Source organism: Pinus tabuliformis, chromosome 6, assembly GCF_031772625.1.
Source record: "Pinus tabuliformis cultivar Carrire ecotype Pingquan chromosome 6, CPIR1, whole genome shotgun sequence".
Taxonomy (NCBI): domain Eukaryota; kingdom Viridiplantae; phylum Streptophyta; class Pinopsida; order Pinales; family Pinaceae; genus Pinus; species Pinus tabuliformis.
The window spans coordinates 1,913,574,893-1,913,719,071 of record NC_142292.1 but is presented as its reverse complement, the minus strand read 5'-3'; the positions used below and the strand labels follow the sequence as shown (position 1 = coordinate 1,913,719,071).

The 144,179-nt window shown below is 38.8% G+C and overlaps 1 protein-coding gene across 1 annotated transcript; it reads left to right on the top strand.

Moving 5' to 3' along the window:
- Positions 1-43,630: 43,630 nt before the first annotated feature.
- On the top strand, positions 43,631-131,780 carry LOC149266837 (putative ADP-ribosylation factor GTPase-activating protein AGD11). Its single transcript, XM_089431058.1, has 4 exons — positions 43,631-43,790; positions 43,892-44,010; positions 44,369-44,464; positions 131,308-131,780. The coding sequence occupies exons 2-4, from the start codon at positions 43,894-43,896 to the stop codon at positions 131,605-131,607; spliced, it is 513 nt and encodes a 170-aa protein (XP_089287184.1). The 5' UTR covers positions 43,631-43,790; positions 43,892-43,893; the 3' UTR covers positions 131,608-131,780.
- The last annotated feature ends 12,399 nt before the right edge of the window (positions 131,781-144,179 follow it).

Genomic DNA, 144,179 nt, shown 5'->3' with positions numbered 1-144,179 from the left:
TCATGTCGTACGTCGAGTGTCTACACTTGCAAGTAGAAGTTCTCCAAGTGATCTTCTACCTTCACTATTCTGTTAGGGTCATACTTTGTCATCATCCTCTCCGAATGCTTTGGCATCCTATGCAAAGCACCTGGGAGAGCCAATGGTCCCTGAGTCATCCATTCCAAGTTTTGGTCAACGATGCCTTCTTCTTCTTCATCCTCCTCCTCTTCTTCAGAATCTAACGGTTCCAGCTCTGATTTTGTTGGTTCGTCTCTGCATCCACCTCCTGTACTAGAGTCTGGGCCCAAGATCACAAGGGTTTCTTTTTCTCCCTTTCAGAAGACTGGAGGTTCCTCTCCGTTCTCAACAGCTTCTGCGAGACCTTCAAGCGTGGCAAGAACTGCTTCTTCCACTGATCATACAACAACTCCTGTGGGAGTGGTCTTTGGCTTCCTTGATGCATATGGAAGATCTTGTATTCCTTGGATCAGTCTGACTCCTTTTGCGAACTAGCGGGTGATGGGACAGACATAGCAGAAGTGCTGATATGAAATTTCGTGTTCACGTTTTGGAGGTGAGGAGTAACCAACTTCAGAGTTGTGCATAGGTGAGAGGGAGTGTGAGTTACTACCTTGACCAGATGATTGATGAGTGGGGGTGAGAGGACATTCAACCATAAAAAATTGGCGGCCCTCCTTCTAGTGCCAGAAATGTTGACAGTGCTGGACCGACCAACATTCAGGGGATCTCCCCAGTATGAAATCCCAAGTAGACCTCACACTGTTTGGTCTAGGAGTCCCATCCGGTATGATTGCTTGGTTGCCATTATCTTAAATATTTGCCTTAGCTCTTGCTTGTCAGCACATGAGAGTGGTTTTCTTTTTCTTTGAACATCGAGGTTCACGTGTCTGGTGAGTGCTTAATGTAACTTGTGTCAAGGTTCTTTCACTGCAGAGGGAAAGGGTGAGAGTGAGTCTCAAGTCGAAAGGGAATAGTCCCAAATCTGTTAGAGACACACAACACAACAAGACATGCGCAACTTCCAGTGGAGTAGACAACATGGATGCGGCAGTCACGAACACAAGGTGAACATATAGCACATACAAAACCCAGTGGAATAGTCCACACGAGTGCGATGTTCATTATAACATGTTTACGAGAATGATTCTATCATGTGTCCTGTGGAATAATCCACACGGGCTTGACAATGTTAACAACTGATACAACACATTTCCAATAGCATATGTACTAAAACAACCGAAATAGTTCAACTGTCTTAATACAAGGAAAAACAACATGCATTACAAGCGTCCAAAGAATAGTCTTACAAACGAATACAATACATGTGTGAAAACGTGTTGGCCTATTATCAGGCTTCTAAATTAAGCGAAAGTTCCAAGACACGTCAGTACACCATACATCACTAACCCCGATAGCGGGGCGTTGGAGCCACTGCTTGCTCCTCAAAGAAAATACTATAGACTCTCAAGGTTATGTGGGAGGAGCCAAGGTGAAAAGTCCTTTGCATGTACAAATGAGGGGTATATATAGCCAAGGGTGAAATTGACCCTTGTGACTGTTCGACTTCCCTCATGATTGTTTGACTTACATGACTCTTCAACTTTACATGTGGGTCTCTTGGAATTCCATGTTACATTACATTGATTACAACAATAGGGCCCACAATAGTGATGTGGTCGAGTGACTCATGACATGACTCGACACGGCAGTACTAGTATGTTCACACTAATGGTGGTGTCCATGTCAAGCTACAATGTTGTTGAGTAATGAGTGTGCTCTTGGTGTATCATACCTTCACCTTCGCATGGCAAGGTGTGAAGAGTCTTCGATGGTCTTGGTGTTCACTTGATGTTGCATGTGCATGTATCCCCTTCACTAGTACTAGAATGCTTCATGTGTTCATCAATTCGCGAACAAGTCTCCTAGCATGCGCTCCTTGTTCATCTCGTTCGTCATCGCGCCATGTCTCATCCATGTACCTGTATCTATAATCACTCATGATGAGACAACATCAAATCCATAAATCTCCTAGTCTACCATTATGCAACATCTTTCGTTTTCATGTGCATTTGATGGGAGTGAGGACAAGGCTCTAAAACTGCACAGAGCACATTCTAGGTCGGCATGAGGCTCCGGGGCACTGTCAAGGAAAATTTCGCAAGGGTCACTAGGAGGCTGAGATGAGCAGTCTGGAACAGCAGTGACCATTTGTGGGATTTGGTTCGGCTGGAGGGGAGAACTGCGCAAATTTTCTAGGGAGGCAGTGCGGGCAGCAAGGAGGACACTGGCAGTGAAAACTGCGCAGATTCTCCAGGGAGGATGGTAGCACGCTGTGAGAGCTTGCTGGCCAAAACTGCGCAAAACTGGGAGTTTGGCCTGCAGGACATTTATGCACAGTTTCTGGGCTGAGCGAGGTGTCGGGCGGTTGGAGGACAGTCCAAGAAAGCTGTGCAATTTTCAAGAGGCGCAACAGGTTGACTGATAGGGGGACTAGCTGACATAACTGCGCAAATTTTAGGGACAGTGCAGTGACATGCACCAGGTGCCTATCCTTCATGTCTGCGCAATTTCTTCAATCAGCGAATGCGGGCATGCTGGCAGCTTCTGCACAATTTTTTGGAGTGAAGCCTGGGGTCTCTGCCTGGTCAAACTCCCCGGTTGACCAGTGGGAAGCTTGATAGATTTGCTTGCGGGCATCGCAAATTAAGATGACTTGTTGAGAAACTTTTGCATTGTTCTGGGTGACAGTCAGTCGAGTTGATTCCAAGATTGCACAGTGTAGACTGCCTGGGAGGCAACCTCAACCTCTGCGCAATTTTGGACAACAATACTTGATCACTGAGGGGTGAGACTGCGTAGTGCAGCTCAGCGAAGGTCCGGTTGTTTGAGGGTGGTTTGGTCGATAGATCTTCAACAAAATGACTAAGTGTGTGAGTGAGTGAATTTGTGCATGCATGACCTTGTGAACACACACTCAACACGACTCAACGACAAGACACCTCAAACCATCAAGATAACATATGCTCATTGTGGCTAACCGACAGGTGCGAGCGACAGGCGTGACACTTGAGATAGATCGTTGAACGACTGCAAAGACACTTGCGCGACATTGCATGCAAGTTCATGTGTCAATGTGACAGATGCTTACATAGCGATACAACTTGTACACACGAAGATGGACCAAGAACATAGCCAAAACATGACTGCAAGCATGACATTGTGACCAACATGCTAAAAGATGTACAGTGAAGGGTCAAGTGAGGAGGGTGTAAAGACTCGACACAAGCTCATGGGGTGAGCTCGAGTGTTTTCAAACATCAAGGAAAACCCTAAGGAAGGCTCCGAAATTGGATGCATGCCAAAATTTTTGAGGGTGTTGTAGCCACTACAATAGAACCTTGCATATAATGAGGGTGTTGTATCTCTGAGATGATACTGGTCAGCTATCATGCTAGGGCATCTAAGATAATTGTTTTGGGGGTTTTGTTTTAATTTGGAGGACCAATGTATGAAACAAATGTAACGCTGTAATGCCTAACCTTTTGAATAGTATTAATATTAAAATAGAGGGCTGCTATTAAAATTCACACAGTGATAAAGCTTATATGGTGGTGAGAAGAAACAGAGAAATGATATGATTATCACAGTTTTCAGGTTGAAAATTAAATAATCATAAGTATGAAAACATTTAAACTATGTTAAGAAGATTTAACAGAATATGCCTAATCTTACAAAAGATGTTGATGATTTATTGATTTAGAGGGAATTAATTAAACAAATAGTTCATTAATTCATTCTCTTTATAGATTATCACTTCAGAAGCTTATAGGAATAGATTGAAACCCAATTATTCCTACCTAGGTATCTCTATAAGACATAATAATATGAAGAAAAACACAATGAATAATAGTGGAATAACTTACAGGAAACACAAAACTGTGTAAATTAGAATTTATAATCCTTTGCTTTTATATTAATGATCCAAAAAAGTCAAGTACATTTGATGCTTAAAAATGCTTCTTCAAGGTTGCAACCCTTGATAACTCATGAAGAGAGTTATTTATACAATAGTAGAACTGAGAAAATATCCTAAACTATTTTTACAAAAATAGATTATTACAAAATCAAAAATCAAAACTGCTAGTTGATCTGGCACTATTTTGGTGCTAAGGTGTTGATGGCTGTCGTTGGAAAAATTGAAAACCGTTGAAGCTAGTTGACTGTTCCTTCAAAAGCTGAATGTTGTTCGATTACCTTCTAGTCGAGTAAATCTGTCAATTCTTCCCAGCGTTTCTTATCTAGGATAGAAATCTTGGTTACCCTCCTGTAAACTTCATCCATCTCTGTATATTTAGTAAAAGTGGGTTTTACTAAAAATATGTGTCTGATTTCATTCAAAATAAAAAAGTATCCCTAAGTGTATTTACTATAAGTGTTGGTTTTGTTGAACCTCTTATGTTTGAAACTGAAGCTGCATGTTTTCCCACCTCTGTCAGCTTTTGAACATAATCCTCAATTGGCATCAATTTGTCATTAATCACAAGCATGGAGGGTAAACCCTTGCTAGTCAAGGGTTCTATCCTGCTGAAAAACCTCTGAACTATGGTATTGACATTGCTGCACTTTTCCTGTAGCTGAAGGATGAGGTTTTTCTTGGTGATGATCTTCTTTACCTCCAATATAGTTGTTGTTCTGTCACTTATGCCTAATTCCTCAAGCTCATAGATATCTTTGGAATTCAGGAACTTAATGATATCAGAAGCAATTTTTGGCATGTCTTCAAGCTGCTTAGTAATAGTTTCAACTACTTCCTGAGCTTTCTCCAAGAGATCCTTCTGATCAAACACTGTCTTGATATAGGGCCAAATATCCTTGATTGATTCTATAATTTCGTCCCATAGAATTTCCTTTGCTAAACCCAATTTGTTTCCAATGAAAGATTCCTTGAGTTCCCTTTGTAGTACTTCAATCTGACCTTTGACTCTGTTCAACTCATCTGCATGTGAATTGTCTACTACTGACTTCATAAGATGTAATTCCTTAAATTCATGCTTCAGCTTCTTGATTTCCCCTGTCTTGATAGACAGGTTCTGAATGGCTTCTGTAAGTCTTTCAGCTCCTTCTGCTACACCTGTAGCCGATGTTGTAGCTGAAGTGGAAACTTTGGTGGTGGGAATTGTTGTAAGGGGGACTATATCCATTGGAGTTTGAGCCTTATTAACAACTTCCTCTTTTCCTTGACCAGTTTCTCCATCTTCTCCTCCATTTGTTTGATCTGTAGATTTTGCTCTATGATGAGCTTCATCATGTCAGACTTCTGAGTTTCTGTATCCTCAATTTCTTTGGCCATTGGGTCCTTAGAAGCTGACAATTTCAGCTGCTTCTTTAATGCTGCAACTTCAACATTCTTGTTCTTAATAAGATCTTTTGCAACATTTATGTTTGAGGGATCATATCCCATCTTCAACACTAGATTCTCCAAGGATTGAATCCTGGTATCCTTTGCTAATGAGGAGACTTTCTCCAACTTAAGTTGTGACTGAGTGTTGGCCAAGGTAACTTGCATTTTTGAAAAACTCATGGCAATGTTTGTCAAGGTGGAAGCAATCATCTGCCCAGTTTTTTTGTGCATCTCAATTTAATCAATTGGATGCACATCCTTCACATTGAACTCAAAAGAGGTCTGCTTTTGATATTGAGCAGTAGTCCTAGGCTGTGGAACCTGAGCCTGCAGATAAGCCAACTACATTTTACCCTTCTCAGAGTCAAAGACTGAAAGAAGTCTGGCCTGAGAACTGGAGGAATGTTTCCAAAACTGTGTGTAGGTGTTCAACTTCAACTCTTCATTCTTCTTTTTGATCTCACTGAAAACATGAAAGATGTCTTCCTCCTTGTCCTTCTGAGTGCTTCCACTGGTCTGAATTACCTATTGTTCCTGAGAAGTAGTGGAATGAGTTGGGGACTGTGTAGACTGTGCACCCGACTGTGTATGGAGCATAGTCTCTCCAAGTCCATCAAATGTGGTTTTCAGAGACTCATGTGTTGCACCTACAATCATAGAGATTCTAGGTCTCTTCTTTCTGTGCACAATCCTAAAACCCTGGCTTGATGCTTCAGTTGTAGGGGATGACTGTTCTTCCCTCCCTCTCTTGGCTGTCTTTTCTTGTGCAAGTGGAGTTTGCACATTTGATGTAGAAACTGCCTACTCTTCAGCCTCTTGGAGGGTGTTCTCTACCCATTCCAACTGATTTTTATATTGTTCTATCTCAGGCCTGGCTGTGTGATGATATGCTGTAAATTTGTTCTCCACCCTGAGCTTGGAAACCACTCCCATTGGGTCATAAGACCAAGTGAAGCTGAGACCAAAATTCATCTCCTTTAGTAATTTGTCTGCTTCCTCTCCTGCAGCCCTGGTGTTACAAATGAATGGACCAACTTGGGCTTTCAACTTGAATTGTGATTTCTTCTTTGCAGCCACAAAGTGTACTTCATCTGCATTTAACCTCTGCCTTATGTATTCTAGTGTAAAGATTCTGATAGGGAGGTACTTGGGCAGTTTGTAGGGTGGAAGCTCACAACCATAAACCCTGATATCTATGTAGTTTTGGTGGCAATACCAATCCCCTGTTGTAGCTTGATCAACCAACTGTAACACCTTGATAATATCCTCACTGATCCTTGGTACTGGAGTGCTACTCATAAGACTAATAGCTGGATGAATAAACAGTTCTATGAACTGTTTATATGTAAACTCTTCTTTCTCCTTCATCTCCATTGAAGTTATAATATCACTGATTGTTGATTTCCTTCCTTATCTAGCTTATGTAAAGAAAATGGGAATTTGTCTCCCTGAAAATATATAAAAAGGTAAACAAGTACTGAAGCTTACTTGAATACTTCTTTAGTATTAAACTTGACAAATTTCTCATGTATGGCTTCAGCTATGAAATGACTGAAATCATAAATAACAGTGGGTTTGGAATCAACAGAAAATATGGATAAGAAACCAAGGATGGCTTCATTGACATATTGATCAGAGTTATAACCAAGCAGATAGGACAAAATAGTGGTGATTGCTTGGTTCTATCAGGGAACATGGCTGAATCATAAGGAGGGTTTCTTTTAGGCAGAGGACTATCAATAGCTAGAAAGAGTTCAAGGGTTTGGAATCTTTTAGTAAAGTCTAGTTTTTTATAGGCTTCTATCAGGTTTTCATAGGAAAAAGGATGGGTTGGTGTAGTAGCAGGGGCCTGCAACATTTTTTCAATGGAATCAGAATTAATTGAACAAAGGATTTCTCATGTGGGTGAAATAATCGCTCTTTGGCTGGGATCATAAGATTCATGGCATTTTCTTACAAATTCAGGTGCTCTGTGTATCTGAGGGAAAATGTAGTGAGGCAATTGGGAATCCCAGAGTCCTATTTCATTTGTCTGGTCAATTAGTTGATCTTCCATCCAGCAATAGATTTCATATAAATCAAATTGAGAAGAAGTCTCAATGATTTTACAATCTCTGTCGACTAATGGGGTATGATGGAAGTCGACTTGTGGATGAATTAGAGGATTTGGGACTTCTGTAAGTTCTTTTCCCTTGGGAGGCATTTTGTCAAACAAATTACAGATTGAAAATGACAGAAATTGGTGTGAAACAGAGTGATTACAGTAAAAACAGATAACTGACAAAGAGGTAAGTGGACCTGGATGTCGGCTTCCCGAATAGGACAAATAATTACTTAATGTCAGATAGTGGTCGAGCTGTAGGCAAGAAACCTTCAATGATCAGTTTAGTTGTAGAAATGGACTGTGTAACTATTCTCATGAATTAATAGGGTTTATAAATGAAAAAAAAAACGGAGCGGGGGTGGCAATGAATGTTTGAATTTTGCATTAATAACCCAACAGGATTAATTAATGGGTCTTTGAATCATAAATTCACAGGAGCGGCATTGAATGGATAATGGATAAGCATCAGTTTATTGGACGGTAGGCATGAGGTGGAGCGTGACGTGGAGCGCAACGTGGAGAGGCAGTAAACAATCACTTGATATACCGCATTCGAGGGTAAGGTGAGGTGGTAAGTAGTTTCAGGATTTTAAGTCCCGAAACACTAAAAAGAGGAAAAGGCTATTTATGTCGGCGGTATTGGAAACTACCCATTTCAGACCCTCCCCCGTCACCGATAAAGTTCGGACGGTGAATGAGGGCCGAGGAGGGACATGGGCCATCAGATCTTGGGTGCACATGTGGGATGAAAGGTGAGGTGGGGGGTATTTAACACATAAGCGGAAGTGATGGTGGGGTCATAACTTTGAGGGAGGATGTGACAGCTGCAGGTTATGGCGAATAAATGGATGAATAGAAATATTTATGAATAACATTGCAACTTTTAAAACTTTAGGTTAATTAAAACCCATCATCAAATGTATGTTTTTCCAATGTTACAGCTTAGGATAAAAACATTTGATGCTCCAATTATATTTCACATGTCTACCTACCCCTTTTACTCCCAACGTTTTCACTTATTTTTCAGAGTGCATTTAAGATATCAACTCAACATTTCCTTTTTATGCCTAATCTACCTCTATTCCTTATTTGCTCCATTGGCTCAATTTACACTGTTGAGCCAATTTTATTTGCTACCGATTGACAAAATTTAAAACAAATCTAATCATGATTAAACTGTATATCTGGATTGTATAAATTAGTGTGGCATTTTAAACAAACTGCACACAACTTTTATTTGCAGAAGTAAACTAGACTAAAGTAGTGGCATTTAGATTTGCAACACTTTTAGAGTTTATTTTTTTTTGTTTTTCTTTCTAACCTAACATTTTATTTTTGCCTTCATTTTTTAGGGCATCTATTCTAATATTTTATTTGATATGGACATATTTATCAAAATATTTCCTAACATTTTTTATTCAATATTCTTTTGTCCATATCCTAGCTTAACATTTTTTGAAATATATTTTCATTTTTTGACTAATTGATTCTAACTTACCAAAACCAAAAAATGCTACAACAGAGGGAAACAACATAGATATCAAATACAGTTGTTGTTGCAAAAGAAGAAAACTTAGTGGAGTTATGGCATATGCGCTTGGGCCACATGAGTGAAAAGGGGCTAAAATTTCTTGTTGGTAAAATTCTACTTCTAAGTTTGAAATCCTATGAACTTGATCTTGTTGAACATTGTAATTGTAGTAAGTTAAGAAGGGTTTCATTTATGAGAGGTGGTCATGAAAAGAAAAGAATTTTGTTAGAATTAATACATTATGATGTGTTTGGGCCACTTAATATTAAGACTTTAGGAGGAGCTTCATATTTTGTTACATTCATAGATGATGCATCTAGGAAGGTTTAGGCCTATCCTATGAAAACTAAATATGAGGTGTTCGAGATATTTCAAAAAATTCATGTTGTTGTTGAAAGGGAATAATAAATTGCTCAAGTGTTTGAGAACAGATAATGGTGGGGAGTTTTGTTGCAATGCATTCAAGAATGATGTAATAAGATTGACATTAAACATGAGAAGACTATGCCTAGTACTCCACAACAAAATGGTACTAACATATTTACCGATCAAATGATAACTATTACCTCAAAATGGGTACTCTAGCCCAAGACCCCCCAAAAACCATCAAAACACAAGTTGAAAACGAAAAGTTTGATGCTAGAATAGCACATTTTTTTTCGGGGTACATTTTCAACATTTTTTAAAAATGACAGTAAGAACGAAAAAAATTGTGCCAAAAACAATCTGAAAAAGACAAGTGTTGATGTTGGAATAATGTCTTTTTTTCAGGGTACATTTCAACATTTTTTAATAATGACGTTAAAAATAAAATCATGACTCTGAAAAACTTTAAATTTCCAACAATTTTCAAGCATGACATTAAAGATAAAATATCACGTCTTTGAAAAGCCTTAAAATTCCAACGATTTTTCAGCATGACATTAAATTTAAAATATCACGTATTTGAAAAACCTTGAAATTCCAACAATTTTCAGGAATGGTGCTACGAAAAAATACTTATAACTGTTTTCAACCATAGCATTAAAAATAAAATATCTTGATTTAAAAAAAACATTAAAATATTGACAATTTTTCAACCATGGAATTAAAACCAAAGATTATGACTACAAAACAATCTTAAATTTTCAAAAAATTTCAAGCATGACATTATGGAAAAAATGTATGACTAAAAAAACTTTAAAAATGAACACCTGAATATTCGAAGAGTAATTTCTTTTTAAATGCTTATAACGGTTTTAAAATCTTAGCCTAAAACAACTTGATACATTGCAAAATAAAAATAAAAATCAACCATCAAATTGACACAAAGTGTAGGTGAACTCGACCCATTATAATGAAAACTTAAAGACCAACCATGAAATTGACACATTGTGGGGGTAGACCCGATTCATTATAAAAAAAAATTAAAATCAACTATCAAATTACACATAATGGGACCAGGTTGCTAGACGAGCATCGACACAGACCCTGCCTATATATGTATATGTATATGTATATGTATATATCAAATATTGAAAAAAAAACAATAGAAAAACACAAAAAATAATACAAAAGAAAACAAAAATTAAAATATTGAAAAGAAAAAAACAATAAAAAAAAACACAAATAATTAAAAAATAATAACAAATAATAAAACAATTTAAAAACATGACAAAAAATCAAATATAAAAAATATAGAACGGACAAAAAGAAAACTCAAAATTAACTTGAAAATTTTTAAAATTTAAACAAAATAAATAATTAAATAAATAAAACAAACAAAAATAAAATAAAAAATGGGGAAAATATTTCAAAAAAAGATATAAATTAAGAAAAAAAAAGTTAAAGATTAACGAAAAAAGAGTCAAAATTAAAATTTTTAAGTTAAAAATAAATAAATAAAAAGTAAAAACCAAATAAAAAATAAAGAAAATTAAAAACTAAAAAAAAATTACAAAAATAAAATAAAATATTAAAATTAAAATAATTTACATTAAAAAAAAATTACATTTTCTCGCCCACCCCGAGGCTCAACCGGCCAAGGGTGGAAAGGGATCGATTTGTGACAAAAAAACTAATAAATAAATAAAACCATTAAAAAAATAAAAATAAAAAATATTTAAATAAAAACTTAAAAACAAAATAAAAAAATATCAAAAAATAAATAAATAGAGGAAAAAAACATATGATTTAAGGGGAAAAAAAATTGTAAAAATAGAAAATTTAAATAAAAAACAAAATAAAAAATATCAAAAAATAAATAAATAGAGGAAAAAAACATATGATTTAAGGAAAAAAAATAAAATAAAAATCAAATCTAAATCATTTTTTTAGCTAAAAATAAAAAATAAAAATACAAAAGCTATATATATATATATATATATATATATATACCAACCTCGTACCACCTAAGGCTCAAACGAGGTTGGTATAAAGACATGAGGGTCTAGTTAAACCATTGGGAGATCAACGAGAATGTTGCATTGCAAAACATTAATAACATTAAAAATATGTTACTTCTAAGTTTAAAGAAAAAATGTGTTGTGAGAAAGATTTAATAGCTACAAGAAAATTAAGATATTATAAGGAGGTCATCAACCCCACCCTTGAAGATCAAAAGTATCTCTATGTTTTAACTAGCTCAAAGAAGAAAATTAATATATCCAAGATTAGAACGAACTCTCATGAGCTCCATAATGAAATGGGTCGTTGGGCAGTTCTTAAAACACCATTGATGGAAAGGACCTACCATCTCTGTGAGAATATGAACATCGAGGATGAAAATCACTTCCTCTTAGAGTGGCCCGCGTACAACCATGTTAGATCTCAGTTTCATAATATTTGTTGCAATACTGACCTTCCTAGCCTTTTACAATCTCAAAATTATAGTGAGCTTGGGAGGCTTCTCTCCAAGCTTTTTAAGCATAGGAATAAAATCTTAAATCAAACTAAATAATTTGTTTCTTTAGGTCCGATTGACCAAAGTTTGGTCTCAGTGGATGTTAACCATCATCTTCATCATATAAAAAAAAAAACACCGGGCCGTCCAGCGTTCCCTACCACCTGACCCACCTCACCTTGCCCTCTCTATCCACCCACCACACCTCACCCCACCCACCTCACCGCGCTCTCCCTTCCCACACACCCTACCCTCCACACCTCCCCGCCCAGCCCACCGCGCCCTCCCTCCCACTCCACCTCATCCCTCCCTCTGTGCCACTGCATCCCGCCCTCCTTCCTTGCCCACCCCTGACCCAACTAGCCCCAGGGTGGCGAGGTGTCGATTCATCCCGCCCTCTCTCTTTACCCAACCCGCGACCCAACTGGCCTGGGGTGGCGAGGGGTCGATTCCTGGAATCGACACCTTGCCACTCGAGGCCAGTTAGGTTGCGGGGTGGGCGTGGAGGTTGTAATCGACCCCTCGCCACCCCAGGTCGATTGGGTTGCGGGGTGGGTGAGGAGAGAGGGTAGTGTGGAGTGGGCCGAGATTTTTTATTTTTTTATTTTTAAACTTAATTTTTTTTAATATATATATATATATTTTAATTTTAATGGTACTTTTTTAATTATTTATTTATTTATTTTGGTAATTATTAATATTTTTTTATGAGGTTTTTATTTTTAACTTTAAAAAAAGTTTTAGACTTTTTTTTGTTAATTTTTCAAAAAAAAAAAATCAATTTATTTATTTATTTTTTGATATATATTTATATATTTATTTTTGTTAATTTTTTTTGTTTTTTTACAAGTTAATTTTTTTTGTTTTCTTACATTTTTATAGTTTTTTTGTCTTTTTTTTTATTACCAACATGGAAATCACCAACATTTAAAAAAAAATTATCCACACTTAATACATTAGAAAATTTAAAGTGTAAAAAATAAGCCCTCTAAACAAAAATGGTTGATACTCATCAACACTTTTCAAAATCAAGATGAAAATCACTAACAAAAGAAATGTTCATACTTATACATAAAAAAAATTACAGTGTAAAAAATAAGCCCTCTAAAAAAATGTGTTGATGTTCCATTAACACTATTCAAAATCAGCATGAAAATCACTAACATCTAAAAAAATGTTCATACTTGATACATAAAAAAAATTAAAAGTGCTAAAAATATGCTCCAAAAAAACTGTGTTTTTCACAAAAATACGGGTACTAGGTAATTTTCTCGTTTGGTCGGTAACTATGTTTACTGTAGAAAGGATGAACCGCACTATTATAGAGAATGTGAGGAGTATGTTGTCAAATTCTGGATTGGAAAAGCATTTTTGGGTAGAAGCAATAAGGATAGTTTGTTACCTCATCAATCGCTCACCTTCTACAGTTCTAGACAGTGGTATTCTTGAAGAAGTTTGGACTGGTAAAAAGGTAAATTATTCTAACCTAGTTTGGACCGGTAAAAAGGTAAATTATTCTCACCTAATTTTTTTTTGGATGTGAAGCATTTATGCATATTCCCAAAGAGCATAGAAACAAATTAGACGATAAATCAAGGAAGTAAAATGCATTTTTCTCATCGTGTGTGTTTTCAAGTAATTGACTATGCATGCATTTATATGATGTTTTGATGTCATACAATTGACAACAACACTTCATGGCAATGGAGAGTTTATTAGTAATCTCTTGTCCAATTCTAAGGACCCTGTTAGGGGTGAGACCAAATCAAGTCAAAGTTGTTAGTGCCCATGGTATTCACAACAATGTATAAAGATTTTGATTGTGATAATAAAAATCTACTAAACCCTTTCCCCGTGGTTTTTCCCCAAAATGAGGTTTTCCACGTAAATTTGGTGTTTTGTGTTTGAGTAAATTTTTGGGTTATTTCTTGTTTCAGTGCATGAAAAGTTTTATTTTTCCGTTAAATAATTTTTCTGTTGTTTTTTATTAACTGACCCTGGTCGAGTCTAGTCCCTTTATTTGCCAATGCATCAACATTAGGATTCAAATGCCTGAGTACATGGAAAAGTTCAATTTGTTCCATTTATTGTAACTAAATAACAATATTTTGTAATATGGGAGGGAGTCTAGTCCCTTTGTTTGTCAATGCATTAACGTTAGGATTCAAATGCCCAAGTACATGGAAAAAATTAATTTGTTCGAATTATTGTAACTGCATAACAATATTTTGTAATATGGGGGAAGAGTATTATTGTGCAATCCCATTGCTTCCCATAGCTATCCAATTATTACAATCAATGAGTCTCCAAACACCGTGATTTTTGAGATTTTCCTTGCGATAAATTCTAATCTTTACAAAGAACGAGCTATTTAACTTTGTTGCTAATTGCAATGCTTAAACCCGCTCCAATCACCTCTATCTTAATAAAATTAAATAAAAATAAATAAATTATTATTATAAAAAATATTGAATGTGTTAAAATTCAAATTAATGGAAATTGCAAAAAGCTTTCGTTCGTATGTATGTGTATATATATATATGTGAGAAGAAAACGTTCTTTATTTATATATAAATGACTCATTAATTAGTCATTTTAAACGTTGAATTAGATGAATGATATCAAGAAAATCGTGAGGCAAGGACTATTTTAATAAACTTATTGTGCCATGTTATTAGAGGAAACGCGTCGATTTGTTTATTGTGTTATTGTTGGAAACATGGGGGTTTAGGAAAAGTTATATATGAAGCATATTTTTAGATAGAACGGTGGATGCTTTTGATAAAGTTATGTACACTGCACTTTGTTGGGTGGATGCTTTTGATAAAGTTATGTACACTGCACTTTGTTGGGACATTTTGTTAGGTGCAACACAACATCAATGGAGAAAAGCTTTATAATGCAAATTTTTTTGGCTTGAAATTAAATAAATATTTTTTTTAATTATTATTTTTATTAAAAAAATGCAAAATTAAACATGGTTTTAATTACATTATTATTATTTTTAACTTGTTTTATTTTATAAATATTTTTATATTTGTAAAGATATAATGTTATGTTTTAAGATAATATAGTATCTTAACACAAAACATATTATATATGATTGTTCTTGTAAGTAGTATGCAATGCTACTTTCTTTTTATCTTTCATGCTCATGAAACAATTAATCTTTATCGATGAAAAATTTATCAATTTGAAGGTATTGCGATTATTATGAGTCACACGTTATTATTTAAAATTGAATAATGCACTCTGAATTACGTTGATAAAATAATATTACATATATACATGAAGTGTTGTTTCATGATAGGAAAATTGTCTTGGACACACGATCACCACACACCAATCTAGGAATCAACTAGATCTAAACAACTCCTAGAGAATAGGAATAGACTCCTTTACATAGAATGAATCACAACTGAGACAAGTAGGAATTATATTTTCAAGTCGCCCCCTTAATGACTCTACTTGTCTCGATCTAAATCAACAAAGATCTACATATGGTCCAATCTACCAATTACACCGTGTACCTTTTTCATGCAGACATCATCAAATTGTCGATGTCCATATAAAGGAACAACCATCTACCAGAATGCATGGGTGCCCAACCACTGCAACTGCCAATTTACTAGGAATTCCTTCACATACATGGTTCATTCAACCTCTCAATGAACTCTACCTAAATTTAAAATTTCACCTCATGGAGTCTTCAACCAATACGGTCCACCCAAGTGTATCCATCGCACATGACACGCTCTTCTAGGGTGTTAAAAACTCTCTAACAAAGGGAACACATAACAAAGAGGTATGCATGCCTCTTTAGGTCTTACAACAAGTACCTAAAACATTTCAAGGACCACAACTAGCCATTACAAAACAATATATGACATGTAGATTTGCTATAATTACAATATGTGACTCATAGTTTATCATGGTCATGAGTCTATTCTACAAACACAAACAAACTTTCAAACCCATTTGGATCCTTTGCCACTCATCTTGGATACACCATACCATTTATACACTGGAGCACATCACTTCTTTCCCACTTAAATATTTCCATCATAAGTTTTGTACTTTTGAATCTTTGGCATCTGCATTTTTAACTTTGGCATACTAGTCTTGGATCTCCATGCTTTACTTGTCATCAGTTAGAGTCACGAATTCTAACAAAATGACTTCATATTGAGGTTGTGAATCTTAATATGTATACAAACTTCCAAGGCATATTCACCTTCACCCATACCTTGTGCAAAGATTATATTTCTGACAGTTTGGCCAGATCAAGGTCCAAACACTAGACCAAAAATAAAGTTGAATCACATGAGAATTCCTCCCACCTGCTATTTAGAAAGTCAAAATGAAAATTGGGGTGTCCTACCAAAAATTGACTGGCAAACTAATGACGGTTCCTTAATAAAATCAACGATTTGGCCGAAATAATCTATGCAAAAAAAAAAATCTCCATAATTCTCCGGCATCCAATTCAGTAACCGCATGTACCTTCTATAGTCCAAGTTCACGAACCTACCCACAGTTGATCTTGAAGGGTGCTTGGGACTTTGCCTTAAACCCTTTAGATACCATTTGGGAAAGTAAACTCTATTGTTTAAGGGTTGCAACCTCAGAACCGCAAACACGAACAAAAACGTAAAGGCTAATAATTTTTTTATTAATCCAGACCCTACAATGTCTCCCAGATTCACCATCTCCCCACTTCTGTTCTTGCTTCAAATTCTCTCTCGTACTACCTTTGACCCAAAAAAAAAATCTTGGATTGAACTGCATCCAAGCTACTCATGTAACTTCTCTGCTAGCAAGTCCTAGTTTTGAGGCCCATATTGTGACACCAATTCTTTAAGCTTCGCGTCCTCAACACGCCTCCAATGGCCTCTGGCACAAAACCTAGATTGCACCCCATCTACAGAAATTGCAACTTCATTTGAATCCCCCAGGTTCCTTAGAAGAAAATCCAAAGCCAGACTACATAATATACACATCTAAATATTACAATAATTTGACTTCACGATATATCATCTAATAAAAAAATCAAATGGGAATGAGTTTTCATCTAAGAACGTGAAAGTGGTGCCAGCTACGAGACAAAAAAAATCAAGATTCAACCCTGTAAGCAACATCGAGGGCAATGTTAAGCCTCTGTTTCCATTCGGGCGGCCTCAACTCGGCCACCGCCCATTCAAACAGATGCAGACTCAGCGGCCCCTGGGGCATATACTCGTACACCAACATCTTCTCCTCGTCGTTGATACAATACTCAAGGAGACCCACGAGGTGTCCATGTCTAACCTTGGTAAGGGCGACGATCTCTTCCTGGAACTCGCTCACCCCCTTGCTACTCACCTTTGCTGCCTCCATCCGCTTCATGATAATATTTATACTGTCGAAGGTTTGTTTTCTTTGCACAGGTTACCGTGGATCCATGACCGCATGAACTCAACAACACTAGTTCGACTCTTTTGCAGGGTGACTCCATTGGATTGACTGGTGCACTTTTGTGCTTCTCCCAACAGCTATTAAAAACACAACAGATTCAGTTCCTTCTTTATAAACTCACCATAGAACACAACAAGTACAACCAATACAACTCTCCTCAATGAAATCTCATTGACTTCAGGAGTATTTTTCTCCAAATCCTCACCGCCATTATTCCTTGCAAATCAATCATGCCAGATCTTTTCAATCACGATCTACCACAGAAAATTTTAGGGGCGAATGTTCACCCTTTGGCGAAATTAAGGGGTTTTAAATTTTTAGTGGGCGAATATTTTGTATCATAGCACATTTTTACAAATCACCTCAAATAGCCCACCTTATTTTAAGGGAGAGAGTAAAAAAGGTAAATTTAACCCTTGAAACTAGGAGTTACAACCTTCCATTCGCCCATTTTCAAGAATAGGTTTTATTTAAGTGAATCCTATGTGCCAAATACCATATTTGTAAAAGAGGTATGGTAAATTAATAAAAGTATAAATAAACGAGAGGTGTGGTAAACAAATAAAACATTTTTTTATATTTACTCCATAAGTCACCTTATATTTAAAGAGCGGAATCCAGCGATCGGAGGAGAGCGCTTAGTGGTCCCCGAGTTTCGAACGCCCAACCTGTGCATACAATGTCTGGGAGGGGAAATGTCGGTGTGGTGGCCTTGCTGGAGCGTGGGAGCAGTGACCCGAAGAAACTTTTGTCATATGCAGAAGAGGCTGGAGCCGTAGAAATGACAGAGGCATGGAAGTTTGGGGACGTCGTTAACAAACTGATCGATCTGGGTCTGGTTCGGCGGATCAAGAAATCCGTCAATATTCCTGTCATACTCTATGCTCGAATCAGAACTTTCGTGGAGACCCAGATCTTGGAAGCTGTGGGCGTGGATTTCATAGACGAGAGTGAGACTCTGACGCTGGCAGATAACCCTAGATCTGCTATCGATCTGCCAGATCTGGCTTACAATCCAGTAAATCGGGGCCTAAATAAGGTTGATCCAACATGCAGCACTGCAGCTCGGGAGAATAACATGGCTAGGGTCTCTGATCTTCTCAACGCCACGACAGCGCAATGTCATGGGCAGTTAGAACAGCCAGAACCCAGGCAACAGGTAACATCAACTTGTTTTCAGATTTTTATTAAACCCCGTGTGGGGAAAACCAGTCCAGTGTGGGTACATGCAGAAAGCACCATTATGCAGCTGAAACAACAAATATGGGCATTGATGGGATACCCTGTTCAGATCCAACACTTGGTCAGTGGTAGGTGGTCCCTTCAGGATAGCAGAACCCTGAAAAATTATGATATTAGCCCAGAAACAACCATTGCTTTAAATCTTAGGCTAAGAGGAGGGGCTCTGCCCCAGGGACATCCAACCTCCTCAGGAGGAGACAAGGGGAAAATAATAGTAACTAGAGTAACTAGATTGTTATTAATACCATGCAAAATAACATAATTAACCTTAATATTAGTATTAATAAAAATAAAAATGGCACATGGTATGGTATTGACCCATGGTATTCACCAAAATGGCACATGGTATTGACCCATGGTATTCACCTGGAATGTAGCCTATTTAATTGGGGGAATTAAACCAGCATAGATCCATCTTTACTCTGGATCTACTAACCCCCGAGAGGTATCAAATATCGTGATATGCAAACTAGCATAGAGTGAAAAAATATTTGATCCCTCTCGGGGCTTGGTGGATCAAGAGTAAAAATGGATGTTGTAATTTAATGTATGTTAAACATTTTAGCTTGGTTAAAATAAAATTCAACTATTAATTTTTATAAATTACTAATAGTAATTTTTAAGCTCTGGGTTTATGATAACCCATGGTATTGACCCATGGTAATACCATGGTATTCATGTGAGCATGGACTATTTAAAGGGGAAATTCTATCATCTTATATCCATCTTCATTCTGGGTCTACCAAGTGCTCAGAGGGATAAATACATTTCATCCCCCTAAGAGTGGTAGATGTGGAGTTAAGATGGATATAGGTTGGTTTTTATGATAATGATGATATTAAATAGACTTAGGAAATTATATTGTAAAAACATCTTAAGGTGAATGGTTAAAGCATAAACATTGGACAAGTATATTTGTATACTTCTGTTTTAAACTGAAACAAATCCAGGGCTAAAAGGAATGGATTGATTTCACTAGTCATCCTTCTATAACTTTCCAACATACGCTGGAGTAAACATATTGTAATTTGGTTAATTTTTCTAACTGCAAACATGAACATACTTGTGGATTGGCAGGGTGGTTGCGAATTTTTCTTGGTTTTATATATAGTATTGGGTTTTTTCTCATGCTTTCTGTGAATGACACGGGTGAATTTTATCCTACACCCACTAGGTTATCGATATGTAATTTTAGTAATTTTGATTTGAAAAGATATTTTAAAGAAATGCAATGATTTCATTTTTGTATTCAATAAACACAATATTCTAATGGAATTCTGCATTTGTGGTTTACCTATATAGATTCCATGGAGAAGTGTTAGTGGTGTGACATCAATTGTCCTCAAGCAGAGGCTCTAGTTTTACTCTTTTTGGAAGCAAATACTTTCTTCCAACATTTTTGTGTTCCATGAAAAATTTGAAAGTCCTAATAGTATTCAATTATGGGTTCAAGAGAGACATAGTATTCAATTATGGGTTAAAGAGATCCACACTGAATGATCTATCGGCCTTATCTTCACTTAGTTTAAGACTATTCACTTGGAGAGCCTGCATGTGCCCCCACTTCAAGAGCATAGTAAAGTCATGTAGAACTTAGATAAGTTATCTTTAAGCTTTTAGTGAAGAATGGAAAAATGTCTGGGTTCAATAACAACCAGTCGAGCATGAAGCTTCCAATAATGCTAGATTTTAACCTGGAGTACTTTTGTGATTTGGAGGAGATGCCCCCTCGTATTTGTGACACATCTTCAGTTGTGAATTGGACTATTACTAACTGTCATTTCCTTCGAAAATTACCTAATGACTTGGGGAACCTCAACTCTTTAAGAATGTTAAGGAAGGAAATAAAGTACATTATGCTAAGTTCTCTTATGCTTTTCAAGTTTTTCTTGGATATCTACAACGTTTCAGGTAGGAAAGTACATTCTATTAATGAAAATTTGTCTTGATAGAAAGGCCCAATTTCAAATTCTAATGCTTTCAAAAAACATTGTATAACTGTAATGTTTCTAAAAGGAAAGCATATTTTTTCAATTTAAGTATCATGATCCCATATTCCAACTTATTTTTCAGTAACCCATTAGGCTTTGTAGCTTTGAATAAATCCATGTCTTTTGATAAGATCCTCTTCCAAATTAGAACGCAGATTCCTTTTGGCAATAACCAATACAATGTCTTGATTTTGTTATTGAGAAAATAGAGGTTGTGAAATAAGCTTGTGACATACAAGGACTTGATTCATTGATTATGTATCAATTATGGCTCTTGATGTAACAATGTCTTGATTTTGTTGCTTGAAAATAGAGGTTACACTTTACTATTTCACAGAACTTCTTACAATCTTTCCATAAGTATTGATTTGTAATCTCAGTCATTGAGGGATGACAGTAATGACAAAGGTAATATTCCATGGTTTGAAGTTACCCTCTTACTAAATATTTAAATATATCACCACAATTTAACAGTTAGTTAAAGGAATTGTATTTGATTTGTAAACAATTCATTGCTTGATTTATAGATTTTGATTTTTTCCCTTTTTTATTTTTTTCTCAGATTTGGTATGAGATATCTTCCAACATTTGGGTTCCCTAGTTTCCCCACCATAGCTATGAGGTTCAGATGCTATCATTAAATATTCTCAGAATGTTACAACTTTTCTAGTAAGTGTACTTTGAAACATTGTTGTTGCTTTTCCAGGGTGTTAATGCAAATAAGCACTACAACTAGTGCCATTATTTAGATAAAGTGCCGAAATCTTGGTGGTCTTGTAATGATGGAGTGATTGTTTTCTAGCTACTAAGGCCATATTCATTTTTATCTCCTTATGTTGTCCTGAGATATTCAAATTCAGAATAAGAATTAAGGTCTCGTTTCCACTATAGATTGCAGTCAGTTTCTTGAACATAATATATAGTAGATTATATTTTACTAATCAACTGTGGATGTGATCCCTCGCAGGAAAGGAAATTCAAAGTGACTTTGATTTCACATTGATTTGTCAAAACATCCACACAGGAAAGGAGATTCAAAGTGACACTGATTTCACACTGATTTGTCAAAATGGAGGCAAGAGAAAAGGAAACTTTATATTCAACAATGCTCTTAATTTCATATGTACATGCACAAACATATTAGTAGAAAATATTGAAGGGTTGCCTAAGTAATATTTTCCATTCCACTACATTCTTTACAGCTTGTAAATAAATAAATCAGAACAATTCATTACACTACTTGTTATTCTTTATTAATCAGTGGTTAAGATTTTGATATTGAACTGGCTAAGATTTTTCTTCCTTCTATGAAATTGTGTGTTCTATAATGCTTCTTTTCCATTCACTATGTATAGCATATAAAGTGTGTCTAATGGAGTAGGAAGATTGGAAAGTCTTGTGATCCTTGAACTATGTTACAAGGCAGAAACCCAACGCGTCATGGTAGGTGCATCCCCACAAAGGGGTCACAAATACCAAAGTTGGTATTGGCTAGTGCATTGAGCTAGAAAATTTCCTTTACCCTTGTATTAACAGTGAATCCGGAGAGGATTCTAATATTATATTTATAAGATTTATATTAGTTAAGATTGATGGATAAAATTCATGAGACATGAACTAGGATGTCCTTGCAAGGTGGTTGTTGATTATTGGAAGCTATGATGGCCATTATGTCAGGCTAGGTGGTCGCACTCCCTTGATCGTGAGCATGATTGTGATAAAGATGGAAGACTTAATAGTCTGGATTGATTGTTTAGCAGTGATAATTAGTGGGCTCATTCACAAAAGCTTCTATTTCACTAATCCTTTTTATAGAGTTGTCAAATTCAATTTCCAAAGGTTTTAATTACACTATAGAGTTGAGTTCTGAGAGAGTTGTGATTCACAGTGTTAAGTATAGCAGTTATGACACTTGAATGAAGACAAGCATAGTAGATGTATTAGACTCTGTTATAAGCTTACTTGCATATTATAAGGGACTTGGTTGGCTTTTTTATAATTTTATAAACAAGTTCCATTTCGTGGAAATGTGAAAAAAACAGTGATATTGCCACCATGTGGCTCTTTTCATATATGGTTTTATACTTTTTCAAAAAATTCTCTAAGAGTTCACAATGCTAACATTCACTAGGACCTTACAAAGTTTTATTATTTAGTGAAAGACTCACCAAGATCTTACAAGATTTTATAATTGAGTAAAATATTCGCCATGCCTGGTGAGAGATTCGCCAAAAATTTATATATACATATTATATTATTGATAAAATTGCCTTCCATTTTTCCTATATACCATGGAGATTCGCCCATTTATTATACATATAAATTTAAGGGGGGTTCTTAAAATTTTCCCTGCGATCTACATCTACAGGTGCCTCATGAAATCGCCTACCACAGACTCATTTATAGTGAAACAATGACAACTTCCCTGGCCTCCTCCTTAGGAATGAAGGCACCCTTTCCTCATCTTTCAGAGCGTTTCATCTTTGTTCAAGCCAATGGAAAACAAGAAAACACATTTGCCTTGCTCGTATTCTTCTGATACTTCTGGAGGTTCTTCCTCTCTATGTCTATGCCTTCAACATAACATAACTCCATGACCCATGGCATAAATTAAAATCTTCGCTCAGCTAACCTTCAGCCCATTCATTTCCCCAAAGCCACTGCAGGGACCATCTGCTGGTAGAGCCTGGCCTCAATCTCATCATCTCCTGCAATGAGCTCAACACATGCTACACTGCTAGGTCCTTACCTTCACAGTAGGGGGCTTAGCATCATCAATGCGGCTTAATTTGACTCAACACTGGGATTTCCTTAGCACTGCTCATTTTCATAGATCTGTTACACCTTTGCTTGGGGACTGCTTCCAAGCATGCCTCCTCACGCTAGTTTCCGAGTTGCAACAGTGAAGAAAAATTTTCGAGCTAATCTCCTCACACTGGCCCGGATTGGGAAGCTCGCCACACTTTCGCTCACCACAGCCTCCACGGATCTCTGGTCATTGATTCAGATTCGACAATTTAGAAAAATCACCAACGTTGATTGCATTAAACGCAATTCTGCAGATGTGTTCAATGTACTCTGGGAGTGAACAAGCTTTACACAGGATGCACCCGGTCGCTTTATATTTATCTCGAACTTCGTGAAACTCGAGTCTCTGGTGGATCTAGGATTCAGTCTACTGAAACAAGTCAAAGCAATCTCCAACACTTAAAAGTTTGTTGACCAAGTTGATTCCATTGTCTATCAAGCCTCCTCAACCGGCTTAGATCCGCAACACCAAATAGACTAGCTGGTTGGCTCCACAAATTGCTCAACTCCTCTCTATGCAGGCAGTAACAACTCTGATGTCACGGGAACAAACTCAGCCCAAAGACCTTTCCACCAGCTCTCCATGACAGATTTCCTTACACAGCTCTGTGCCACACAACGAGTCTCTCCTCACGACTCAAACAGGACAACTCGTCTTCCATGCGGTCTGTGCCTCAAAAACTCCGGGCGTATTTCAAGCTTAGCCTCCTCTCTTACAAAGTATGTAAATAATTTAAAAACACAACTATACTTTCCAACACATCAAACAATGCTCTCCTACACAACGCTTAATGCAGTAACTCAACAACACTCAAGTTGCTGATACCAATTTATCTGCCCACAAATTACCTGATCAATGTGCCTCCAATGATGCAGACGAGACTCGAGGTCAAGACTCGGGTCCACCTTAGGTAAAGCGCTCAACTAGATTTACATAGTGCGTTCTGCCCACAATATGCACTCTTAAAAGGGACACGAATCCTTTAGCATCGATGCCCACAGAGTCAAAGGAGAGAAGAGATGAGATGGTGTCGTTATGCAGCAGAATGTATCGACACGCCTTGCAGAATTCAGCGTCCATCCAACAATCACACGGGCTGACTAAATTAAGTCGTAGGATGCCACTCCAACCACCAGGCCCAGGTCTCAAGATAGGAAAATTGTCTTGGACGCACAATCAGTTGGTTGAGAGAATATCTCAACCACACACCAATCTAGGAATCAACTAGATATAAACAACTCCTAGAGAATACGAATAGACTCCTTTACATAGAATGAATCAGAATTAAGACAAGTAGAAATTATATTTTCAAGTTTATCTTCACAATAGCACCACAACAAATTGACATTGTTGTACTAACCTTCAATGAGGTCAAATACTTCATATGGGCAAGCAATAAGTCACCAACATTCAATTCTGAGGCACAACTATTTTTTCCTACCATTAATAATCAATGCCCATGCTTCCTCTCAAGTTCCCAATTATATCCAATCTCCTTGACAATTCAAGCCTAGTCAACTTATGTGTTTTTTTACCAACCTAGATCCATCTTAACCCCAGATCTATCAAGAACCAAGAGGGATCAAATTTCTTGAGGTGAAAACCTCTTTTTTGAGTGCAAAACTTGAGGAAATGTTTGCACCTCGAGAGTTTTGATCCCTCTCGGTGCTTGATAGATTCGGGGTTAAGATGGATCTAGATTGGTTTCAGTCATGCGCGGTCATACAAAATTTGTTGAATATCTACTTATTTTGATCATTTTAAATATGCTAAATATGTCTAAAATTAATTTGGTTAATTTAATTTTAAATCTACTTAATTACCTCAATTTGTTGAGATGAGAGAGACTGCTAGTAATTTGAATGATGAAAAATGATGAAATAAAAAAATTGAATGCAAAATGACTATGTAACAATGTTGAATGATAAAAAAATTGAATAATAAGAATATAATCAATTACAAATAATCTTCATTGTGATCAATCTCAAATTGTTTTCTTCTACTAATCTTATTGTCACACCTATTAGTTTTTCCATCTTTTCATATCAAACATATGAAAAGGGCAATTGAAATCATAGACCATTCAAATATTTAACTCGAGCTATTGTAATAAACGTTATACCTTGTCTCTCTTACTCTTGAATATTAATAGTAGCTTTCTCCAAAGTCAATCATTATGACTTATGGAGTGTTAAACCCCAAATACTTTTCAATTGTATTTGTTTTCTATTAGCTCATTTGAATGCAAAGTTATTAACAATGTTGAATGATGGAAAATGTAAATAATAAGAAAGAAGCAAATTACAAATAGTTTACAATTTCATGAAGCAAGCATTTCAAGTAAGAGAACATTTTATTTAAGATGAAAATTCAAGTATTGTGTTTATGGTTGAATTACTATATTGTAGAAGTCAATGCACATCATCAATAAATTTTATGTGCTTACAATGAAATCAATGCAAAATATTAATCTGATTACTTTGAAATTAATGTACATCATACATCTAGTTGCCTCAAATTAGAAATCAATATATACATTGAAATCAATGCATCTAGTGCAAACAATCAAATAGGATTAGAAATCAACATCTATACTAAAATCAATGCATCTAGTGCAAGTGATCAAATAAGATTAGAAATCAATATATACACTGAAACCAATGCATCCAATGCAAGCAATCAAATAGAAGTAGAAATTAACATCTACACTAAAATCAATGCATCTAGTGCAAGCTATCAAATAGGATTAAAAATCAACATCTACATTGAAATCAATGCATCTAGTGCAAGCAATCAAATATGATTAGAAATCAACAACTACACTAATTAATACATCAACTTTAGTGAAAAACCAAAACATTCATGAATTTATAGATCTAACTTCTATGTCTATATTTGTCTCTATGTGTCTCTTTTTTCTTCCCTCCCTTTTCACCTTCCATCTCTGTGTCTATCTCTCCTTCTCTCTCTCTCCACCTCTCTGTCCCTCTCTCCCCCTGACATCTATATTTATACTTTCCTCCCTCTCTCCTTATTTGTCTCTCTATCTCATCCCCATAAACACATGTCACACGCACTCTCTCTCTCTCCATATCTATCTCTCTTCCTCCCTCCCTCTACCTGTCTCTCTCTTCTTCCCTCTTGCCCCCTCCATCTATATATCTATCCCCCTCTGTCTCTCCTTCTTTATCTCTCTATATCATCCCACAAACACACACACACACACACTCTCTCTCCATATTTATCTATCTATCTATCTTCCCATATCTCACTCTCTCTCTCTCCCTCTCTATCCCCTCCATCTATATCTATATCTCCCATTGTCTCTCCTTTGTCTCTTTATCTCGCCCCCCAAACATACCCTCTCTCTCTCTCTTGCCATGCCTCTATCTTCTTCCCTCTCTCCCCCTCCATCTATATCTCTATCTCCCCCTGTCTATCCTCCTTTGGCTCTCCTTCTCATCCCCACAACATACACCGTCTCTCTCCATATCTATCTATTTCTATCTCCCTCCCTCTCCCTCTCCCTCTCTCTCTTCCCTGCCCCTCCCCCTCTCCTCTCTCCCTCATTTTCTCTCCATCTCTCCCTTGTCACTCCTCTCCCTCTCTACCTTTCTCTCTCTATGTCTTTCTTCTTCCCTCCCTCTCTCACCCCCTCCAACTCCATTTCTCTCTCCCTCTCTCTCTCTAGTCCTCTCTCTCTTCCTTTTTCTCCCACCTCCCTCTGTCTCTCCCCCCATCACACTCTCTCTCTCCACTCTCCAACTCTATCACTATCTCCCTCCCTCTCTCCTTCTCTTCCCCCCCTCCATATCCGTGTCTCCCTCTCTCTCTCTCTCTATCTTCCCCTTCTTTCCCTATCTCTATCCTCTCCTTTTCTTTCTCTTCCCTCATCTCCTCTCTCCCTCATTCCGTCTTCATCTCTCCCTTCTCACTCCCTCTGATATGAAAATGGGGCTCTTAGGCTTCTTGTCTAACTTACAAGAACCTCTCCCACTTCCAAAGCTTCAAATTTTCCCAAGTCTTAATGATTAACCAATGTGGAATTAAGGAATGCTCGAAAATATGGGTGTATGCATGTATTTGTTTTCAACTGATTATTTGCTTTAAATCTGTTGTTTGTGCTGATATGGGAAGGTACTTAAGCTGATATATAAATGCATATAACAATAGTTTAAGCAACAGTAAAAAAACACATTAGACAATAATATAATATGGAGCTCACCCTGATATCTTGGGCTACGTCTCCTTGAGCTCTAATGAACTCGATTAGGCTCTCTGGGATTATGGCTTCAATTCTTTTACAAGTGATACACTTAACTCCAATGTTTTATATAGGAACATTGGGCTCAGAACACCATCTTATCCCTTGGCTCTTGGAGCTCTTCGGCTTTCTAGCTCTGGCTTCGACCCTTGCTCTGGCTCTTGGCTCTGACTCTGGCTCTGGTTCTAGCTCTCAGCTCTTGCTTCTAGCGCTTGCTCTGGCTCTTGCTCTGGCTCTCTAAGCTCTTTCTCTCAGCATTTGCATGCCTCTGTGAGTCACTTGACCTCCAAGCAACTCCAACAACAATATGTTGCTGTCAATTGAGCTCTCTGGCTTTTCACTCGACCTCCGAGTGGCTCCAAAGACTCTTTGCGCATTTAGCGTTTTTTTTCGTTGTTTGCTCTCTCCTCTGTCTCTCCGTTTGTTCGTTTCCGCTTTTAGCTTTCTCCTTCCCTGCCTTTGTACGTTCAAATCCCTTCTTTCCGTTATTACAGTCACTGCATCACCTCATAGGGAAATGACCGCCTGTTCCGTAACGGATAAGTGTCAGGTTCATCGGAAACACTCGATCGTTTGAAACGGTCGTTATTTCCATTTACTCCAAGAATGCTTGCGAAACACAAATCATTGCCAACTCATCGTCCACGTCGGACTTCAACCTTTATATGTCGAAGCTTATTTTCTCCGTCAAATCCGGTCTCCCATCATGTGCAACTTCCGTCGTTAGATCTAGGGCCTCTAGATCCGATGGTTATCGCTCTTATCGCTTGGTTGGCTTACTCAGACGTTAGCCCGCGATGAGAGCTGTTTTTTCTCTCATCCGCCAGACATGCATCATTCGCTGTATGGCATCACTGGGTCCTTTGACAAACCCGCTTACCGCCTGTCGCTTTAGCGCTTTTCCCACGGTTTCATGGTTCCCCTTGGGATCGAGCGCTTGGGGCTTTTCCTTCTCGAGGGGTTTTTCCCAGCCATATCGCGCATCAGAAACAGCCTCCGTTTCCTGATCTGGATTTCCCAACTGCTAGTTTGTGCCACTACGCGGTCTTCATGGGCCTCAGTCAACGTGCTTTAACCGAAGGTCCTCGTTGCTCTGTGCTGGCTGCAAATTTTCGTTGTTCAGAGGTTATTTCTAATAGGCTTCGACATCCATAAGACTTTAAACTTTGGTATGAGTTTTTTTACAGAGTTCGGGTAGCTTTAAGAGAGTTTAAGGATCCAATTTTGGATCATGCCTTCCCACTAAAAGAACTTTTGGTCCACCAAAAGACTGATACACTGATCTGAGCAATAAATGAGAGTAGCAACACCCTCATCTTTCAGCCTCCCTACACTTACCTTTTCATAGTGCCTCTGAACCACAATCTTTAACCACTTCCCTTCTTGGATGGGTTGGTTGTCTTGGGAAGAACTGTTTCCCTCCTTAACTTCATGTATAACTTCTACTATGAAGTTCATAGAAGGTAGTTTGAACTTTTTTGCCTTGATCCTTGATCCAAGGTGGCTCAAACAAATGTGAAGTACATCTGCTCCACAAAAATTTCATTTGGACCTGTTTGGAAAGCTGCCAACAACAAATGTTAACAACAGCAGGCATACATACAACAACTACATGGGCTAACTCCTACTTCAACAAAGAAACAACTTTCACATCTTGTGAACCCTTCCATGTCTTATATCTGCATACAAATGATTAACTAAATAACAAGCCAATAAAACATGCCTTTACAACAAATGACCCTTCAAGTCAAGCATGTAGGAAAAAGACCTTTAGGACTCTTTTCCAAAAGATGAAACTCTTCATCATTATCTCCATTTTGGAGACCAAGTTAACTTCTCCCAAGCCAACATCACATGCATCTCATGCTCATGCATGCATTCCATCTATCAACTTTCGCTTAAGTACACCGTACTTTCGAAGCTTAAATGAACATACTGTTGCAGTACTAAAGTGAGTTTCCTACTCAACTTCTTTCTATTTACCATTTTGGTAAGATCCTGCAACTTGCATTTATTCCACAAAGAAATGCAAACAGATGCATCACTAGACATGCAGCCTTAATTGGATAAGAATTCTAACCATTTCTTACCAATCCATTTCAAAGGTCCCTCCTTTGTTTGCACATCAGCATCAATATGTGAATCATCCTGAACCACATCAATCATGGAATCTTTATTTCCATCCCTGCCATTTTCTTTTTCCACCTTCTCCTTCAGCTTTGGTGGAAGCAGTGCTGGATTCAAAGTCCAACATCTTTCAGCAAGATGCCCTTGCTTATGGCAGTAAGTGCAACACATGTGCATCCTTTTGACAGCATGATTTGCCTTGTCCTGTGGACCTTTGGCTGCTTGCTTCTTTTCCTTCAAAAGTTTCCTATATGTGGCCATCCTCTTCCAACATCTAGAAACATAATGGTTATCCAAACCACAAAAGGAACATGCAATTCTTTTTCCATGCTTTACAAAATCAAAAGGAATGTGTTTAGAACCAGATTTATACCTACCTCTTTCACCTTTATTGCCTTCATGAGGAGGTGAAGCAAATGAAGAAGTGGCTCCCTTTGGAACACCATCACTTTCTTCAAGGCTATCAAAGTTTCCACAACCCTCTGGTTCAAGTATGTGCTTCTGAACACCTGCATCCTGTGAATGATGTTTCGAGCCATTACATTCCTCCTGAATACAATCCTCACACTTTTGAGGTATAGGACCTGCAATGGAACTCCTTTTGGGAACTGTTTCAATGGCCTTCATGGCAGCTTTGGAATTCTCTCCATAAGATTGTCCATATCCAAGACCCAAATACTTAGGCCTTTCCTAAACCATTATTGGCTCAACAATACCTTGTGCATGTTTGGCCAATCCTTTTCCTTCATAGCCCATCTTGGACATTAGCTTGGAACCTATGCCTCTGGTATGTTTTTCAAAAGAACCAATATAAGCATTCTAAGAAGAATTTGAAGACAAACAAGAATGGTTTACCTCTTCTTCAAGCTAATATTTGGCCAAGGCTTCTTTCGCAACAAAGAGTTGTGACTCCAACTCATGCATCCTTTTCAGGTTCATACTTGCAATATGAAGTTGCCTCTCCATTTCCTGCAATTTGTCAGAAAACAATCGCTTCTCTTCCTCCACAAAATTCAACTAATCTCTAAGTATGTTGCTCTTCCTTCCATCCTCATACATTTCTCTCACCATATCCATCATGGTGGACAAGTATTGATTCATGTCTCCATCAAAGGAACTTGGGGAGCAAGAAGAATTTGAGAACTCACTTGTAGAAGTTGTCATTTTCAAAATGCACATAAGAACTTCAAACAACATTATTAAAGAGCTTATCCAGTAACCTCTTGCAACAACCTTTTGTGCTTCAAGGATTGCCCTGAGGGGATAGAAGAATGCCTTCGGCCCTTCTTCCTTCTTGTCCTTCCTGGACTGAGCTATCAATAACTTTCCCTTCACCTATGCAAACTCAAAACAATAGTCAGGCTGCAACCGAGCATACAATCGATGAGGCAACCAATCCTTGACTGTCCAAACACCTTTCAAACAAGCAATCTTTTCCCTGTCAATCAAGCATTCTGATACAACCTTCTTTGAAGGTGGGGTTAATCAATCTTAAGCTCTGATACCACCTGATTTGAAAATGGGGCTCTTAGGCTTCTTGTCTAACTTACAAGAACCTCTCCCACTTCCAAAGCTTCAAATTTTCCCAAGTCTTAATGATTAACCAATGCGGAATTAAGGAATGCTCGAAAATATGGGTGTATGCTTGTATTTGTTTTCAGCTGATTATTTGCTTTAAATCTGTTGTTTGTGCTAATATGGGAAGGTATTTAAACTGATATATAAATGCATATAATAGTAGTTTAAGTAGCAGTAAAAACAAACACATCAGACAACAATATAATATGGAGTTCACCCTGATATCTTGGGCTACGTCTCCTTAAGCTCTAATCAACTCGATTAGGCTCTCTGGGATTATGGCTTCAATTCTTTTACAAGTGATACACTTAACATTGGGCTCAGAACACTATCTTATCCCTTGGCTCTTGGAGCTCTTCGGCTTTCTAGCTCTGGCTGTTGGCTCTGGCTCTGGCTCTTGCTCTAGCTCTTGGCTCTGACTCTAGCTCTGGCTCTTTGGCTCTGGCTCCTGGCATTCGCTCTGGCTCTTGCTCTGGCCTTTGCTCTGGCTCTCTAAGCTCTTTATCTCGGCCTTTGCATGCCTCTATGAGTCGCTCAACCTCCAAGCAACTCCAACAACAATATACTTCTGTCAATTGAGCTCTCTGGCTTTTCACTCGACCTCCGAGTGGCTCCAAAGACTCTCTGCGCATTCAATGTTTTTTTCATTGTTCGCTCTCTCCTCTGTCTCTTCGTTTGTTCATCTCTGCTTTTAGCTTTCTCGTTCCCTGCCTTTGTCTGTTTGAATCCCTTCTTTCGGCTGTTACAGTCACTGCATCACCTCACAGGGAAATGGCCACCTGTTCCGTAATGGATAAGTGTCAGGTTCACCGGAAACACTCGATCGTTTGAAACGACCGTTATTTCTGTTTACTCCAAGAATGCCCACGAAACACGAATCTCTGCCAACTCATCGTCCACGTCGGACTTCAAACCTTTATATGCCGAAGCTTATTTTCTCCGTCAAATCCGGTCTCCCATCGGGTGCAACTTCCGCCGTTAGATCTGGGGCCTCCAGATCCAATGGTTATCACTCTTATCGCGCGGTTGACTTGCTCAGACGTTAGCCCGTGATGAGAGCGGTTTTCTCTCTCATCTACCGGACATGCGTCATTCGCTGTATGGCATCGTTGGGTCCTCTGACAAACCCGCTTACCGCCCGAAACGCCTCCAATATTCCGCCAGTTTTGGAGCGCGGGACCCTCCTGTCGCTTTAGCGCTTTTCCCACAGTTTCATGGTTCCCCTTGGGACCGAGCACTCAGGGCTTTTCCTTCTCGAGGGGTTTTTCCCAGCGATGCATGATTAGCACTTTGCGCTAATTGCACATAAGAAACAACCTCTGTTTCCTGATCTGGATTTCCCAACTGCTAGTTTGCGCCACTGCGCGGTCTTCATGGGCCTCGGTCAACGTGCTTTGACCGAAGGTCCTCGTTGCTCTGTGCTGGCTGCAAATTGTTGTTGTTCAGAGGTTATTTATGATAGGCTTCGACATCCACAAGACTTTAAACTTCGGTATGAGTTTTTTTTACATAGTTCGGGTAGCTTTAAGAGAGTTTAAGGATCCAATTTCGGATCACCCTCTCTCTCTCTCAATGTCTTTGTTCTTCCCTGCCTCTCTTTCCCCCTCCAAATCCATCTCTCCCTCCCTCCCTCTCTTCTTCTCTCTCTTCCTTCCTCTCTCTCCCTCTCTCTCTCTCCCACTCTATTCCCCCTCCATCTCACTCTCTCTCCATCTCTTAAATCTAATCCCATTGTATTATATTTAAGAAAGTATCTAAAAAAAAAAACCAAACAAACAAACAACAAACATACTTGGTGGTAAAATATCAAACCTATATTTTGGATCAATCATGTCAAAGAAAATACAATAATAAAAAACTTAAAAGCATCATGCACTATCTTTTCTCTATCATTGTTAGTCACTTTTCTTTCTCTCTTTGCTTGGATCGTTGGTTAGGATGCATCTATCCTAGTTCTCTATAATATTATTTATATTATATAAATTTCATATATGTATATATAAAATTATTCTAATTTTTAATTTTACTAAAACCTTGATTTAATCTCTATGGGAGTATTTTTAGTAGTTGTGGGATTGTGAAATAAGTTATGGTTTTTGGGCATGTGGTATTGATAAGCCATGGTATTATAACGAAATAATTAAAAGCTTAGATCCATAGATGGCCAATATTATTGATAAACCATGGTATTGACCCATGGTATTATGATTTTCTTTTATCTAAAAAAATTATTAGTAATTTTATTAATAAAATTAAAATTAAAATATAACAAATTCAATTTTATTATTTTTATTACTTGGTTCAAACTAGTTTTTTGCACTAAGAATGACTAAAGGGAACATGGAAGATGGTGTTGTGTTTTTTAAGTTATTATTATTATTATTAGTTATAATATAGTCGACATTAAAAATGTTGACATACAATCTTTCTTACATTACATTTGACACCTACACATATAACCTATACTGGATTATCGAGCGCCTGATGCAATAACCCAAAACCTGTTTTAGACCATTTCCTCTGGAAACGATCAAAAAGAAAAATAAAAGAAAAGAGAGTAAAGTGGTCATGCATAAAACCTTAAAGTAATGGTTAAATTTGTTAAAAGAAAATAAAGTGGTTGTGCATAAACCATAAGTTAAACATTATTTTCTTATAAAATCAAGAGCTCACCTCCAATTCTCACATCAATCATCAAAGTAGATACATGTTATAATATTTTCACCATAAATCAACACACCTATTGTGTTTGATAGAGATATTTGCAAAATACATAACCACTTTCAACCATAAGGAGAGGATAATAGCCACACACACAAGAAAAAAAAACTCCCAAGGAGGAGGTCAAGAAGCCATTGTGTGAGAATTTCCACAAGTGTAAGTAAATTTGTCCCATTGGATAATGAAGCATTCTTTCATTTTTTCATGAGCTTTCTATTCTAGTTTATGTTTATTTCTCACATATATTTACTTTTCTTATGAATGTTGTAAGCTTGAAGATGAAATGTTACATTTGAGTTAGGGTTTCTAGCTCTATTTTCATTATCCTTGTTTGTTATCTAACACAACCACTAGATTTAGAGATTTTCTCACCATTGCAACAAGTTTCCAACAATATTTTGGAAACCGCATATACTGGATGGGATCTTAACTAGCATGTTAGTTTGTCCAACCAAAGTGCTTTTTTCCACCATACTTTTCATGTCCTCTAGTGGCACCTCCATTTGTAGCATCTATATTATAGGGGTTCTCATCTCTACCATATTACCTACTATGCCCTTTGTAAATGGTTACTTCTAGTGTTTGAGGGGGCTAAGTCATAAATTCATGGTATGTTTGGCTTTTGAGATGTTGGATATACTCTTGGTGCTATAGTGGCAAATACTCGGTTGATCTTAGGCCTCACCCATATTAATCCAATAAGTTACCAATTGACAATAGTTTAAAAAAATGAAAAAAAATAAAATAAAATTCTAATGGATCTTAATCTTCTTCTATGGAGGCCCTTTCCTATCCACAAGTTTATCACATACTATATATGTAGAGCATATAAAAACAGAGAAAATCTATGATCATAATTTTACTTATTAAATTTAACAAATAATTATACACTTATAAATACATAAAACTAATGTATTCAACAAATAATTGTACAATTATAAAAACATAAAATTATACTTAAAAATAAACACAATACCTGAGTATACTAATAAATTTGTTAATAAAATATCTCAACCCCACACCAGAATAAAAACAAATTATTTGAAAAAAAAATGTTGTATTCAATTAGATGTAACAATCTCCTAAAATTTATAAAAATATTTCTCTTATAAAAACAAACTACTATAACAACCTATAAATAATTAAGAATAATAACTATCACAACCTTTAATATAATTAAAATTCTTCAACCTAACAGATTTATATTTAGGTCGATAGGCCTTCCTTTAAAAGAGACTTTTGTCGTCCTTTTGTTTCTGACGTTGACACGTGGCGTCCACATTTTATATCGTCTCCCTCACCAAAACTGCTTTCCCGATTTTTGTTCCGGTTAAATATCTCAGACCCAAAATTGCTTTCCCGATTTCTGCTCCTTCACCACGACTTGCTTTCTGCTTTCTGCTCTTCCACGAATTGAATTGAACCTGAGCAAAATGAGCCTCCAGAAAGTTCCAGAATCAAACTCATTCTCTATAAATATTTACTTTGCAGAGGCATCCAGATAACAACAACATTTCCAGGATTTTGTTTGATTTAAATTCTGCTCAATCCCTTAATCGCGAGAAAGTCATGGCAAATCTATTTTTCAGCGAGTTCTGGGATCGATTCCCGTAGAGAAGGCCGCAGTGTAGTCCTTACATTGCTCATCCCTACGCTGCATCCAATGTGACTCCAACAAAACCCGAATATGATTTCTGGGGCGCTCCGAAGGTTAAGCCCAAGACATTCACAGTTCCAGTCCATGGTCCTTCCGATCATCCCTCGCCAAGTCCGAGTTCGGTGACCATTGGAAATGGTCATTCAGAACCTAATCCCAAGAAGGTTATTTCGATACCCGTCAATTCTGAGACTCCCGTATTGTCTTCAGGGATTAAGAAGGTTTTGGTTCCTCTATTGGATGAGACTTCTGCAGCCAACAAAATTCAGTCGGATTTCAGAGGGTTTTTCACCAGGAAGGGTGCACCTTTAAAGAATTTAAGGGTTATACGGGATGTGAAGGCAAAGGCCGAAGATATATGATGGCGTTTTGTTGATCGTGAAGTGGTGAGTCGATCCTTCAGAATGAGAAGGAATGCTTGAAGATCACCGAGGGCATAATGTCACTGTTGCTTAAACTTGACGTAGTTCAAGTATGTATTTGAATGTCCTATGTTGGATTAAAACTCGGTTTGAATTGTAGGTCCAAACTCTGTTTTAACTTTCTAGAATATATTTTGAACTGCAACCTGAATTCCGGGCCTGTTCTAAAATACTTTTTGATTTTTTGGTCCGGCCCAACATGTTATAAAAAAAATTGACCAGCGAAAAATTCGTTTAAATAATAGGCAGAAAAATTGGCTTAAAGCCCTTTTCTAACTTTTGGTTTCGATCAAAACCCTATTTGATTTTATGTTTGGCTGGAAACCCAGTGTGAATTTCTGTTTGGGTCAAAACCATTTTTGAATTATGGATCAAAACCTTCTTTAAATTTTCATATAAACCCATATTTTAGTTTCTATATCAGTTCTTTATAGCTTATACTCTTTCAATATCTTGAATGCTAAGAGTTCAACAGCATTGAGTGATCTTAACATCTTTTTCACTGTCTGGTCACATTTTTATCGTTTTAGATTATGGCAGAAAATTGTATATTACGCATTTTGATTTGCAGGGCATGAATTCATTTGTGAGGGAATCAAGGAAAGCGGTAATTTGTGAGCTTGTTAATCTGCAAGAAATGGTAGATGTCATATTAGCTGGAAAATCGATAAGAGGGGGAGGTTCGACGGGTGTAGAATTTGTGGTGGAGGATATGCATGGTGATGGGTTTGATTTAAATTCTGCTCAATCCCTTAATCGCAAGAAAGTCATGGAAAATCTATTTTTTAGCGAGTTCTGTGATCAATTCCCGCAGATAAGGCTGCAGTGTAGTCCTTGCGTGCATTGTTTATTTTCATATGCTTTGGTTTCATGAAATTGTTTATTTTTTTCCAGTGGATTGGAATGGGAAATAAATAATACTGGAGTATTTCAAAGGATATAAAGCCATGAAGGCAAGACATGCATATGGCCCAAAGGGACATCGTGGAATGAGTGTTCTTATATTTGAGGAATCTGCAATGGGATACTTGGAGGCAGAGCGGTTACAGAAACAATTTCTAAAGGAAGGGAGAGGAAAAGATGACTAGGAGCGACGTCGTGTATTGTTTTATCCAGGTGGAAAACGTGTACTATATGGTTACTTCACAACAAAAGAAGAGATGGAGATTTTCAACAGACATTCAAAAGGTTTGTATTACTTACTTCTTTGAAGTCTATATGACATGTATCACAAAGGGGTGGATTGCATAAATTTTGTTTCTAATTTAAAGTGTGCAACAAATTTCTGGGTGTCTCCTAACATAGTTACAGCTCATTAAGCATAGACACATTATTTATTAGGAAAGTCTGATTACGCACAGGAGGATTCTTTGATTGATTGTGTAATGTCTAAGACGCATTAGGTGGGAGATGGTTTTTGGTTCATTGATGCTAGTGAGTAATTTTTTATTTTTTATTGGAGCTATTATAAAAGTGCAAGAGTATTTTGCAGGCAAAGCAAGGTTGAAGTATGAGATGAGATCATATCATAAAATGGTTGTGGAACCCATGAAGCAAATGGATGAGGACAATTAGAAGTTTTCTTGGTTTAAGAATAAAGTTGCTAAACAACAGGAGCACAATAAAAATTTAGAAGAGACAGTTAGTATAGTCTCATCAAAATTGCGTATGAAGATGAAGAAATTAAGATTATTAGACAGAGGGCTACAGAGCAGCATGAGGAATGTAAGAAAGAAGTATGATTAATTTATGGTTGAGACTAGAGCACATGGAAGTTGAAACACAACAACCTATAGTAGTTCAGTTAGTGTCTTGGACTTGCACCTTATGTATAATTTTATGTGAGGCTTAAATTGTTTTTGTCCTTTGGACATGTAGTTTTAATGTTAAAACCCAATATGTTTAACTATATATGACTTGTTTAGAATTGATCTTATTTTGTTTTTTTTGAGGTTCCCACGAGTGCTATGCTAATTGAAAACTGTGGGCAGGTGGATTATTTGGAGCAAAGTTATAGAGAACAAATTGATCAGCTAAATGTCGATATTACAAAAAGAGAATCAGAGATGGAAGAGGAGTTCAAGAAAGCACACTTAGATCGTTGTCACCAACTTGAAGTTAACTCTGCAAAGCTCCCAAAAGGTGCACAAGTTGTGAATGATGAACAACAGGAACAACAGATCAAGTAAATTTCCTTTCTATGCTAGACCTTTCTTTGATTTTAATCTATTTACTCTTTCTAGGAAATAACTTATTATATGTCATCTGTGCACAGTGCTTTTTTTTCCCTTCAGTTCCTAAAGTTTAGAGCAACCAACATGTTTGTTTTGGCTTGTATCTTATTGTAATAATACCTTGCTTTGTTCAGGGTGCTAGCAGGGTAGAATACACTTATTCTTAGTGGTCAGTGCTGTAACAGGCTTGCAAAATGTTTTGTCGAACTACTTAGATCTTGAAGAGTGAACTAGTCAAGCGTTAAAATTAAAAATGCTGTGCGATCAAACAATTCTTTTTGGCTTTGGTATGAATCATTTACTCTTGGGGAAAGAATTGCTTGGACTTCCTTGTCCTCTGTATATGCCTGCGAAATAGAAGCCATTTTTCCTTCAGTACTCTTGCCTTGAGATTTCACCAATAATCAACCACATAGTACCATACTAGCTGCATACTCAGCTCCAACCAGCTACATACTTGGTCCAAACCACTTTCATACACAACCAAACAAGGCTAAGCATAATCAACATCCTTGCTGGAAATATATGTCACGAGTTTGGTTTAAAGTTAATATAGGCAACATTCATGCCGGAAGCACCGACTTTGAACTTGGTCCAACAAAGGAAGCACAAGTGATCCTTCTGTACAAATCCATCAATTAGTTGATGTAGGCCTCTCATCTGAAACTGACATGTATATATTATAATGCAAGTCAAAATGGAGGAAAGGGAAACATCAAGATTTAGATGAAATTGATCGGCTGGTTACTCCACTAATAATGAAAATTTCCTTGGAAATCAATTGCTGGCCTTTCGTATGTAGACGCATGCCTTTTAGCGTAGTTTCCATACACTACCCATGGAGATGAATGCTTAGAAAATGTGAATATTTTCACCCAATATATACATATTTTATATGGTCTTGATTTGAACATTGGATATCTAAAAGTACCTTCCTTTAGGCAAGAAACGTCCTCGCAGCTTTGCATCCCTAGTATATTGGACACTCATGGGAAATGTGCCCTATGCAAGACATGCCCATGCGGGTTTGGCACTCAGATAATGCAAGCCTCAACATGTTTAAGACTTGGGGCACCAATAAATGTTAAAAAAAATCTCAAAACATTAAAAAATGTGACCTTGTTCTGATGTGCCTGTTTTAGGGGTCTATGTGTCCCATGTTGGACACTCATAATCTCGTGTCCTTGACTTTCCTCCTATTGGCAATCAAATACAAGAGGAGTTTGAGAGGCCAATTTTTTGAAGTTCAATTTTAACTGCTAACTGCTATGATGTGAAGCGGAACCAACAATCAAATAGAAGAGTTTTAAGGGCCATTTTTTTAAGTTTAATTTTATCTGTATGATGTGATGCAGAACCAACAATCAAATACAAGAGTTTGAGAGTATAGTTTTTTGAAGTTTAATCTTAACCTCTATGATGTGATGGGAGACCAACAAACCCAATACTTCATTCTTTAAAGAAAATTTAGCTTGTTAAATTGACTCATCTTTGGTATCTTAAGTTCCCCATTTTTTATTGAATCTTATAGCACCCAAAGGTGAAAAATAGAACAAGGTGATGGATAGTATCGGAATGTGAAAATTAAATTGAAGGCAAACACTCTTTAAGCGGGGAAACGATTTTGGTTTTGGAAACAAAACTTTTCAAAATTTTAGGAAATAAGAAAACAATATTTCTAATATTTTTTAAAATATTTAAAAGTTTAAAATGCTAAAATATTTCATAAATATTTAGAGTTCAATAAGTTTTGGAATCGTTTGCTTGGGTCCTGTACCATCGTAATTACTTGACAACCGACTAGAAGATTGCAAGGTAAAGATAATATGTTAGATTTTTTCAATGATACTTTATAATTGCCCATACATTTGTTAGATCCATTAAAATCGAAGTATTCATAGCTATGCTTTGGCCACATGTCTCTCTCCTATTGTCATCATTTGTGACATTCTTATACTAACTTTTTTTGTTTTCTTAGAAGGCAGAGGCCAGGAAATTTTTTTAAGATATCATTGAAAATATTTTTTCCTATTGAGGGGCTCAAGGATCTTTGCACTTTTTAAGATATGGTTATGGATTTCTACACTTCATATGATATGGTTATTTGTAGGCATCACTTTTAATTTACCAGATATATGTCTTCTCTGTCTTTAATGGTGTCAAGCATTGCTTGTGATCTTGTTGTCTTGCAGAATTGATGAAGAGATTGCAAGAAGAAAAATGATAGTTGAAGGCAGCTTCAAAGATTCTGAAGAATATGAACGTGAGAGGCAAGAACTTGTTAAAATGCATGACAACAAGAGGAGGGAGATCAAGCTAAAACAGTTACAGGAAGAAGTAGCCTTAGAGAAGGAATTGGAGCGTGAGAGAGTTGAACAACTGGACAAGCATCTAAAGAGAAGGCAAGAAGTACAGAATGTTGTTGTTTAATTATAGGGGTCGAAGAATTTCTATGCAATAAAATAAGCATGCTTTGTATTATGACCGTTTTTGAATTTTATGCACCCCTTGAAAAGCTACCCATGAAGAGCAAGGAAACTTTTGTAGCCATCCTGTTGTTTGTATGTTGTGATCAACTAGAAATTAGAGCACTGAATCATACGGATTGTAGAATCTATTTTGCCTTTTGATGAGAATGTTGAATCATTTTCCCTGGATACAAATATCCCTTTTAAATATACACCAAAAAAGGAAAAAAGAGAAGATTTATAAAGAGTTTCTATTTCATTATCCTATATGATCCTTCTGTAAATGTGTTTTCCTTGGTTCTTGGTCGGAAAGCTAGAAGGGTAGAAAATAATTGACTTCAAAGTTAACCTTGGATCTGTTGGATAGATGATTTTAAAGCATGTGGGCTTGGAAGGGTTTTTTAGATTTTCCTTTGAAGTTGTTTATAATTCTAATGATGATAGGCGTTGTTCACGACTTCAGGCCTTGAACGTCTTTGATAAATTTTAGTATTTCTGCATGGGAAAAGGTGCAATAGATTTTGTCCTTTTTAAATAGACGCAGTGCATAAAAGGCAGCTTTATATTTTTTGTCAGGACACCAGTGTTGAACTTTTGCTTAAATTGAGAAAGAGGATCTCCTTTTTAACTTGTCATGATATGTTTGTCAGGACACCCGTGTTGAACTTTTGCTTATAGAGTATGTAATTGTATAGTTATTTACTTGTTATGACCCTCGACTATGTGTGCCCTAATGCATGTTTGTGGGCACTGAACCAAGGCCTTGCTTGTGTATAATGGATAACTTAATCATTTGTAATTTGATTAAGTATTTATTTTAGGTTAAGTCCAAGACATTCACAGTTCCAGTCGATGGTCTTTTCGATCATCCCTCGCCAAGTCCAAGTTCGGAGACTAATGGGAATGGCCATTCAAAACCTAATCCCAAGAATTGTAGGTCCAAACTCTGTTTTAACCTTGTAGAATACCTTTTGAACTGTGACCCGAATTCCGGGCCTGTTCTAAAATACTCTTTGATTTTTTAGCCCGGCCCAACATGTTATAAAAAAATTGACCAGCTAAAAATTCATTTAAATAGTAGGCAGAAAAATTGGCTTAAAGCCCTTTTCTAACTTTTGGTTTCTATAAAACCCTATTTGATTCTATGTTTGGCTGAAAATCACTCGAGTACTGCAAATTATTGTAGATTGTTGTTTAAAAATTGCACTTTGTTTTGTTATATTACCTGCAGGGATCATCCATTTCGTTGCCTCCCATCTTAACAATGAATTACCTGTAGAGTTCATCCAATTCCTGCCTCGAGTATGGGAACACCTCATCACACTTTATTTTCACATTAAAAGGAAAAAAAATATTGCAAATGTAAAAGAACCATTCAAAATGCATCAATCACTTGCAGATTAAGTTTAGCAGACATAGAAGTTAATCGAGACCTTACAATGCTACGTTTTAATGTTCTTTCACATTAGTTTGTTTGTTAAGAAGACCATCCTTCCTATGGTCATTAACTTATAGGTCATTATGAACAAAGGATCAGTTACATCTACTATTAGTGGAAGGGGTCCTTTTAACAAATAAATTAAAGTGGAAAAAGGTCCTTTAAGAATGATAATATTTTTACATTTATTAATTATTTTTATGTCTTTTTAGTGATGTTGTAATGTAATATTTATTATTTTGGTTATGTCAAATTATATAAAAATAAAATAAAGTTAAATAATAACATAAATGTAATGCAAATATTTTAAATCTATAAGAATAAAATAATAATAAAAATACAAATTATTCATGGCATTGAGAATCCATAATATTCATGTGGAATGACGCTTATTTAAAGGGAGAAATTAAACCAGCTTAGATCCATCATAACTTTGAATCTACCAAACCAAGAAGGATCAAATCTCTTGATATGCAAACCTCTTTTAAAGTGAAAGAAAATTTAATCTCTTGGTAAATTCCGAATTAAGACGGGTCGAGGGTGGTTTAAAATTTACATAACTTATACATACAAATATAAATGATAAAAATACTTTGTAATGCAATTTGTAATTAATTATCAAATATATCATCTTTTACAATATATATATAAAATTTAAAATTTCTAATACATATGGGATATGGCATACATATCTACAAATGTGTTCCTCATTCTTTACAATATCTATGTAGAATTTAAATTTGCCAATACATATGGCATATGGCATACATATCTACAAATGTGTTCCTATGGACGTGAGTGCATGATGTGTTGGTTGGCGCGGATGGCTTTCGCACCCCAGCCACGTTGGATCCCTGCGGGAGCTGCGTTATGCTGCAGCGCATTTGTTTCAATGATGACGTAATTCTGCTTGCTTCGGCGATAAATGTTGTATGATGAAATCTGCTGGCTTCGGCCATATATGATGTATGATAATTCTTCAGTGGGGATACTTCTCCCCCACTGAAAAAAAATTCTACAAATATGTTCGTCATACCGTTTTTCCAATTTTCATAACATTTTTCAAATTTAAAAAACTTATCGGCCTCTCTTTAAGGTGCAATTGCTAATTTATACATATCATGAGTTTTACGATTTAAATCACCCATGGGCACCATGACTAAGTATTCGCTTTTCAAGCATAATTACTCAAACATTACCTGACGCGCTCAGTCGGCACCGCCTATACATTGTACAGCACCTGATGTTGCGTGCTCTTCACGGTGCACCTCCCATGAAGATTCTCGTAAAAGTTTCATTTCTATATCCTCTTTTATTTATATGGGCGGGGTTACCTAATGTCGGCCTGTTGTTTCGGGGAAGCGTTCATAAAACAGTTTGCTGCAGTAAATCAGACAAGTAATTTCTACACCGTTAGGTTCGCTTCATTCGTCCATAGATACCAGGCTACAGCGTTCGTGTTCAGGTTCGCATTTGTTTGAGATTTTATTCTCTTTTGTATGATTGATTCAAGAGGAAGGTTTCTGTGTGTATGGTCAAACATGGTTGTTTTATTTGTGTGTACAGGAATGGAACAATATATTGGGCTCCTGAAAGTGGGCGTGATCAAGGGAACCAATCTAGTTGCTGCAGATTTTCTGAGTACTGCCACTGATCCTTATGTGGTAGTCAGCCTGGATGATCAAGTCAGTGCCAATTCTCACTTCATTTTTTGCTTCAATTTTGAGCATTCTGCACATTACCCATGATTTGTGTGAACACTGATTTGACTGATTGCTGGGTTGGGTTCTAAAACTTTAAATTCGATTCAGTACTGGTCTATTTTTAGATTTATTAAACATGGAAAAGAATAAAAACACCAAGAAATTCAAAATTTTCGTTTCTGCATGTCATTTTTCCACCCTCGGCAATACAAAGATCTAAAATTTATTAAACTCATTAATAAATCCAACCAAATTACAGGGGTCTTTCCTTTTGGCAAAAGTAGAAATACTTGTTAATTTCCCCTTTTTTGAGTTTGACATGGTTCATGACTTGTCACAGACGGTCAAAACAAAAACGGTAAAGAGGGATCTCAATCCAGTATGGAACGATGAACTGACAATTGCTGTTTCATCTCCCAATACAGAACTCAAAGTGGTATGCTCTCACGAGTTCCAATTTCGGTCTGGCTTTTGCAAAGATATCAACTATTTTTTCAGTGTTCTATAGTGTTACAAGGTTATGTTGCATACTGTAATTCATTTTGGGTAGTTCCATTCCTTTTATGTTTACCCTTGTTATATAACAGGGTTATTTTGTTACTTATGTTACAGATTATGTTTATTTTGAGTAGTTCCATTCCTTTTATGTTTACTCTTGTTATGTAACAGGGTTTATGTTGCTACTTACGTTTTTGAAATGAAACCAGATATATATTAGTTTATAAGTAAATTTATCTTTTTATTTATGTCAATGCAGTAGTTATAAGGTACCAAGAGATTCGATGTCCAATCCTTCAATTCGCTTTTGGGTCTCAGTTAATTTTATAAGTTTTGTTGTCTATATATGGAGTTTAAGGCATTGTTTGAACTCTGTTTTCTGTATGGAGTTTCGGTCCATTATGATCCTGCTGGATGTGGTTTGATTTCACATGGTATTAAAGTTGCGGGGCATCAGCCTATTCCATCTTCCTTTGCTGCCTCGGCTTGAATTTTGGACATTGCTGGGCTTTTATGCTGTGGGCGTCTTTGCCCTTTCGCCTGTGCTGTGAGCTTCTCAGCGTTTCTTAGCCCTTCTCCTGTGCTGTGGTCGTCTCAGCACTTCCTCCTCCAAGTGTGCCGTTCAGCCGCTAATCCACTGCGGATTCTTGTGGCGGTAACCCCCTGCAGCCATCCGCCTCACATACCATATTTTATGGCCTTTTTCTCACTTAAAATAGAGCATATTTTTATGGGGAATTCGTCACCTTTGGCCGTTCATGGGAAAGGGTTTCATTGGGATGATAAATGACATGATCAACAGTGCTCTATATGTTCTTGATTTTTAGGTTTTTTTTTCTCTATATTTATCACATTGCAAATTCTGATTCTGGGAATATAATATATTTGTTGGAAAAATTGAGAGCGGTGAATCAATGTTTCCTATCAATTAATAAACAATTAAATTTTTTCAGAACATTAACCATAAGTAAAACATCAACACATTAAAATAACAATGTATCAGAGATTTTTAGGTGGAAACTTTCTTGTGAGAAAACCACCAAACGCTTTTTTAATATTTTTATGACCACAAAATTATGTTTCAGCGCCAATTAAAAGGGAAGCGCCAACTCCCTAGTATGCTAGAAAAATATTCAATTTGCCACCTCCAATTAGAAGGATGCTCCAACACCTTGGTTTTATCAGCGACCACTGATAGGATGCTCCAACACCCTACAAAATCCAATTTGCCCTAGCACCACTCTGCTACCTGAAGTATTTTCAGGGTACAATCTGAAGGATACTTCACTCTACTACCTTACACCAACCAACCATCCTGAAAATGTAAAGATGAAAGAAAGAACTGTGGGCTTCCGTACGAGGGATAATGACCAACTGACAAGAATATTCAACCAATATTGCAAACATTGATATTAGGATAAAATCGGCAAGGGTTTGGAAAACCAAAAAATTGTAAAAATCAAGAAAATATCGGTCAAAATTGACAAACTTCCGCAAAATTAAGATACCATCAAAATATTGGTAAAAATCAACCAACATCAACTAGACCAAAAAAAATTGCAATTTTGTGATAGAATCAAGATGTTCACAACACTGTATTCAACTAAGATTTTTGCTGCTGTCAAACAACCCAACTTCAAGTCTTCAACACTGTATTCAACTAAGATTTTTGCTGCCGTCAGACAACCCAACTTCAAGGATTCATCCACAATAATCCAAACTCAAACTATTGATGTGTTCCGCTGGTGTACAATCAATTACAGTACTGCCTTTCGTATATATAATCTTTTTAATTTAAATCATACCTCAATTGTGCTGAGTAGAGAATGCTCCATATTTCCTTTGAATGATCTGCCTTGGACTTGCAGGATAAATGGCAAGATGCCTTCTGCAACACTAGCTTACCTTTACTGCCCATTAGTACGGTGTGCAGAAGTAATTGGTATACCCTACACCGTAAGAAATCTAGCTGTAGAAGTGTCCTAGAAGAGGGCCACAGGCATACCCTACAGATCCACCTTAAAGTTGAAGGATTTGGTGTTAGACTGTCATTATAAAATGCCAACCACAGGGCCGAAGATTTCTCCTTAGATTTGGGCCACAAAATTGCTCCAGACTGTGTCAATGTGTCTCTGAAATGGGAGGCAAATGATGTCTCTGACCTTAATCACCCACAATATATTTCTGAAATGAAGGACCGAAGGCCGCTTGAGTTATTTTTTTTAATCACAGATACCTTAGTCAATGCCTCAGACCTGCAAGTTTGTCCAGAGTTTTTAGCAGAAATATGTACCAAAGGAGGGCCGCAGACATATACTTCGAATCTACTTTAAAATGTCAAACAATGGGATTGAAGCACAGCCATAGTTTTGAGCTTCCAGATCTGTGCTTTTAGCCTCAGAAGAACACTACAAATTCTCAACAATTTCTTCCACAAAAAAACGCCCAGTGATTGCCCTGATAGACAAGAGACTTAGCCCAAAAATTGTACAGAGCTGAGTTTTTGATTCGTACCTAGAACGTGCCCCTGGGGGCTGAGATCCACAGATGAGAAGATCGATTTGCTTCAGAGGAACATACTCGCATATGTTTCACACATATGTAGCCAAATAACCTCAGAAATTTTCAGAGAAACCCACTGTCCGAAACACCAGATCTTACAAGTTCCATATCACACCCATGTGCAAGAAGGATCGACATTGAGGTACATATCTTGGAGAAGAAAACCAGCCAAAGGATCACATCTTCAAAAGGCCAAATGGCCACAAAGATGCACAACGAAACCTTTGCGAAAACCATAATCTAGATCAAAGTGAATACCCACAAATTTAAAAAAGTTGAGATTTTCTATATACATAATTTTTTAAAACAATTTATAATATATAGTTGACATTAAAATATGTAAGGATGTAGTAGCGCATAAGGACCGTTGGATTGATCAACAAATAGAAGATGGATGGTGGAGATCTTATCGCGGGACTTAAGTGAATAAATGGATGAACGACGAAGATCATATCGCGAGGGATTAAGTGAATGGATGGACGAACAAGGTAACAAAGCAGATGAACGACGGAGATTGTATCGCGAGGGATTAAGTGAGTGGATGGACGAACGAGGTTAACAGGAGATGAATGGCCGAGATCTAATCGCAGAGATTAAGTCAAGAGATGGATGGATGAGGTTAACAGGAGTGATGAATGATTGAGATCTTATTGCACAGGTGAAGTCAAGAGATGGGCGGCGGAGATTGTATCGCGGGAAAAAGAAACGTGCGGAAATGATGGAGTGGGTTTCTAAGGCGGTAAGTAGTTTCTCGTGCGCCCTCAAGGCAGTAAGCAGAATTTTGAAATTTCATGCGATTAGCCTTACTGTGCGACACGTAGCACGAGAAAACCACTTTTCTCGCGTGCTCTTGGGCAGATAACGTTCGTGCACTAATTCACGCGAGATTGCGCGATAGCCGTTGGATCAGGCGGGGCTGATCAATGGTGGAGATCGGCCAAGCTAGTTGGCGATTGGGTGAAGCGATAGCCGTCGGATCAAGCGAGGCAGATCGACGATGGGGGTTTAAAGCGCATAAAGTGATTGGGTGACGCGATAGCCGTCAGATCAAGAGATAGATCGACGATGGAGATTAAAGCTCATAAAGCAAGTGGTGGACTCCACACGAGGCAACAATTGGAGAAAATAATGAATCGGACGGTGATTGTGAAGGTTTGTTGGTGATCGGACGGCGAGGAAGCGATGCATGAGGAACGTGCTGAAGGCGGTTTTAAACGAAAACGACAGAGAAAACCAATGCGGGTGAACAAATAACTGCATCAAACAACGAACTCCCTAGCTCATGCGAGAACCAGAAACCTATGTTTTTGGGGCTGCTGAAGGGTCCCTTCCTCAAGTCATGGTCCCAGAGGGAGGAGATGAGGCTGAGACACCTGCACACAACCTGATAGTGATCTTTTTCCTCTAACTAACTTGTGAACTGAAAGAAGGCATAAATGGAAGTAAACTACTACAAATGCAGCGACTGAAGCAAATGAACAGGAAAACCATGAATAATCTACGCTATATTGCTGTAATGAAAGTGCAACTACTTAAGCAAATAACCAGAAAACTATGAATCCTACTTAAGCAAATGAACAGAACGAGGAAGTTACTTAAGCAAATAAACAGAACTAGAAAGCTACTAAGCAGATAAATAATGAAAATCCATGAATCTATTTAAGCAAATGAACAGAAATATATGCTAGCAGATATGTACAATGAAGAGGAGCTTTGGTTGCTCCGGTCGAGCCCTAACCCAAGAGCTTCAGTCCTCTGAGTTAACTCAGAGCTGGCTTAAAACAGAACTCATTCTCATTATGAAAACCATGGATTACAAAACACACTGTCACAAGTCTTGCAACTCAGAAATAAAGCAGAGCTTTTACAATAGAAGTCTGAATCCTACTAAGGTCCTAAACCTCTCTATTTATACATTTGAAATCTCTAACAACTTCCTTCCCATTAAGGAGGCTTGGTCTCTAACTCAAGAAAAACTGGTTTATGTCCTTTTCACTTGCTCGGCTGTCTTCTAGTCTTCAAAGTGATGGTTGTTTGCACTCTGCGCTGGTGGAGGAATATTCGAATGGAGGGGTAGTAAGTGAGGGGGATTTACCTCCTATAATTACTCTCCCTTGTCCCATTCTAGTTTTACGAGGGTCTTTGCCATAGCTCCTTTCTTTTATCCTTTATACTTGCATTTTTCCTTGCTTTTATCCTTTATTCCTGCATTACATGCACATTAGGCGACAAAGCAAAATATCAAACTCTAACTCATCTCATAAACAAAATATAATCAAAAGTATGCAATAAGTTGTGAGAATAGTTGGTTTGACTAAGCTAGGAGGTGAATTAAGGCCAATTAAGACCCATATAATTACTCAATGATGATGCTCATTATCACCCCCTACTGAAAGTGTTGCTTGTCCTCTAAGCAACTTAGTCAATGTCCATGTCCTTCATGGCTCTGGTAGCCTCTCTGACATCCCATGCTTCCGATGTGGTCTCTTTTTTCTTGTTCATAGAAGCCTGCTTTCCTTTCTACTTCTTCCCACTGCCTCTTTTCCTCTTCTTCTTTCTCCCTTCTAGCATTCCTAGGAGTAGTGGTGGACTGAGTTTTAGGCCTATGCAATTGTCCTTCAACCTTTGCATTGATTGCTTATACACAGGTGTCATGTTGAATGCTTCTCTCAATCTTTGAGGGGAGTGATATTCTCTGATCTTCAAGTTGTGTGGCAGTGTTTCCATCTCCTTTAGCAGGCATGTATATTATCATCTCTTATCAGCCTAAACATATCCTCAAAATGTGAAATTGCTTGCTCTTGGGCAGCAAGATATCTAGGTGCCAGCTGAGGATCATTTGCAATTAGATTATGGTTGCTGATTAGGGCCATGGGATTTGATTGTTCAGCTCTGATGAAAAAAAGGTTGGTTCATTTTGCTCTCTGGCCAATATTCTTTTCATCTCTGCAGCCCTTGAGTTCTTATGGTTCATTGATGATGCCAAAGCCCTTAATTGTATATCTCCTAGCTCTGCATTAAAATCCCAAACATTCATGTCTGTGAGGGTCATGTTGTGCAAGTAAAACCCAGCCATTTTGGCCCTATCCTCTAGTGCATTTTGATCACAAAGCTCAATAAACTGTCTGTAGTCTTGAAATGGCATGGTGCCCCTTTGTGCTAGTGTTTTAATCTGAAATTGCAGCTATTGTTCTCTGAGGTAAGGAGCATAGGATTTAGCTGGCATCCTACACTGGATGGCCTCTTGCTGTTCTTTCTCCTCTATTTCAATGCCTTCTTCCTCTTGTTGTTCTTTCTCATCTCCCTTCTCTTTTGCTTCATCATGTTCCTCTGTACTAGTTTCTTCTTCATCCATATCATCCCCATTTAGCTTCGTATCTTCTTCTTCTTGTTTTGCCTCCTCTTCATTGATAGAAGGACTAACATCATAGGTGAGGATTTTGATGTCATCCTTTGCTGGTAAGTCTCTGAAGACTGACCATTTTATAGGGATATTGCAGTTTTGGAGGGAATCCTTAACGAGGATCCTTTCCTTTACTTTGCTACTGGAGTCTATGAGTGATTGCAGCAAGAAATAGGGTATGCCGAGTCTTTGGTGAACTGGTGTTTCTACCCCAAATCTTAATTATTCAAGTCTTCTCAAATGGTTGCCATAACAATACTATATCTATGGACTCTTGCATTCTCTTTTGACTTATTAAAGAATTTCCTTTTTGCCACCTTTTCACTTATAAACCAACTACCTTTTAACCTTTATAACTTTTGATCAAATGATGCATATGAGTGAGTGAGTGGGATACTTACCTGTGGTCTTGATGCCATGCTGCAGTTGTCAAAGATCAGAGGTGTTGCTGATGGTCATTCTTCTTCCTCCTCTACTGTCTGCTGATGGTTTCTTGGCTTTTGGAGGTGTCTGTGACTGGAGATCTGATGTTGTTGCTGCTGTTGTGGAGCTCCTGGATTACCACTTGGCAATGTTTGGTGTCTCCCTTAGAATTTCTTGATCATGTTGTTGGCTGGTGCTGTGAGGATGTTGTAATGAATGGACAGAGGGAGTAGGAGTGTATGTGGATGCAGGGATGATGGTAATGGTTGAGGTGATTCTGTAGAAAACACAATATTCACCTGAATTGAAGCAATGAAGTGAAAAACAATGGAATTGATGGAGGGATGCATGGTAAGGAGTGGAGGAGATGAATATATGTGAGGCAGGGTTCCCTTTGGATCTTATTTTTGCTCCTTTCTTGTCTTTTTCACCCTAGATATCTGCCCTTGGCGCCTCAAGGAAGGTTTTCACCCAGGGATCTTCTTACTCTTTTTCATTTTTTCTCATCCTTGGGCCACCTCACAAGGTTTTCAATCCAAAGATAGGACTCAGGCGCTTCATGGAGGTTTGCACCTGAATCCTTATTCTTTTTTATTTTTCCAGTGTCCTGATGAGGGAGGGGCTGGAACTTGCTCCACCATCATCACTATTTTATTGATATTGTCAATGAACTCTTGTTTTGATAAAGGCCTCTTGTACATTTTCAATCGGTGTCCATTAACTAGCAATGGAATGGCTTCTTCATCAATAATTCAAATTTTCACTGAACCATTGTCATGGCATCTTTCCACCACATAAGGTTCGAGTCATCTTGTCCTTAGGTTGCCCTTGAAGTCTTTATACCTTGAATCATATAAGAATGCCTAGTCTCCCTCTTGAAATTGCTTCTCCTTGATATGTTTGTCATGCCAAATCTTCCTCTGAAGCTGAACTATCTATGTATGTAGGAGGGCCTGCGTTCTGAATTCATCCAAGCCATTCAAATGTAACAACCTTTCTTTCTGTGCATGACTGAGATCCAAATCTAGTTGGGCTGCCATCCTCAATGTGCTATATTCAAACTCAATGGACAACAAATCCTTTTCCCCATAGACTAGCTCATAGGGTGTAAATCCAGTGGTGGTCTTCCATGTTGTATTATAGGCCCAGGTGGTCTCAACTAGTCTCTTTGCCCAATCCTTCCTGCTGCTGCTCACTACCTTGGTGAAGATGTTCTCCAGTGCTTTGTTGGTCACCTCCACTTGCCCATTAGCTTGTGGATGATAAGGAGTGGAGGTCATATGTTTGATTTTGTGATGGATGAGCAATTCTTCAATCATGCTGGAGGTAAAATTGTTGCCTTGGTTTGTGACTAGCTCTTTAGGGTACCCAGATTTGTAGAATATATTCTCCCTTAAGAACTCAGCCACCTTTTCTTCTGTTGCTGCTTTAATTGCTTTGGTTTCAGCATACTTAGTCAAATAATCAGTGCACATAATGATGTGTTGTTTTTGCTTTGAAGGAGGGTTGATAGGCACAATGAAGTCCATGCCTCACTTGTCAAATGGCTCGAAAGTCACTTGAGGTTGTAGGGGCATTTCATCTCTTGGAGTAGGCTTTCCCATCCTCTGGCACTGATCACATTGACTAATGGATTTTTTTACATCCTAATGAAGAGTAGGCCAATAATAACCTGCTTGAAATACTTTGAATGCTATCCTCTTTGCTGCAAAGTGACCTCCATAAGGCCCATCATGGCAGGTCAGAAGGATGTCAAAGACCTCCTCTTCCCTTAGACACTTTCTCAAGATTTGATTTGGGCCAAGTTTGAACAGATTGCCCCCAATCCAAGTGAAGGGGACGCTTTTCTTGACTATCTTGCTCTTTTCTTTGGAGGGTAAGTTTGGTGGGAACTGTGCTGATACCAGATAGTTTTCTATATCAGCAAACCATGGAGAGAGAACTGAAATAGCAAACAAATGCCCATCTGGTAACTGGGCATCCACCATTCCTTCTTCACCTGCAAGCAGACTCATCCTAGATACAAAGTCAACAACAACATTTTCCTTACCAGGCTTATCAACAATAGTTTGATCAAACCGCTGTAATAAAAGCAACCATCTTATAATTCTAGCATTCACATCTGGTTTGTTCATTAAATATTTGAATGCAACATGATCAGTATGCACAAATGTTTGATAGCCTGTAATGTAATGCCTAAATTTGTTTAATGAATGCACAACAACCAGGAGTTCTTTTTCGATCACAATATAGTTTAGCTCACCTTTGATAGGTTCTTATTGATAAAATAGATGGCATAGGGCAATTTCTCCTCTTCTTGACCTAAGGCTGCTCCTATGGCTTTGTGTGAGGCATCAGCATGAATATGAAAAGGGAGGGCCCAGTTTGGGCCTCTAAAGATTGGTTGAACGGTTAACTTACCCAATAGAATGTTTAAGGCCTCTTGACAGCTCTTTGACCATATAAACTTAGATTCTTTGGCCAACAACCCAAAGAAAGGAGAGGCCAACTTGCTGAAGTCCTTTATGAACCTTCGGTAGTATTCAATTAACCCTAAGAAACTCCTGACATATCTCTGCTTTTGTGGAGGTAGGGCCCTTTGGATGATTGTTATTTTGTTTGGATCCACTTGCAGTCCTTGCTGAGATATTGAGTGACCTAGCACAGTCCCTTCAGTCATTAAGAATTCACATTTTTCTGGACTGAGAGATAGATTCATTTCAATGCATTTGTGCAATACTTTGCCTAGGTTAGTCAGGGATTTTTGAAAATCACAACCATAAGGTGTAAAATCATCCATATAAATTTCCACAGCATTAGGTACTAATTCAGCAAAAATACTCAAGACTGCTCTCTGGAAGGTGGCAGGAGCATTGCATAGGCCAAAAGGAAGGACCCTATAGGCAAAAGTACCCCAAGGACAGGTGAATGTGGTCTTCTCTTGGTCTTCTGGGCAAATTTGGATTTGGTTGTACCCATTGAATCCATCTAGGAATGAAAAAACTTCATCCTTGCCAGGCCATCTAGCACTTGGTCAATGAAGGGTAGGGGAAAATGATCCTTCTTTGTGGCTTTGTTCAACTCCCTATCATCAACACAAATCCTCCACTAACCATTTTTCTTGGGAACTAACACTAAAGGAGAGACCCACTCGCTATCTGAGATAGGGTAAATGAATCTTGCATCTAGTAGCTTTTGCAGTGCTTCTTTGACTATGTCTTTAAGAGCTGGATTCATCCTCCTTTGTGGTTGCCTGATTGGATTTATAACTCCAAGCGAAGGCTTCTAGGTTTTCTCTCAACATGTTGCATACATTTCCCTCTTCTAAAGCAGAAAGAGATGGATTAATGTTCAAAGTTTTCTCTGGGCCAAATTCTATGGTTTTGACACGGAGTGGGTTGGAATTGGCCAAGCATAAGTCAATTGGATGATTGTTCTGGGTTTTCCTTACTTCTTCTTCTAATGGTAGTGAACTAGGAGCTGGACTTTGGAGCAGGTGTTCAATTAAGTCATCCTCGTCTTGCTGTCCTCCTCCTATGGTTGCTTCCAAAGCATAAAGTTGGGTAGAATAAACTTCATCTTCTTCCTCCTCCTCCAACCATAAAGGTAAATCATGCTCTAGGGTAGGTTGCGCAGGAGGGTATAGGACTAACTGTTTGGACATATGCCATTCTTGATGGTCATATTCCCAACTTTGCAGCTAATGTAAGCATCAGCTGTGGCTAACCATGGCCTCCCAAGGATGAGAGGGTAACCAGTAAGATTAGCCTTAGATTGGAGAACTAAGAAATCTGCAGGGTACTCCCAGGAGTTAGAGGAGACCATCACATCTTCTACAATTCCCTCAAGGGTGACTGTGGAACGGTCTGCAAGTTGCAGAACTGTTGTGGTCTTCCTTAATGACCCTTGGAGGTTGAGCTTGAGCATGGTTTCCTTGGTCATCACATTAATGGCAGCCTCAAGTTCAATCAGAGTGTGTGGGACAATGGTGCCATTGATGTGCACATCTACTACAGGGCTTCTAGGGTCTAAATATTTTGGACATATTACCTGCCCCAGCATTAAGTCAGGCAACTGCCCAATTACATTAATGGTAGGGGCATCCCTTTTTCTTCTTCCTGGATGCTTGAAGCACTTCTCCTTAATCAACTTATTGTAAATGGGAAAATCCTTGATTGCCTGGAGAAGGGGGATCTTTACACATAGATTTTTCAATTCTCCTAGAAGTTCAATTTCTTCTGGGGTAGGCTGGGGTGGTTGGGCTAATCTCTCAGAAAAGGGTGGATTTAATTTAAGGTTGCTTTCTTCTCTTTCTTCCTCAACCTCCCTATGTGGAGAGAGAGGTTGGTTGTCTGGGAGAATCCTCCCAGATCTTAGGTTGATCTCCTGAATTTCTACAACATAAGCTGGGTATGATGTCTCTCCACTGTATGCTTGTTGAGCCTGCCTATTGTTTGGGTTCAGATTTGGCTGGGCAGGGATTTGGGGTTGTGGTTGTGTAGGTGGTGAAGGCAATAGGGCTAGAACATTGTTGAATTGGGGCCTCCACCCCTGGGGTGGGGTATTCCACTGATGTTGTGGCTGAACATAAGGTTGAAATGACTGGTTGGCTGGCTGGGATTGATACTGAGATGCATAGGACCAAGGAGGGGGTGTAGACCAGGAAGGATGAGAAGGGGGTCCCCAAGAAGGTATAGATGTGGTTTGGTTGGGGTTGTAATATGCCTGGGATGACTCTTGCATACCCTGCTGGTATGGTCTAGGCCTAGGAGGTCTCCTTTGATTGATGTAGCAAAGCTGCTCAGTGACCCCTTCAACTCCTTGATATACAACTTTGAGTCCAGGTAAAGAAGGGCACTTTTCTGTGGAGTGGTTTTTTTCACAAAATGCGCAAATCTTAATACAATTCAATGGACATTCATTCCTAGGATGCCTCCTGGTGCATCTAGGACAAAAGATGGCCAAGGCTCTCTCTGCTTCCTCTTGCTTCCTTTTGATGTTCATGGTGTCCAATTGCAAGGCAAGGGTTTGCAGCATATCACTTTTGAAATCTTCCAGCATGTTTCCAATTTCACCCTTGATGGATAAGTTGGAGGATGATGTACTGCCCATAGGTTGACTACCCCTACCCTTTTTCCTCGCTGCCCTAGAATGGTTTCTAGATAATCTTAATATCCTCATAGGGTAATTGGTAGACATCTCATCCTGCTATCATATGTAAGGTATCCAGAAGATCCTCCCTTATTCCTCTAAGCAGGACCAGCTTTAGTGACGCAAGGTCAAGTGTGCACCTGGCCTTTTGTAACTGAGCTGGAATCTTTCTTAAGTATTCTAGGGATTCATCCTGGCCTATGGTCATCCTGAAAATCTCTTCTCTAGTATCCTTTGACCTACAGTAGTCCTTATATTTGTTGTTGAAAGTTTGTTGCATCTGAGCCCAAGTTGTGATGCTATCTCCAGGTAAACCCATGAACCAACGCAATGTTGCATCCTTGAGGGTAGATGGAAACAATTTTAACTTTTGCTCATCATATGTATAGTCATAGGTTCAGCATATAACAACAAACACAAATAGGAAAGTGTCAGGGTCCTCTGTGGTCAGGCCATGGAAATGAGGTAGAGCAGAGGGGCTTATATTCTTCATCTTAGTGTCCCCATTGGTTTCCCTGATGGGGAAGACACTCTCAATTCTCTCTCTATCTCCCTTGTCATTTTGGTTTCCAACCATTGGTTCAGTAGGAATGGGTTCTTCCTCTTCTTCTTCCCTTGTAGGTTCTTCAAATATGTAAGGTTGTTCACCTAAAGGTTCTTCCACTTCACAGTCACTGAAGAAGAGAGAAGGTTGACTATTGGATGCAGTGAGGGTATTTGTCAAGAATTTCCCTAAATTGTCCCTATTCCTACAAGGCATGAAAGGAAATGTTTTTGTGTTGGTTTTTGTAAGATTTTATTTAAAGCTAGAAAGTACTTGCAAAATGGAAAGGAAAGCAGATAATGACAAATGAAAGAAAGGAAGGTAGATTACTTTTGCAGAAATAAACTAATGGAGGAAAATTGAAGACTAGAAGTAGAAGAAAAAAAGGTTGGAGACTAGAAATAGAAGAAAGCAGTAATCACATTCCACTTAGACACCTACCTGGCAACGACACCAAAAAGTGATGAGCCTAGGTATTGCAACAAGAATGTTGCAACTCCCAGGGCTACCAACGTTACTTATCAACCCGAGGTTCGTACAAACTTGGAGGTTACAGTGCTATATGCGCAAGTAAAAGTGAAGGTAAGTAGAAGTATGGCAAGAGACCCTAGGGGTTCCAAGCCATACTTCTATAGGGTCAGAAGAAGCTTAACTTTTTGATGAAAGAAGAGGGTCAGAAGAAGCTTAACTCTTTGATGAAAGAAGAGCAAATCTATCCTAAGGGAGAGCTACTTCTACTGCAGTATTGAAGAAAACAACATGTAATGATAAACCACACCATACCCTAATTAACCAATTAAACAGTTATGCTAAGCAGAATTGCTAAATTAATCACTAACCTAATGTTGCTATCTAAGTTACAAAAGCAAAGAGGATTAAACTATACTAAGGTGTAACAAAGAAAGTTAGGCTAAATCGGGTTTCGAGCGGAAAAAACAGTCAGAGATCGACATTGGTGAAAGGAGGACGTAAGGGTACAGTAGCGCATAGGGACTGTTGGATCGATCAATGAACAGAAGATGGACGGGGCTTAAGCGAATAAATGGGTGAACGGGGTTAATGAATAGGATGAACGACGAAGATCTTATCGCGGGGCTTAAGCGAATAAATGGGTGAACGGGGTTAATGAATAGGATGAACGACGAAGATCGTATTGCGAGGGATTAAGTGAATGGATGGACGAACAAGGTAACAAAGCAGATGAACGACGGAGATCGTATCACGAAGGATTAAGTGAGTGGATGGACGAACGAGGTTAACATGAGATGAATGGCCGAGATCTAATCACGAAGATTAAGTTAAGAGATGGACGGACGAGGTTAACAAGAGCGATGAACGACTGAGATCTTATTGCGCAGGTGAAGTCAAGAGATGGACGGTGGAGATCGTATCACGGGAAAAAGAAACGTGCGGAAATGATGGAGCGGGTTTCTAAGGCAGTAAGTAGTTTCTCGCGTGCCCTCAAGGCAGTAAGCGGAATTCTGAAATTTCATGCGATTAGCCTTATTGCACGACACGTAGCACAAGAAAACCACTTTTCTCGCATGCTCTTGGATGGATAACGTTCGTGCACTAATCCGCGCGAGATTGCGTGATAGCCGTTGGATCAGGCGGGGCTGATCAACAGTGGAGATCGACCAAGCTAGTTGGCAATCAGGTGAAGCGATAGCTGTCAGATCAGGCGAGGCAGATCGACGGTGGGGGTTTAAAGCGCATAAAGTGATCGGGTGACGCGATAGCCGTCGGATCAAGAGACAGATCGATGGTGGAGATTAAAGCTCATAAAGCAAGTGGTGGACTCCACGCGAGGCAATAGTTGGAGAAAATAATGAATCAGACAGTGATTGTGAAGGTTTGTTGGTGATTAGATGGCGAGGAAGCGATGCATGAGGAACATGCTGAAGGTGGTTTTAAACGAAAACGACAGAGAAAACCAGTGCGGGTGAACAAATAACTGCATCAAACAACGAACTCCTTAGCTCATGCGAGAACCATAAACCTGTGTTTTTGGGGCTGCTAAAGGGTCCCTTCCTCAAGTCATGGTCCTAGAGGGAGGAGATGAGGCTGAGACACCTGCACGCAACCTGATAATGATCTTTTTCCTCTAACTAACTTGTGAACTGAAAGAAGGCATAAATGGAAGTAAGCTACAACAAATTCAGCTACTGAAGCAAATGAACAGGAAAACCATGAATAATCTACGCTATATTGCTGTAATGAAAGTGCAACTACTTAAGCAAATAACCAGAAAAACCATGAATCCTACTTAAGCAAATGAATAGAACTAGGAAGCTACTTAAGCAAATAAACAGAACCAGAAAGCTACTAAGCAGATAAACAATGAAAAACCATGAATCTATTTAAGCAAATGAACAGAAATCTATGCTAACAGATATGTACAATGAAGAGGAGCTTTGGCTGTTCGGGTTGGGCCCTAACCGAAGAGCTTCAGCCCTCTGAGTTAACTCAGAGTTGGCTTAAAACATAACTCATTCTCATTATGAAAACCATGGATTATAGAACAAACTGTCACAAGTCTTGCAACTCAGAAATAAAGCAGAGTTTTTACAATAGAAGTCCGAATCCTACCGAGATCCTAAACCTCTATATTTATACATCTGAAGTCTCTAACAACTTCCTTCCCATTAGGGAGGCTTGGCCTCTAACTCAAGAAAAACTGGTTTCTGTCCTTTTCACTTGCTTGACTGTCTTCAAGTCTTCAAAGTGATGGCTATTTGCACTCCAAGCTGGTGGAGGAATATTCGAATGGAGGGGTAGTAAATGAGGAGGATTTACCTCCTATAATTACTCTCCCTTGTCCCATTCTATTTTTACCAAGGTCTTTGCCATAGTTCCTTGCTTTTATCCTTTATACCTGCATTTTTCCTTGCTCTTATCTTTTATTCCTGCATTACATGCACATTAGACCACAAAGCAAAATATTCAACTCTAATTTATCTCATAAACAAATTATAATCAAATGTATGCAATAAGTTGTGAGAATAGTTGGTTTGACTAAGCTAGGAGGTGAATTAAGGCCAATTAAGGCCCATATAATTACTCAATGATGAGGCTCATCACTTGGTATACAAGGCTCAAGGGTATATTGAAATCAAATAGATATTGGTGTTTAAAATTTGATATTCGGGGTATTTGAATTAGGAAACAAGGGTGTTGAATATGTGGCTTTAGATTGGACTAATTTTCACCCTTAAAGTATCACAGAGATGTATTTAATCTCCTCAAACTCTCTTCTTCCTCTTCATTGTTTAGCTCCCATAACCTTCATTGCAACATGGGAAACTCTCACATCTCCAACAATTTATATAGTTTTTGGGACATTACAAGGTTTGGTAGATCCCTCAACTCTCCCATATCGACCTTGGAATTTGGGGAAAGGATCTCTCTTTTGTTTCCAATAATTCAAGCTTCACACTCAACATCTTTTCCTTGGTGGCATTTAATCCTAAACTTTATTTTTACAAATGCCAATTTCTTCTCTAAAATTGGTGAATTTTATTTTTCCTAATGGCTTAGTGAAAATGTCTAAAATTTGATCTTCAAATGGATAATATTCTAGCTTGATGATGTGGTTGTTGATGAGAGTTCTTGTGAAGTGATACTTGGTGTCGACATGCTTGGTTTTCTTATGAAAAACTAGATTTTTGACCTTTTTTATTGCTTATTGATTATCAATGAATAATGTAGTTGGTCTTTTTTGAATAGCACCAACATCCTACAAAATTCTACATAGCCAAACACTTTCACATGTTGCTTTTTAGGTTGAAATGTATTCTGCCTCTGCTGAAGAATTTGCCATTATTTGCAGTCTTTTACAACTCCAAGAAATTGTTATTGAACCCAAATTTATTAGATAACCTAATGTTGATGTTCTATCATCAATATCTCCTACAAATTTTGTATTTGAATATGCAACAAGTGTAAATTTGTTCTTATTATAGAGACACCCAAAGTCTTTTGTTCCCTATATGTACTTGAGGAACCATTTTGTTGCATTCCAGTGACTTTCTCGAAGTGCTTGCGTGAATACGGAAAGAATGTTAACTACATGAGACAAATCTAGAGGAGTAGTTGTTAAGTAAATGAGTTTTTCAATCACTTGTTGATAGGGTGTACTATTCACCGATTCCCCCCTTCAAATTTTGAATGTTTGAGGTTTTACTCCATAAGAGTAAGAGAGTGTTTATAGTTTGACATGCCAAACTTCTTCAACAATTTTGTAGCATACTTAGTTTGGCTAAAGAAGATTTGATGATGTTGTTGTGAAACATTACTCCAGGATAGTATGAAGTGGTCCCATGTATGTCATTTTGAATCCCCTTTGAAAGCCCCAAGTCTTTCATCTCGAACTCTATTTCTAAATCCCTCCTGCACTCTTTTATGAGTCCCAATGAGCTTGTTAAGAATAAGTTGTCCACATATAGGACAAGAATGTGTACCTCACCCCCAAACATCAAATAGTAGAGGTTGGAATCTGCCACACTCTTCACGAAGCCCATCCCCTGCAAGTATCTATCTATGTGCTCATACCATGCCCTGAGAACCTGCTTGATCGCGTACACTGTTCTCTTCAATCTGCACACGTGGGTCTCAATGTTGTGTGCTACAAAGCCTTCTGGTTGTTCAATGTACACTTCCTCCTCCAACTTTCCATTGAGGAATGCCATCTTGACATCCATATGATGGATCTGCCATCCCATCCGTGCTGCTAGTGAGATCATGTTAGTTTTAGGAATGTTCTGTGCTTAGAGCAATTTATTTCAATTTTCACAGTTAGCTCAATATATTTTCCAGATTAGCAATCACATCAGCGTTATAGTAAGTTGCAGATAAAACATAAATATAGATCACAGAAGACAAGCCAAGACAAGAGGACACAAGATGTGGCGCTAGCCAGGGACAAACCCCAATGTGGGGAAACCCTTGATCAATTCTTCTTATATGTTCTTCAATAGTTGAGCAGAGAGAGAGAGAGATAGTACATTTACAACAGAAGTCAACACTTTGACTTATCTAAATAAGAGCATAGATAATCTTTAAGAAGATGATACATGAGATAGCTGAACTCAGTTGTAGACATGCTGCTTCAACTGATTCTCGAAGGTGACTCCTTCACCTATCATTGTGCTGCACTTTGTCATCATGCTGCACCTCACCGTGCTGCACCCATCATCACTATGTTGGACCTCACAACCATGCTGCACACATCATACTGTTGTACCTTATGCTGCCATTGTTGTCCCATGTGCCATTATTGCACCATGCTTCCACAACTGTCCCATATGCCATTGCTGCACCATGCTACCACAACGGTCCCATGTGCCATAACTGCACCATGCTAGCCACTGTTGTCCCATGTGGCATACTGTTGTCCCACTGTTGGTGACATTGCCATACCATGTTTGCTTGTTGTCCCATTGTTTTTCTGTTGCCCCATCACAACTTGTTATCCCAATTGTGCCATCATTGCACTATGCCATTGCTGCTAGCACTGCTGTCCCATCACACTACATTGTTGCTCTCTGGTTAGGGCATCACCTACAGCGCTATTCCTTCACACAACTCAACGATCAGCCCTCCAAAAGACTATGGTTTACCAAGGGAATATGCCTCCACTCCTATGTTGCCTTTGTCTGCTTGTTTTACCTCAAACACAGCACATAGATGGCCTCTAGCTGCTAGCTATGGCCTGCGACCTAGCCCAATAGCTAGTTGTAGCTGTGGCCCCCTTATACACCACCCAAACAACCCTTAAACAACACTATTTTCTCCTCTAGATTTGCGGCCTTCCTTGCCCAGCAATCTGCACCCAAGACAACTCTCAAACAAGCCTCAAAGTAGCCCACTGTAACCTACAACAACTCGGCCTCTCCACAGAAATACCACGCTGTTCTTTAAGCTCCCCCACGCTGTCCCTTTGGCCCTTCAAACTGCGGCTAAGACTCCTGCAATCCCTGCTCTAAATTTGCACTTGAAACAAACCCAAACAGATTTGTCTAACCCTTAAACTTACCTTAGAAATACGTTGTACATACGACCCTTCCACGCTGTCTAAGGCAGCCTCCTAAACATGGTTCCAAACCTCCTCCTCCACGCAGATTTCAGAGCTATACTTAGAGATATATATCCACACATGGATGCGTAGAGTTGTCATAGGTTAGGGCTTGCTAAGACTGCGGCTAGGGCTGCAAAGACCTCCTCCATAGCTGCGTAGATCCTCCTTAGGACTGTGTTAGGGCATCCTCCTAAGGCTCCTTTACCTTTGAATTTTAGGTCTTCCTCTCTTAGATTTCTCCTCCACTAAAACCCGGAACGAGTGGAGAGAAATCAAGAGTGAAGTGTGTGTAAAATGACTCTCAAGTCATCTCATTTTATACTAAAACATTGAGCACATGTGGGGTTTATTTGGCTGCTGGGTGACCTTGACGAATTGTCTTATAACACAAATAAATTCATAACTCCATGAATACTTATCGGAATCGGATGATCTTTAGATCAATCTTACACCTCTCAATGAGAGGGATCCAAGAAAAAAACTAGTTGCCATAAATAAGATTACCCAAATGGAGTTTGGCCCTAGTTGCCAATTTTAACACTCCCTCTCAACCAGGGAGAACTCCATCCGCTGATCCATCTACCAGAATGTACTATCTCTACCATCAGTGCCCTCCACTGATATGCTCTGCTCTGCTGAACCATGAAGAAGAAGAATTGATCGAGAATGTCTCATACCATTCTCTATTGACTCGAAGTCAATTCCATATGAAGAGAGTGTCATACCACTCTTACTGATCCCATATCAGTTCCAAAAGAGAGTGAGTTGTGTCATTCTTACTGACCTGAAGTCAGTTCCAGTTGATCCCAGATCAATATCAAAAGAGAGTGTCTCAAACCACTCATACTAATCCCAGATCAATGGAGGTCATCCTAACATAAGGAGTATGTTAGATACAACGATGCGTCCATTGATAATACTACTATGGTCCCTAACCCCATTTCTTTCTCATTGTCCAGATGAGAGGTACTTCCCATGAGTCCCAGACTACATAGGTAGGATGCCTTGACAGGAGAACCACTCATCCTGTCCCTAAGTCGCCACGGGGTATCACAGGGGAAGGCTAAGCCATTCACCCTGTACACAATGCACCATTAGGGGAGGGTGAGTTGCCCTATGGTTGCATGTTGCTCCAAGAAGTAACCCAAGCCCCTCGGAGCTCCCAGAGCTCAATGCATGCATCATATAGGACCCTCATAAGAGGGTCTCTCAACGACTCTAAGTCGTTTGGGAAAGTCACAAATTTGACCTTTCCTCAGGGCTTCGACAGAATGTCTGCAACCTGTACATCAGTCTCAATGCAATGGAGCCTCCTCGCTCATCGATGTACCATATCCCAGATAAGGTAGTATCTGATGTCTATATGCTGGAGCAATCATAGAATACGAGATTCCTTAACAATCGGATCCCCCTTGGTTAACACAGAAGATCACGGTGGTATCCATCATGTGTACAAACAACTCACTGAAGAGCTTCCACAACCAGGTAGCTTCACACGAGGTCATACTCGTAGCTATGTATTCGGTCTCAGCAGTGCTCAAAGTAGTCATCTTCTGCTTCTTGCTCATCCAGGATATTGAGCAGAACCTAAAGAGAATCAACACCCAAAAGTGCTCTCGCGATCCTCCACACTGCTTGCCCAGTGAGTGTTTGAATAATCATGCAACTTCACATTTCTGGCAGTGTATCTTAATCCATGAGAGATTATGCTCCGAAGATATCTCAGAAGATTCTTGGCACCAATCCAATGAGGCTCAACCATATATGAGCTCATCATGCTAACTTCAAAACATATGTCCGGACGAAAATTCACCAAGAACATCAATGCGAATGAGTTTATGAAACTCAGAGGCATTTCCCAAATCTGGTTCGGCATTAGTACCACATAAATCTCGAAAGTTAAGCTCCATCGAGGTAGTCATAGGCTTGCAGTTTACCATTCCACGTCTGGAATGCAACCCCCTCTTACTTCTGCAAATGAGAGGGTCTGCACCTGCCAGAAATAGGTCATCCTCCGAAGGTGCCGGTATGAGAGGTCTATCATCCACAACCTTTGAGCAATGGTTTGAATCGGTTTCACTCCTAGTGAATCTCAGCTTCATCAGACAACTTATCAATCCTCTCATACTAAGACCGAGATGTTTTTGCTTCAAGCCATAGAGGGCTTTCTTCCACCTGCATACATGAGATTCCCGATCATGAATCTCAAACCCCTCGCGTTGTTCCAAACCTGTGGACCTGCTATATGAGGGGAATGGTCCCCATGTAAGATTTTCCTTCGGTACATCTCAAACATGTACCTTCATGCTCTTTTTGAATTTAGGCATCCTCGTCACCATCTGACTCACATCGAGTAGGGCCCCATAACAAGTAGAGCTCCGGTGCTATAAATCAGATGTGTCAACTGACATGGTCCCCAATGGACTATCCTGTAACTTGATACAAATTGCCAACCCTGAACTCAAAATCATCTTTGAAAATTCCATTTTCAAAAACGTACATTTACATCGATGAATGCCACCCTGAAACCTTTGATTTCCATTGCAAAAATGGACACCAGGTTCTTCTTGCGATCATGTACATAAAAGAGATTCTTGTAAATGAATCGATTTACCCTCATTCAATTGAGGGGTAATTGTTGGGCTTCAAAATGTCATACAAATATAACTCATTACCATACATTTCTCACCAATGCTTCTTTTATATCACTCATTATTCACTACCATGTCACTTCATTTTCCCTATTGTTCATCATTAATGGGTCTCATTTATATCTTCCAAATATTATTTATTTTCAAGCATTTTTAAGAGAAATTCTTGATTAAATATTAGAAAATAATATATTTTACTTCATATATGGAAAGTGAATTGTTTTTGTGACATGTGTAGGTTCCAAGGAAGCTTCCAAGACACCTTTATGTGGCCTTGAATGATCAAATTCGAATTTGATAAGATAAGCCTCATGGAGAAGATCAAGGACAAAAGGGGGTTATGTGTCTAGATGGTTGAGAGATGTATGGAACTAAAGAGAGATTAGTGGATCATCATTATGAGTTTGTTATCTCATCCCATTGTATAAATAGGAGTACAATCTCCTCCATTTGTAATTTAGAGTTCCATTTGTAATCTTAGAGTTTGTAATCTTAGAGTTGGTTTGTACATCATGATGGAGATTTTGAAATAAAGAATCATACTTTGATTTTTTTACTTCTACATTTGAGTCTCCTTTGAAGTGGTGTGCTTGTGGAGTTATGGAGGGCCCCCATGGCCTCACTTGCATGCTTATTTTAGGTATAATTTAATTTATGTTTTTATTTCATTTCAGCTTTTAAGTTCTTGTTAGATATTCTAATATTGGAAGAGATCTTAAAATTCATGTGTTCTTGTAAGGGAACCTTAAGATCTCAGATAATTATTAGATCTAGGTTTGTTTAGTTGTTGGAAGAGATCTTAAAATTCATGTGTTCTTGTAAGGGAACCTTAAGACCTCCGACAAATTAGGAATCTCTCTAGTTTGTTTAGTTATTGGAAGAGATCTTGATGAATGTGTTCTTGTAAGAGAACCAATAGATCTCAGACAAATTAGAAATCTTTCTAGACCTATAGGTGGTACTTCTAAGTTTACCTTCCCGGGTTGACATTAATTGAACTCTGATTTGCATCCGCATTTTAGACCAAACATTTTGGCGCCGTTGCTGGGGAAGTGCAACTAGAAGGATTTAGTAATTATTTTATGCATTTGTTTTTATGGACTAATTTGTGGAACTTGGTGACAACAGGTTCATAAAGGAGTTCAAAGTTTGGAGCATTTTTTTATTTTTATTTTTGCACATAGTTAATTTAAATTCAGTGTTTATTTTAAAACCCCCCATTTCTCAATAATCCATCTACGGATGAGGAATTTGATAATATTGAACATGTACTTCTTGGAGAGCAAGGACAATAAGCTTGAACCAACTCTAAGATAGGTTAATCACATACTTGTAAAACATAGCGTAAAAATTTTAAATCTTGATGTGAGCATGTTCAAACTTTTAATCCGTAGATGGCTTCATTGGAAGCATTCTTTTACCTAGGAAATAAATAAATCTTTCAAGCAAGATAGGTAGAATAGATTAGAAAAATAAAAATGAGATCTCATTAGAAGTCATTCTCATTAAAAGTTTTTAGTCTTAATCTCATTAGAAGTTTTTAGTCTTATTTTCAAAAATAAAAATAAAACATCATGAATAAATTCAGTGGCACAGTAAGAGCTGCTTCATCTTCGCATTTCTATGTCTTGTTTTTGTATCACGGGTAAGCCAGGAGCTTGATTATCAGAAAGCTTTGTCTTCCGAGAGTCTAAACGCCCTCGCGACATTGCAGAAAGAGTGTAGATAATGCGAGGTTTGATCACAGATCTTGATTGTGTTTATTATCCATCCACGCTAACCTGCATAAATAAAAATAAATCAAAAGATTAGTATGCTCTCTTCCTGCGCTTCGTGCGATCAGGAAGATCAGAAAATCTATCGATTTATTTCAAATAAAAATACTCTCGCTGGAAAATTGATCTGAGATATGACAATAAAGAATTTTGTGAATGTGCAAAAGATCATCTTAAAAAAATTTAGATCAACTTTAGTTTTTTTTTTTTGAATTTTAGTTTTTTTTAAAAATTCCCACATAATAATAATATATATCATATATATATATATATTATTATTAAAAAAAAAACCTTTGTGAAACCTAACCATTTTTTTTTTTGAGATAGGCTCAATTATGGAGAAATATAGATTTCTATTTCCCTAGCTGATACACTAACTCAAAATAGTAGATTTAAAATAAAACAAAATAGTGATGGCTACAAACTGGAGCTTGACAATCAAATTATGAATTAAGACCCATCATTATTTTTCACAACCACCCATGGCAATTATTTGCATAGGACAACCTAACCTGCGAGTAAACCTTTTTATTGCTAAAATTTGTAAAAATCCAAACTAAGATTTTGAAGTTGAATAGAAACCTGACAGTGCTCAAGCCTAGATCAAGCAGAGCCCTTTCAGGGTTCCATGCATCTAAAAGCAACAAGTACTAGCACTTATTGGCGAGACTCCCGTCCCATTTTTTTTCGTGTAAATGTTTTAAGTGAAATCACAGGTCTGTATTTGGGTATTAGAAGTCCAGAATTTATTTAGACAGGTCACAAAGGCTACTCAACAACGAGTGAGTAAATCAATACAAATGAAATGCGAGTCTAGATTTCTGCCAATTTGAGAGGCAATTGAAAGGACCTTTTGTATTAATCGAAGCATCTGGCAATTTGAGCATTTTAGAAAGAGGACGAACAACATGATCATTGGAACCATTTCCACATCTTTCTAACAAGGAAACTAGACAGGAAAGAGCACCTGCATCTGCGATGAGTCGTTGATGCTCTGGCTTCACTGCAACGAGTCCCAAGGCAAATGCAGTATCCTTTTTAGCCTCGTACTCACAGGCAATCCATACGCAACCCCTTAAAAACGTCAGTTTTAAAAAGCGGTTTGTGATTAAACCAGGACAAATATGGAAAAACGAAGACATGGGTTTTTTCCAAAACAGAATGAATTACATAACCCAGAAATCGTTTGCTTTAATTCCTAACGGTCTGAGAGGAAATCGTGGTTCTTCGAGACCCTATTTTGGTAATTGCGTGAAGAAAAACGGTTTTTACAATTAATGTGCAGAGAATTACGGGTTTTGTTGGCAGTGAAGTGGATTTTGAGTGATTTTGCATGCAGATTTATTGGCTCGATTTGAGCGATTTTCACCTTCACGTGTTGCCTCGCTGAAAATGAGCATCTACAAACCAAAGTCAAGAAAGCCAATATGCCCATCGTGAAGCTGTCAAAGCATTTTGAAAATGCACCAAGTGTTGCACTCACGCTTTTGAATCATTTTTATCTCTAGGGTTGCACCTCTTTTCATGAATAGTGCTGCTTCTTTCTCTCTATTGTAAAACTATGGTTCACTGATTGTTTCGATCCTTAGATCTCATCTTTATTATGTGAACCTTAATTACCGCTGATTTTGATCCTGCAAAAACAAGGTTTCAAACCATATTTTAACTGCAGATTTTCAACAGCAGATATTTGTCTGATGAAATCACTAATTTTTTTCTTCAGAACCACGATTGTAGATCATCTTTTAATTGCAGAATTTCAATCTCTGATGGAAAGGCACTTTGGCTGGTGGAATAACTGCTTTTGAGACTGCAGAACTAAGGTTTCAAATCATCTTTTCACCACAGATATTCCACAGCTGATCCGAGGGAATTTGGTTGGTGGCATCAACAATTTTTTATTTGATTGCAAAACCAGGATTTCAGATCATTTCACTTACTTAAGACCAACACCTCTCTAGAGAGTAGTCTCAACATTTTTCCGAACAGTTTACCCAAAATTCAGCCAAAAATTTAGAATCGCTGAAATTGCATAAATCAGTGGATGAGATTGCTCAATCGAGATTCAATTTTTTTTTAAACATTGATGAGTTTGGAAGAAAATAAAAAATTTCATTTTAGTATTAGGTTGTTTTTTGTTTTTTTTTGTTCTTTCTTTCTTTATTTGGTTGCTGGTTTACTTGTTTATTTGTAACTTTTGTTTTGTTTTGTTGTTTTCTTTGTTTTGGTTTTCTTTCTTTATTAGTTTTTAGAAAATAAATAAATATATTTTTGTTGATTTCTTTATTAAAAAATAAATTAAAAAATTTCAAAATTTCAAAATAAATTTAAAATAAATTGTTTTTATTTTTATTTTTGTTATTTAAAAAAAAACACAAGAAAATTTTAAAAACAGACACTACAACATTTTTGAAAATCATTCACTATTGTCATTTTCAAAATACCCTTTGATTGCAGATCTTTTTACTCCTTCACTTGAAAGATACTTCGAAGTCTTCCAAGGAAATCTTACATAGATTTGATATTTCATTGATTTGAAAACATATAATGGAACATTTGGAAGATTAATTTAAAGAACATTTGGTGGATTATTTAAACGCTGATTAACTTGCTTAAGAGTTGGCAATTTCATATTGTTGTATGCTTTTATAACGTACTAATCTGCAGGACACAACAAATCAATAATGCCAAGATTTTCGCCATGCACAAAAGTTCGCTGACAAAAATAGGGAGTAAAATTACTTTTCATGGTTATTTCTTTACGAATGGATTGATATTAATGTCATGATTGAGTCAATTTAAACACTTTGATTGTCCTTAATCTATTTTATTTTGTACGAAAATTTTGTGTAAGAATCATGAAGGAAATGGCCATTTTTTCTTGAACACACTTATGTTTTCTTTCTGCGAAGTTATTTTTTACAGGTTACAGGATAATCAAGTGATCATTAAGGAGATTACATTGTGACGACAATTGGTCTTCCAAAAACTAAATTCATGAAAAATTCTAAAGACAAATCCAACTCCACAACCACTACCTTGCACCTCCCTTTTTGAAACAAATTTTGAATTTCACCAATTGTAAATCCATAAAGCATGACATTTCCATATCCATTTTTCACAGCAAGAGTTCTTATTCATACACCATGCATTTCCTTACATCCATTCCTTACAAGCTTATTGTCATTTTCCTTGTCATTACCATTCCCCTTCATTTCCGCCAATACAACCCTGCTTCTATGGATATCATTGAGTCAAAGTCCTAGATATCTTTGTAAAAACACCTAGAGGCTTGCAGGCCTTAATGGCAAGTACTTTTGCCAATGAACAATGGGAGTACATTAATATCTCTTGTTCGTTGGATCTTGTAGGTGACTCGACCACGACAAATTTATTCGTACTTACAAAGATGTGTTAGGCATCCTGACTCCCATTGGAATCAATGGTGGGAGCTCTTGTGTTGGCTAGGGGCATTCATTAACGGCCACTAAGTCAACAACGTCTTGCTATGTTCGACACCGACACATTTATTCACATAGTAAGATTTGTGCCATTGAGTGTGTTAGCACCTAAATCTGTCTTAGGCTGAAGGAAAGCAAAATTCAGGGTAACCACAAACCACGCTCAGTCTGGTAGCTAGCCCTATCAGAACAGGAGAGGGCTCTATCCGAGTCACGCTCAACGAATAAGTAAACGGAATGGTCTGAGATGACTAACATTGAAATATTGATCTTAGGCTAGTAAGTAAATATGGATACAAGAAGCAATTTTTTATCAATGACTGAGTTTCTGGGATGGTATGGGACCAACAGACAGCAATGAACAGAGAATTTAATACAAAGGCACAGATTATTTCGTGAGGCAAGATAGGCGGAAAGTCTAGCAATTTAGTTTGAAATAACGCGAAATGGAGGAATTGCTTAGGAGGGTGAAAAGGGCAGAAGTACATGAATTCTTTTCAACAGAAGAACACTGAACATGAAATTTTCCCACAGGCAGAGCAATAAAAATGAATTATACCTTATCTAACTTAGAAAATTTCACTAGAACTGAATATGAAATGAACTGTGAAACATTACGAAATACATATGAAACATAAGAGACACATTTGCTACACTTACAACCACATGAATCTCATGAAACAGAGCCACTCCCTTTCATTAATCCTCTGTCAAAATATACAATGAAGAACTAAGTTTCTCTCCCACAGTCTCCCAGAAATTACAAGCCAACCAACCATTTGCAAATAGTTTGCATACACTATATACAATGTGCCATGAAGAGAAAGAACGCCCAAGGGTTGGGGAGTTACTCGAATCATTACAAAATGGAGGTGGAAAGCCAACCATTAGCTACAGGTGCAGCGTTACAAACATGACAAATGGCTTGGATGACTGTTCGTCTTCCTTCGCCACTTGGATAGAAACCAATCTGGAGTGAAAATACTTTAAATGCCGCCTTAGGTGCTGAAAAAGTGAAATGTAGATGAGCGGGCCCACTTGGAGAAGTCGCGAATCGAAATTTCGTGAAACGGAGGTGAAATTGGCCTTTTTTCCTATATGCGCTGCGCCACTTTGGAGCTTGTTTTGAGGCACTTGCAGGAGTCCAAAATGTGCCCAAGTGTGGTTGTTGGAAAGCTCGGCCTGTCTAAATTCTAACGCAAGTGGAATTTCTGAATTTGGTGCTCATTTGCCCCTCCAAATCTTCATTCTCCCAAGACTGCTTCCTTTGTGTCAAAATAGGGGCAGAGAGGTCATTGTTTGAGTGTTTTTGACCTCCTGGGGACTCAAATCATGGCCAAATTTCTTGTCCAAGCACCAGTAGTCGTGATTTTGCATGCTGAATCCAAGAACGCAAACCATTTGTGATTTTGAGCTCCCAATCCTAAGCGCCGCGCCAGTGGCGTGACGCACAAGGAGGAAAAACCTGTGTTGTGACCAAAAATTTGCCATGTGACCAAAATTGCCCCAAATTTCTTGAAATTTGGGCTGGAGGTTCTCTAAGAAGTGCGGCCAATATCTGAAGTCGATCGAGCTCCCTTTGCCTCTTTTGCTTCTTGATTGCTTTTCTCAATTTAGCCTTCAAATTCCTGATTCGGGCCTTGCATACTTTGTTTCGCGCCATGTAGTGGAAAGCCATGTGTCTCAACAGTGCATGGTCCTTGTCGGCCTTGTCCAACAGCCTCTCCAAGTGCATGTTAACTCTCTCGAGGTTGGCCTCCCGATCCTCATTAATCTCTTGCTCTAATGACATGAGCTCAACTCTTTTCCTTTGTGCAGCTTGGCGATGCTCACGAATGTTTTGTAGCTCCATGATCGCTTGCTGATCCTCCAGCTGTTTGTTCCTCTGCTCCAGATATTTCATGTTCCACTTAGCCATTTCCAAGTCAAGGGATATGGCTTCGATCCCTGATTGTTGCTCCTGGATGATCTCTTTGGGCTGTACACTTGTCGGTTCTGTATCTGTATCATCATCATGAAGGAGAACGAGTTCGGTCTCTCGTTCAGCTGATGGCTCACCTGAAGGCCCCTCATCATGCAATGGCTCCTTACCTCTGTCCTGTACCTGTAGTGCTGATGTCGGAAGCGAGGCCCCTTCCACCTCGGGTGGAGATAACACTCGCTTTGCTGCTGCAAACAAATGTCTACTGCCTCTCTGATAGGTGATGAATACTGGCATAGTAGCGGTCTCATGGCGCTCATACTGATGAGAAGGACCACCTATCTCATGTTCAACCTTTGACTCTACCTGTGAAGTGCTGAAGAGGTCACGGGAGATGAAGTCATCCCAAGTAATGCCCTGCAATCCCAACTAATGATCCACTAAAATCTTAATAAGAGCAAAGTGATAAACACAGTTAAGTTGCTGTTGAGGGGTCTTGTGCTGCATGAAGGTGTTCATCCTCTCTATGTTCCTGCAAATGAAAAATGCGATGTTCATCATCCGTACCCTGGTAAAGTGCATGAGAAATCTGATGTGATAGGCATATAGATGAGACAACCTCCCCTCACAGCTGAAGTACTTCATGATCAACTTCATGAGTGGAGCATATTCATCTTTCAAATATCTGAATGGAAAGACTCTTGTGAGATGCCTCAAGCAACTGGCCTTAATGTAAGGCTCATAATGCTGTCGATCAACTTTCTGTTTCTTGTGCCATGGTTCTCCAACATTCGGTATACCGGTTGCTAATGAGACAGTTTCGGGTGTTAGTGTGAATGTGACCCCGACCAAGATAGAGTGATCTCCATGTAGGTGAAGCACAAAAAGACGGGCCAACTCATGATGAACTCGAACATTAGCCACTCTTTGACAAAACTCAAGACATGATAGGTGCTGGAAACATGACATAGCAAGAGGACATGCCTGCAATTCTATGAGGGTGGTTGGCTCATCCCCAACATGTTTGCCACTCTTGTGATGTATCCGGGGAGCCTGCTCTTCCGAGGATGAGTCACTTTGTGTCTCCATCTCATACTCTGATGAATGCTGTGATGCCATGACTGCTATGTGTACTGTATTTAAGTTGCCCTTTGATGATGGTGTGAAGCTGGATGCTTTTGTGATATCTGCCACCAACAGGAACAATGAAACAAAAGGGAGTATTAGGAGGGGAGTAATGTGATGGGAATAGGGGTTATGGGGAGAAGTTTGTTTAGGGATATGTAGGGGGTTTGGGTATTTGATAGGGTAGGTTTTTGGGGTGTTATGTTGACAAATAAAAGGAGGGGAAAGAGAATAGGGTTTGTTAGTGTTTTAGGGTAGGGATAATAGGAAAAATGAGAAAGGGAGGATAGGGAAAAATGGTAGGTGAGGGAAAAATGGTGGGTGAAAATGGAACCTTGGCCTCAATACCACAATTATGCAACCTTAGCAACAATGGCCTTTGGTGTTTTCTTGTGGTTGATTTTATGAGTTTGGTTGCATTCAAACATAGCCATAAACCACCATATCATTTATAAACTTTGATGAACAAGTCATGTCATAGAGCCTACCTGTCAATTTGAGGGGCTTCACAAAAAAGTTGAGGTGATTTGGCACGGTTTTGGCCCTCTGTGGGTGTGCGCCGCGCGCAAAACTCAGTGGGCCGCACCCATTATAAAAATGCACTGAGGGATGGCTATGTGTGCGCTGCGCCCTCTGTGTGCGCCGCGCCCCTGTGTATATGCGCCACGCCCTGAAAACTGACTCCAACCTTGCTCCAAACACGCACGATGCACACTCAAACACTTTGAAATGTTTCCCTATGCACTTGATTTTCACAATGACTTTGATTTTGGTGGAAACTTGTATATAAAGACTTGGAAGTCATGGATTAAATTTTTTCTTCTTCAAAAACCCATTTTTCTAATGTTATGTTTTGACACTTTTTCACCGATTTAAAGCAACACTGATTTTCACTTTCCCTTTGAAATTTTAGCTCAAATGATGAAATTTTCGGCACTCTTTGCAGGGATTGCACGACAGGACATTTGGCCACGAAAACCATGACTGCATCTAAAGAAATCAATTGGCGACCTTTTTTGAAAATTTTATCACAAATGACATTGTTTGACTTTTCTTCAAAACAGAGTTTTGAATAACAGTCGAAGTTCATCAATATGACGATGAAACTCTCTGAATCATTACTTTGTAAGGGCCTCACTCTGGCCTGCATGGCTTTACTGGACTTATTTAAAGACCAAACTGATTAATCCCTAAACCTAATGATCGAAAATGACTTTTGTCCATTAAAGGACCAAACCTTGACTGTCATGGACTTTGGTGATCATTGACAAAAGACCTAAGCCAGCAGGAGCCAGACATGGGGGGAAATGACTAGCAATGACCTTTTCCGTCAGATTATGGCATGCCCCTAGCGGAATGCAGCTGAGTGAATGGAGCGGGACTCCTAAAAATGAAATGCATAAAGAGTTTTGATCTCTGACGGAGGACTGACCAGACCGACTCTAACATTGGCTCCAATGGGGGATGGTAGCTCCTTGGAGGTGCCAAGAACAACAGATTTCTGGAAGAGCTAGATAGTGCCTTCGTCCATTGGGCTATGGAGTCGTCATTTCGACAAACAACACAGGACTCTGACTCATTTATGAAACTTAAAATGACCAAAAAATTGACTCAAACTTGACATTGAAATGACTTGAAGACTAATTTGAAAAACTCTAACCAAACTGAAATAAAAATGGTATTTACAATGATAGTGGAAGCAACGTTAATAACTCAAAAATGGTACCGCTTGAGTCGCCGACCATTGATTGGCCCTCCTGGAAAATCTTCCCCATTCATTTCCTTCAGAAGAAAGGCATTCTGACCCCGATATGCTGCAATCTAAAAAGGACCTTTCCAAAGATTCTTGAACTTACCATGCTTACCTTTTTCCTCATTCCTTGCATCCCACTTCAGCACCACATCATCCAACTGAAATTATCCGCCTTTGCTTTTCTGTCATAAATTTTCTTGATCTTCGCCTGCAATTTGGATGTGTTCTTGAAAACTTCTTCTCTGGTCTGCTGCAAGTGGACCATTTGATTCAACCTTCTTTGCATGGGATCTTCTTCACTGCCGGCCTCCTGAAGAAGTTTGACTACCGGGGTAGCGAGAGAGGTAGGAAATATTGTATCAACTCCATAAACAAGCTCAAATGGTGACGTACCAATGGATTTCTTCTGGCTGACCCGATCTGCCCAAAGTGCATTGACCAACCTCTTATGCCAGCTCTTCTTATTTATTTCCAGCAGCTTCTTGATGATGTTGACCAATGATTTGTTCGAAGATTCCGCCAATCCATTGCCTTGCGGATGATAGGCAGTTGAGTGACCCAAAATGATGTTATATTTATGACAAAACTCTACCATCCTTTTTGATTTGAAAGCTGCTGCGTTATCAGTGATTAACTTATTCGGGAAACCAAAGCGAGACAAGATGTTATTTTCAAGGAATGAAATGATTACCGCATCAGTAGCTTGCCTGGTGGGAATTGCTTCGATCCATTTCGTGAAATAATCTGTCGCTGTGAGGATCCATCTATGCTGACTGGAAGAAGCGGGATGAATTTCACCAATGAAATCCAATCCCCATTGCTGAAAAGGGGCACTCACCTCAATAGGCTTAAGTGGCAAAGGCTGTAACTTCTGCTTTCCTTCGAAAATCTGACACTTATGACAGCGCTTGACCATCTTATATACATCAGCGAACAATGTCGGCCAATAGTACCCTGCTCTCAGAATTTTATTTGCTGTTGACTTCCAAAAAAGGTGACCACCACAGTCTCCTTGGTGGCAGTCCTCCATGACCTGCTTTGCTTCATCTTCCACCAAACAATTCAAAAGAACGCCACCGGGATCTTTCCAATAAAGTGCAGAATTAAGAATGCAAAACTTGGCAGCTTTCAACTTGAGTGTTCTTGCTTTGTTTCTAGTCATGCCGGGCGGTGGTGACAAATTTTTAAGCACATATATGATATCTGAATACCATGGACAGAGAGCAACATTTCAGATACCTGAATTGATGATGCTTCCTCATTCTCATCGGACATAGCAGCGATCAGATTTATGTCCAAGGCGTGCAAGTTTGATTCAGCCATGAACTTTGCCAATCCCTGTCCTTTAACTAGCGTTGTGGGCTTTATTTCCACATCATATTCCAGCAAGGTTTCAATCCATTTGCCTTGTCTTCCTTCCAGATCAGTCTGCACTAAAACATCTTTGACAGCAGCATTAGGAACATAGGCCAAAATATGAGAATGTAGAATATATACCCGGAAATCTTTCAACGCCTTCACAAGTGCAAGGGCTTGCTTCTCAATGATGTTGTATTTTAAGGCTGCATCTCTAATAGCTCTGCTGAAGAATGCAATGGGTCTTTCATGATCATCTCTTTTCTGCAATAATACCGCTGCCATAGTGTGCTCCGAAGCAAATGAAAACAATATGAAATCCTGAGTGTAGTCCGAGCTGACTAGAACGGGAGCTGAAGAAAGAGCCAATTTGACTAAATTGAAAGATTTTACAGCCTCCTCTGTCCACTTCACTTGGTTGTCCTTCTTAAGCATGTTTGTCATCTCTCTTAGGTGCTCAGCAAGATTAGGTACAAAGCGGCGTAGAAAATTCATTTTACCATTGAAAGATTGTATCTCTTTATTATTCCGGGCAGATAGATTTGCTGAATTGCTTGCACACGTGCTGGGTCAATACGAATGCCATCTTTTGAGATAATGTGCCCGAGTAGTTTGCCTTCCTCCATGGCGAACAAGCGCTTTTTCGAATTCAGCGACAAGCCATATTTTCTGCACTTTTGAAAGACAGTTTTTAGATGGTACATGTGCTCTTCATCAGATTTGGAAAACACCGTCAAATCGTCCAGGTACACAACCAAAAAGACATCCTTCTCATTTGCAAAAGCCAAGTCCATTGCACGCTGAAATGTGGTACCCGCATTCTTTAAACCGAAAGGCATTTTAGTGTAATGAAAGGTTCCCCATGGAGTGGTGAACGCTGTCACATATCGGTCATTTTCATGGACAGAAACTTGGTTATATCGGGAATAACCATCAAGTAGTGACATACGAGATGCTCCCATTACTCGCTGAAGTATATGGTCCGTTTTGGGCAGTGGATAATTATCTTTCAACGAAACTTTATTGAGATTTCTAAAATCAATGCATAAGCGAATCTCACCTGTCTTCTTTCGTACGGGCACCAAATTAGAGATCCAATCTGAAAATCTGATGGGAACAATGATCCCTGATTTGTACAACCTGTTTATCTCCTTTTCAATAGATGGCAGCAACTTTGGATTTAACCTTCTCAACTTCTATCTGAATGGTTTTTGATTGGGCTTGACGGGTATAGTGTGCTGAATTATATTGGTATCATATGTCTTTAAGTCAGAATAGTCCCAAGCAAACACATCTGCAAATGAAGACAACAAACTGATATATTTGTCCTTGATCTTTGGTGGCAATGCTTTAGATAGTTTTATCAACTTAGGATTAGCATCTGTTCTGATGTTGACCTCTTCTACACCCTTCTCTGTTGGCTGCAATGTTGGCTTGCGGGCTACATCATCTTGATCAAAAGTTCTTCTAAAGGTATCAAGCCTTTAGGAATAACGTTACTCTTCAGCTGTAACATGTCCATTTCATTGATCTGCACCTCATCTGTACCATTACCTTTACCATCGTCATTTTCTACATCAATTGAGGTCTCTTTGAACTTGCCTTTGTTTTGCAGAAAATCATCAATCTCCTCATCATCTTGGAACACTTGCCAATATCTCTGATTGTCTGGAACAGTTGGACGATGCTTGACATGGATTTTGAATTTATTGCTAGAGTTCATTGGGATCTTCAAACTTCTTGCTGCCTTGGCAAGAGCGTCAGCAATACTATTTTGTATACGAGGCACACATGTCAAGGTGTATTCTGAAAATAATTTTAGGATGTCTTGGACTGCATTATGGTAAGCCCGCATCCTAGGATGCTTTGCTTGATACTCGCCTCTAACCTGCTTAATTACCAATTCGGAGTCGCCATATACCGAAATTCTCTTAGCATTAAGCTTTCTTAGAATCTTTAGGCCAGCAATCAGAGCTTCATACTCAGCTTCATTGTTTGAACACTCAAAAGCCAACTTGTAAGAGCATACCTGCACGTTACTAGGTACTTTGTTCGGGGCGGAGAAAGGACTGCGTAACCAAATTCCAATTCCAACGCCATCATTTCCCACTGCTCCATCGAAATCCATGGTCCACAAACCTTCTTCCTACTCTTGCAAGTGCTGGAAATCTGTTTGCTGTGCCTTGTCTGCTTGCTGTCCATTACTTTCAGCTGATTGCCCAACAATGTTCTGCTGTTCTTGTCCTTCTTTCTTTAAAATTTCTCTGAAAATTTCTGTTGTTTCCGGAATATCATCTTCTTCAACTAACTAACTATCTATATCACTGAAACTATCTGAATACAAAACAAAAGACTCTAAATCTGTATCTACATAGTTAATTGGATGATTTATTGGTTTCTCCTTGCTTGTGATAATATATTTCATTTTTTGTTCCCGATACAATTTCCTCATTTGTCCAAACACCGGAATCGTTGCATAGGAGAAATCTAGCTGTAGTGTCCCTTTCAATTTCGCTACCCAAGACCTGGAAAGAAGCATGCCAAACCTGGGAGGAATATCTGCTACAACAACATCCATCAAAACATTCTTCATTGGGAGCTGATCCAGACTCACAACCAAGTCTTTGATGAGTCCTATACATCTTACTTTGCTGGAATCAAACGAATAGAGATCATGGTATTGTTGGGTGATGTCCAGACCAAGCTTATCCATGATAGCCTTGGGCATGAGATTGTGAGAAGCTCCGGAATCGAACATGGCATTATGTAACACAAAATCATGCAATCTTAAACTGATATAAAAAGGTGGTACATCACTATCAGGAGACTCACCATTCAATGCTGGCCCAAAAATCATTTCAGGTTGATCATCTTCGACATTCACCATGTCGGACATTGGGTCCAAATTCAACATTTTAGATACTTGCCCTCTATAACTGCTGTTCCTCATTATTTCAGTCAAGGGGATGGATATCTTTAATTTAGAAATCTCATTCTCTAAATTAAAAGCGGGAATCTTTTCTACCTCTTTGATTGGGATTTCTTTCTTTTCCTTTTCTTTCGATGCATCCTGTTGATGTGATTTTTCCTCTGATGGTGATTTGCTGCTCTCCGGACCAACCGCCTCCTTTCCTTTCCTTTGTGTAACTGGTGAATCATTCTTTGATGCCTCAACATCTTTCCTTTTCTGAATTGGTTTGACCGGCACATCTCTGTTTCTAAGTGAATATTGCTGCTGCTGGGCGGATAGAGCATTCATATAGCCTCTTTGGTACTCATCTGATTCTTCCTCCAAGACGGTGTCGTTGGATAGAATGAAATCTACATCTTTGTGTACAGCGGAACTTTCTGCATACTCCTCCTCAGTGAGATAAATAGGCAAATCATCAGGAGTAAAGAGGTGGTTTTATTCACCTATTATATTCCCGTCCTCATCTGACTCCGGTCCATGCACAAAATTTTGCTGCAAAGGTGTTTGTACTGGCTGTTGTGCTGTCTGCTCTTGGGCTCGCTGATCTCTCTGTCTTATTCTATATTGTGGTTGTTGCTGACCACGAAAGTTAGGATTTCTAACTTATGGCTCAGGTTTGTCAAGTTTAACCCTTTCAAGCATCTGCTTTACCTTCTTGAGTAATTGATTCATCGAGGAAGACTCTTCCTTGACTGTGACATTCTTTTCTGCTTTCGCTCTAGCTCTTTTGGACAACAGATTCGCTTCAACGCTGACCGCTATCTTCTGCATGTCTTCCATTGTGGCTGGTTCTCTCTCTCTTAATTGACAAGCCATGTCAGCATCAAAACCATTCGGGAACTTCACCATGGCTTGTCCCACAGGTGGCCTTAGATGATCTGGAATTTCGTTATAAATTGAATTGAACCTAACGCAATAGTCTTGGACCGACTCACAAACGTTTCGTTTGATTTTCTCATATTCAGCCAAAATTTGAAGAGGATTCTTTTTCACTTCCCATCGGTTTAAAAATTGTCTTTGTAGGTCGGCCAAGGTAGCGATACTTTTCGTCGGCAAACCTCTGAACCATTTCCTCACATCACCTGCAAATGTCTGTACAAAGAGTCTCATTGCCACATTCTCCGCATCGATCTCATGAAGTTCATAGAAATCTACCATTCTGTCCACATGTTGCTGAGCAGTAATGCTGTTAGGAGTGCCATAAAAAAACGTGATTTTGCTTTGATACTCTGCGGGCATATCATCTAGAACTTGAGGCAGAACCTGGGGTGCAAAATGGGCAGCCATCACTCTTGGTGGATTTGGCCTTGGAGGTGTTGGAGGAGTGTGCACAGTTTGTAAGGGGCTAGCAATTGGAGTTTGAAGCTGAGCTATAATGTAATTATCAATTGACCGGTTGGCCCTTTCCGTTTCCAAGTCTACAAGGAATTGTGGATTGGGAACAGTATAGTCAATAGCCCTTTCGGATTTGGTCTCGAACAACGATAGTTCAAACTGCTCATCAAACTCAAGCTCTTCAAGATACTCTAAAATGTCAGGACGTGAATGGGATTTGAACACAGGAGTTATAGTGCTCTCTTGACGAAGGAGTCTTGGAATCAAGTTGGGGTTTTCGTAAATGTGATCCGAATCTGGATTGGCTCTTGTATATCGTCTCGAAGCCAGCGTGCTATTGAGAAAAATCAAAGGACACAACCAACCTACTCAGCCTATCCAATCCTAAACTTATCATCCGGAAGCTTAGAATTATCAAGAAGTAAGGGGATTAATTTCGTTCCCCAGTGGAGTCGCCACTATGTTAGCACCTAAATCTGCGTTAGGCTAAAGGAAGGCAAAATTTAGGGTAACCACAAACCACACTCAGTCTGGTAGCTAGCCCTACCAGAACAGGAGAGGGCTCTCTCCGAGTCACGCTCAGCAAATAAGTAAACGGAATGGTCTGAGATGACTAACAATGAAATATTGATCTTAGGTTAGTAAGTAAATAAGGATACAAGAAGCAATTTTTTATCAATGACTGAGTTTCTGGGATGGTATGGGACTAACGGACAGCAATGAATATAGAATTTAATACAAAGGCACAAATTATTTCGTGAGGCAAGATAGGCGGAAAGTCTAGCAATTTAGTTTGAAATAACGCGAAATGGAGGAATTGATTAGGAGGGTGAAAAGGGCACAAGTACATGATTCCTTTTCCACAGAAGAAGAACACTGAACATGAAATTTTCCCACAGGCAGAGCAATAAAAATGAATTCTACCTTATCTAACTTAGAAAATTTCACTAGAAATGAATATGAAATGAACTGTGAAACATTACGAAATACATATGAAACATAAGAGACACATTTGCTACACTCACAACCACATGAATCTCATGAAACAGAGCCGCTGCCTTTCATTAATCCTCTGTCAAAATATACAATGAAGAATTGAGTTTCTCTCCCACAGTCTCCCAGAAATTACAAGCCAACCAACCCTTTGCAAATAGTTTGCATACAATATATAGAATGTTCCATGAAGAGATAGAATGCCCAAGGGTTGGGGAGTTACTCGAATCATTACAAAATGGAGGTGGAAAGCCAACCATTAGCTACAGGTGCAACATTACAAACATGACAAATGGCTTGGGTGACTGTTCGCCTTCCTTCGCCACTTGGATAGAAACCAATCTGGAGTGAAAATACTTTAAATGCCGCCTTAGATGCCGAAAAATTGAAATGTAGATGAGCGGGCCCACTTGGAGAAGTCGCGAATCGAAATTTCGCGAGACTGAGGTGAAATTGGCTTTTTTTCCTATATGCGCCGCGCCACTTTGGAGCCTGTTTTGAGGCACTTGCAGGAGTCCAAAATGTGCCCAAGTGTGCTTGTTGGAAATCCTGGCCTGTCTACTTTCCAACCCAAGTGGAGTTTCTGAATTTGGTGCTCATTTGCCCCTCCAAATCTTCATTTTCCCAAGACTGCTTCCTGTGTGTCAAAATAGGGGCAGAGAGGTCATTTTTTGAGTGTTTTTGACCTCCTGGGGACTCAAATCATGGCCAAATTTCTTGTCCAAGCACCAGTAGTCATGATTTTGCATGCTGAATCCAAAAACGCAAACCATTTGTGATTTGGAGCTCCCAATCCTAAGCTCTGCGCTAGTGGCACGACGCACATAGAGAAAAAACTTGTGTTGTGACCAAAAATTTGCCATGTGACCAAAATTGCCCCAAATTTCTTGAAATTTGGGCTGGAGGTTCTCTATGAAGTGCTACGCTGGGCCAAAGAGGCTTTGGCCAATATCTGAAGTCGATCGAGCTCCCTTTGTCTCTTTTGATTCTTGATTGCTTTCCTCAATTTAGCCTTCAAATTCCTGATTCGGGCCTTGCATACATTGTTTCGCGCCATGTAGTGGAAAGCCATGTGTCTCAACAGTGCATGGTCCTTGTCGGCCTTATCCAGCAACCTCTCCAAGTGCATGTTAACTCTCTCGAGGTTGGCCTCCCGATCCTCATTAATCTCTTGCTCCAATGACGTGAGCTCAACTCTTCTCCTTTGTGCAGCTTGGCGATGCTCACGAATGTTTTGTAGCTCCATGATCGCTTGCTGATCCTCCAGCTGTTTGTTCCTCTGCTCCAGATATTTCATGTTCCACTTAGCCCTCTCCAAGTCAAGGGATAAGGCTTCGATCTCTGATTGCTGCTCCTGGATGATCTCTTTGAGCTGTGCACTTGTCGGTTCTGTATCTGTATCATCATCATGAAGGAGAACGAATTCAGTCTCTCGTTCACCTGATGGCTCACCTGAAGGCCCCTCATCATGCATTGGCTCCTTACCTCTGTCCTGTACCTGTAGTGCTGATGTCGGAAGCGAGGCCCCTTCCACCCCGGGTGGAGATAACACTCGCTTTGCTGCTGCAAACAAATGTCTACTGCCTCTCTGATAGGTGATGAATACTGGCATAGTAGTGGTCTCATGGCGCTCATACTGATGAGAAGGACCACCTATCTCATGTTCAACCTTTGACTCTACCTGTGAAGTGCTGAAGAGGTCACGGGAGATGAAGTCATCCCAAGTAATGCCCTGCAATCCCAACTGATGATCCACCAAAATCTTAATAAGAGAAAAGTGATAAACACTGTTAAGTTGCTGCTGAGGGGTCTTGTGCTGCATGAAGGTGTTCATCCTCTCTATGTTCCTGCAAATGAAAAATGGGATGTTCATCATCCGTACCCTGGTAAAGTGCATGAGCAACCTGATGTGATAGGCATATAGATGAGAGAACCTCCCCTCACAGCTGAAGTACTTCATGATCAACTTCATGAGTGGAGCATATTCATCTTTCAAATATCTGAATGGAAAGACTCTTGTGAGATGCCTCAAGCAACTGGCCTTAATGTAAGGCTCATAATGCTGTCGATCAACTTTCTGTTTCTTGTGCCATGGTTCTCCAACATTCGGTATACCGGTTGCTAATGAGACAGTTTCGGGTGTTAGTGTGAAGGTGACCCCGACCAAGATAGAGTGATCTCCATGTAGGTGAAGCACAAAAAGACGGGCCAACTCATGATGAACTCGAACATTAGCCACTCTTTGACAAAACTCAAAACATGATAGGTGCTGGAAACATGACATAGAAAGAGGACATGCCTGCAATTCTGTGAGGGTGGTTGGCTCATCCCTAACATGTTTGCCACTCTTGTGATGTCTCTTGGGAGCCTGCTCTTCCGAGGATGAGTCACTTTGTGTCTCCATCTCATACTCTGATGAATGCTGTGATGCCATGACTGCTATGTGTATTGTATTTAGGCTGCCCTTTGATGATGGTATGAAGCTGGATGCTTTTGTGATATCTGCCACCAATAGGAACAATGAAACAAAAGGGAGTATTAGGAGGGGAGTAATGTGATGGGAATAGGGGTTATGAGGAGAAGTTTGTTTAGGGATATGTAGGGGGTTTGGGTATTTGATAGGGTAGGTTTTTAGGGTGTTATGTTGACAAATAAAAAGAGGGGAAAGAGAATAGGGTTTGGTAGTGTTTTAGGGTAGGGATAATAAGAAAAATGAGAAAGGGAGGATAGGGAAAAATGGTAGGTGAGGGAAAAATGGTGGGTGAAAATGGAACCTTGGCCTCAATACCACAATTATGCAACCCTAGCAACAATGGCCTTTGGTGTTTTCTTGTGGTTGATTTTATGAGTTTGGTTGCATTCAAACATAGCCATAAACCACCATATCATTTATAAACTTTGATGAACAAGTCATGTCATAGAGCCTACCTGTCAATTTGAGGGGTTTCACAAAAAATTTGGGGTGATTTGGCACGGTTTTGGCCCTCTGTGGGTGTGCGCTGCGCGCAAAACCCAGTGTGCCGCGCCCGTTATAAAAATGCACTGAGGGATGGCTCTGTGTGCGCTGCGCCCTCTTTGTGCACCGCGCCCCTGTGTATATGCGCCGCGCCCTGAAAACTGCGTCCAACCTTGCTCCAAACACACACGATGCACACTCAAACACTTTGCAATGTTTCCCTATGCACTTGATTTGCACAATGATTTTGATTTTGGTGGAAACTTGTATATAAAGACTTGGAAGTCATGGATTAAATTTTTGCTTCTTCAAAAACCCATTTTTTCTAATGTTATGTTTTGACACTTTTTCACTGATTTAAAGCAACATTGATTTTCACTTTCGCTTTGAAATTTTAGCTCAAATGATGAAATTTTCGGCACTCTTTGCAGGGATTGCACGACAGGACATTTGGCCGCGGAAACCATGATTGCATATGAAGAAATCAATTGGGGACCTTTTTTGAAAATTTTATCACAAATGACACTGTTTGACTTTTCTTCAAAACAGAGTTTTGAAGAACAGTCGAAGTTTATCAATATGACGATGAAACTCTCTGAATCATTACTTTGTAAGGGCCTCACTCTGGCCTGCATGGCTTTACTGGACTTATTTAAAGACCAAACTGATTAATCCCTAGACCTAAGGATCGAAAATGACTTTTTTCCATTAAAGGACCAGACCTTGACTGTCATGGACTTTGGTGATCATTGACAAAAGTCCTAAGCTAGCAGGAGCCAGACATGGGGGGAAATGACTAGCAATGACCTTTTCCGTCAGATTATGGCATGCCCCTAGCGGAATGTAGCTGGGTGAATGGAGCGGGACTCCTAAAAATGAAATGCATAAAGAGTTTTGATCTCTGACGGAGGACTGACCAGACCGAATCTAACAGAGCGTTGAAGACTTGAAGACCCATATTTTGTAACAGATGAAGCAGACTTCCTTTCATTGTTTTTCCATTTGTCATGACTTGAGGACAAGTCAATAAATAAGGCTGGGGGGGGGGATGTAACTTCTATATTTTGTATACCTTCCAAGCCTTATACATTTTCAGCCATATTCAGCAGACTCATCAGATTCAATAGACTATCCAACAAAAGATCCAGCAGCAGATACGACAATACAGATCCATCTTTCATCCACAACTTGCAGAAGAAGCTTCAGGCTAGAATTGCAGCGGCTGAACATGCATGATTCATCCACTTCTTTAGGTAAGTAAGGTATGATGTTTTCTAACCTTTAATCTTGAAATTCTTTTTAGATGCTAAAATAATGATATTTGGAAAATATTCTACTATTTCACTATTCCCTTTCTCATAAAAAATTGCCAAAAACCATCAGTTGGGGGGGAGGGGGCGCGAGGGAATTGCACACTTCATTTCTTTCTCTCATTCATATTACATCTTAACCCACACAGTCTTCCCACAATAAAAACTACTACAAAATGATGAGCATATTAAATGACCTCTTAAAAATGATTGATCTCAACAAAGTAAATAATGATTGTAACACAAGAACCAATCATTAAAAAGAGATCTCAACAAAGGAAATAATGATTGTAACACAAGAACCAATCATTCAAAGATGCAAATGCTTTGCAAAAATAAAAGTTATCAAAAGATGTGTAAAGTTAAAATAAAGTCCATGATTGAAAGATGGTTGTTACACAAGAACCAACCATCTTGTAAAAGGAAGCTCATCTAAGAATCAAATCAAATAAGTCATTGTAGTAGCTTGCATGAGGACATGCAAGAGCTTCAGTTGGGGGGTATGTTGGGCTTCAAAATGTCATACAAATATCACTCATTACCATACATTTTTCACCAATGCTTCCTTTATATCACTCAATATTCACTACCATGTCACTTCATTTTCCCTATTGTTCATCATTAATGGGTCTCGTTTATATCTTCCAAATATTATTTATTTTCAAGCATTTTTAAAAGAAATTCTTGATTAAATATTAGAAAATAATATATTTTACTTCATATATGGAAAGTGAATTGTTTTTGTGACATGTGTAGGTTCCAAGGAAGCTTCCAAGACACCTTTATGTGGCCTTGAATGATCAAATTCGAATTTGAGAAGATAAGCCTCATGGAGAAGATCATGATCTCATGGAAAAGATCAAGGACAAAAGGGGGTTATGTTTCTAAATGGTTGAGAGATGTATGGAACTAAAGAGAGATTAGTGGATCATTATTATGAGTTTGTTATCTCATTCCATTGTATAAATAGGAGTACAATCTCCTCCATTTGTAATTTTGAGAGTTCCATTTGTAATCTTAGAGTTTGTAATTTTAGAGTTGGTTTGTACATCGTGATGGAGATTTTGAAATAAAGAATCATACTTTGATTTTGTTACTTCCACATCTGAGTCTCCTTTGAAGTGGTGTGCTTGTGGAGTTATGGAGGGCCCCCATGGCCTCACTTGCATGCTTATTTTAAGTATAATATAATAAATATTTTTATTTCATTTCAGCTTTTAAGTTCTTGTTAGATATTCTAATATTGGAAGAGATCTTAAAATTCATGTGTTCTTTTAAGGGAACCTTAAGATCTCAGATAATTATTAGATCTAGGTTTGTTTAGTTGTTGGAAGAGATCTTAAAATTCATGTGTTCTTATAAGGGAACCTTAAGACCCCCGACAAATTAGGAATCTCTCTAGTTTGTTTAGCTATTGGAAGAGATCTTGAGGAATGTGTTCTTGTAAGAGAACCAATAGATCTCAGACAAATTAGAAATCTTTCTAGACCTATAGGTGGTACTTCTAAGTTTACCTTCCCGGGTTGACATTAATTGAACTCTGATTTGCATCCGCATTTTAGACCAAATAGTAATATTCCCTACACCCTTTCCGGGATAGGTGGCACCGACTCCAGGTATAATCCCACGATTGTTTCCATCTCTACCAAATTAGACAAAGTACCCTTCTATCGAATGAAGTGCCTTGAAGCACTACAATCAATAAGCCATATTCCCAAAGAGTCTGAAGGAGAGGGCCAATACAAGATAATGCTTCTTTATCTTATCAGAAACAACATTTGTTTCTTCATACTTGGGGTTCCTTGCTTTCTTTGAAGAGTTGATGGTTTCCTTGATGACCTGCATTACCTGTCATTCCTTCGATCATTGAAGATGTCCCTGGAATGATTGTCATCTTCATCAAGTGATGTGTCCCTGCGATTTGGACACTCCTTCGCATAATAGCCGAACTTATTGTAAGGCATATGCCTTTCCTTCCACCCTTAGATCTGTACTTCTCATTGAAGTGATCTTGTAGGTAGGCCATCAGAAGCTTCCGCTATGCCATTCTGATAATATTCTCTGCTTCGACTTCACCCTTGGTGATTGAGAAGAGGGATGAGAAATCCATTGATCCTTTTGTCCTTTCCCAACTGTCTTCGGTGATTGCTCTTTCACTCTTGCTTGGGCTTTGTCTTCACCTCAACTCTGATACCATGTTAATTTTAGGTATGTTTTGTGCTTATAGCAATTTATTACAATTTTCACAGTTATCTCAATATCTTTTCCAGATTAGCAATCACATCAACATTAAAGTAAATTGCACATAGAACATAAATATAGATCACAGAAGACAAGCCAAGACAAGAGGACACAAGATGTGGCGCTAGCCAGGGAAAAACCCCAATGTGGGGAAACCCTTGATCAATTCTTCTTATATGTTCTTCAATACTTCAGCAGAGAGAGAGAGAGATAGTACATTTTCAATAGAAGTCAACATTTTGACTTATCTAAATAAGAGCATAGATAATCTCTAAGAAGATGATACATGAGATAACTGAACTCAGTTGAAGACATGTTGCTTCAACTGATTCTCCAAGGTGGCTCCTTCAACTATCATTGTGCTGCACTTCGTCATCATGCTACACCTCACCGTGATGCACCATGATGCATTCATAATCACTATGATGGACCTCATAACCATGCTGCACACATCATACTGTTGTACCTTATGCTGCCACTGTTGTCCCATGTGCCATTGTTGCACCATGCTGCCACAACTGTCCCATGTGCCATTGCTGCACCATGCTACCACAACTGTCCCATGTGCCATAGTTGCACTATGCTAGCCACTGTTGTCCCATGTAGAAGTATACCTGGCCACATGAGCGAATGTCTCCTCATATTTTCTTCCCTCCTTCTGAGAGAACCCCTTCATCAGAAACTTTGCCTTGTATTTCTTGATGCTACCATCTGCACCATGCTTGATCTTGTAGATCCAACGTGATCCAACCACCACCGTGTTTGTTAGTCTCGACACCGCCTCCCAAATATCGTTCTGTATGATTGAGGTGTACTCCTCAACCATTGCATCCCACCACACCTGCTGTTGTGGAGCCTCTTAATAGTTGGAAGTCTCACTATCCATGATCTAACTCACTAATGCCATGTAACTAGAGTACATGTATGGTTGTCTTTGCTCTCTTTTGCCCATACTATGAGTCCCCACAAACTCCTGAGCATCTCTAAGTGTTTGTTGAACCTCTTGGTTACTCCTGCCAACTGTAGAGTGTGGAATTTGTACTTCCACATCCTCTTGATGCATCTCTCGAATATGTTGCATCTGCTGCTTCATATGCTACGAACTCTCAGGAACACCTGCACCTGAGCTTGTGCTCGTACTGGTAACCATATTTGTACTATCTTGTCCCTAAACCTGGTGTTCTACCCTTGGAGATTCTGTTGTCTGCTCACTCTGATTAACTGTTGTTGGCAAATCGTTGGACCTCTTGTATGCCTTGCCCTCCATAAATTTGACATCTCTCTTGACTATAATCCTCCTGGTCCCTTGATCTACGTGAATATTGGTGGCCACTTTCATATTCCACTTGGACCCCACCATTGTTTCTTTTCAATTTCTTTAATTGTAGCACAACTGACTATTTTTGGAAAATTTTCGGGTCCTAAACTTCCAGAGCCATTTTGAGGGACCAAAATATGTTTTTAGGGAAAACGAAGAGACCGAAAAAGTCCCAAATTGGTTTATGTATTTCTTTTCAGCCTCCTCTTTGAGATCTTTGAAATGAGGTATTATGCTAGCGAAACGGAGATCGTATACCAAAGTTACGACCCCAGGAGGTTGATGTACCAATTTACCTAAACGAGGCCCACAAATTTGGCACTTCATCTCCTAGGGTTAGGTTTTTGGATGGTTAGGGTTTTCCATTGTTTCTCAATAATAAATAGGCCTTTGAGCCTCATTGTAACATAGTTTAGAGGCATGTAGCCGCTACATCTCTTCTCAGAGATAAGCTACCATCACCCGAGCTAGTTTATTTCCATTTCTATATGTAAGCATATTTCAGTTTTTTGATATTAATGAATGAAGTTTTATTTCTACTGCATCTCTGTGTTTATGTGTATATCTGTATTTTGTTGTGTTCCTACATAACTCCGGATCAGTGGTGTCAGAGTGGTTTGCTCTTTCTCTGTTTTTATTTGCATGTCCCCAATGAGGTTAGGGTATAAAGAGTTAGGGCTCGAACTGGTTGAACCTTTGCAAGACCAACCTCACTAACCTTGGCGACCTACCATGGCGGAAGAAAAGAAAGATGAGGAGGTAGGAAATCCTTTCAAAATATTGCTCGAGGAAGCTATCGAGCGACAAAGGAACGCGATGATGGATAACTTTGCCCAGATCCTTCGATGGCTACCCACAGATGACACATCTTCATCCAACAACCACTTTGGAGGCACCACTCCTTTTAAGGTACAAGTTAACTTTGACATTCCCATATTTGAAGGACAGATAGATGCAGACGCCATAGATAGATGGTTAAATTTTTTGGAAGGATATTTTTCAGTTCATGACTTTTCCAATCGGGAAAAGATTACTTTTTCACTTCTCAAAGCCACCCCACATGTCAAGGACTAGTGGGAAACCTACTGTGAACAAAAGGACGAGAGGGAATCCTCACTATTTTCAGCCATACCCACTTGGAATTCTTTCCGAGATGCCATCAAGGAACAATATTACCCTGTTGGGAGCTATGAAGATAAATACATAAAGTGGACCACGCTGTGGCAGGGAAGGGACCAAGATGTGCCGAAGCTCACAAATGTTTTCCATACCCTTCGCACGAAGCTGGGTATCAATGATTATGAGCGGCATTTGGTACTCAAGTACTGCAATTGTCTACACAAGTACATCTAGGATGAGATGAAGTTCCTGGACATCTCCTCGCTTGGCGTCGCCTATCAATATGTTGTCAAGATCGAGAAAAAATTTAAATAGAGGAAGCGAGGCTTTGGATATGTGAATCCGAAGCAAGGGAAATACGCCCCCAAATCCCAGAACAAAGGACAAAGCCAAGGCGAGGCGACCCAAGACAACTCGCCGAAGCTGCAAGTAAAGAACAACACCACGAAGACAAAGGACACATGGAAATGGTGTGAGTTCCATAAGAGCCCCACTCACAACACAAGTGAGTGTTGAGCCAAGCAGCCACTAGTGGCTGAGCTAAAGGCTTCTAAATCAGATACATGTTTTGACTCTCACTCAAAACTAGAAAAGGGGAATTACAAAGGGAAGCAAATTATGGGAAATGCAGCACATTTTGAACTTCTAGTGGGCAGTGATGCCCCTCACCACTGCACCCTGCATCCTCAAGGGAACCCTGTCCTTCCTCCTTGCGCACTGCATAGTCCTAGCAACTAGTCTTTCCTTCCTTGTTGACTAAACTTCTCCCCTGTGCTCACCTTGCCTCCTCCTCTTCCAGAACTATGCACTCTACATTTCTAGTCATCAATCCCTCCGTCCATATCTACTGCAAGTGCGCTTTGCACTTAGAAGGTCCTCCTTCCTCTCCCTTGCGCACTATTGATCCTTAGATGTCTTGTTTCACGAATCACAATAGAGTAGGATATTTTTGGACTGAAGTTTGCTTGCCATGAGTGATCTTCACCTACAGGTATATTTTAGTGAACATGGCAGAAGATGTTCAAGGAGATCTACTAGAAGCATTTGTCCAAGAAGACATTCTTGAAGACAAAGGCACCATTTTGCGACAATTGAAGGAATGTTGGATTGTGATGACCAAAGTGACCCTTGAAGAATCCATAACATGTCTAGACCCTTTGGAGGGTAGAAAACGATCACAGTGCAAGATCTGTACAAAGTATTGAAGACATGGTGGCAATGTTGCCACTTCTCAAAGAACTTCATGTTACAATTCACTAGACTCTAAGTCATCAATTTCAATGGCTTGTCTTATTGTCACCACAAGATGATGTGGAAAATGATTATGTATTTTGGGAAAATATTATAAATGTAAATATTTGGAAAGTTCACGAGTCACATATGGACAAAGGAGTCACTAGGAAAGGTCCAAAAGTCTTGTAGAAGTCCAAAGGTCACGAGGGTAGTTCAAGAGTCATGGGGATATGAAAGGTCATTCCTTTATTACTCAAGCAAATGACTTTTCTCCTTGGCTGCTCAAACTAGGCATTTGAGAGAAGATTCTTCTTTTGAGGAGCAAGTAGTGGCTTAATGCTCCATTATTGGGGCTAGTGGTGTCTCATTGTAACGATGTATCTTGGAACTTTCGCTTAATAATCGAAGCTTGTTGAGCCAACACACTTTTATGCATGTATCGTGAATATTGTAAGTTTATTCTCTAGATGTTTGTGATATATGTTTATTCTCTTATATACTAAAGAAACTAAACTACTTCATTGGATTTGGTGCTTATCTTGTTGAATGTGTGTTGTATTTGCTTTAATGACCGTTATGTCTATGTGAACTATTTCATTAAATGGTTAACGATTCTTTCATATGTATGTGCGTGTCTTTATAAGGATAGTACTACCACTTTTCTTCTAAAGACTCACTTTCTCTTCCCTTATGGTGAAAGAACCTTGATACATATTGCAATTGAACATCTCACAAGGCTTACTTAATTGCTCATTCAAAAGTACGTGTGTTTCTCTCTTATGCTAACTATTGCAGCCAAGGAAAATCCTTAAGATTGTGGTAGTCGAGCCTTATTTCAGATGGGGCTCCTACACCAAAAGGTGTGAGGTCTAATTAAGACTTCATACCTCGGAGACCACTTGTATGTTGGCGGTTTCCACCATCGTCAACATTTTGGCACTAAAAGAAGGGCCGCCTTTATATGGTTGAAAATTCATTACATTCTCACAAAGAACCTCCAGTTCAAGGCAGTAATCATCCGAGTCCAACTCCAACTCGTATTTTTGAGAAAGAAGAATCTCCACATCAAATTATGCAACATGATTTTGAAGTTACTTACAATGAATTTTAGGAGTTTTGGCCTATTACTTGTCAGTTTGCAAAATCTCTTGGCATATTTTCTGTCACTGCTATTCTCCCTCATAAACACTCTAAGAAAGAAACAACTCAGCGTGGTATCTGGTTTCTTCAGTGGAAGATTTAGTTACTGCTACTCTTGATGATTTAGCTACATCACTTCATCAAGAGAACGATCCACCACTAATTAAGGAAAATCTGGAATGTGACGGGGAAGAATTTCATTTCACAGATAACAAATAGCCAAGTGATAATGAGCAACCCAATGATAACAAATAACCGAACGAGAACGAAGATTTGAACGGTGAAGGAGAAGACTCTTCATAATCAGAAAGTGAAGAGGAGATAGAAAACGAAGACATGGCAAATGATCAATTGGACTGGATGGCCCAAGGTCCTCTTGCTCTTTCGAGAAATCTCCATCGCATGCCTAAGCACCCGAAAAAGTTGCTCTCAAAGTTTGATCCTGATAAGAAAACAAAATATGAAGACCACATTGATGACTTCTACATGCATTTGTGAATGCTAGAGATATGTTACGACGATGTTTCTTGTACACTTTGGAGGGTAGGGCATTAGTTTGGTATCACAACGTTTCGCCTAATTTAGTCCATAGTTGGAGGGAGTTCAAAAATTTGTTCTTAGATAAATTTGTTGATGATAAAACTCCCACCATGTCACTCAAGGAACTCATAATCCTAAGATGGGGGACAAAGAAAAGTTAAAGGATTTTAATTAGAGATTTACACGTTTATTGAATAAGTTCCCCATCGATGTTCAACCACACAATTCTATTACCAAATATTATTACACCGCTGCCTTGCCTACTAACATTTCCGTGTTTGTTAAAAGAGCTGCAAAGGAAACATTGGCCCTAAACTTTGCAGAAGTAATGGTTGTCGAGAAAGGCTTGCGTTTTATTGGAGTTATTGATGATAAGGAAGATTCTAAAGACTCCAAAGACACTGGTAAGAAATCTCAAGCCTCCTCCACTAAAACCAAAGAGAAATATTTTCTCGATATGAAAAGCTTGACCAAGTCTTTCACTAATGAAGTATCTGAACTAAAGAAAAGGTCAAGTGAGGCATCTACCAATAGTGAGTCTTTCAAGCCGCCATTCAGTAAGAAAAATAATAATCAACCGACCAAGTCTGCACAAAGCTCCAATGTTGTGTTCAATGTTGAAAGCTTGGGCATGGATAACTTTTGTACTTTCCATCAGGAGAGGCATTCAGAGAAAACATGTCCACAATGAAACCACAACATGAATGCCATGGTGGCTAATTTCGTAGAAACTTTATTAGCAGAAGATCAATCTGAGTAGACCAAAGAAGTGAGTGAACCAACCATCATAGAGGAAAGTTTAGGTGATGGTGACTTAGTTCTTGCATTTGATGTTATATTCAATGCTGATGAATAAAGTGCTGGCAAACCCCCAACGAATCAAATTCCTCCACAACAAGAAGGTAAACAATACAATTTGAGGAGAAAAGGACTAGTTTCTGGGGAAGATCTTAGAAGGCAATTGCTGAGAAATATTTTTCCACGTAGTAACCCTTCTTAGAATTCATAGAAAAAGTCTGGAGGTGTTCTACTTCCTAAGGACACTTCCACGAGTAACAAGAACAAGGTCGTCATTCATGAGGCATTAAACAAAGCTACACCACCCAACACTTCAGCACAACCTGCTAAGGAGGAATAATTTGATTATAATATTATTGAGGACATGAAAAGGGACTGTGCCAATATCTCAATCTTCGAGCTCGCAAAAATATCAAGACAATGTGAACTGATCATCCAAGCATTTGCATCACAACCTCCGTCAAGTAAAGAAGTTTTTGCTTCTCAATCCTTGTCCGATAAGTCTCGTGGCATTCTCAAATTTGTAGTTAACGTTGTTAATGTGAATTCTCATACTACCTACCCCCTTTTCTTTTAACGTTTGAAATCTTTAACTATAATGTCCATAATTTCCTTGTTGATTCTGGTGCATCTGCAAATATCACGCCTTTATCTATTGCTAAGAAGATTAACAAAAAATGGGAAAAGACTGATGCCCGAATCATACAACTGGATAGACCATTACTCTAGGCAATTGGTGAACTCAATAACGTTATTATTCGTTTATCATCAGATGATAATGTTCACCAATGCATCAATATTGTTATTGTGGACATTCCTGAAGCCTATGGTTTGCTTCTAAGTAGAGACTGGTCCAACAAACTACAAGGATTATAGACTGGACACATTTATGGCTTCCTTAGAAGGGAACAAATAATCAAATTCGAGTAGAGAGTGAACTTTACATGAAACACTCTATGACAATGCTTGAGGGATACAATGAGCCAATCAACTTTGCACAAGCCACTTTTGAAAATTGTTTTCTAGAGGTTACTTTACATGAAACACCTTGTGACAATGCTTGAGGGATACAATGAGCCAATCAACTTTGCACAAGACACTTTGGAAAATTGTTTTCTAGAGGTTGACCACATATGTTATCAAGCACAACCATCCCCTGTACCATCTGATACACAATTGGAGCTCCTTCCTTGCAGTCCAACTGGTGCTAATGAAATTTGTAACATAGATGTACATAGTACTAGTGTAGGAACTAACCCAACAACTATTGACATCTAGACTTTATATTTTGATGGTTTTAAAACTCAAGAGGGTTCTAGAGCTGGTTGTATCCTTATTGGCCCTCAGAGGAAGAGATATATCTTATCATGCCACTTGGAGTTTGAGTGCATGAACAATGTTGTTGAATATGAAGCACTCGTTTTGGGATTAAAGAAAGCCATAGACCTTAAAGTAGAAGCGCTCAAGGTAATCGATGATTCAAAGATTGTTACTTGTTAGGTAAGAAATACCATTCACTGTGTGTCACCTTATTTGAAAAACTACCAACAAGAGGTATGGTGTCTCATTTCATTTTTTAAAGCATTTAGGATTAGTTATGTTCCAAGAGTTCGTAATGCTATTGTAGATACATTAGCCTATGCAGTGGCTAGGTTATCGCCATTAAAATATGGATTTTCTATAGAAATTATTTATAAGCCGCCTATGCCTAACAATGTAACTAAATTTCATGTATTTAATGATGACCAACAGAAACTGCACTTCATGGCCAATGCAAATGTTTTCAAAAATGCGACTATTGAAGAAGATGAGCATGAAAAGGCTTTGTAGGAAGCAACTCAAGCATTTAAAGGGAATCCTATGCCAAAAGGTGTGGTATCTCTTGAGAAATTATGTGACCCGCAAAACTGTTTCAGAGGACCAGTGAATAGAAATACCTAGAGCTCAACGCTTCCACACAAACAAGTTAATATGGGAACCAGAGAAGATCTGAAATACGTGAATCTTGGTACATGTTGTTCTCCCCAGGAATGACAGGCTTTCATTTGTCTTTTCAAACGATATCGAGATGTATTCACATGGATGTACGATGATCTAAAGACATATGATACGCATATCATCCAATTTGTAATTCCTATCAAAGAAGGGGTGAAGTCATTTTAGTAGATGCTAAGGAAATTTCATCCGATGCGAGCGAAAGCATGAAGATGGGTTACACTTTTGGACCAAATGTGGCAATGAAATTTCAATTTTTCCTCTTTTATCGAATTGAAGCCGTCAAAATTCATATAAGCACTGTGAATTTTGATTCAGAGTAAAAAAACAAATTGTGGAGAATTATGTTGTTGTCCTAATGATATTTTTTTGCAAAAATATTTAGTGTTGTATAATGTGTCAATTTTCTATTAAATGAAATGCTTGTCCTTGCAAATTTTCACGCATCTTAAAAGGTATATGTGTGTTCATGTAGCATAACTTAATCTAAAATGTGTAATTTAATATATATAGATATATATATATATATATATATATATATATATATATATATATATATATATATATGAGCATGATCTACATAGAGAGAACTAAGTTTTTTATATTCAAAAATATGTATTTTTATTATTTTTCAAAGTTGGTGAAGTAATATTTCAATTGCATTTTGCAGACAAATGTGTTCACGTAAGGGTTTTTTTTCCAACTATTTAAATAAATTGAAAAACCAAAAGTACCCTTTTGAAGAGGACTCGTAAACGAAGATAGTGGTATTTTTCAATTTTTTCGTTGTGTATATTTTATGATATTGATTTTTTATTCAACCTTTTTAAAACAGTTCAAAAAAATTTCAAGCATTATGTTTAAAAGAAATTAGATGAAAAATATCATATGAATTCAAAAATGTCAAACTCATATGCCATTGGATAGAGGATTCTTTCATGAATCCAACGTGATCAACTCTGCTACCTAAGGACAAATTTAACCCTAAGTCCGCTAGGGTACAAAATGGCATTGTAGGAGATTTTGCAGAAGGGGTTTTGAAATTGTGGATTTTAGCACTCAAGAGGCTTGATTGAGCACTTGATTTAAAATTTCAAATAGCTCGATCGAGCTATTTTTTAGCGTTCGAGGAAACTGATTGAGCTATTTTTTTAGTGCTCGAGGAGCTCGATCGAGCACTTAAAAATGACTCGATTGAGATATTTTTTTTCCACCCAAATGTGCCCTCTTTCGCCAAAAAGTGTAACCCAACTCCATGCTTTCACCCATGCTCGAACCCCTGATTCAAAAAGAATTAAGGAAGTTGTTGGATGCTCAGGTCATTTTCAAAGTTCATCAATCCACATTGGTTTCCAATCTGGTTCTTGTCAGGAAAAAGTCTAGCGAGATACACTTATGCGTTGATTTTTGCAACCTCAACCGGGCTTCAGATAAAGATAATTACCCCATGCCATCTATGGAGCAGATATTTCAGATAGTATCTGGGTCAGAAATGTTCTCACTACTAGATGGATTCTTCACATGCAATCAAATGCTAGTTGCAGAACTAGATAGATTGAAAACCATCTTCAAGACGAAGTGGGGAACTTTTGCTTTCAAATGCATGCCATTTGGACTTATTAACGCTGGTGCTACGTTTCAACAAGCCATGGACATCACATTCCGTGAATTGATGGGCCAAAGTGTGGTTGTTTACTTCAACGACGTAATGTTGTTTTCCAAGAAAATATTTGACCACATCCATCATCTAAAGCAGATTTTTGAGCGATGTCTCAAGTATGGAAAATCATTAAATTTGAAAAGGAGCATCTTTAGTGTGTCCGAGGGTAACCTCTTAAGACACATTATCGGTAAGAGTGGAATTAAGGTCGACCTGGAGAGGGTTAAGACTATTGCTTAAATACCTTTTCTCGTTAACAAGAAAGCGATGCAATCCTTCTTGGGAAATATCAATTTCATTCGAAAGTTCATATGTGATAACACATAGATTGTTAAACCATTACAAGAGATGATAAAGAATGATGCTACATATAAATGGGATAAGAGGGAGAAATATTCCTTTGCTCGAATCAAGTAAGCTATCGCTGATGCCCCAACCTTATACAACCTAGATTTTGGCCAACATTTCTTGTTATACACTTTTGCTTTTGACATGTCTATTGTCGCCATGTTGAGACAAAAAGACAATCAAAGAAACAATTGGCCTATATCTTTCATAAGCACTAGCTTATAGGGATCAGAAATGAATTATGCCGCCATCGATAAGAAAGCATACGCAGTATACAAGGCGGTCAAGTATTTGAGGCTTTACCTCCTTATAGCCACACTATTATGTATGTGCCTCATCCAACAGTTAGATCACTCTTGGTACAACAAGAGCTGGGTGAGAGGAGGGTGAATTGGATGACATGCTTGCAAGAGTATGATCTTGAATTCAAGTCAATTCACACTATGAAAGGCCATGGTCTCTATCAACTGGCAGGAGAAGCGATGGATTCACTAGAAGAGGATTCTTCTAGGTGGGAACAGGAGATTGAAATGTATAACATTGAATAATTTTCTCCTACAAATACAACCACGTCTTGGTATATAGATATATGACAATACTTAGAGCACGACACCTTGCCTTCACATCTATTGACCAAACAGAAGAGGGAAATACACCTTAAAGTTTTATCTTACCAACTTGTGCATGGTGTGCTTTTTCGAATCACCACAATGGTGTCCTGATAAGATGTTTAGAGCCTCTAGATTCAGAAAGGGTACTAAGAGATCTTCACGATGGATCAATTGGTGGTCAATTTGCAGAGGATACCACTACTCATAAGGTGATTGGGGCCAGTTACTATTGGCGCACATTATTTAAGGATTCTCATGCCTATGCCCGAAAGTTCCTAGTATGTCAAAGATGTGATGAATATGATAAGAAGTCAGCCGCCTCATTGCTACCCATAACAGTTGAGGAACCATTTCAACAATGGGGTTTGGATGTTATTGGCAAGACTTTTCCTCATTTATTAAAGAAACATCGACACATCTTAATTGCAACTGATTATTTCACTTGGTGGACCAAAGCAGTTCCGCTAGGACAAGTTAATGACCAGGAAGTCATCTAGTTTCTCAGATAGAACATCATAATCGGGTTCAGTGCTCCCACATCGCTTGCCTTTGATAATGCAACTTATTAATCCTTATTTAAGGTTTATGAGTTTGCATTAGAGAATGATATTTTTTTAAAGCACACATCAAACTACTACCCTCAGGGGATTGGTTTGGTTGAGCCTACAAACAAGAATCTAATCTGTATTTCCAAGAAAAGCATTTTCTCTGAGTAAAGGAACTAGCATAACACCTTGGTGAATGCGTTATGGGCTGACCTTGTCACTCCCAAACCCTCTCTGCAGACCTCTCCCTACTTCCTTGTATATGGAAAATAAGTTATCCTTCCTCCGAACATATACCTTCCATCCTTGTAGTTTTCTTAGGAATCCCAAGGCAAACCTTGTCTTCTTGTTCAAAGTAGGATAGATACCCTTCTCAAGCTAGAGGAAGAAAGGCTCAAAGCAAAATAAAAGTTTTCCATACACCAGAAACAAATCAAGTGTTGGTTTAACAAGAAGTTTGCAGGGAACAAAGATTTCGGTGTGGGAGACCTAGTATTGAAGTGGGACAAGGCCCATGAAGAAAAAGGCAAGCACTCAATCTTTATGGATGAGACCTTACACCATCCTTGAAAAAATCGATCACCATTCTTACAAACTAAATTCTTTGGATGGGAGGACTGATCCTCTCCCTGTCAATGGCCAAGACCTCAAGTGCTATTTCCAATAGCAGCTTTCCTACCTATGTACAAATGTTTTTCTTTGTTTTGTTGTTATTTTGCCTTGTCATGTCTTGCTTTTTTCCTTTTGTTTCGGTCAGTGTACATAAATAAGACCTTGTGTGAGAGTGTAGGTATGGATTGAAAGAACAACGTGGCAAAAATGAAAAGGGATTGTGACAACTACAATGCTTGGTTATTTGTTAAGTCTCCTTCTTTGTTTGGGTCTAAGTGTTTTAATTCAAGTAATGTCCAGATGGAATATACGAGTCATGCAGAATGGAAAACTCTTAGCGAACTCATGATGCTTGTATCTTTGGATCTTCATTATTAACTTGGAATTTTACTTAATGGTGTGTTCACGTGTTGACCTGACCGAGTAGAGAAAGGGAAGGAGAAAACCTCAAAATGAACATATCAACTTCATAAATTATATGAATCCCTCAAACAAGTAACAACATATCTTGCAAGTAAAATAAGACAGGATCCCTCTTCCACATTCAAAATAAATAAGTGCCTTTGCACATTCTATCAATAACTAAATAAAGAGGTGCATAAGATAAAGGCTTTCTGTGTAGAGAGGTAAATAAAGCAACTTTGTTAGGGTACTGAATATGCTTGTTAGCAGTGAAGCAATGCTTGTGATTCCTTGAGGTGACTCCGTCAAGGAACTAAACAGGCTCGCTGACAACGAAGCAACACTGGGAAATGTGCTTAACCTCTGATTATCAGAAACAATTGAGTTTTGACAAGTCTTTGAATGTGTTTAAGATGAGTAAGGAATAAGAGAACCCATGCTTTAAACCAGGATATGTGGTGAAGCTAGGGTAATCCTTATGATGGGTCAATACTATTAATTTGGAAACTCAATGATAAATTCCAATCATGAGACTAGATTCCTCTTTCTGAGAGGACCAATTTTTACCTTTGAAGCACTTGATTTGGACACGGGAAAGTGTATTTTTGAAATGAAGCCCACAATCTCAAAATTGTCAAGGTCGACCTAAGGACAAATTAGTCCTCCAACACATATATATACAAGTGGCCTTAAGCTCATTTGGATATCATCACATCACACACTTCTCTCTCTCTTCTTGGGTTCGGTTCATCTGAATTTGTTACCAAACAGGCTGAAGGCACAAAATTGTTGGTACTATGACTTTGACCAAATCTGACTATTGGCTGACATTTTGGATTTTGGTTGGTTGTTCTCTTGGATAAATCAAACTTTCACTTGAATTATTATTTGTGGATTTGGGCTCATTGTACTCTCTATTGAACATTTTATGACAATCTATCTAATAGAAGAATAATTTCAAAGGGGTCTCCCCCTTGTGGGGTTTTTCCCTGGTCTTTGACCAAATCAGTGTCTCTTGTTGATGTGTTGATTGTCTCCTATTGTCATTGCATATAATGTTCTGTCTTTAGTTACTAAATTGTTTATTGGAAGAATTAATTGTTATTGAAAAGATTTCTAATTGAATAAGTGAATTGGGCTAAAGTAATTGAAATAACATATATTAGTGGAAAATTTACATGGTTTTAGAGCTAAGGTGAATTACAAAGCCTAAAGGAGACGAGTTGAAGCAATCATCTGTGGAAAGTTGAAGGAGCCTATCTAATCAAGTCAAAATGTCTACCTCTTACTTCAAGGAAAATGAGAAGCTGGGTGACTCATCTAATTTTGATGCATGGAAGATCAGGGTGGAAATCATATCGAAAGACAATGATGTTTTGGAATACATACAAGGAAAAGTTTCCAAACCCTCGGAAAGTGCTCAAGCTGCTACCAAGAACAAGTACAAGAAAGGTGATTTAAAATTAAAGAAAATTATAGTTGATGGTTTACAAGATCATTTACTTTCCTATGTTGGAAATTTGAAAAAGTCTAAGAACATGTATGATAAACTAGATGGCATGTATGAAGTAAACAATTTGAATGAAATCATCACCTTCAAAGACCAACTGAAAGATACGAAGATGAAGAAAGAAGAGACTGCGTAGTCTTACATTATCAAGAGATCTCTTCTTAGAGATCAATTATAGAGTCGCGGAAATTGTGCCTGACAGGAACCTAGTGGTGGTAACCCTTAGAGGTCTCCCTCCTATTTGGGAAACCTTCATTACCACCATAAGAAATAACAATGTTTTTCCGTCATTTGATGAACTTGTTGGAAAACTCACTTAAGAAGAATCCAGGATGATTTCAAGAGGGAGAATTCATAAGCATGGAGAATAAGACCCGTTGCATTTGTTACTCAAGATAAGAAAAAATAGGGAAAAGGAAGGACATCTGGTTCGAATAGGTCCTCTCCTGAGTCAAAGGACTCTAATAGAAGATCAAGGGTTATTGAATGTTACAATTGTCACAAGAGTAGTCACTATGCCCGAGACTGTTCGAGAAAGAGAGATGCTCCAAGATTCGTTCGAAGCTACAACAACAAGTAAGATGATAGAAGAAGAAGTGATTATATAAAAACGCAAGATGATAGAATAAGGAGAGACAATCGAAGGAGAAGAGATACTCCAGATGATCGTAAGAAAGTCCTCGTCCTCAAAAGAAGCCAAGAAACTCCATATAATGGGGCTTCTAGACACCTCACTAGGTATAAAGAAGTCATCTCAAATTTGGTTGAGAGGGAGACGAGTTTGAAGATCATTCTTGGGGACAACACTACATTTATCAATGAAGGGCTTTAGTATTGTCAAATTTGATTTGGACTATGGAGAATATGTTATTCTTCATGAAGTGATGTATGTTCTAGAACTAAAGAAGATCTTGATATCTATTTTTGCCTTGGAAGACAAAGGAATGAGAGTAGCTTTCATCAATGGAAAGGTCCTCTCCTGGTTGAAGGAATCTCGAATGAAAGATGCCTTTATATTGGGATCTAGAGTGGGAGGACTATATAGAGTCACTAGAAGATATCTTATAGCTATGGTCCGTGATCATTAAAGTGAGCTATGGCACCAAAATAAAGAGAAGTCAAGGGGACCATTCCCCTCTAACATGATCAGGACTGATGATAATCGTGAACAAAATGAACTGGTTGTGAGAAAACAATTTTGGAAGGGTGCTATGGCCAAAGAATCAATTATGAAGATTAATGTATGGGATATTGTTCCAAGACCTCAAGAAACGTCCGATGCCATATCAAAATGGATATATAAGTGTAGAAATTAATGTGTAGATTCTAAACTACCCATGAAATTTACTAAATCACAAGAATAGTAGCTACTCCATTTATATGCAGAAGCAAATTCATGATCGAGAACACAAATCATTAACATCCATCAAGATTCAACAACACACACACAAAGATTTATCTAGGGGAAAGAAATTGCTCAAAACTCTTTACTATTTGTATTGAATTAACCAAATAATCTGGATGAATACAATATGTTGGCTCAAGCTTGAGCATAACCTGCACTTGTATCTTTTATCATCTGCCTGACTGATTGAACCTAGAAAATATTTAGCCAAATTTTCAAGCCTCCAAGTTCCCGTTCCTTGCACTGTTCATTGAGGAATTAGCCCCTATTTTTTAGGGAAATTCCTCAATTGGATTGCGCAATTCTTGTAGGCCAATCCTTTGATTGCATGCACCACTTGTACAGCTTGGACTAGTTTACAACTCTGATTGTCACAATGATTCACAATAGAATCCATCATTTGACCAAATAACCCAACAAGAATCTTTCTCATCAAGGTAGCCTCACACGCTTCTTGACTGGAAGCCATGTACTCTGCTTCTGCTAAGCTGAGTGCCAGAAATCTTTGCGTCTTGTTGTAAAAAGAAAACTGCAGACCCAATACTGAAAATTCATCTTGAAGTGCTCTTCTGGTCTGATGGACTTCCTGCCCAATTTGAATCTGTGAAGCCTTGCAGCTTTACTCCCTCTATCTGTCTGTACCAAAGACCAAACTGAGTGGTGCCTCTGAGGTACCGTAGTACATGTTTAGCAACCCTCCTAAATAATTTGGTCGGTCGAACCATGGCTTGACTCAACTGGTTGACTGCATAACACATGTTTGGGCGTGTGTTCACCAGATACATGAGTGAACCCATCAACTACCTGTACACGGTGGCATCCACTTCCTCACCTGAAGTGGCATCCTCCTTCCTCCAGTTGGTCCCTAGAAGAGTTTCCATGGGTTTACATCTGTCCACGTGGAACTTCTGAAGTATCTCATTGGCATACTTGCCATGAGAGACAAATAATTCCCCTTCTCCTTGCCATACTTCCAAATCGAGGAAATAGTGCATCAAACCCATGTCCTTCATTTTGAAATCTCTTGCAAGGTCCTCCTTGCAAGACCTGATAAGTTGTTCATCACTTGTCAAAATCAAGTCATCAACATATAAGACAATAATCAACAATTTACCTTCTACCAAAATGTGGTAAAGATATTCATTTGCTTCACTTTTGGTAAAGCCCAACTCGGTGAGGTAACTATCGATCCTGGTGTACCAAGCACGGGGTGCTTGCTTCAACCCATACAATGCTCGCTTGAGTCTACACACATGCGACTCTCTGTAGGTCTCAAAACCTTCAAGATGTTCAATGTACACCTCCTCCTCAATAATTCCATTGAGAAATGTTGTCTTCACATCCATTTGGTGGATCTTCCACCCCATCTGTGTAGTCAGAGAAAGAATTGATCTGATGGAAGTGTACCTTGCTACAAGAGAAAAGGTCTCTTCATAGTCAATCCCTTCTACCTGAGAGTTCCCCTTGGCCACAAATCTAGCCTTGTGCTTCTTTATGCTTCCATCTGCTACATGATTTACCTTGTACAACCATCTTGAAACTACCAATGATTTGTCTGCTGGCCTTGGGACCACTTTCCAAACACTATTTCTGACAATGGAATCATATTCCTCTACCATAGCATCAACAGATAGAGGCTGTGCTACAACTTTCTCAAATGAGGTTGGTTTTGTCTCGACTAGCTCAGTCATCAGAGCCATGCAGCTAGTGTACTGATCCAATGACCTCCTCTGCCTGTGCTGTAATGTGGGTGCTCCCACATTCTCTCTAGCATCCTGCGATAATTTGTCAGCTTCCTTGGTTTGTTTCCTTCCTTCTCTGGATGTCTCTGCTTGAGTATTGTCTCCACTCTCTTCTCCTCTGCTTTTGGCTGCTCCACAACTTTTTGAGCTTCTTTCTTTGGAATCAAAATCTCCTGATCTGCATGCAACTGAAGCTCCCTCTCAAGAGAACACTTCATTGCCTTTTCCTCATTGAACTTCACATATTTATGAACAACTGTCATCCTGGGAGATGGAAGGTACACATGATAGTTCTGAGGTGTATCATTGTACCCCACAAATATCCCCAACTTTGTTGTTGGATCTAGCTTTTTCCTTGCGTCCTTGGAGACATGGAAATATACTGATGCTCTAAAGATCCCGAAGTGTGACACATTTGGTTTCTTCCCTAAAAAAGGTTCTTCTCGTGTAGTCATCCCTAGAATCCGATGAGGACTTCTGTTTAGCAAATAGACCGTTGTGTGGCATGCTTCGGCCCACAAGTGCAGAGGCAGGCCTTGGTCATGTAAAATAGCCCTTGCTACTCCCACAATATTTCTGTTCTTCTTCTCAACCACCCCATTATGTTGTGGGTTGTGGGGTGCTGTCAACTCTTGTCAAATGCCTTCCTTCGCACATAAATTTCTAAACTCATTCGACACCTACTCACCACCATTATAGCTCCTAAGAGCCTTCACTTTTTTTTCAGTTTCTTTCTCAACAAATGCTTTAAATTCAACAAATTTGGAGAATGTTTGGTCTTTCTTCTGCATGAAGAAAATCCAACACTTCCATGAGAAATCATCTACAAATATAACATAATACCTATACTTGGTAGTGGAGGTCGTCGAGTAAGGTCCACAAACATTAGAGTGGATCCTTTTAAGGATTGCATACACTGCTATCCCAATCATTGAAGGTGGATTTTTTGTACTTCTCCAAGGTACACCCTTTGCATGTTTCTGCTGCTCTAGTGCTCCTTTGGGGAGGCCTGTGGTGATCTGCTGCATGATCTTCAAAGCTCCATGATGCAAATGGAAAAGTCTTCTATGCCATAATTTGCCGACATCTCGGCTCTCCACCTTCTCCGCCTTTGTGCTCAAAGTAGCACAGTCTTCGACGTCCATCATTTAGAGGTTCTTTACTCGAACCCTGATCCGCTTCACGTGTCTCGTGGCAATGTGTCTCAGGAAAGCCTTTTGTTGAATATCACATAGTAGCCACGATCTTCCAACACCAAGACGAAAACTAGATTCTTCTTGAGACCCGGTACAAACATCACATCCTTGAGCCTAAGAGGGGAGCCCAACTCCCTCTAAAAGGTGACGGTGTCAATCCCGATGCACTGTACCTTCCATCATCTCCCATCTCTATGTGCATCTGGATATCTTTCTCCTCCAAGTCACTGAAAAAATCTTTGTTCTCCGTCATATGGTATGATGCACTGCTATCGAGATACCACACTTCCCATCACTGTTCTTTCCATGCATGCAATGAGAGTAAAATCAAGCTTGAATTGTGAAGCTAGAGCTTCACCTGCTGCTCCTCCTGAGGTATTCTTGCTTGTTTTCTTGTGTGGACATTTCGTTGCATAATGCCCAAATTCATGACAGGGAAAGCACTTGATTCTGGAGAAGTCTTTCTTCTTGACCCCTTGACTAGATTCCGCTTTGGATTGAGATTTATTCCCTTTCCCTTTCTTTGCCTTCTAGCCAAGGCACAACTCTCCTCATCCTCGACCTTGGATGAAGTCTCGTCTCTGTTACTCTTCCTTGTTTCTTCCTGTACTAGATCAGACCATAACCACTCTCAATTTGGTAGTTTCTCTCTACCATTTACCAAATCTTGATAACTATTCCAACTCTTGGGAAGGCCCAAAAGGGCTAAAGCTACCGATTCTTCTTCAGAGACATTAAAACCGACCCCGCCAAGTTCATCACAAAACTATGTAAACCTGCTAAGGTAATGTGGAATTGTGTCATTCTTTTGCATCTTGATACTTTGAAGCTTGTTTTTGAGTGCTAGCTTCTTGTGGTCACTACTGTTCTCGAACAACTCTATCAGTGTTTTCCACATCGCGAGCAAAATCTCTTTCTCGTGGAGATTCGACACAATATGATCCCGTAATCCCTCCAATATGATTCTCCTCGCTTTGGCCAAATCTTTCTTCCACTGAGCAAGATTCTAGGCATCAGATACTTGGGGTTTTGCTACATATGTCTTGATGTATTCTAGCAGCCCATTATCATCCAATACTGCCTCCATGCGGATCTTCCATGCCACAAAGTTTGTGGTTCCTTCCAAAACATACTCGAGCCTCAGTCCATTGAAATTCATCTTCTTAGTCCCGGAGAAAACTTGTAACACTGTTCTTCAAATTCGAATCTCCTGCAATGACAACTTCGAAATCTCTTCTCTACTGTGAATCTAGCTCTAATACCATGTAGAGATTAATGTGTAGATTCTAAGCTACTAATGAAATTTACTAAATCACAAGACTAGAAGCTACTCTGTTGATCTGCAGAAGAAAATTCACGATCGATAAGACAAATCATTAACATGCATCAAGATTCAACACACATACACAGATTTATCTAGGGGAAATCAACTGCTCAAAAACCCTTACTATATGTATTGCATTAATTAAAGAATCTGGATGAATATAATATATTTTCTCAACCTTGAGTACAAACTGCACCTGTGTCTTATATCCTCTACCAGACTGACTGAACCTGACCAATACTTAGCCAAATTTTCAAGCCTCCAAGTTCATATTCCCTTGCATTATTCATTGATGAATTAGTCACTATTTTTTTAGGGAAATTCCTCAATTGGATTGCGCAATTCCTGTAGGCCCATCATTTGATGCACGAACCACATGTACAACTTGGACTAGTTTACAATTGATAGTACATTGCCCTTGAACTCCAATCTCAACTGGGTAACTCGAATTCTCTGCATGCATTAGTTATTTTGGGCTGATTGATCAGTTAACTAGATGACCACTGAGTGTGACTGAAGTTACACTGCACAACTTGACCCTCCACTAGTTTCTCCAACAGTTGGAACTAGTTTAACTGACAATAACTCAAATTAACTGAATTAGATTGCTACAAATTAGCAATCAATCATGTAGAATTGAACTCAAGTGTCTCCAACTCAAATTAACTGAGTTAATTGAGTGACAAAAGCCATGTCACCTCATTTACCTCCAAGTATTCTGCTGAAATTGAAATTCGAATTTTAATCTAGTTTGACCAAGGAAAAGTCAAAACTAGATTTTCTTACTGCATTTTCAACAATAAGATAAAGCATAAAACATATAGAAGGATTGAGAAGTACAAGGAAGAAGTATGTGTTGAGCAACATCAGGGGTTTGATGTACAAAAAAAGAAGACTCTTGTTTGTAGATTGAAGAAAACATTATGTAGATTGAAGCAAGCTCCCCGAGCTTGGTATGCCTGAATTGACAGTTACTTGGTGAAGCTTAGAGTCATAAGCTGCAGTGCCGATCTGAACCTATACTTCAAACTAGTCCAAGGTATGACTTTGATTTTGGTTTTATATGTTGTAGATCTATTCTTAACAGGTAGTGTGCCTCTGATGATCAATTGTAAGAGGGAGATGGCCTCTGAGTTCGAGATGAAATATATTGGTCTGAGATACACTTCCAGGGATATGACACTACTTGGATAAACCAATGATGACTGTGTTGGAAACATTATTGACAAGAAGAGCACATCTGGGTGCTTCTTTAGCTTGAGGTCTATGATGATATCATGGATGAGTAGGAAACAAAAGTTCATTGCTTTAAGCACAACTGAGGTGGAATACATTGATAACTTGGAAGAGTTGTTTTACCAAGTCCTAGATTCGACAGTGACATATTGCGATAACAAGAGTGGGATTCGATTGACATAGAATGTTGTGTCTCCCAAATATTATTACATATGTGATGTGGTGCAGAGATGAGTTGTGAGACTTTTTCATACTTTGACTAATGGGTAGATCAGATATAGAGCAACATGGATTGATGGATGTGACCCTCCTGAGTAAGGGTCTGAGCTGATCGAGGACATTGAGCTATGCTCTTCCCCCTTGTTTGAGTTTCCAGGGTTAGTAATTGAGCCTTAGAGCTCCTGGGGTTGAGGACCTCTGACTTTGCAATATTATACCCAAGTTGGCATCTGTATTTGCCACCCATCTAGCCAATGGGTGTTGGTTGCTTGAGTTAGTGATCCGAGTTGACTCAGCTCTCAGATTTAACCAAGATCTCTACTTTCGTGATGTGATTAGAATTGCATTTAAAATAGCATAATTGAACATATATGCATGCTGTAAAGAAGAAGGAACATGACAATCATTAGTGACATAAAACACAAGACGTTTATAACGGAGTTCGTCCAGGAGGGACTACGTCTCTGGGCCCCAGTGTCAAGATGGTGTAGGCCGCTATATTAAGTGCTGGAAAGAGCGATGATGTACATAGATGGTGATGTCGCTATAATACAAGGGAAATTCCCTCACGTAGGAGTGGCTCCAAGAGATGTTTTGCTCACATCTTGGAGTCATCTGAAGAAAAGGATGTCAAACTGCTGGAGCTGGTCGGACCATCAATCTCGTGGTGTCGAATCTCATGGAAATCGCTGCTCGCACATGAATTCTGACACCTACACTCCACTTTGAAAAGTGGCCAAAAAATAGAATGACCAAATAGAAAATCTGAATGCACCATCAAATTTGTGGCGTCGAATAGTGCAAAATCGACTGTAAAATTTCTGAACTCTGAGAAAATGAAAATATGGGGCTTAAGGAATCTTTTAGATTCCCCCTAGATTTCTCAAAGATTCCCTCCTTCGGGGCGTCTCAAGATCTATTGCTCAGATCAAAACTCTGGCTGCGCCATCAAGTTCATGCCACTAAGAGGTGTAAGATTGACATAAAATTTGTCCAATTTGGACACTGCAAAAATTTCGCCCTCCTAGAAATTTGGCTCAATCATGGTTCCGCCTGTGCTTTTCCCAGGTTCATGGTTCCCCCTGCAAAAAATAAAAAAATGTCTCGGACTCCGCGCTGGGTCCATCCTCTATTCTTCCTCTGGCGCCTCCATTCCGTTCCAATCCCGTTCGCTGTTCCGTCCCTCCGTTTTCTCCTCTACCCGTGGAAAGAAATGTGGGGTTTATATAATATTTTGGTGGGCGGAACTCCCAACAGACTTCGTTGGCAGATTGGTAAATAAAGTAAATGGTTGAGGAGGGGTCGAGGGATCAAATCCTGCCCCTCCCTTTTTACATTACATAATTGTTTATTAACTAAAACGGGGGCGCGTTGTTGGTTGGTTGGCATGGTTAAGGTTTGAGTGATATTTGGTGGGCGCAATTGGTGTTACACATGGTGCCGCCGCGTGCGCAGGGCCGGCCCTCCCACCGGCCGTGGGTTCAGCTCCCACCGGCTCCGACATTTGGTTTAACGTATGGTTGTGGTTGGGGTGTGGGTTGGGTCCACCGGAGGTGGCCGACCCACCCCGTATATACGGTTACAACGTAACATGTGGTGGTTGACCGGAGGGTTCGACGGGGTCATGGCCGTCGAACCATATTTAAATATTAAAATTTTGTTTTAATATAGTTTGGGTCTGACGGGGGTGTTGGGGGTCATGGCCCACCACCCAAATTAATATTTTTCATTTTTTATTTTTATACAATAACAAACATATTTTCGAATTTGTCTAATATAGGGGATATTAGACAAATTAACGATCCAACAAATTCGTCCGCTTTCAGGAGCTAGGTTTCATGCCCCGAGGTCGGTCAAATTGTAGGACACTTAAACCTGGCCCACAGTCCAACTTTGACCAAAACTTTGACTGGCTCGTTCTCCCTCATACAAGCTCGGATTGACAAATCGTTCGCACCGTTGTGATGAGGACGACAAGATCTACGCTCTGGTCTTGGTCCAAAAACATTTTGATCAATTTGATTTTTGAGCTTCCATAAGCCGTCTTTGTCCTGTGTGTGTCCCTGGAGCCACCTGGACCAATTCTCCCCACTGAGGAGCTTTTGGTCCTCCAAAAGCATGAAAAATAATCTGCAACTTCTCTGTACCTTGTCTACATCACAAGTGTCCTGAAAAGGTCTCGCTTCCATCTCCTTCACCTTTGTTCTTCGGAGCCTTAAGCGATGAGCCGACACTTGCAACCTCTGCAACTTGTAGTACATTGTTTTGCAAATTACATGCTTGACTTTCATGACCAACTAATGACCCAAGCATCCCATACTTGCCACGAGTTTATAACACATACTCGGTGGTCAAGTTTACATCAAAATGGAAACAATACCCTAGCTACGAAAACAAGGCCAACATATCATTGTTGTTTCAACAAGTGATGGAAAACACATCATCACTGCAACACACGATTTACAACAATAAGGCCAAAAAATATTGTTTCTTTGACAAGCGATGGAAACACGACATCACTTTCACATTTTAACGTGCAACACAGAATAAGACCAGTCATCATTGTTGTTTAACAAGTGATGGAAAACACATAATCACTTTCACAGTTTAAAATGCGACAAATGATTTACAAAAGAACGACCATGACAAGCTAACATGTCTAGAAACCATTTTTTACTTATCAATGTGAATGGGTCATCTCCGTTTGGTGGTTTTGCTTGTCGAACAACTGTCTCACCTGGTTCATGCACTGACGCTTTGTCTTTAGGGTGCTGCTCTGGATGGAGCCTCCAACAAGTGGCTCTTTGATGGGCACCTTTGTTGTAATGACTGCAATACATCTTCTTCCTCCAGATCTGCTTAACATGTTTCTTCTTTCCCTGCTCTTGAGAGGGTCTTTCACGCTTCATCCTTTTGTGTGCTGCTATTCTTTTCCAACACCTAGAAAATGTATGGTTATGTAATCCACAAAATGTACATGTTTCTCGATGCCTTGATTTATGTTCATCTTTAATAACATGATTATAATCAAAATGAACATTCGAATATCGAGATTGGTTATACCTTTCCTTGCTGTCGTTGGTGTCATTATGGTGATGAGAGCTTGCCTCAACGCTTTCCTTGCAATGGACACTGCCATAGGATGATGTGGATGTGTTCCCATCATTCTCTTTCCTCGACGATTTCAACGATGTCTCGGAAGTATCTGACACCTTCGAGCATTCTCCTTTGGTGTATCCCAAGCTTGCAAATTGAGGTCTCTGCACAACCTCCAATGGTTGAGTTATGCCTTGGTTATTAACACCAAGTTCTTTTTCCTCCTTATACCTCATCCTGGTAAGGAGCCTCATGTTTTCCCCTGTAATTGGTATCTCCACATCTCCAACAGAAATCATACTATGTGAAGATGAGACTGAAGGGAAATCAACATCTTTTACCTCCACTGTCGATTTAGAAATAACTGATGATGGCTTCTCATCATCTATTGTTGGTGGTTCACTAGCTGTCCTGGCGGATTCCCCAACTTCTTTCCTGACATACCCAAGTCCTGCATGACGGGGTAATTCTTCTACTTTGATGGGGTTGACAATGCCTTGGCCATTAGTGCCCAAGCCTTTTCCTTCATACCCCATTCTCTTCAACAATTTGGAGCCAATTCATGTGATTTGATTTTCAAAAACAACGAAATCATCATCAGGACACATACATGAATTTAGAGAATTACTTTTTACCTCACATGGGTCACGCTGTAGCTTTTCCAAGGCCTTGTCCTTAGCTTGCAGTTGTTGTAGAAAACTCTGTTTTTCCTCTTTCTCTTCATGTAGAAGCATCTTCAATTCAATGTTCTTTGTTTGAAGATTCTGTTTGTTGTGCTTCAGTTCTTCCAGGGCCTTTTCCGTGGCTCGCAACTAAAGTTGCAATCGCTCCTTTTCCTCTGTCTCTTTTTGTAGAGTTTCATACATTATTTCCACCCTTTTGGAAATTTTGAGCATGGTTTCGTACATCGCTTTTTCATCCTCTGTCGTTGCACATTCCATTGTTCACGTTTGCAATTCACATCCACGTAAAGACCGCTCTGATACCAAACTTGATTCGAGTTGACTCAACTCTTGGATTTAACCAAGATCTTTTACTTTCATGATGTGATTAGAATTGCATTTAAAATAACATAATTGAACATATATGCATGTTGTAAAGAAGAAGGAACATGACAATCATCAGCAACATAAAACACAAGATGTTGATAACGGAGTTCGTCCAGGAGGGACTACGTCTCCGAGCCCCGGTGTCAAGATGGTGTAGGCCGCTGCATTAAGTGCTGGAAAGAGTGATGATATACATAGGTGGTGACGTCGCTATCATACAAGGGAAATGCCCTCACGCAGGAGTGGCTCCAAGAGATGGTCTGCTCACATCTTGTGGCCATCTGAAGAAAATGATGTCAAACTGCTGAAGTTGGTTGGACCATCAATCTCGCGTCGTCGAATCTCATGGAAATTGCTGCTCGCACATGAACGCTAACACTTGCACTCCACTTTGAAAAGTGGTTGAAAAATAGAATGACCAAATAGAAAATCTGAATGCACCATCAGATTTGTGGCGTCGAATAGTGCAAAATCGACTATAAAATTTTTGAATTATGAGAAAATGAAAATCTGGGGCTTAAGGAATCTTTTAGATTCCCCTTAGATTCCTCAAAGATTCCCTCCTCCGAGTCGTCTCAAGATCTGCTGCTCAGATCAAAATTCTGACTGCGCCATCAGGTTCGTGTCGCTGAGGGGTGTAAGATCGACATAAAATTTGTCCCATTTGGACACTGCAAAAATTTCGCCCTCCTGGAAATTTGGCTCAATCATGGTTCTACTTGTGCTTTTCCCAGGTTCATGGTTCCACCTACAAAACAATTAAAAAATATGTCTCGGACTCCGCGCCGGGTCCGTCCTCCATTTCGTTCCAATCCCGTTCGCTGTTCCGCCCCTTCGTTTTCCCCTCTGCTCGTGCAAAGAAATGTGGGGTTTATATAATATTTTGGTGGGCGAAACTCCCAACAGACATCATTGACGGATTGGTAAATAAAGCAAATGGTTGAGGAGGGGTCGAGGGATCAAATCCTACCCCTCCCTTTTTACATTACATAACCGTTTATTAACTAAAATGGGGGCGCGTTGTTGGTTGGTTGGCACGGTTAAGGTTTAAGTGATATTTGGTGGGTGCGGTTGGTGTGACACATGGTGTCGTTGCTTGGGCAGGGCCAGCCCTCTCGCCGGCCATGTGTTCAACTCCCACCGGCTCCGACATTTGGTTTAACATATGGTTGTGGTTGGGGTGTGGGCTGGGTCCACGGAGGTGGCCCGCCCACCCTGTATATACAGTTACAATGTAACATGTGGTGGTTGACCGGAGGGTTCCGCGGGGTCATGGCCACCGAACCATATTTAAATATTAAAATTTTGTTTTAATATAGTTTGGCTCCGATGGGGGTGGTAGGGGTCATGGCCCGCCACCCAAATTAATAAATTTTTTTTTTTTGGTTTTGGTCTTTTATATAATAACAAACATATTTTCGAATTTGTCTAATATAGGGGATATTAGACAAATTAACGATCAACAAATTCACCCGCTTTCGGGAGCTAGGTTTCATGCCCTGGGATCGGTCAAATTGTAGGACACTTAAACCTGGCCCATAGTTTAACTTTGACCAAAACTTTGACTGGCTTGTTTTCCCTCATACGAGCTCGGATTGACGAACCATTCACACCATTGCAATCAGGACGACAAGATCTACGCTTTGGTCTTGCTTTGAAAGCATTCTGATCATTTTGATTTTTGAGCTTCCATAAGCCCCTCTTTGTCCTTTGTGTGTCCCTAGAGCCACCTGGATCAGTTAGGCGCGATCCTTACCACTTATGGTAAGTGGCATCCTGCTCAAGCTAGAGATGCATGTGTTCTACCACTGACTCTTGAGGGTCAAGTTGGGAAGACCAATAGATAATAGTATAGGCACGATCCTTACCATTTATGGTAAGTGGTATCCCTCCTATTATTGCCAGGCAGTAGGATAGACGTGATCCTTACCTGATAAGGTAAGTGGCATCCGTCCTTTTGTCTATAGGTTTCTCGAGCATAGCATTGGGCCCTCGCTGTCACATTAATCTCGGGTAGCAACATTGGCTCCTCGCTGATAGTTATACTGGGTTATAACAATGGCTCCCTAATGGATTATAGGGTGGAAGATTTATGCTCCCCTATGAGATGACTTGGGGTGAGAGTGTCCCATAGGACCTTCCCCATTGTCATGGACATGAGGTGAGAGTGTCCCATAATACCTTACTCATTGTCTTGAGAGGTTGGTAATTGTAGCTCCCCTATGATTCTTCTTCTTTAGATTCGAGAATGCTTTAGTAGATAGAGTTGAGCAGAGATGGAACATGATTTAATGATCTGAAACTTGCGATGATTACATGATATAGTTGGAATTTCTCCCTAGCCGAGAGGGAGTGTTAATTTGGCATCTTAGTGAGAAATTGAAATCATGGGACTAGATTCCTCTTTCCAAGAGGACCAATTTTGACCTTTGAACCACTTGATTTGGACATGGGAAAGTGAATTTTTGAAATGAAGCCCACAAGGTCAAAATTGTCAAGGTCAGCCTAAGGAAAAATTAGTCCTCCTCCAACACATATAAATATAAGTGACCTCAAACTCATTTAGATATCATCACATCACACACTTCTCTCTCTCTCCCTGGGTTCAATTCCTCTGAAGTTTCTAGTGAAACCCATTGAACAGGGTGAAGGTGCATAATTGTTGGTACTTTGACTTTGACCAGATTTGACTATTGGCTGATATTTTGGATTTTGGTTGGTTGTTCTCTTGGATAAGTCAAACTTTGGCTTGAATTATTATTTGTGGATTTGGGCTCATTGTACTCTTTGTTGAACATTTTATGACAATCTAATAGAAGAAGAATTTCAAAGGGTTTTCCCCCTTGTGGAGTTTTTCCCTGGTCTTTGACCAAATCAATGTCTCTTGTTGATTGTCTCCTATTGTCATTGCATTTACTATTCTACCTTCAGTTACTAAATTGTTTATTGGAAGAATTAATTGTTATTGAAAAGATTGCTAATTGAATAAGTGAATTGGGCTAAAGTAATTGAAACAACATAGAGTAGTGGGAAATTAACAAATACTTCTTGAAGGGCTAAAATTTGGGTTTGCTAGACCTAGACACAAAAGTTGAAGTTCGTCTAGTGTGTCGCCAAGCATTGTCGCTGCTACAACACCCTCCAAAATTTTGCTATATTTGAATTTTGGAGCCTACCTTCTACCATTTGAAGTGTCGTTTTTGGTCGTTAAGTGTCATTTTATGTTTTTACACGTTTAAGGTGTCCATGCTCCTTCTTAAGTGTCATCAGATCGTCGAGATTAGCGATAATGCACTTTTGTGCCATATCACACTTTCGAGTCATAAAACGACACTTATGTGTCGCAATCACTCATGTTTTGCTTGTTGTACTTGGAGAATGTTTGTGAATTGGCGTTTTGATGTATATATGTTTGTCTCAGGGCTTGTTGATGTTTTGATGATAAGTTTAGAGTGTATGAAGTCCAATCATGTACAAGATCCCTTATGTTCCTTCTTGCTTCATCCTCTAGACTTAGTTGTTTTTTGAGTTTCATCTCTAGGCTTGGGAGAGCACATTGCACACTTCCGAAGCCTAGCAGTGGCCTTCCCTACCAGCTAAAACTGTGCCCTGCACCATCTTAAGGTCACCCGTTCTCTCCCGTGCGCAATGCATAATTACAATGAACAATACCTCCTCTTGGCTGGTTGCAACTTTTCCATGCCCTCACTCTAACCTTACCTGTCTAGTGCAACACATTGCACGCTTCTAGTGGGAAGCGATGCCCCTCACGGTGCCTTGCAACCTCAAAGAAACCCTATCCTTCCTCCTTGCACACTGTGCAGTCCTAGCAACTAATCTTACTTTCCTTATTAACTAAGCTTCTCCCTTGCGCTCACCTTGCCTTCCTTACTAACTAAACTTCTCCGTTGTGCTTCTCCTATATAATTAGTTTTGTAAATTTTTAAATTCATAATTATAAAATAAAGTGTATTTAGTCGAAACCTCGATAAACTAATAAAGCGTGTTTAGTTCAAACTTCAATAGACTTATGCCATTCTCGTGTTAATCCATATTCATAATATTATTATGAATATGGACCAAAATTATATATTTTAATACGTTAAAAGAAAAACAACTTTGAAAATATGAAGTTCAAACTTCAATAGACTTATGACATTCTCGTGTTAATCCATATTCATAATATTATTATGAATATGGACCAAAATTATATATTTTAATACGTTAAAAGAAAAACAACTTTGAAAATATGATTATCTACATATGACACTCGGTTAAAGAATTTTTCACAAGTTCTTTTATCATTCTAGTTATTATAAGTTTATGAAAAGTCATCGCTATATCTATTTATATGTAATGGAATGCACTAAAAAAAAATGGATTGGAAAATGGTATTATATTATTGTAATTACCAAAGCATGCATGAGTTTCACGGGTTTTAAAAAAAATGAAGGCTACTAACAAAATTTGACAGAAATTTTAAGTAACCGTTGTTGAACATTTTTAAATAAAATAATTATATAAAATATTTAAATAATATTTAGTTATAAAAAAATTTACAACTAAAGAAATTAAATCTTTACTAATATTAAATCTGTATTTAAAATAAATTTATGCTGGTTTTAAACCGTATCTTCGCATCACTAAATTTAGAGAGATATCATGAATCAATAAAAAAAACAATTTGCACTTGATGTAGTGTTTCCAGATTATTGTTGGGTTTTGACCCTTAACATGAAGATTATCAAGTTTAAAGAAAAGAGAAATGCCACGAATCTGCAAGCCAAGGTTTCAATCAAGCACAGTGATCGATGTCATAAATCCAATTTTCTCAATTCAATAGTATCACCATATCCATGAAATCGCAGGACAACAAAGAGAGCAATCGAATCTGAGTTGATAGCTAAAACTTCTAGCAAATCTGCAAAAATAATAATGGAATTATGAAATTATGACAAGGCTGTAATTTATTCTCATAGATTAGCAGTGACAAGATTCTACCATCTCTGGCACATGTGGTTTTCAACTCTCCGATGGTATTGATGTTGGTGTACATGCACTTAGACTAGCTGTGTTGGTGTACATGCCCCTAGATTAGCTCCAGTTAACTTATTGCTTGCATGTGGCACATGTACACATTAACATAAGATAAAGCACACTTAGCTTTAGTTAGCTTTAGTTATTGCATGGACAACTAAGCTTAACTTAGTTGCTTTTATGTATTTATTCTAAAACTAATATTGTAGAATCAATTTTTATTCTTTTCTCAATTCTTGCTCGCTTCCTTCCTTCTCTTGCAAGCTTGTTTATTGTTTTGCAGATCTAGATCTGTGTATCTCAAAAATCTTACATGGTATCAGAGCACAGGGATTTGTAATCAGTGCACAAGCAATTTTATTTGCAGGTTCAGAAGATTGAAGCAACAACAAAGAATGGAGTCTAAATTGGAGTTTCCACAATCGGCAATTCTCACTCCATATAATTATTTCGAATGGAAGCCAAAGATTCAACTTCATTTTAGAAGTAGAGGCTTATTTCGAATAACCATGGAAACAGAAGTTGAACCAACATCGGCAATGGAGAAAACAAGATATTTCAATCGCATGGACGAGGCCTTCGACATCCTATGTTTATCTGTTTCTCCGGAACTGCTATTTCATGTTGAATCATGTTCAACTCCAAATGAAGTATGGAAAATTTTGGAAGGATTGTTTGGAAAATAGGATGAAATGCAAGGTCACATTCTCGAAAATGAGTTAAACTCATTAGATCCGAGAAACTTTGAGAACATTCAAGTTTTTTTCACAAGGTATAAAACCTTGTTGGTTCAGCTGAAAGGATGCGGGATCGACAAATCCAAGCAAGAAAATCAATTGATTCTTTCCATTTTATCAAAACTTGGTCCAGAGTATGCAGTATTCGTCTCTACATTCCACACAGTCAGATCTGCAACTGGTGCAGCTTGGAAGATGCCCTCACTGGATTCTTTTATTCAGTCTTTGATGCATGAGAAAGATAAGCTCATCAAAATGGGCACACTTAAAAATTCCAAAGCGCATGCACTTACTGTGCATGCAAAAGGAAAGGCAAATTCCAAAGATCATCAGAAAGGAAAAGGGAAGAAGGATCCTGATCCAAGAAAGGGAGGACATCCCAAACCCCCTGATGGATCATCTGGCTCAAAGGAAAGGAAAGGAACGAAAGGGCAATCAATGTGCAATTATTGCCACCGTGGTTTTCATCCTGAATCTGCATGCATGAAGAAGACTATAGATCTTATGGCGCAGACACTCCAGCAACACAATCTTGGAGACCACATTCCTGAGAATGCTAAGAAGAAGTCTGGAGAAAAAACACCAGATCCAAGAGGTAACGGGCATGCTTTGATTGCTCTTCATTCTGCACCACAAGAATGGATCATCGATTCAGGAGCTTCACATCATATGGCTTCTTCAAAGGAATCCTTTTCTTCTCTACATGCATACTCAGGTCCTCCCATTCTCATGGGGGATAATTCTACAGTTGCAACAACTGGACAAGGAAGAGTGCAATTCGAAGATGGAAGTTTTGAAAATGTCTTGCATATTCCAAGGCTTTTTGTGAATCTTCTCTCAGTGTATCAAATGACACACACAGGCAGCGGAAGGAAAGTGGAATTTACCCCTGATTAAGTGAGCATTTATGACATGCAAACCAATTTGAAGATTGCATCTGGCAAGGTAAATGATCAATCTCGTTTGTATACATTTTCTGATTTTGTTCCTCAATCAGATTCTATTTTGCTACTTACGCATGCAAATGAAGAAAGTAGGATTTGGCATGAGAGATTTGGGCACTTGAATTTCAGATATATGCAACAACTTAGTAAGCAAGGGATGGTCAAAGGATTGCCAACCATTGAATTTTCAGATGGTGTTTGTAATGGATGTGCTCTTGGAAATCATCCACAAGAAAAATTCGAGAAGGGGCATGCATGGAGAGCCTCTTCACCTTTGGAACTTGTACACAATGATCTCATGGGTCCATTTCCGGTGCTTTCAATGAGCAAAGCAAGATATGTGTTGTCATTTATAGATGATTACACGAGACTCACTTGGGTTTACTTCTTGAAACTCAAGTCTGAAGTTTTTCAACATCTAAAGATTTTCAAAGCGCATGCGGAAAATCAGTTTGGAAAACGCATCAAAATACTCCGCACAGATAATGGGACGGAATATGTCAACAAAGATATCAAGAATCTTTGTGATGAAGCAGGCATACAGTTCCTTACACTCCACAGCAAAATGGCATGGCTGAAAGGAAAAAAAAATCTTTGAAATAGATGGCTAATTGCATGTTGCATGCAAGATCTCTTCCGTCGAAATTGTGGGCTGAAGCTATTAATTGTGCCTCATACATCCAGAACAGATCTCCTCATAAATCTGTTACTGGAAAAACACCTTTTGAGGCTTGGACTGGCATGCAACCTGAAGTTAGTCATTTCCGCATTTTTGGATCTTGAGCATGGGCCCGCATTCTTCCAGAGAAGAGAAAGGCTTTGGAGCCTCAAAGCAAAGCATGCATGTTTGTTGGATATTCTGATGAAGTCAAAGGGTACATATTGCTTGATATCCACACTGAAGAGCTCTTTATTGAAAGGAGTGTAAAGTTTGACGAAGATATTTTGCATGCACCAGTAGATGAACTTGTTACCAAATTTTCATCACCACTCATTGATGAGTATGCAGATGAAACTTCAGACTAGCATTCTGATGAAGATGAGTCTTTTCCTGTGACCCCTGTTAGACCACCAGTTGTTGAACATCGAGATCATACTTCTGCATGTAGTTCGGAAGATTCTCGACCACCTTCAACACAAAAATGGCGCAACATGAGTGATATCCTTGATGATCCTGCCTCTATCCCTCTGTTTGAGGAAGATCCGCAAGCACTCTTAGCTATGGAGCCATCCATGCCCATGCATGCTTATATGATGCATGGATCTGATCCACAAACTTATGCAGAAGCAAATGGGCATCCTGAATGGGAAGCCGCCATGGATGAGGAATATAACTCTCTCATTGAGAACCAGACTTGGGATTTGGTTCCGCTACCTTCAAATCGCAAACTTGTGAGATGCAAGTGGGTTTACCGGACCAAGAAAGCATCAAATGGCCAAGTTAGTCGATATAAGGCACGATTGGTAGCAAAAGGTTTTCAGCAAGTACATGGTGTTGACTATGATGAGACTTTTTCTCTAGTGGCAAAAATGGATTCCATTCGGCTAGCTCTCTCCATTGCAGTAGCAAGAGGATGGGAGGTGCATCATATGGATGTGAAGAATGCCTTTCTTCATGGTGATCTCGAGGAGGAAATCTACATGGAGCAGCCACAGGGATACATGCAAAATTCATCTCTAGTATGCAAACTAAAGAAGTCTCTCTATGGCCTCAAGTAGGCACCTAGAGCATGGTATGCAAAGATGGATTCCTATTTGTTATCTCAAAATTTTGTACGCTGCAAATCTGATTCCAATGTTTATTTTTTGAAGAAAATTGACTCCTTGTTGATCATAGTACTCTACGTAGATGATCTTTTGATAACTGGTGGTTCAGCTCCTGTCATTACTAACATCAAAACTGCATTGCATAAGCGGTTTTCTATGACAGACATGGGCTTGTTAAATTTCTTCCTTGGACTAGAGATCCATCAGCGTGATTCTGGCATTACCATTTCTCAACCAAAATATGCCAGAGATCTTTTGGCACGATTTCACATGAGTGACTGCAAGCCAGCAGCCACACCTTTCTTATCAGGGATAAAGCTTGAGAATGGAAAAGACACACCATTGGTTGATTGCACATTGTATCGCCAGCTTGTGGGAAGTCTTCTTTATCTCACTCACTCCCGTCCTGATCTCTCCTATGCTGTCGGAGCAGTTTTCAGATACATGCAGGAGCCACATGAGTTACACTGGAATGCTGCAAAGCGCATCCTTCGATATGTCCAGGGGACAATCACCTATGGGATTCATTATGCAACCAATTGTTCTTTGAATCTCATCGGGTTCATAGATTCAGACTGGGCTAGCGACACCATTGATGGCAAGTCTACTTCCGGTTATGTACTTAGTTTGGGATCCGGCCCAATTTGTTGGTCAAGTAAGAAGCAGGCTGCCATTGCTTTATCATCAGTAGAGGCCGAGTATAGAGGAGCAGTCAATGCCACTATTCAGGCAATTTGGCTACAACATTTCCTATCTGAGCTTGGGATTAGTGTCCATCATCCAACTGTCATCTGGTGCGATAATCGAAGTACGCTAAAGTTTTGCAGAGATCTAGTGCAGCGACAGCGTACCAAACACATCGAGATCCACATGCACTTCATTCGAGAACTCATTCATGATGGGATCATCAATCTTCAGTACTGTCCTAGTTCCGAGCAGATTGCTGACATCTTCACCAAGACTTTCACTGAGCAGAAGTTTTGATTCCTGCGAGATCGTCTTGGGGTGAAGGACACCACTGCCTAGCAGTTGTCTTTTCTCTACTTTTGCATTATATTTTGAGGGGGGTTTTCTTCCCATTGGGTTTTCCCTCTTTCCTCCTTTTTATGCATTGTATATGGGTACCTAAAATGGCCGTGTTGCCGGGACTCATTCATTTTGCATCACACTCACCTAAGTTATGCTTAAGGGGGGGTGTTGGTGTACATGCACTTAGACTAGCTGTCTTGGTGTACATGCACCTAGATTAGCTCCAGTTAACTTATTTCTTGCATGTGGCACATGTACACACTAACATAAGATAAAGCACACTTAGCTTTAGTTATTGCATGTACAACTAAGCTTAACTTAGTTGCTTTTATGTATTTATTCTAAAACTAATATTGTAGAATCAATTTTTATTCTTTTCTCAATTCTTGCTCGCTTCCTTCCTTCTCTTGCAAGCTTGTTTATTGTTTTGCAGATCTAGATCTGTGTATCTCAAAAATCTTACAATTGAACTCGAAAAACGTGTCAGCAAAACTGTTTCACGAGGCATGGGTTCTACAGGCACACTAGGGAGAGAAGTAAGTGGATTCAATATGCAACAATTCTTCAAACCTGGATCATTCTCAAAGTCGTCCATCGGATTGATGGATTGCATCGTTTATACGGGCGTAGATGTTGGTGTGCTCACAAAAAGTGCAAATACGTGTTTTTTTGTCGATAGGCTCTGGGTATGACTAAAGTTTGGGCATTTTTAAGTCGATTGTAGATTCTCCGAATATTCAGAATCGGATGGACATGGGCCATGTCCGTCTGATTCCAGAATATTCAGGGAATCTGCAATCTACTTAAGCTCAGGGCTAAAGTTTTCTAGAGTAAGTTCTCTTTAAAAGCATTTATGGTATAATTAAAAACAATAAAAAAATAATAAAAATTTCAACATAGTTATTGTAATGTTTAACATTTTGATTGGGTCAAGATATAAAAAAAAAAAAAAAAAAAAACATAAATTTTTTTAGTTCATTGATTTTCACATAGTATTTTTAACTTGTGGATAAAATTTTTTAAGTTGCAAAGAGGTTTGATATTTTTTAGCGCATGATAGATCCAAGGTAAAATGGATTTAGTCTAGTTGAGTTATTACAACTAAACCCTTTTAATATGATATATATGTAAATAACCACATCATTATGATACTACATTATTTATTCTGATATTATTAAAAATAAAAATGAAAATGTTACTTCTCATCTTAGAGTCATTTTTTTTTCCTAACCTCTTTTAATTATATATTTTTTTAAAATTTTATTTGCATGTGTAATATACCTTCTAACAATATTCATCATGAGAAGTTATCACAATTATTTGAATCCTAACGTACTCCATTTTATTGCATTATAAAACTTTCTTTCTATAGATATAGATTTTTCATTGATGATCCCATTTTGTTTTCTTATATATAAAAAACTAAGTAATTGGATTCGTCCTCTCCCTTGCCCCCCCTAACATGTTTGACACAATTCTCGAGGGACATGTGTCCGATTTGTGGGTTGAGTGTGTTCAAACACATGGGATTCATTGGGTCCACAAATCTGAATCATCCGACAACGTGTCATGAATTCGAGACATGTGTCCCTTTAGAAAAGCGTGTCGCGACTCCTTAAAAGCCCAATTTGGACTGTTTTCTTTTCATTGTTGCGAGCCTCTCTTTCTGTGGGTATGTGGGAGCAAGTAGCAAAGGGTTTAGGAGATTTTTGGAGGTGATTAAAGCAATCGATAAGTGTATTTTTTTTCCACTTTTTCTATAGTAGTTTTCTTGTCCATTTTGTTTACATGCTAGTGCATTTTTTTTACACGATTCATGGCTCAATCAAGGTCAGTAGGGAAGGTGCAAAAGAATGGGAAGAATTTCCCCATTGGTAATGTCCCCCCCTATTCCAGTTTCATCAGGGTCTTCCCATGCACCTTCTGTTGGAAGTGAGGTTACAACAACAACTTCAAATGTTGAGGGAAAAATAAATTTAGAAAGACAACAAGCTCTAGAAAGTAAATATCCCTTGTGGAAATATGTCACAAGAGATCAAGGGCTAGGAAGCAAGTTAAAGGGAGGAGGCAATGTTCTTTGGACATGCAGCTATTGCAACAATCAATTTAAGGCTACTTAATTCTGTGTGAAGCACATTTGTTGGGCTCACTAGGTTGTGGGATTGGAGCATGTGCAAATATGTTTGTAGCTAAGAGGAAAGAAATGGAAAAAAAGGTCAATGTTGGTGTGGAAAGGGTGGCTACATCTTCTAAAAAAACAAGAACGAGGATCCTCTTCCATTCTTGAGGAAAAATAACAACAAATTTCCATTTGAGAGTTTTCGTGCGGGTATAGGTCAAGCAAAAAAAAAGGAAATGGCACTTGGTCCAATGGACAAGATATTTCAGCAAGAGAGATGGGAAGAGCTTGATACCGCCATTTCCTTCTTTTTCTATCTGAACTTCATATCATTTAATGTTGAATGATCACTTTTATTTGTTGAGATGTATGAGTTATAACACAATGGGCTCCATCGAGGTATGTTCCTCCTGGGTCAGAGAGGCTTAGAACCACATTTTTTACTAAGGCAAAGAAAGAGGTGGATAAAATGCTTGAGCCTATTCAATTAGCATGGCCAACATCCGGGGTTAGTATTTTTTCTGATGGATGCAAAGATCTAACATGCCACCCACTCATCAACTTCATGGTGTCTTTCTTGAATGGATCAGTTTTCTAAAAATCACTAGATACACTTGGAAAATACAATGATGCACAATATATGGGTGAGTTGTTCATTAAAGTTATTGAAGATGTAGGTGTTGATTCTTGTGTGCAAATCATTATAGACAATGCACCTGTTTGCAAGGATGTTGGCATGATTGTGGAAGATAAATATCCATAATTATTTTGGACACTTTGCATTGTCTATTCCTTGAATTTAACACTTAAAACTATTTCTTTTTATGTGCCTTGGATTGGAAGTGTTATTAAGGATGCACAACATATCCACAACTTTGTACGCAATCATACCAATGTCCTCACAATCTACAAAGAGTACACACATCTATCATTGTTGAAGATTGCAAATACATAGTTTGCCTCTGCATTCATCATGCTGGAGATATTGAGGGAGGTCAATACTAATCTTGGGGCCATGGTTATTTTAGAGTTTTGGTCTTTTTTGAGAAAGACAGGTCAAGTAGCCTAAAAAAGAGTCAAGGAAATAGTTTTAGATTATGCTTGGTGGAGAGGGTAGATTTCACTATTAAGATCATGGACCCTATCATTGCTTTGTTACGATTTACAAATACATAGCAACCCATACTAGGAGAGGTTTATGAGGGATGGGATTCCATGATTCAGTGCATGAGGACCATTGTTTTACCGAGTGAGTTCCTTGAGTATGAGACATCACCAGAGGTCTTCTTCACCACCATATAGGATATTCTTGTTAGCAGGTGGGACAAGAATTTCACACCTTTGCATTGTTTGGCTCACTCATTGAATCCAAAATACTACAACCATGAGTGGCTGAATGGTGGACCTTCCCACAAATTCCCTCCTCACATAGATGGTGACATTTCACGGGGGAGGAAACATGCATTGATACAAATATTTCAGGATAGAACATCCCTTGATGAGGTGAAGGATTCCTTTGGAGAGTTTTCCATTGGCACTAGGCGATTTGCAGGCTATGATGTGATTAGAGATAAGGGGGCTAAGAAGCCCTATTCTTGGTGGGAAACTCATGGGGCAACATGCCCTCCTCTACAACAGTTAGCCATGAGGCTCCTCTCTTAGGTTACTTCATCATCTTGTTGGGATAGGAATTGGAGCACATATGAGAATTTGTATAGTTTGAAGAAGAGCAAGCTTGAGCAATCCAGGGCAGAGGCAATGATGTGTGTGCACCACATCCTTCGTCTTATTTATAGCCAGAAGGAAGAGTGGTTGAAGGGAAAAACAAAGATGTGGGATGTGTTTCCTAATAATATGGGTTTGGACAACAGTGTTGAGTTGGCATTGACCAACTTGGATGTTAATGAGCGAGTGCTAGAACTTGTCGCTTTTGATGATGGTGATACTATTGAGGGATCATCCTCCACACCAACAGATGCATAGATTACATTGGATACAAAAGAGTATGCAGGGGAGAGCGGTGGTGACCACAACAGTGACACTGATTTTGATAATGATGATTCATGAGCTACCTACTACCTTGTAGTTGTTTTGTATTTTCTATTTCTATTTGCCTATGTAACAAATTTTGATTTTGATGACTACATGAGATAACCACAATTTCTTGTCTTTCTCATATTGGATCATTGACGAATCTATCATGACTGTATTTGTATGCGTAATGTTACAAATTTACAATGTAAAATCTAGATGTATGCTTGACTTTGTATCATCACAAGGACACATCGTATATATATATATATACACACACGACGTGTCCTGTTCCAAGGGTTTATGTACCTCCTATTAGATACTCAAATTTACATGTCCTGTATGTTATGAAACTGGCTCACAAAAGATAGAAAATATAGATCAATGCCTTAGAAATCAACCTCTTCGAGGGGGCAACCTCCTTTACATTACACAAATAAAGAATTCTTGGATGATACAAATGACAACCTCCTTTCTATATATAGGTGTTTAAGGGGTCACAATATAATCAAAGCCGACATAACAATAATAATATAAGGGCACAATAATAAAAATAGTGGGTTCCTATGGGGCACAATGGGGACAATAGGGGCACAACAATAAGAATAAAAGCTACAATGACAATAGTAATGGGGGAATCACTAGTATTATAGGGCCCTAACATACTCCTCTCTTTTAAATAAGTGTTGTCCTCAATGCTTGAGTAATTTTGGATGCTTCTGTATAAATTTCTCATCCTCCCATTTGGAATTGTTAGCGGATAAGTTCTTCCACTTGGCGAGATACTCTGAAATTGGTCGATTTCGTAGCTGTCAAGTTCTTGTTTCTGTCACTGCTTTAGGTTCCAATATGATTTTTACTTCCTCGTCAAGTTCTGGCAATATTGTTTGTACTGGGAGCTTGTCACCAATAACTTTCTTTAAGCATGAAACATGGAAAACTAGGTGCACTCGGGAAGCTGTAGGAAGCTCCAATTTGTATGCCAGAGTACCAATATTTTGCAACACCTTGTACAGACCATAATACTTTGGTGATAATTTATTATCCTTCTTATCTTACTTGAGGGACATTTGTTTATATGGTTGTATCCATAGAAATACCCAGTCACCTACATAAAAACTTCTTGCGTTTTGATGTTGATATGTCTGTTGTTTCATTCTATTCTGTGCCAAAGTTAGGTTATCCTTTAAGAGTTTGAGAACTTCTTGTTGGTGCTCGATGTGATCTTCTAGTGCTTGAACCTTAGAATTTTCTCTTAAATATGATGTGATGGATGGTGGGTGATATCCATAAAGTGCCATAAATGGGGTCATTTTTGCTATAGTATGGAAGGAAGTGTTATACCACCATTCAGCCAGAGGCAACCATTTGACCCATTGTGTCTGTTTATCAGATACAAAACAATGAATATATCATTCTAAACATTTGTTTACTATCTCAGTTTGCCCATCAGATTGAGGATGAGAAGATGAGCTATGGCCTTTAGTGTGGTAGGCTTCCTTGTTGACATAATTTTGCTTTCCATTTTTCTTGCTACCCTGAATGCCTTCTCCAATGAGTCAGGTTCCCAAAGGTGAACCTCATGTTGGATGTTATCCTTTAAAGTCCCTATGAACACATCAATCCTATGCTCCTCTAGAATGTCTTTTACCCTTATATTCAATTTTTCTAAGTCCTCAATGGTTCCATCATTGAACCCTTTTGTTTGAGGTTTATCAACGGGCTAAAAAAGTGTTTTTTTTTGTATCCTCATAATGTGCTATCATTTATTCCGTAAAAATTACCCAAGTGACAATTTGTTTACGAGAGCAAAGTCATCGATACCATACAAATGGATTTGGTTCCAAATATTAAGTTGCAATGCGTACCTTTTGTGTGTTTTGCACATTATGGAGATCAAAATATTGCTCCATTTGTAGTATCCATGTTACGGGATCCTTGCCATCAAACTTTCTCATATCGATCTTTGGAGCATGTTAGGTCTTTGTTCCAATGTTAGAGTCTATGAAATGATGATTAACATTTCTTTTGTTCTCATCATGAGTTTCCTCTACTACCTTTTCGCCATTAAGAAGCCTTTCTTGTAACAACTTTGTCAAACCTTCCTTTAAATCTTCCATGTCTTTCTTCAAATCTTCAATGTTGTCATTTTTCGAATTATGATTAACATTTCTTTTGTTCTCATTATGAGTTTCCTCTACTACCTTTTTGCCATTAGGAAGTCTTTCTTGTAGCAGCTTTGTCAAACCTTCCTTCCAACCTTCCATGTATTTCTTCCAAGCTTCAATGTTGTCTTTCATACCATCCATTTTAGCTTCCATTCTTTTCTTTAAACCATCAATCTTAGCTTGGGTTACCTTTTGTGAGAGTGGAATTTGTTACATTTGGTCTCATAATTTTGATATAGCATGTTGCATTTCTTCCTCTTCTTCACGAGTCATGCTAGAGCTTTCATGTTGTTTACTAGGTGTTTCCATTTTCTTTCTTCGGGGCATTAATTAATGATAATTATGATTCACTATGCCCTTTGAACTTCAAACTAATTTTTCAACCCAAACTTATGCAAAATTTTAAAAAGACTACACACTTTTTTTTTTTCACTTTGTAGAAGCTCGATATTGAATCTGTTGTATCTCTGTAATTGCAGATCTCCAACGTCTAGAATTTCTTCCTGCGGTAGCCCTCTGAGTCCTCTTTTGAATCCCACTAGTCTTATCAAAATTGGATTTTCCAAGAAAGAGTTATGCCCAATCTCCCAAGATGACTAGATTATATAATGTTTCAGTAGAGAAAACTTGTACCACGTGCCACGTGTCATTGTTTCAACCTTCGCATCTAAAAAAGATACACATAAAACTACAATCCGTTCTCTTTTTGCAACTTCTTACGAAATTTCAATCTAATGCTCGCAGAGAAAGTTATGACGATTTTTCCAAGGTCAATTGTTTGGGATTTAATTCAGGAGTCTGTAAAAATCCTAACTTCCTCGGATCATATCTTCGAAAATATCGCGAGAAAAGATTTGAAATTCGGACCCAAAGTTCAGAACGATTTCAGCTCAAATGGTTTTTTTTTTAGCATCAGAAACTTTGTAAAGAAAAAATTATAGCGAAAATGCCACGATGACCTGGTTGGAGCAACGAAACCCTAGAATCCAAAGTTCTGAGACCAAATGTTATGAAACCAACTCACATAAGATAGAAAAGATAGATCAACACATTATAAATCAGTCTCTTTGAGGGGGCAACCTCTTTTACATTACACAAATGAATGATTCTTGGATGATACAAATGACAAAACCTCCTTTCTATATATAGGAGTCTAAGGGGTCACAATATAATCAAAGCCGACATAACAATAATAATATAAGGAAAAAACAATAACAATAGTGGGCTCCTATGAGACACAATGGAGACAATAGGAGCACAACAATAACAATAGTAATGAGGGAATCACTAGTATTAAAGAAACCTAATACCATATCCCCATATCAAATAACTTAAATAAAAATAAATATGAAATATCTAGTTTACTTTTATATTTATATATATATATATTTATATATAAAACAAACCATTAAATTCAATGAAAATATCCAAATTCCATTTACTTATTAACTTTTCCATGCAAACTTAATCTCTTCACATAATATGTCACATAAATATTATTGTATGTAGTACCATCGTGGCATGAATGGTCTTAAAATTATTTTAAGAGTGTTATTTTTAACTAATTTTCATATTGTTTATACTCTTTAGTTATGATGCAATCTTCCTGCTTCCACCACATTTTTATTTTATTTTCAATACTTAATTTCATGCTTATGTTTTTGGAAAGATACATGTGGTTAATTGATTTTTTTCAATTTCGGTGTTTATAGTAATTTTTTTGGTAAGTATTTAGGTAATAAAATGTTTTCTATAATAGTAAATATAAAAGAAAAAATTGTTAAAATGTGATAATATTAATTTTTGGTTTATCATAATAATATGGGTAATTGTTTGTTTTATAGGAAGTGATGGATAAAGATAGATTTTCAAAAGATGAATTTTTAGGTGGAGCAAAAGTGGATCTTGAACATTTTGTCACAACTGTTAGAAGATATTATACTGAAATAGTGAACAACAACATGAAAGATGACAAGAAAGAAAAGGAGATTGGAAGGGTACTTGCATCTCAGCATAATGGACTACTCAAAGATAGCCCCATCGTTTATAAAGGGGGCAATGCACAACAAAGTTTGCATCTCAAGTTGAATAATACAAAGAGTGGAGAAATTGAGATTTTACTCACATGGGTTCATATAAATTAATCTTATCACTGTTGCAAAGCTATTGAGATTCATATCTCTTTATAGCTTGTTTTTCAAATTTTATGTAACTAATGCACTAGTGAAAAACATTGTTACCTAGTAATGCACATGTTTAAAAAATGATATACTTAGACCAAATAATAATAGTATTGAAATGCATTTTATAGTTATAATCACTAGTAAAATATGTTGATAGTCCTCTGACATGTTGGATGAAACATTTCACATTTGATTTTTTTTTTGGGCTTTGTAATAATATCTATTTTTAGAGGGTATGAAATGATCTCTCAACATTTTGTAAATGTTTACAAATGATGTAGACATTTATATGAAGATTATTGTTAAAATGTTAGTAATATATATATATATATATATATATAAAAGTTGAATATCTTTTTATAAATTGTAAATATATAAGTTGAGTATGTTTTTCTAAATTGTAAATATATAAGTTGTGTATGCTTTTCTAAATTTTAATTTAATTCATATTCATGTGAGAAATGTTACTAAATTCTATAATCAGTTGAAAATTTAGCCATATGAGTTGAGTATATTTTTTCTAAATTGTAAATATACATGTCGAATATGTTTTTATAAATTGTAAGTTAATTCATATTCATGTGATAAGTGGTAATAAATTATAAAATCAATTGAAAATCTAGTCATATTCTAAAATATATTTATAGAGTTTTAGGGACATTTCCTTACTAAAACATTTTGTGAATGGAGTATGTTAAATAATAATCCAATTATCATTTTTCAAACATTTTATGTTGGAATGCATATAGTTACAACATGAGATAATGACCTATGTCAACATTCTAGTGAACTAAATTTGTATTCACATAGACAAAGGTTTTTTATGTAGTGTTGATTTGATGCAATATGTATTCAGTTAACAAAATATGGAATACAATAGGAAAACAAAAAACAACTAAAATTCCTTTATGTTATCCAAGCAATTTATTTAATTTGCACTAATGCTAGGATGACTCATGTTAGCCTCCTGCTGCGGCAGGTTAATCATCTTTCATGATCGACATTTTTACATGCCAAATATGTCATACTTTGCTTGCTGCAATGCTCCATATTTGCTACAGATGACCAGAGAAGTATCCATGAAGGTGTGCCAGTTTTAATGCTACTGCTTTGTTCCAGTTTTGATAAGTAATCCATTTGGATCAGTTTTCAGCTAAGGGAGGTCCAAACAGCTTAATCTTGGCTTCCCTAGGTTTCAATTTCCTGTTGTAGAATATAGAGAATGAATATCTGTCCAAACAGCTTAATCTTGGCAGATTTGTAGATAGGTAGAGAAACAAGGGTGCTCAACAGCTTAATTTGAGCCCCTGGCTGAAATAACTGTAGAAGTAGATAGGAGCACAAGCAACAATAAAGAATGAAAAGCTGGGTATGCTAGTTCAAGTGCACCCAAACCAAAAGAAGAGAAAATGCTAGGTGAGTAGGTCGGGTAGGTAGCTTTGTGGTTGCAGAATCATGGCTTGTGATCCATTTCATATTGTCAAGTGTTATATCTATCATATCACAAGTTGAAGGCAGTTGTTCAGTTGAAGGACTTCAAGAAATGCATGTCTAACTTCCCCTTCTTCCTCTGTCCCCAAATCACTCACTAACTTCCCCTAAAAGAGGTCAAGATCTACTTGATACCTCTTAGATTCATCATGTTCCATATCATTTGCCTTGGTGAAGATCTGCTTCACTCAAGGAATGTCCATACTCCTTCTATAAGTCATTTTCCCTCTTAATAGCCTAAGATTCACATACTTAGCGCTTTCTTATCACTTGTCATGTTAACTACTAACACAACTATGTAGCTCCCTATCTATTTCCCTTTCCCCTACTAAAACTATGTATATAACTCCCCTATATACTTATCCTCTGCCCCTGGTTGAAAATAACCATATACATCCTTGGAAATTTCTAAGTTTATCTGAAACTCAACAAGAATCCTCACTTCTCCCTCAAACCATCTTCTCATGCATTTTTGACCCTTTCTGATGCATAGAACCCTTCATCACCCCCCTAACTATCTTCCAAATGCATAAGGACTCATTCCTTTGCATAGTTTCCCTTCATATATATAAAAATCATCCCTCTGGCCTTGGTTTGCCTTTTTAAGGCATAAATCCCTTGTTTGGCCTTAAAACCCTTCTCAAACCGCATAGAATTCCTCTTAAGTGCCTTAGGACTCCTTCCAAGGCATGAAAATCCCTCATATGCTTGAAAATTCCTCCTTTTGGGCTATCGGACCCCCTCCGATGCCTTATAATCCATTCAAAACACTAAAAAAGGCCCCTCTGATTTCACAAAGCCTCCCTTTAGTGTTATAGCCTTGCTCCGAATGAAAATATCCCTTTTTGGACCCCCTCCGATGCGATATCGCAGTCGGGAGGGGGAGTCATGCATGAAAACAAACATATATGTGTGCTGCCGATGGTTAAGGCCCGCCCTCGGGTTTCCCCGATTGCAAAGCTGCCGAGTTAATCTCAGCCGCCCATTTTGGGCCCCCAGATCAATGGCCCATATTTAATCGCATTGCTCCCATGTGGCTCCGACCAGCGGAGCCAAAATATTATAAAGGCGCAGCTTATGAGGTTTTCGGGTCCGTAAGGGCCCCTTGTGCAGCGAAAGGAAGGCTCCCGACGAGCCGGAGCCGAAATGGTATTTAGATGCAATGTTAAGGGTTTCGGGTCCGCGGACCCGTTTCAATAGAAAATCCGCCGATATGCGGGTCCCGATGGGTCGGACCCGATTTCAAATGAAAAGGGCTTCAATGCATTTTCGGGTCCGCTTGGTTCATCGCTTGTCGGAGATGTTATGTGTTGGGACCGCTGGTCCACTGATTTGCGATTTAGTGCCAGCCGTTGGATCGGCCCACGCCGGATCCAACGGCCAGCATTTAATGTTATGAACAGTGATTCGCTAAGCGCCATTTTTCATCAAAATTTGCAGTTTTAAAGGTATTTTGCCTGTTTCAAAGGGAGGGTTGGTTTATGCAGGTTTCTATGTGGCGCCTCCGCCCGCTCAAATCTAAGGCAAGCACGGATTTGCTCGGCCCATTGTACATTGCTTGTGGCTCTATTTGTGCCAAAATTCATGATTTTGCCTCGGCAAATCTGTGGGCGATCCTTTTTTCATCATATTGCAGCATTTTATCATTTATGTGGTATTCTTGGATCGACAAGGGCCGACAAGCTCCCAAAAGCGGCAGAAGGATGAGCGTTGGCCATAAATGGGTGATTGGACAATTCAAAGGCATTCGGAGGTCAAGAAGGGACCAGGTGCATGCCAAAGAGTATCAGGAAAGCGACAGAGAGTATCAGTATTGCGGTTCAAAGCAGATGAATTCAAAATGGCCCCAGCAGATCTAGCAAGCCGTCATTGAGCTGTAATGGCTCACCAACTCACAGATTTTGGCCATTTAAGGCAATAGGACCACTTGAAGGCAGATTAAAGGATTTTCAATGCAGATTTATGACAAGTGCAATGGTCCTAGTCACATTTTGGAGCAGCGTTGCTTCCTTAATTGTGCAGTTATCACACAGAGGACAGCGCGTGGCTCAAGGCACTCTTTCAGTCCATTTTTGAAGCTGCAGGACCCTGTGCAGCCCTAAAGAGCCATTTTGATGAGGCTGCTCCCTCATGCGCAGCTGTTTTAAATTATTTTATGCATTCATTTCCAGCAGAACTTAGCATTAGAAGCAGTTATTGCACAGATCTTTTTTGATCTATTTTGATAGATATTTTGTAGACATTTCCTCTATATATACCACCCTCTGCACTGTTTGAAGGGGTTGGTTGGTTGTATGACTCCTCTAGAGACTCGCTCTATATCTGATATGATTTCTTTAATCAAAGACTGCTAAAAGCTTGGAGGATGGACTGTTTGAAGTGTTTTTAATGGTTGAAGAGTGAATGATGGAATTCATGTGCTGCTATATGGATCAATAAGTGTTTCTCACCTCTGTTATTTCAATTTCATACATGCTCAAGTCACAGAACAAAAGATTGGTCTAGAATTTGCTTAGCTGCACTTTATGCTCAGTTTCTGTGGCTTCTTAATGTTTTCCTCTTGATTTAGGCATAAATATGAATTCCTTTATGGCTCATGTTTGATCTATTTCACATATGAATGACTGTTGTTTAAGAATTCTTAGTTGCTCCTAGATAGAGCTCATTCATCTTCCCTCTGTTAAGCTGAGTGAGAGATTCTTTGTTGCTTCTCATTCCTTAGCCCTCATTCTATCCTTTTAAACTTAAGTGTTGTTTCATGAGCAGCTACCTTGCTCCTCATTCCTCTTGTGACCAAGAAAATGCACCAGGAGTCCTACTCCATGACTCCATGCCCAATGGTTTGAAACTTACCACACTATGCATTGCCTCTCTACTTGAAAACATCCTCCTTCCCACCAAACATATACAAAACCCCTTGAACTCAATAACTAGCCTAATATCATCTTCAACAAAGCTAAATCATAAAGAGAGAGCCTTCTCTGACTGCAGGTAGGCTAGGACCTGCAGTCCAAAGATTGGTTTGTGGTTACCTCGGCCGTATCCCTTTAAGGAGCTTTAGGGACAACCTGAGTGTTAACATAATGGCGACTCGACTGGGGAACATCCTACGATAATTTCACAAATCAAGTTGGAAAGCTCCACTGGGAAAGAACCAGACCTTCAAAATTTTCTTTCTAACCCATACATTCTTAGAAAATCCCAAAAAAAAAAAAACAAGCCAGAAGCTGGCTCCCAGGAAGAATTCACGCTATACAAGGTCAAATCCAGACCCAAATCCCACAGCTGCCTTTGAAAATCCGAATTTGATGCAAAGAAACCTCAGGAAATTAAAACTAAAGGAGGATTTTGCTGATTCTACTCCTGTGATAGTTCAGCCAAACTGTGGCCCAACCCCTGTCAAAGTTCTATTTCATTCAACCCCTAGTTCCCCTTGTTCATCATCCACCTCTCAAAGCACTCCTTCCACACCTCCATTCACTGCACATACTACCACTACTACTCCTATTATCCCAGTTGTTCTAGCTGTTCCGTTTATCCCTGTTGTTCCACTTATCCCTGCCAACATGGCGAATAGATATGCACCTTTACAGCTGCCTGCTAATCCTGGAGCTATGCCTCAGGATTACCAAACTAAAATCACATATTTTGATGGCACAAGTGCCTGCACAACCCTTAAGCATACAAAGAAAATGCAGGATTACTTTGAAAGCTATGAGATTGACGATGATAGTGTGAGAATGAAGATTTTTGTCCAAAGTTTGACAGGCGATGTCAGGACTTGGTTTAGAGCACTCCTAGCTAATTCCATAGCAGACCCAGAAGCCTTATACCAGTCATTTATCAACAGATGGGAGAAAAAGAAAGACCCCTTGCACATACTAGCTGAATACGATACAATTAAAAGAGGCCCTCAAGAGACTGTTTTAGACTACTGTGCAAGATTCAATAGCGTTTATAATGCTATCCCACAAAACTTAAGGCCCCCACCTGACCTTGCCTTATATAAATTCCCTGATGGATTCGACCTAGATATGGCCTACCAGTTAAAAGAAAGAGGCCCTAACAGCCTTGCAGACATGCAAAACGTGGTTGTCACTGTGGAGGCAAATTTAATTGCCAAAAGAAACAGAGCTAGAACTAAGAGAAGAATCACCTTCAAGGAAGAGCCCTCAGCCTTAGATCAAAAGCTAGATGCTATTATCAATGGCATGCACAGGCTGGGAGACAAAGTAGAGAGTGTTGAGAGGAAATCATCATGGGACGGGCAGCAAGCTAACACTGTCAGGAACCCGAATTTCAGGAAAAATCAAAATCCAAACGCTGGTAGGTCTAGCCCAGACCATGATATAAGACCTCCTTTTCAAGAAAACTACGTAGAGGCATCCACTTCTAATGAACCCATAGAAGACACTCACATGATTTAATGGATTTGAAGGCTGAGCAACAAATTTTTCTAACCCAAGAAGACCAAGATGACCATGAGATAAATCAATTTCAGACTAACTCTGGTGAGTCTTTTGACTTTAAACAAGGTTATGATTAAGCTATTTATGAATTCCACAAACAGTATAAGTTGAGGACAAGAACCATAGATGTGCCCGAAAAAGTTAAACCAAAGGAGGGCAAACAGCCCAACCAGATTAGAGGCAAGGCTATTATAACAGAAACAGCTGATATAACTGTCCCAAACCCGCACCAAGTGACTGTAGAGGATAGAACAAACATACAACCTTCTGTTGATCAGCCTCTGCCACCTTCTTCCTCGAAAGAGAACTTGAATAGCGCTCCAAAAATACCTCTTAAAACTGAAAAAATGCAAGCAATCAATTCTCATAATGTTGATATACAAGAGCAAATCGCTGATAATTCAAATGAAAAAGAAAAAACTGTCGTCATCAACACCAAGACTCCATTGGAAAGGCCATTTAATTTAGAGGCAGAGATTGGAAAACTTAAAATATCCATCCCCCTCTCAGAACTTGCCAAACATGATGTGTATAGGCAACAAATTCAAAGATCACTTCAAATGTCAGAGGTCAAGGATGATGTAAATGTTTTAGATGATACCCCTGAGTTGCTATTCGGTCCTGAAGTTAATGGAAAATCAACATATGGATATGTTCCACCCTTTTATGTCAGTTTGCACATTCATGACAAAGTCTTGCACAATGTTATGTTTGACTCAGGTGCCTCACACAATCTTATGCCCAAAGCTGTAATGGAGAAACTAAACCTTGATGTCACAAGACCCTACAAAGATCTATTTTCCTTTGACTCAAGTCAGGTCAAGTGTTTAGGCTTAATCAAAGACTTATGTGTCTCCTTAGTCCAATTTCCCAACAAGACAATCCTAATGGACGTGGTGGTTGCTGACATCCCACCAAAGTATGGCATGCTCTTGTCAAGATATTGGGGGGCAAAACTCCAAGGATCCCTCCAATTAGACCTCTCCTATGCCACTATTTCAGTCTTTGGGCAACCAAAGAGACTGTATAGAGAAACACTGATGAAGTATGTGGTAAGTAGTGAGGAAAAGCCCCAGAATTTCCCTATCTATTCAATCCATTCTGATATGGATTCCTTTATTTTGTTTAACGATGAAACAAGTCCTCCAACTGATGATAAGCCTATGGCTTTAGTACCACAAGCGCACATCAATGAAGAATCGGTTGCACATACCCATGAGACTGTTACAACAGCCAATGGAACCAACACACAAGTAAAACCTCCCGAAACACAAGACTCGGGTCTGCCCAATCCTAAAATGACTGAAACTCTTAATACTAACCACAAGTAAGAAATCACATGGTATTTAGAGTTTGATGGCTCTGTTAACAAGTTAGGAGCAGGGGCAGGAATATGGATTCACAATACACATAACAACCATGCAGAGGGTCATGCTTATAGACTGAATTTCAAATGCACCAACAACATGGCTGAGTATGAGGCACTCCTCTTAGGCCTTAAGCTGCTCAAAGCTTTAGGAGCTGCCAAAGTTTCCATTCTAGGTGACTCAGACCTAGTAATCCCACAAATGAAAGGCAACTTTGTTACCAATGATAGAAGGCTAAGAGCTTATAGTACTACTGCCACTGCAATAATTGATACATTTACTGAATCCAAGCTTGCCAAGATTTCAAGAAATCATAACATTCATGCTCACAGCCTAGCCACTTTCGCTAGTACATGCAAGCTTCCCTTTGAGCCAAATCACCATTTCACTGCTGAAATAAAACATAGGCCTGCTGTACCAAATAACATTAAAGACTGGCAAGTGTTCGAGGATGATGCTCAAATAAACAATTTTCTTACCTTACAGCATGAATTTGCAGGCCTAAACATTGATGAGGATACCATGGAGGACCCACAACAACAAGCATTAAACGAAAATCAGCGATCTGTAACAGCTGTAACAGCCAGACAGATCCTAAGCCCAACAGTCTTTGACAATGCAAACATTGAAGAGCTGAAACAAATGCATTTGGAGGAAATAGATATAACAGAGGCCGAGATTATCGATCTAAAAGACAATTTTCTCCCGGTTGGCCTCACTCCACTAGAAGACATGTTTGATGCAAATGATGTGCCCAAAAAGCCAAAAATGCAATCTATAAACACTGCCATAGAAGAATACAACATTGGGACAACAGAGAAGCCCAAAATGATCAAACTGTCTAAATCTTTGCCTCATGATAAAAAACCAAAGTATGTGGATTTGTTCAAAGAATTCCAAGATGTCTTTGCTTGGTGTTATGAGGACTTGAAGTCCTATGATACCTCAGTAATCCAACACACCATTCCCCTAAAACCAAATCGAAAGCCTTTCAAACAAAAACTTAGAAGAATCAACCCCGTGCTCCTTCCCTTGGTTGAGAAGGAGGTAAAGAGGATGTATGAGGCAGGAATCATAGCACCAATCAGATTTTGCGAATGGGTGTCAAACTTAGTTCCCACAAGAAAGAAAACAAATGAGATTAGACTTTGTGTAGATCTCAGAAATCTAAATCAAGCCTCCCTAAAGGACCACTATCCTTTGCCCAAAATGGATCACATTCTACAGAGAGTAGTGGGGTCATCACGAATTTCCCTGCTCGATGGCTTTTTAGGTTTCAACCAAATACTTGTTCACCCGGATGACCAAGACAAGACAGCATTTACCACACCGTGGGGAACATTCAAGTATGTTAAAATTCCTTTCGGCCTAAAGAACGCTGGTGCCACCTTTCAAAGGGCAATGGACATTGCATTCGCCAAGGAAATCCATGATTTTCTAGTTGTCTACCTTGATGACTTAACCCCTTTCTCCAAATCTGATAAAGAGCACCTCAAACACCTAAGGCAAATATTCATCACATGTATGAAATATGGCATTTCCTTGAATCCCAAGAAGTCTCTCTTTGGCCTTGCAGAAGGCAAATTACTTGGACATATCATCTCAAAGGATGGTATTAGAGTTGATCCGGAAAGGATCCAAGCCTTATTGCAAATCCCATATCCTAGAAATATAAAAGAATTGCAAGCATTCCTTAGGAAAATCAATTTCCTAGGGAGGTTTATTCCAAACTTGGCTGAGCTAATAAGAATGCTAAACAACATGCTCAAGAAAGACGCCAAGGTAAAGTGGTCTCTAGAAGCCAAGCAAGCATTTGAGGATATTAAATCAGCCTTAAGTCAAGCCCCAGTCCTCACAAGTCCTCAATTTGATAGGGACTTTATCATATTTTCATTTACGTCAGATACTACCATAACTGCTGTCCTATTGCAAAAGGATGACCATGGAAATGAAAAGCCAATTGCTTTTTTCAGCCGAGTCTTAAGAGATGCCCCTTTGAAGTACCAAATCATGGAGAAGCAAGCTTATGCCCTTGTTAAAGCGATCAAGGAATTCCGAATTTATATCTTATATTCACATGTGATTGATTATGTGCTAAATGCTATTGTAAAGGACATATTAACCCAAGAGGGGTTAGAAGGCAAAAGAGGCAAGTGGATTGCTAACATTATTGAGTATGACATAGAGATAAAACCAACCAAGCTGATAAAGGGACAAGGTTTAGCTAAACTGATGTCCGAAACAAACTTTCAAGCCTTAGAAATCAACCAACTGGACAATGAACAGGAGCTGGCGACTCCACAGATCAGTGACACCTTTTTGAAATCCCCATGGTATGCTGATATTTGCTTTGTATTGTTAAACCTGTGTGCTCCCCCAGGATTGTCCAGGACCAAGAAGAGATTTTTAAGAATGAAGGCTTTGAAATTTTGTGTCTTAGATGGTGCATTATTTTGGAAAAATCACGAAGGTATATTGCTTAACTGCTTGATTGTGAATGAAACTAACAATGTCATGAAAGAATTCCATGCAGGGGACTGTGGAGGACATCTATACTGGAAGTCCACTGCTGATAAAATTCTAAGGGCTGGTTTCTATTGGCCCACTTTGTTTGCAGATGTAAAGAAGTTTGCCACGTCATGCCACAATTGCCAAATCTTTGAAGGCAAGAAAAAGCTGTTCCCTTTGCCTCTTAAACCCATCTCAACCGAGAAGCCTTTTCAACAATGGGGTCTTGACTTCATTGGAGAAATCCATCCCTCTTCCTCAGGCCAGCATAAGTCGATCTTAACAACTATCGACTATTTCACTAAATGGATTGAGGCCATCCCATGTAGGCAAGCCAATGACACCACCATTATCCAATTCCTTGAGTGCAATATCCTTTCTAGATTTGGCTGCCCTGAGAAGATCATCACTAACAATGCCGCTGCTTTCAAATCCAAAAAAATGATCAATTTTTGTGATAAATTCCATATCACTTTAGGCCATTCCGCAGCATATTACCCTCAAGGTAATGGCTTAGCCGAGTCATCCAACAAAAGCCTGATCAGTATTATCAAGAAGACCTTAGAAGAAAACAAGAAGAACTGGCATAAAAAGCTCACCAATGCCCTATGGGCAGACAAACTTTCAACAAAGAGATCCATTGGAATGAGCCCTTATGAGCTAGTATATGGCATGGAAGCCAAATTTCTGTCTTCTTTAGGCATTCCTGTTATCAAGCTGCTGCAGGAGGTTCAAGCTGAACCAAATGATATTCAACGAAGGATCAATCAGACCATTCATATTCAACAAACCAGAGAGCAGGTGTATGACAGAGCTCGAATGCTACAAGAAAGGCTAAAGAAGGCATTTGACCAGGGGGCTAAAACTGAGGATTTCTTTATTGGCGACAAGGTTCTAAAGTGGGACTCACGAAGAGAAGACAAGGGAAAGCATGCAAAGTTTGACTTTCTGTGGAAAGGCCCATTTGTCATCAGCGCTATGCAAGGCAATAACACATATTTTCTCAAAACTCTAGATGTATGCGCAGCTGAAGAGGGCCCTGTGAATGGCCGCATGCTGAAGCATTACCTTGATCCAGTGATCTAAGGGATACAGGGTTCTGATGTATATATTTGTATATTAATGCATGTACATATAAGCGTTTTCTTTTATGTTTTTATAAGCAATCCGATTGCTTGGAACCAAGCAGCGAAGTTATGGAGGCAGAGCATCGCAAGTCCCCCATTTCAAAGCTCTCTCTTTGCATTGATTTTGGGAAAAGAGCGCAGTCCCGAAGAAAAGACCCAAAGGAACGTGACATTCGAAGCCTCTGTACTTTTGAAGTGAAGTTCGAAGAGAAGCACATCAATTTTTGCCCCCGGCTATGAATTTACTTCAAAGGGTGCACAAGGCAGGTTTTGATATACTTTAAATGCTCTCAATGGTAAAAGGGGCAACACTGTTATTTATAACAGCGGGTTCAAATAAAAATGCTGCATTTATGCGTCCAGCTCTTCAGTCAGTAGTATCAAAATAGAGGAACGTTTGCTTTTAGCGTTACATCTACATCCTGTTCAAAGACAAGAAAAGAAGAGCTCCAGTTTTGTTCCCTTTTTTTGTTTATTTTACAAGGCAGTTCCCAAGCAAAAGTGTATGCAATATCAAGCACGCAGAAGAAAGCAGGCCATGCTTTATTTTTCACAGTGTTTCAGTTAAGGAGGAGTGCTGCATTCACAAGTTAATGTTCCAGTCATTCAGCAGTTAGCACAGAAGAAATTTTCAATTAAACAACAACTACAGAGGATCAAGGCATTTTGACCTGCTGTTCTTGTCTTGTCACAAGGAAAAGCCATCCCCAAGTGGAGCCACTGTTAGCCTTCTGCTACGACAGGTTAATCATCTTTCATGATCGACATTTTTACATGCCAAATATGTCATACTTTGCTTGCTGCAATGCTCCATATTTGCTACAGATGACTAGAGAAGTATCCATGAAGGTGTGCCAGTTTTAATGCTACTGCTTTGTTCCAGTTTTGATAAGTAATCCATTTGGATCAGTTTTCAGCTAAGGGAGGTCCAAACAACTTAATCTTGGCTTCCCTAGGTTTCAATTTCCTGTTGTAGAATATATAGAATGAATATCTGTCCAAACAACTTAATCTTGGCAGATTTGTAGATAGGTAGAGAAACAAGGGTGCTCAACAGCTTAATCTGAGCCCCTGGCTGAAATAAGTGTAGAAGTAGATAGGAGCACAAGCAACAAGAAAGAATGAAAAGCTGGGTATGCTAGTTCAAGTGCACCCAAACCAAAAGAAGAGAAAATTCTAGGTGAGTAGGTCGGGTAGGTAGCTTTGTGTTTGCATAATCATGGCTTGTGATCCATTTCATATTGTCAAGTGTTATATCTATCATATCACAAGTTGAAGGCAGTTGTTCAGTTGAAGGACTTCAAGAAATGCATGTCTAACTTCCCCTTCTTCCTCTGTCCCCAAATCACTCACTAACTTCCCCTAAAAGAGGTCAAGATCTGCTTGATACCTCTTAGATTCATCATGTTCCATATCGTTTGCCTTGGTGAAGATCTGCTTCACTCAAGGAATGTCCATACTCCTTCTATAAGTCATTTTCCCTCTTAATAGCCTAAGATTCACATACTTAGCGCTTTCTTATCACTTGTCATGTTAACTACTAACACTACTATGTAGCTCCCTATCTATTT

What these genes read in the sequence shown, in the direction of transcription:
- LOC149266837 (XM_089431058.1), top strand. Translation starts at nt 43,894, where the DNA reads ATGGAACAATATATTGGGCTCCTGAAAGTGGGCGTGATCAAGGGAACC. An exon ending in TAGTCAGCCTGGATGATCAA is followed by an intron (nt 44,011 to 44,368) that starts GTCAGTGCCAAT and finishes GACTTGTCACAG; the next exon opens with ACGGTCAAAACAAAAACGGT. An exon ending in CCAATACAGAACTCAAAGTG is followed by an intron (nt 44,465 to 131,307) that starts GTATGCTCTCAC and finishes TTTGTTTTATAG; the next exon opens with GAAGTGATGGATAAAGATAG.